The sequence below is a fragment of the Somniosus microcephalus genome, chromosome 10 (assembly GCF_052327205.1).
Source record: "Somniosus microcephalus isolate GS21.2 chromosome 10, FLI_Smic_1.0, whole genome shotgun sequence".
Lineage (NCBI taxonomy): Eukaryota > Metazoa > Chordata > Chondrichthyes > Squaliformes > Somniosidae > Somniosus > Somniosus microcephalus.
Genome location: NC_140996.1, coordinates 49,071,048 through 49,215,226, shown reverse-complemented (window position 1 = coordinate 49,215,226; position 144,179 = coordinate 49,071,048). Strand labels below are relative to the sequence as shown.

Here is a 144,179-nt window from a genome sequence, read left to right as displayed (position 1 = left end):
TGATCAGTTTCTGGGACCATTTGATTTCTGTTACTGCAAGCCAGACAGGCTTGAGGATTGAGGACAGTAAGCCCGCGAAAGCCAGTATCGGGAAACCGAAACTCAGGGAACTGAGCATACATATTAATTGGATTCTAAGTACAAGACAGTTTCAGCTAACAGGATGGGGCCCATCAAGAAATCGGCAGACAATTGAATGAACACTTAAACCCATTTACTGTACAAAGGAAAGACAGTTTAACAGCCATCAAGGGCAATCTCCAGACCGATCAATATGCGAACCGAGTTACGGTGACAAAGTAAAAGACATTATCGGCCAGGAAGGCCAGTTAAGCTATCACCGGCTCCCGTTACAAGACAAAGCACCCCTGCAGAGATTTCTGCCCGCCAAAAATATTACAAAGACAGGACTATGATTTGGCGGGAGATAAGACTGTCCCAAAAAGGTATAACTGTGGATTGAAAAGTCCATCAGTAGTTTCGGAACTCAAACGCTTCACGCTTCTTCTGGAATTCAAGCTTCGGGAGGGATACGATACAGATTCGATTCAGGAAGCTTCACCTCGGGTTTTCATTTCTGCAACGCACCGGGACAGACTTTCCGGTTAAGACAGCACTTCGGTTTCGGGATGTGGTCAATGTTTGGCCAGGCAAGGCTCGGCCACGACGAGAAGACGACGAGGGTGGCCCGGGTACTTTTGTCAGGAGATCATTGATGACCCAGGCCGAAGAAGAAGACACCCTCAGGAAAACCGACGATCCAGGCCGGAGAAAAAGGACATTCCGGGCCTAGCCCTCCAGGGCCTCAACATACCATTCGACCAGGAATCGGTGACTGAGTCTTCCATGGACATCCAGTTCTTAAAGTCCCGCCGGTAACGGGTTCAGTCATGACGAGCGCTCATCGAGGCTGTGTCCGCTGCCTCATCGCCTGAGAGAGAAAAACAAGCAGCGCCAGAAGGTTCCAAATCCACGTAACAAAGGAAAGCTGTGCCAAAAGGGCTGCGAACCCTCTCTTTTGTGAATCTGAAAGTGGTGAGCATGATTCCGAGTTCCTCAAGTCGAAACTTAGTCTAGGTCTAGGGGAGGGGGTAAGGGAAATCGTAATGTGTTTCCCCATTTACGATGTGCCGTGTGTTCCCCATTTCCATAGAGTTAAGTTTATAGATACGTGTATGCTTGTAGTTACATTAATCTGTGCTTATGACATGTATTTTTTAATGCTGCAAACTGTTTAATAATAAAAGCATCCATTTCGTGCTATTCAACCTGGTCAATTGAGTTTTTCTCTGCACTACAGTTCCCTGCACCTAAGTCCAAGGTCTAGAACCATAGGGGAGAGTGGGTCGAACCACTCAAGGGTAATTATTGCACGAAGCCTGGTAGGAGACCAGAACGAGCAAGAGAAACCCCCTACAGTAAACACAGAATATGCATTCTTCATCTTGGAACAGATCGACTCAGGATGGACCTAATCTTCAGGCCATTAACCTTTTGCATAAATAATCAGTAACAGCTCAAAGTAGCTACCAAGTCAGGAAAAGATGATTAAATTTCATAAATAACAAACAGCCAGGATATTGAAGCCATTAAACAAGGAGACAACCGTCCCAAAAGCCGTTAAAGTGAATGACTGTAATCATTTTAGATGAGACCGCCAAAATTAAACAAGGAACTGACCTGATTGATGTGCCTCAATAAATCCGAGACTCGATGTTAGCGAAACAAAACAAGGCTTTTATTGACTTAGAAGGTAACACACAGGAGAGAGGTATCTTCCATCCAGAGCTCTGCCGTATCGGATGTGCTGCAGGCTGGGCCAGCTTACATAGGGGCCAGGTATGGGCGGAGCCCTACACATAGTACAATACAATGGTGAGGAAACGGAACAGAGGTAAGGGAAGTGAAACGGAAACCAACCACAGTCACAGGCAGTGATGAATGGAATATTTCATCACATTCACCCCTTCTATAGATTTAGTCTGTTCGGGGGTTTGATAGTCCTCTGCGACCGACGTGGCTGTTGTGGTGCCGCGGGTGTCGGCTGGGTGTCCCCGGAGGCCTCCTGGGTCTCTGCCGGGGGTGCCGCCAGGGTTGTAGAAGGGGTAGTTGGTGGGGATGCCGTTGGTCGATGTTCTTCCGGGGGTGATGAAAGAGTAGTGGGTGGGTAAGAGTTGCTGTGATCGTTGTTGCTGCTATTGTCGTGGTTGTTGTCATTACCGGCTGGGGCGACGTCTTTTATGGACACGGTGTCCTCCCTTCCGTCGGCGTGCCGGACATACGCGTATTGGGGGTTGGCGTGGAGTAGGTGCACTGGCTCCATGAGAGGGTCCGTCTTGTGGCCCCTCACATGCCTTCGCACGAATACCGGACCTGGGGTGGAGAGCCATGACGGCATGGATACGCCTGAGGTGGATTTCCGGGGAAAGACAAACATTCATTCATGAGGCGTGGCATTAGTGGCAGTACACAATAGCGACCGTATCAAATGGAGCACATCTGGGAGGACTTCCTGCCAGCGGGAGATGGGGAGGCCCTTGGTCCTTAGAGCTAGTGTGACTGCTTTCCATACTGTCCCGTTCTCTCGCTCCACTTGACCGTTACCCCGGGGGTTGTAGCTGGTGGTACGGCTCGTGGCGATCCCCCTGGACAGCATGTACTGGCGTAGCTCTTCACTCATGAAGGACGCCCCCCTATCCGTATGGATGAAGCTCGGCATACCGAACAGGCAGAACAGGCTGTTGAGGCATTTAATGACCGTGGCGCTGGTCATGTCTGGGCAGGGGAAGGCAAATGGGAACCGAGAGTATTCGTCCACAATGTTCAGGAAGTAAATATTGCGGTCGACAGACGGAAGGGGGCCCTTGAAATTTAAGCTGAGCCGCTCAAAGGGCCGTTTAGCTTTGATTAAGTGGGCTCTATCTGGGCGGTAGAACCGAGGCTTGCACTCAGCGCAAGTGCGGCAGTTCCTGGTCAGAGACCGAACTTCCTCAATCGAGTAGGGTAAGTTGCGGGACTTTATGAAGTGGAACAGCCGCGTGACCCCTGGGTGGCAGAGGTCATTGTGGAGGGTCTGTAGCCGATCCCCGGTGGCGCTGGCACACATCCCTCATGAGAGGGCGTCAGGGGATTCGTTAAGGGCCCCTGGCCGGTAAATGATGTCATACTCGAAGGTGGAGAGCTCAATCCGCCACCTAAGAATCTTATCATTTTTGATCTTCCCCCTCTGTTTATTATTGAACATAAACGCTACCGACCGCTGGTCGGTAAGTAGGGTGAAGCGTTTGCCGGCTAGGTAGTGCCGCCAGTGGCGCACTGCCTCCACGATGGCTTGGGCCTCCTTTTCCACGGAGGAGTGTCTGATCTCGGGCCCTTGGAGGGTCCTCGAGAAGAAAGCTACGGGCCGCCCCGCCTGGTTGAGGGTGGCCGCCAAGGCAAAGTCAGACGCATCACTTTCCACTTGAAATGGAGTGTTCTCGTCCACTGCCTGTAGCGTGGCCCGCTCAATATCCTGCTTATTGCTTTTGAAGGCGGCGTGGGCCTCAGCAGAGAGCGGAAAAGAGGATGCTTTCAAGAGGGGGCGGGCTTTGTCGGAGTAGTTGGGGACCCATTGGGAATAATAAGAAAATAACCCCAGGCACCTTTTCAGGGCTTTGGGAGTGTTGGGCAGGGCAGCTCCCATAGGTGGCGCAATCGGTCGGGGTCTGGTCCGATTTCCCCATTCTCCACCACGCTGCCTAGTATGCAGAGGCGCGTGGTGTTGAAAACGCACTTGTCCTCGTTGTAGATGAGGTTGAGTTTTTGTGCGGTTTTGAGGAACCTTTCGAGGTTCGAGCCTGATCCTGCTGGTTGTGACTGCAGATGGTGACATTGTCGAGGTAGGGGAAGGTTGCCTGCAAGTGGTGGTCATCGACCATGCGGTCCATCTCCCTCTGGAAGACCAAGACCCCATTCGTCACCCCAAAGGGGACTCTGAGGAATTGGTAGAGGCGTCCGTTCGCCTCGAAGGTGGTGTACGGGCGGTCCTCTGGTCTGATAGGGAGCTGGTCGTACGCTGACTTGAGGTCGATGGTGGAGAACACCCGGTACTGGGCGATTTGGTTCACCATTTCTGATATGCGGGGTAGCGGGTAGGCGTCTAGTTGGGGGTACCTGTTGATCGTTTGACTATAGTCGATCACCATCCATTTCTTCTCGCTACCCCTTACCACTACCACTTGGGCACGCCACGGGCTGTTGCTGCGTTCAATAATGCGCTCTTTCAGGAGCCTGTCCACCTCGGTCGCGATAAACCGCCTGTCCTCCCAGCTGTACCTCCTGCTTTTGGTCGCTATTGGCCGGCAGTTAGGGGTAAGGTTCGCGAATAGCGAAGGCGGCTTTACCTTCAGGGTAGCCAGACCGCACACTGTGAGGGGCGGCTGGGACCCACCGTACTTGAGTGTGATGCTTTGGTGGTTGCACTGGAAATCCAGGCAAAATATCACGCTCGCACATAGATTCTTCATGATTAATACTTTAAAATTATCGTATACAGTTCCGTTAACGGACAATTGTACCGTGCAGTAACCCATAATGGTCGATGTCTGGGTTTTATCAGCCATAGAGATGTTGCCCCGAGTAGGGACCACCTTTAGGGAGAGTTGTTGTGCCAGTTCAGGGTGGATAAAACTCTCCGTGCTTCCACTGTCAATTAAACATTTAACCCCGCGCCCTTTTACCTCGATGTCCACCATTGATTTGGATAGCGGGTGCGGCCTGGTCTGGTCCACTGTGACCGATGCCACTGTAGGGCCCTGATCGAGACAAGAGGGCGTCCACGCTGTCTGCTCATAAGATGGCGGACCCCACGAGGTCGGGCAAGATGGCGTCCAAGATGGCCGCTCCCACGGCGCAGACGCGGCGGTGGCGGGTTTTCCGGCGGTGTTCGCTCTGCACACCTTCCCGAAGTGCCCCTTCTTACCACACTTAAAGCAGGTGGTGCCTTTCGCCGGGCACAGGTTTCTGGTGTGCTTCGGCTGCCCGCAGAAGTAGCAGTTGGGTCCCCGACGCGTCGCGGCTGTCGTAGGGCTTCTGGGGGGAGAGCGGGGCCCCGACGGTGTCGGGCTGCCGGGCGGGGAAGATGCCTTCCAAGATGGCGGCGCCCTTGTTGCGCACGTGGCGGCGTGGACGGCGCGGGCTGAAGTGTAGGCGTCCGAGTTTCTCTGGGCCACATCCAGGGATCGCACTGTGTCCGCAGCCTGTTTCAGGTCCAATCCCGTTTTTTCCAGCAGTCTCTGCCGGATGTAAGTGGAGCTGAGGCCTGTGATAAAGGCATCGTGAACAAGCTCGTCAGTGTACACTGCGGCTTTTACATCTTGGCACTTGCAGTCTTTGCCAAGCGTTTTCAGGGTGCCTAGGAACTCCTCCACCGATTCCCTAGGTCGCTCTGCGCGAGTAGCGAGCAGATGCCCAGCATACACCTCATTCGTAGGCTGCTGGTAATGCGCCTTTAAGATGTCGCAGGCGGCCGGGTATGTTTCGGCATCTTGGATGAGGGGGTAAACCCGGTGGCTTACCCAATTCCGCAGAATTCCGAGTTTCATACTCGCAGCGTCCGTAGCGCCTTTGACGGCTGCGGAATTGTCCAGGAAGAATTCCATACACATAAACCAGTGTCCGAAGCGTGCCGATGCGTCCGAAGCATGCTGGTCCAAATCCAAACGTTCGGGTTTCAAGAGTTGATCCATTGTGTTGAAAATTAAGTCAATAAAATTGATGTGCCTCAATAAATCCGAGACTCGATGTTAGCGAAACAAAACAAGGCTTTTATTGACTTAGAAGGTAACACACAGGTGAGAGGTATCTTCCATCCAGAGCTCTGCCGTACTGGATGTGCTGCAGGCTGGGCCAGCTTACATAGGGGCCAGGTATGGGCGGAGCCCTACACATAGTACAATACAATGGTGAGGAAACGGAACAGAGGTAAGGGAAGTGAAACTGAAACCAACCACAGTCACAGGCAGTGATGAATGGAATATTTCATCACACTGATATGGCGCGCAGATAAGGAGTGAAGAACCGGGTATAATTGTAGGCCCACCGGTAGCCAAGGTCTTTTGCCTCTTGCCTCTTCGCTGGCTCTCTGCTTCCTCTCCTCCCTCCCCATGCTGCTCGACACTGAGGGCGCCCAGTACAACACCGGGGGCCAAACGTGGGAGGAGAACGGGACCCAAATTCGAACACGCACAGGGCACACGGGGCCGCAAACAGGCAGGCGAGACGAGACGAACGGCAAAAAACGATAAGCAGAGAAGGGCAGCGAAAAGCAGCATTGGGGACGAGCGGGCACACACCCCGGCCTAGTTATAAGCTGGCGTTTGAAGCATGGGTTGGAAAATCAAGCTAACAATATAAACCGCCAACTGAACCCCAACCGCAACAAAACCGTCGGCGACCAAACCACCACCAGAAGAACAACCATTTCTGCAAGGTAAAGTACCCAACAAAGACTTTACTCCCTATTCTCTAACGGAGGAAAAGGAGGGTACTTTACACAGATGACTCCATCGCCGCGCCCTCGGACCACGTGACGATGGTAGGCCCCAAAGGACACAAGGAACGAACCCTAAAACCACAACCGGCTTAGTCGACAGGTTTCGAATTGTCAAGGAAACCCCATTGGTGAGCATAAATCCCTGGCCCCTCGTAGCTCAATCTAGTTAGGTATTGGGGTTGTGACAAGGGTAGGGGGATTTTAATGTGTTTGTTTCCCTCGATGTGCCATGTGCTCCCCATTCCCAAATAAGTATAATTTTATATGCCTGTAATTATTCTAGTAATCTTCAGTGTTGTGTTTATATTATTGTGCCTTTAATATAATTACGGTTTTCTTGCACCAAACCAGTTGTCTACTCTATTTTCTGTATCGCCGCCTGTACCTAAGTCTGGTGTCTAGAACCCAGGGGTGTGGGAGCGATTCGAACCGCTCAGAGACAGTCAGGGGCAGAGCTGACTGGGCACACGCCACCCCCTACAATCGGAACTTCTGTTCCCTTAAAAGAAGGGGTTCACAGCTCGAACGCGTGCGCTGGAAAGGCAGCGCATACGCCTGGAACTTCCGTTTTTTTTGCAGGTTTCTCCGGGACGGTAAGTCTCCAGGAGCTCCGCTTTTAAAAAGCAGTTGCAAGGCTTGCTTTGAACAAGGTAAGTGGTGAATTAAGTAAAATTAAAAGATTTTTTCACAGTTTTATTATTTTTAAATACTTTAAAGAAAGGTAAGTTTATTTTTAGCCCTGTTAGAAACTTTAATTAATTTTTTCAAAAATTTAAATTATTGTTTAAAATAGTTATTTTAAAAATGTGATTTAAAAAAAAATTATTTGAAGTATTAGTTATGTTTTGGGGCTGAATTGTATTCATAGATTTGACAGGTCTTCCTGTCAAATCTATGAATACAGATTCCCTGCTACCATTGGCTCTCCATGGCCCACGTGATCCCAGGGGAGGCTTCGAACTAACTGCGCCCCTGGGATATGCAAGCACTGCGCGCCGGCAGTTGGAGCAGGCCCAGGATCGGAATCCCACCCGGGCCCACAGCACAACGGCCGGCGCGCTAGGTAAGTGCAGGTCAGAGGCTTGCACTCGTGGGAAGCCTTTGACCCGAATTTCTGGGCCTTATATAGTAAAAGGATTGGAGGCTTCTACCATTACATGTGACAAACTGCAATACTTCACTTTGATGCAGTAAATCAGTATTAAAGGTAGAAGCCATTAAAAATGAACATGTTACAGGTTTCATTTGACAGTGTTATCACAGTCACCAGGGACAGACCAAAGCCCTGTTACTTGAGAAGAAAACCCTTGCTTTCCAGCCATTTGCATCAGCATAAAAAATAATGTCAAAGCGACTAAACTGTTAAGGGTAAAAGAAGAATGCTAGAGGAAACAATACTGTACATCTTAAAATAATCCCTTTGTTCTATTCCCACAAGATTGCATTGCTTTACGATACAAACTGGCACAAATGTTCCTGTTGTTCAATTGCAATTTATTTCTCAATAATGTTTGCTTAACCAACAATGACACAATCATTAATTCTTCCACTTAAATACTATCACACATTGATATAGAGGATACTAGCCTTCAAAATCTAAACAAGCATCTGCTAACAGTATAAAAATAAGCTCAAGACTTGGGTAAACTATCCCATAAAGTTTACAGTATGTATGCAATAAAGAAATTACAGAGACCCTGGAGTAATTTCAGGACAATAATCTAATCCCAGGGTTCAAATGACACTTAGAAACGACTCATGCATTGCTCATGTTCATAATATTCTGAATCAATAGGCCAGATTACAGCTGTTATATTACTATCAAGTGTAAATTATTGTTTTATATTAAATTGTTTACAAAGTGCATCAGTATCAAGCCTAATGAAGAAAATTATTTCAGAAAAAGATTAGTCTTCAGTGGAATGCAAAGGAACTCCAAATGATTTGTCTCTTTATACAGATACAGGTCCTTCTGCTTGATTCTCAAACAATGCCAGAAATTCAGGCCCCCACGGGTGAGTATGTGTTGGGTACTCACGCTTAGGCCCAACGAAAGTGCCGGTTTCGTGCATGCACTGCGCATGCGTGGGAAACCGGAACTTCCGTTCCCTTAAAAGAAGGCAGCGCGTACGCCTGGAACTTCCGTTTTTTTTGCAGGTTTCTCCGGGAGGCTAAGTCTCTAGGAGCTACGCTTTTAACAAGGTAAGTGGTGAATTAAGTAAAATTAAAACATTTTTTCCACAGGTTTATTATTTGTAAATACTTTAAAGAAAGGTAAGTTTATTTTTAGCCCCGTAAGAAACAGTAATTAATTTTTTCAAAAATTTAAATTATTGTTTAAAATAGTTATTTTATGTAATTTATAGTTATTTTAAAAATGTGATTTAACAAAAAATTATTTGAAGTTTTACTTATGTTTTGGGGCTGAATTGTATTAATAGATTTGACAGGTCTTCCTGTCAAATCTATGAATACAGATTCCCTGCTATCATTTGCTCTCCATGGCCCACGTGATCCCAGGGGATGCTTCAAAATAACTGCGCCCCTGGGATACGCAAGCACTGCGAGCCGGCAGTTGGAGCAGGCCCAGGATCGGAATCCCACGCGGGCCCACAGCACAATGGCCGGCGCACTAGGTAAGTGCAGATCGGAGGCTTGCACCCGCGGGAAGCCTCCGACCTGAATTTCTGGGCCATTATAATAACAGCTCTTATTAAGAAAATGAAGCGCTCCTCTGATGGCTCAGCAAGTCTGGCCAGTGAAAAGTTAGTCTGACAGACCAGCAAGGTTCCCAGGATTGATCCCAAGTATATGTTGGCTGAGTTAGTTGATTTCATTGGGGCCGTAGTAAGGACACTGTCATTGTCCTTAGCACCTTTGTTTCTGCTGAAAGTAGAAATGAGCTTAAGTGGATAATGGATGAGGACAAAATTTGGCTTAATTGTAAAACCTCTACCTTCAAATAACCTAACAGTATTCATTGTCTAAGTTCACAATTGAATAATGGCCACTTGGGCGAGGTACTGGAGATTGACAAGTGTTGAGGAAACTGTATCCTAGTAAGGAAGTTCTGCTTTCAGGAAATGATGAAGAAAATTGGTGAGAAGGAAAAATGAAAAAAAAAAAATTCTTTCGAACTGCTAAGCAACAATAATCTAAATTGAAGAAAAAGCACTAAGAATGTTTTTGTTATAATTGAATTTGGAAAACATATTTTCTCTCTGATTATCATTACTGTGAAAAGAGCCAAACTAAAAAGAAGAGAATTCCTATTTTCATCGAATCCTTCAAGTGATACAGTAGATCACTGATTACATGCTGTTCTGTACAATCTATAGTCAACCCTTCAAGACCTAGCAAGTTACCTGAGGAATGTTTTACTTTTGTACTTTTACATTCTTTAGTCAACAATGAGTTAAGTATTTCTCTGGTCACCACGGCCTCAAATGTCAGCTGGGTCCTCCCGATCTCCCACCATAACTTTGTTATAAGATCACAGAAACCCTGGAGAACTTGCTCACATGCGTATTTTAAGCTGTTTATGCTATTTCTCTGGGAGTTCTGCCAATCTTTTGTCAGAAAATCTGCAGAAATTTCAGGTGTATGTGTGCTTGCCCACTCAGGTTGACTGTGTGGGCAAGAACATGGCAAATGGATTACAATGTGGGGAACTGTGAAGTTATCCACTTTGGTAGGAAAGAAAAAAAAGAATATTTTTTGAATGGTGAGAGACTGAGAAATGTTTGCACTCAGAGGGACCTGGGTGTCCTTGTACATGAATCACAGAAAGTTAACATGCAGGTAAAGCAAGCAATTAGGAAAGCAAATGGTATGTTAGCTTTTGTTACAAGTGGATTAGAGTATAAGCGTAAAGAAGTCTTACTACAATTACACAGGGCATTGCTGAGGCCACACCTGGAGTATTGTGTACAGTTCTGGTCTCCTTACCTAAGGAAAGACATACTTGCCTTAGAGTGAGTGCAGCGAAGGTTCACTAGGCTGGTTCCTGGGATGAGGGGATTGCCCCATGAGGAGAGATTGAGTAGACTAGGCCTATATTCCTTAGAGTTTAGAAGAATGAGAGGTGATCTAATTGAAACATAAAATTCTTAAGGGGCTTGACAGGGTTAATGCTGGGAAAATGTTTCCCCTGGCTGGGGAATCTAGAACACGAGATCACAGTCACAGACTAAGGGGTTGGCCATTTAGAACTGAGATGAGGAGAAATCTCTTCACTCAAAGGGCTGTGAATCTTTGGAATTCTCTACACCAGTGAGTTGTGGATCTCTGTCTTTGAGTATATTCAAGATAGAGGTCGATACATTTTTGGGAACAAAGGGAATTAAGGGATACGGGGATAATGCGGGAATGGAGAGTTGAGGTAGAAGATCAGCCATGATCTTGATGAATTGCGGAGCAGGCTCGAAGGGTCAAATGGCCTACTCCTGCTCCTATTTCTTATGTTCTTATGTTATATTCTTATATCTTTTTCTTTTGGAATTTTTTTACAACTTCACTAGAAAGGCCAAAGTCCTCACAAATAACAGACATAGCAACAAGAGACATTCTTATTCTGGGTTTCTAATACTTTTGTCTGAGTGTTTGCCAAGGACAAGAGTCTTTTGTTGGATCTTGTTCTGTAAAATATGTATTCTAAACTTCTTTTAGTTCTTTTGTATCTTTGGAAGCTCAAACATAATTTATTTCCATACAATAGCTAGTAAAAATGAAACTGTGTCTGCATCTATAGTTAATAAACGAAATATCCTGCCTTTTCTTTGTTATCAAAGTAATGCCTTATTCTTTATATTTAGAATTCAGCTTTCCCTGTGAATGCATATTTAACTGCATGCAGCTTTCTGCAAAATTTCCAATGATTTAGTGTCTATGAATTTTATATTTCTTCTCCTGGTGGTCCAACTATTTGTCCATGTCATGGACATCCTTTTTGCTTTTGTTGCCTGCTATGTTGCTAACCATGCAAACTTCAATTACTATAATAATAATATAGTTGGATCTAATTCATCTCATTATTCATAAAAGATCCTTTTATCTAAAATTCAACATAATGTATAGAACCTCTATTCTTTTTTTCTATACAATCCTGCTGTAGAAATTGGAGCATGATCTCAAAATAGTCATGTTCTCTGTCTGGGAACTCATTGTTATGTTGCTGAAGTTCCCACAGACCAAAGAAAAATCCATTCTGGAATGAATCATGCCCCTGAGAGCGATAAATATAAACCTATCCATTTAGGTTACTGTTCTCCAGATATCTTTATGATGAATCTTCTTAAGAAATCCATCTAAAAGTTCAAAAGGCCTTTTATGTGTGCAAACTATTTGCCAAGCTATCTAAAATTGGTCTGGTTAAATTATTAAAATCTCTGCCTCTAATTTGTAGGTTACTGGATAACTGAGATGCAGCTGAGGCAAAATGGGCCAAAAATTGTTTCTATTCTGTATGTGGTGTGCATATTTACTAAGATGAAACCTTCTTCTACTATTTTAATGTTCATCACTATTATTTTGTTACCTGAAATATTACAGATCACTCTCGTGAACAATGACATAGAATAGAATTATATAGAATGTACAGCACAGAAACAGGCCATTCGGGCCATCTGGTCTGTACCGTTGTTTATGCTCCAGACAGGCCTCCTCCCATCCTACTTCAACCCTGTCTGCAATACCTTCTATTCTTTTCTTCCTTGTGCACTTATCCAGCTTCCCCTTAAATGCATCTATGGTATTCACCTCAACTACTCCATGTGGTAGCAAGTTCCACATTCTAACCACTCAGAGTAAATCAGTTTGTCCTGAATTCTCTAAAGGATTTATGAGTGACTATAATTAAAACAAATTCAATCATTTCGGTATCGCCCCGTTTGGGGCGCAATTATCGGCCGGGCGCAAAGTTTAGCGCCTGGCGCTAATTATTGCCTCTGACTGCAAACTTGGCCTCTATCAACCCTGGAGGTGATTTGAGCGCTAAATCAGGCGCTACACACCTGTCTTAAGGCGTTAACGCCAAGGCATGAGGTGCTACCTCAGAGCACTGGCGAAGCTCAGGTGATGCCAGTCAGCAATGGAACACAGACACACTGGTGCCGGCCAGTTCTTAAAGGGGAGAGTTGATCTTGCTCTGCATCCACACCCTACTCATTGTAGCCTTGAATATCGGCCTGGACAGACCTCTACACCAATTCTGCTGGAACCAACAATGGAGAGGCCCAGAAAAAGAGCTCAGCGCTTCAGCGACCGGGCCTCGGTGGCTCTTGTTGGCGCTGTGGAGCGGCGAAGGGCAGTACTCCACCCACAGAGTGGCAGGAGGCCATTGCCATGTGAATACAGAAGAGTCTAGGGGGAGGTGGCTCAGCACGTCTCCTCCAGGAGCCTGGTGCCCAGGATCCACACCCAATGTCGAAAGAAGTTCAACAACCTCACTCGGGTGGTCAGGGTGAGTGACTGCATTTTGATACCTCTACATCCCTCCATCTCAACTTCACTCTGTGCCCAGAAGGTTTAAAAACCCCAAATGCCCAACACTCATCCAAGACCTATGGCCATCTCATAAAACACACACGCACATTCCACACCTTGCATATATATTAAGGGCTATTCAACTGTGGGAGGCACATCAGGCAAGCACATTGATGCATATATTGAGGGCTATTCAACTATGGGAGGCACATCAGGCAAGCACATGGCTGCACATTCACTCAGACGCCGTCCTTTTTCTTGCAGGCCAAGCTATCTAATAATAGGCACCAGCAGTAATGGACGGGTGCAGGACTGACTGAGCTGCAGACCCTCAGCGATTTGGAGGCACGCGTGCACAGGATCGTTGCCAGCCAGGTGATAGGTGCCGTGGCCGCTGGAGAGGCCGACCCACTTGGGGACAGCAATGGTAAGTTCATCAGCTTGCTCTCCTCTCTCATTCCACTTGCCCCTTACAACACCAGCCTTTTACACTTTCAATCCAACTTACTAAATGTCTCCAGTCCTTGCTCCCTTACTGCCCCCCTGTCCTGATGCTAAAGCCACTCTTGTACCTCCCTGCTTTCGGATAGTGAACCACCAGCTGACCAGCCTGTCCCTCAACCTACCAGTGGCAGCGACGGCCCAGGTGAAGAGGAAACGGAAGCCGGAGCCTCACCCCCTGCGTCTCCCGAGGGAGCCCATGCCCAAACTGGGACCAAGCCTTCCCTGGAGGGGAGCAGGGGGGAAGGGTCTGATGAGGACAAAGTTCTGGTACCCAGCGGGCTGCAACAATGCCATAGGGGTAGGGAAGCTCGGGGCCATCTCCCTGGAGGGCAAGTAGGGAAGTGAGTCCTGCTGCACTGGATGCAGAGGAGGAGCACGTCATCGCAGAAATGAATAGCCAGGCCTTGAGCATGCACACTGAGCTCATGGGTGCAATGGCAAGTGTGCCCGAAAGCATTGATGGACTGGCAAGGAGTGTGGAGCATTTCGCTGTAGCACAGGCCAACGCAACATTACAGCTTAGTGCTGCAATTTAGTCACTGGCTGCTGCCATCCAGTCTCAGACTGCTCTCACACAGTCTCAGATTGATGTAACGCAAGCACTGACTGCTGCCCTCGTCGCTGGGTCGGCCACATTGCCCCGGGGCTCTCACGGTGCCACAGCAGGCCAGCAATCTGTGCTCCAGCAGATTGCTCTGGATGCTGAGGTGCTGCCCTGTGGGAGTGCCAGTGTGTCAGTCGAGCAGGACGGTGCTGCCCTCCATCATGATGACAGCATTCCTGCTCCCACCACTGTCACTTCCCCATTGCACTTGCCACCGCCTGTAGCCCAGACTGCTGCTGCTCATGCAGAGTTGGTGCAGGTTGCAGCCGTGGCCTCCAGGCCAGGAGGTGGTCGAGTGCGTCCTTCAAGGGCATCTGTCGTCTCAGCATCTGACATTCAGCAGCCTTCCACCAGCCTTGCTGAAGCTCTGGGGCCCCATTACGGAGGAGCAGTAGGGTGGGAAGGGGGGAAGTGCGCAGGGGGTGGAGATCACCCTTGAAGGGCAAACAGTAGGAGGTCTAAATAAATGGTGGGAATGTTTGTAGTAAAGGTCAAGGTTTGTGTGATTACATTTGTTTACTGTTTTGGCATTTATCTCCAGCTTGTGAGAACCAGTTTTGTTAATTCATGATTTGTTGTGTTTGTTTCTAATTGTTTGTCCTGAATAAATGACACACACAGGGCAGAATTTTCATTGAGCTGTAGAGGTGGGATTGGAGGCATGTGGGGGGTTAAAATCGCAAAAACTGGCATGCGGGACACCCCCCACTCACCGTCTGGTTCCCGACTCTGAACAACTTTAACTCAGTTGTGTCTAATGGTCCCGACTCCGTCCCACATCCAACAGGCGGGACTGGTCGTTAAGGCCCTTAACAAGCACTAAATGGCTTCTATAATCCTATTTTAAAAGGCCCTTGCGATTTGAACCCTTTTCCCACGTGAAACACGCCTGGTGGGAAACACGATGGTGAAACCTGGCGGGAGCACAATTGGATTGCTGACTATCAACTGCAGGTCAACCATTAAAGAGGAGAATTGATCAGCCATCATTTGCAGGTGGCAGGACTTAGTGGTCTCAGGTCTGGGGCAACTTTTAGAAGGCTTAACCACACCTGTGAAAGGTTGGAGCCTGACACCCATCTCCAGTGTGACGTCCTGGGAAACCCCTCTCGCCACCTTCACTCAGCGCTTCCTCAACTGAGGCATATACCAGAAGCATGGGAGCTATTGATTTCCTTCCCATCTGGGCATTAGAGGAGCTCGGGCACCAGCAGAACCAGGAACAATAGTCTTACGTTCATTAATAAATAGACCTTCTTATTATGAACACAGCTAGCTTTTGCTAGACACTTTATTGAGCCCATGTGGACTAGGTACAGTATCTGTAGAGGCTTCCATCTTGAATGCTGCCTTGTGGGTAGCCTAGTGCCTCATGGGTAATGTAGTCTTAATATACATACAGCTGGGTAGTGTAGTCTAATACATACAGCTATATACAGCTCTACACAGCTCTATGGCTCCACCTAGTGTCCACTATAGAATGACATGTTATTGATCATTACATCCCCCTTTCTTTGAGGTTTAACAAAATCAATATCAATCAACTTTCAAGAAAACAATAAAGATAATATCAGTAACACTTTTGTTTGTGCTCTATAAACATAAACATTTTCAAAACAGTCAACACATTTTCAAAGCTTTACATTGTACTCAAAGATGAAGTCTATCAGGCTTTTTTACTTCACGTGTGGATCTTCTCAACACGGGTAAGTCTGATGTGTCTTCATGAGATTGTTCTGGCGGTGAATGACAAGATGCAGTTGCGGCATCGTCATCGATCTGCTCTTGTATAGATCGAGGTCTCCTTGCAATCTTTGCTTGGAGAGGGTTTCAGTGTTTCCTTCACTCTTCATGCCATAACTCTCAATGTAGTCAATGCACTCTCGAAAAACTGCTGGCAGCTGGATCCCATCATACAGCATAGTCCTCTCAGCAGCCTCGGCTAATGGAACACCAAAGATTGGCCTGAGGAAAGAAGGAGTATCCACCGGAACTGCTTCCTGCTCTGGTGCAGGCTTCTTCTTTATCTTTTTCTCTTTCCACTGCTTAACAACATCTGCTGCGGTTATATCTTTGGACTTTTTCTCCTTGTGTTTTTCCTCTTTGTGCTTTTCTTCCTTTGGCTTCTCTTTGACCTTAAAGTCTTTTTCTTTCTTCTTGGAGAAACTAGGCTTTTTGAAGACATGGATACCCTTTGGCCTTTTCATCCTTGATGGGCTCTCTGCTTCATCACCTGTGTCACCTGGTCTGCTTATGGCACAGTTTATACAGTAGACTCTCTTGACCAGTTCTAAGTCTTCACAAGCTTTGTCACCTAGTATTGAATCAAGTCTTTCAGCCACAACAGAAAACATGAGATGATGGACTTTGTCTTTGACTGTCACTTTAAGTCTGCATACACCTAAGTTATCTATTTTCTGTCCATTATGATCCTTCAGTAGTACTGACTTTTTCTGTATTTTGGGCTTTTCTTTCATATTGTTAATGTCACTCATACTGATTAAGTTTGCTTTTGCCCCAGTGTCTAGTTTCAATGTAACTAATGCTCCATTTATCTGCAGTGGGATCATCCATTTGTCAACTTTTACTGCATTGACTTTATGTTCAGCATTGTCCATTTCTGAGGGCTGCACATTTTCTGTATCTTTTTTGATATCGTCACATGACACCATTCCTACAAAAAATGTCTCACTTAAATCAGTGTCCTCAATCACATTAACTTGTTGCCCTTTCGTTGTTTTTACTTTTGAAAAGCATTGTTTGGCAAAGTGATTCTTTCCATTACACTTTGTGCACATTTTTCCAAATGCTGGGCATTGTCTTAACTGGTGTTTGTAACCACAGCGTTTACAATTAAAAATTTCATCCTCCGATTGCTTTTCATTTCTGTTCTGCCCATGTTTCTTCCCCTTATAGGACACCGCACCGACAGCAGCATTATCACTCGTTACAATCGCATCATTATTGATTTCACTGAAAGTCTTCGCGTGCTTTCGAGCTAGCTCGCTGGCTTGGCATATTTTCACCGCATTTTCCAAATTTAGTTCGGTTTCTCTCAACAGACGTTCCCTGACTTTTTCATCATGAATACCAAACACAATCTGGTCACGAATCATGGATGCTTTGAGCTCAGAGAAATTACATGTCTGTGCTTTCAGTTTCAGATCAGTTATAAAGCTATCAAAAGTCTAATTTTGCTGCTGTGTCCGAGAACAGAAGATGTATCTTTCATAGGTCTCATTCCTTTTGGGAGAGCAATGTGCATCAAATTTTTTTAGCACATCTTCTAATTTTTCTCTGTTCTCCTCTGGATTAAATACAAATGTATTAAATACCTCTATCGCCTGTGGGCCTGCAACTGTAAGCAGCAACGCTATCTTCCTTGCGTCTGGCTTTGTACCGAATCCGATGGCTGCAATGTAGAGTTTGAAATGTTGTTTAAAAGTCTGCCAATTGTAGTCGATTTTTCCTGTGAGTTTCAAACGCTCTGGTGGCTTCAAATTCTCCATGTCGCTTTTCACAATTTTCAGCAGATCTTCACCATCCTGGTACCATCTTATGTTCATTAATAAATAGCCATTCTTATTATGAACACAGCTAGCTTTTGCTAGACACTTTATTGAGCACATGTGGACTAGGTACAGTATCTGGAGAGGCTTCCATCTTGACTGCTGCCTTGTGGGTAGCCTAGTGCCTCATGGGTAATGTAGCCTTAATATACATACAGCTGGGTAGTGTAGTCTTATACATACAGCTATATACAGCTCTACACAGCTCTACGGCTCCACCTAGTGTCCACTATAGAATGACATGTTTTTGATCATTACAAATAGCAGCACCAACAACAGCAGCAGCAACAGGAGCGCCAGCCTGCTGTTCACCCACCTAAAGCTGCACAGGCCAGAAGGTGCCAGCGCCTGGAAGCCCGTCGTCGCAGGAGATACACCCCCAAACAGGGTCTACAGAAACAGGGTCAGCTATCTCAAAATGTCTGAGCAGCAGTGCCAAAAGCGGCTCTGACTTTCGCGAGAGGTAGTGACTGACATCTGCGCAATGCTACAGCAAGACCTGCTGCCCAGAGGACAAGGTGGACAAGCATTATCAGTGGCAGTCAAAGCCTCAGGCTCATTCCAGGGATCAGCAGCAGACATCAGCGGCATCTCCCAGGCAGCCGCACACACTTGCATCACGCAGGTAACCGATGCCCTCTTTGCCCTCGCGCACAATCTCATCCAATTCACCAAGGATCGAGTAAGTGTCACGGCGCGAGCTGTTGGATTAGCTCATCTGGCAGGCTTTCCAAGGGTGCAGGGCGTCGTTGACTGCACACATGTGGCCCTTAAGGCACCCCATCGCAATCCAGGTATTTTTGTCAACCACAAGGGCTTCCACTCCCTTAGCGTTCAGCTGGTGTGTGACCACAAGAAGGAAATTTTGCATGTTTGTGCCAATACCCTGGCAGTTGCCATGACTCCTTCATACTGTGCCAATCTAGTGTGCCTCCACTATTCAGTCCGCCAGACCAACTTAACGGATGGCTACTTGGAGACAAGGGCTATCCCCTGAGGACATGGCTAATGACACCGTTGAGGAGACCATCCAACGAAGCTGAGGAGAGCTACAACCCCAGCCACATGTCCACCAGAGCCATAATCGAGCAAACCATCGGTTCACTGAAGATGCGCTTCAGATGCCTGGATAGATCAGGTGGAGCCCTGCAGTACTCAGCAGCCAGGGTCTCCAGAATTGTCGTGGTTTGCTGTGCACTTCACAACATGGCACAGTGTCGTGGCTTGCAGATGCCCGAGGACCAAGTGGCTCCTCACAAATCATCCTCAGATGAGGAAGAGGAGGAGGAGGCGTGCAAAAACGAACATCCTGCAGAGGCCCATCAACCAGCGGCAGCATTACGCGAGAACATTGCTGCCCCGGATGCAAGGAACAAACTCTTCCTCGCCAGATTTGCTTAGCCTAGTCAATCAAACACTCTTGCCTCGCAGCTTCTTACCAGAGCATTGACAATGGCCAGTAACCAGAGGATTCCTAGCACACTGACCACCATACTGACAGTTGCAAGTATTCCTAAGCCCTCAATGTGGAAGTCCCAATAGCGAAATGACAGACACGATAACTGCAACATTTGCCATCAGAATTTTTATGGACAATAACAAAGTGATGGCATTTTTACAGTAAACACAAAATTGCACCCAAGTGACTACCCTTGTGACTATTTGTGCAGAAATTTCCTCTTACGCATGCTCCTACGTGGTGGATGCCCTGTGGCTTCAGCAGATGTGGAGGCCCCTTGCTCACGTTGCTGCTGCTCCTGTCTCGGCACATTTGGTGTTGCGGGCCTGTGAGGGCTCATCAACAGTCTGCTGCTCCTGCGGCTGTGCAGGGGTTGAGATGCCTATCTCACTTGGGCATGGACTCTGGCGGGGCTCTGACCGAGGGCTCTGCAGTGGCATGGAAGTGTGAGCGCTTAGAGAGGAGCCCCCACTTCCTTGAGGTCTGCCACCAACCTCCCTCTCATGGGTCAGGTCCCCCTCAGCGCCTGCAAGTGGCTGGAGTGCACCTTGCTGCATATCAGGGGGGCCATGGGGACCCGTATCTGCAATGGCAGTCCTACTCAGAAGGACTTCCATGAAAGTCTGGTTTCTCTGTTCAATAGATGCCCATCACTCCTCAAGAGATGTCATTCTATTCTGAACAATGACCATGTTTTCCATACCCTGGCGACTTAAGCTCCTCCATAGCCGTAGCCATCCTCTCCTCTACAGTAGACATACTCTCCTCTACGGTAGCCATCCTTTCCACGGAGATAGCCATCCTTTCCGTAGTGATGCGTTCATGCGCCAATGACTCCACAAAGGCTCTGTTCATGTTCGCTATGGACTCCTCCATTCATACACACTTGCAGTGACCCTAGAGACAAAACCTGCCAGAAGCTCCTGCATCTGTGCCTGGAGTTCCATCGCCACTGATCTCATGGATGGACCCAGGGGCAGAGGGTCAACATGCTGCTGAGCTGAGCTGGCAGAGTCCTGCGCCCTCTGACTACGCCTCTCCACTGCTGCCCCTGTCTCCACAATCTGCTGATGCTCACTTGTGAGCTGTGATACACCAGATGACAACACTACTCTATGTCCCGAAGGTCCCACCGAGGTGTGAGTGTCTGTGCTGGTGCTGGGTGCGCAGATACCTGGTGACGCTGCGCCCTCAGATGTTGCAGCTTCCTCTGAGGAGTCTGGCTGCTCAGCCTCTTTTTCCTGGCTAGGGGGGATGGATGCTTGTGATGGTCCTGTGGGGGAGTAAAGGAAAGAGTCAAAGATGTGATGCCAAGGCTACATGCACATTGCTTTTTGCAGATGCTCATAAGTCCATCTGTTAGAGCTTCACAATCATTATCAGCGACTCATCCTCCATTCCCACTATTTCCAGTACCGCCTCCTCCCAGGGGGTCAGGTAGGCTATTGAGGCTATCCCTCCTCCTGTCCTCTTTTGCTCTCTTTAGTTGTGAGCTCTCCTTTCTTGCAATGAGGGAGACAAGTGGAGGTTGAGTGAGAATCGAGATTGCATAGCATAGATACTTAGAAGGAGACAAAGCTGGAGTGAGGTGGCAAGACCAAGGGCCCTCCCTGTGTGTTGTCAGTTGTGTTCAAAGCATCAGAGTGATAAGGAGTGTGAGGGCTGCATGGTCGAATAGTTATGTGAATGTAAGCATAGAGAGAGAGGAAATGGGTAAGGGTGCTTGGATGTCAGTGTCAAGTGGGATCACAGAATCACAGAAACCCCACAGTGCAGATAGAGGCCATTTCGGCCCATCAAGCCTGCACCGACACATATCCCACCCTATCCCCGTAACCCCACGTATTTAATCCCCCTAACACTAAGGGTCAATTTATCATAGCCAATCAACCTAACCTGCACATCTTTGGACTGTGGGAGGAAACCGGAGCACCCGGAGTAAACCCACGCAAACACGGGGAGAATGTGCAAACTCCACACAGACAGTCGCCCGAGGCCGGATTCGAATCCGGGTCCCTGGCGCTGTGAGGCAACAGTGCTAACCACTATGCCACCGTGCATGTGGAGGAAGAGATTGCTGAAGCTGAGTGCTGGTGAGGAAAGGCAATGGGGATCAGATTGAGGGTGATGGGAAATTCATACTCACTTTTCCAGTGCGTTGAAGGTCATGAAATATTTTCCGGCACTGTATCCAGGTTCTTCGTGTGACTCCCAAGGAGTTGAGCTCCTCAGCCACCTACAACCACATTGCCTTAGTCTGCTTGGGAGGCCTCTTCCTCCCTGAACAAGGGAAGATCACCTCCCTGTTGGCCCTAGCCCCATCCACCAATGCCTGTAGGGCCATTTCGTCGAAGCGAGGAGCTGATCTGGGCCTTCAGCTTGTCGTCCATCCTGCAGATCTCTCACACCAAACGGAGAAAGCTTGGCAGCCTGCAGAAGAAGCAAGGCTTGCTGTAGACCTTAAATGCAGCTGCAATGATGACATCATCGGAAGCGACTTTCAGTCAGGCAAAACCCATTTGCCAAGGGTTCCCACACATTGGAAATCAATTGGACAATTAAGTTAAAATTGCATCAATCTCCCACATCCATTTAGATTCGGGTGGATAACACGAAATGCGGATAACATGACATCATCCCGCAACTGAGTTAAAATCCTGCCCACAGAGTTTGTTAAAGAATAAAGTTGTTGTATTCTAAATTTACATTTTTGGCCTTTGGAACCATTCCAGCTTTGGCCGGCAATAGTGGGGTGCGGGTTGCTTTCCATGATGTTATTCTCCATGCTAGATGCCATCTTCTGAGTGGGGCCTAGAAGCGGCTTGTTATCAGCCGTTGACAGACGGCCATTGCAGTGGCAACATTGTGTGCCTCCCTTGCATGTTGGTGCTGCTGCTGATCTCCTCCTCATCTTTCTCCTCCCCTTCCTCCTCCTCAGGTGGTGTACCAATCCTTGGTGGCATTGGCTGGGTCCTCAGGATTGCCAGGTTGTGAAGCATGCAGCACACAACTGTGAAGTGGGAGACTCGCTCAGCAGAGTTCTGCAGGGCTCCACTTGAGTTGTCCAGACAGCGGAACCGTTGCTTGAGCGCGCCGATCATCTGCTCAATGATGTTCCTGTTGGCGATATGGCCCTCATTATACCGCAGCTCCGCAGGGGTGTTGGGGTTATGGAGCATTGTCATCAGCCAGGTGCAGAGTGGATAACCCTTGTCCCCGAGGAGCCATCCACTTGGGGCATGCGGTGCCTGGAAAAGGTCTGGCATACCAGTCTCGCGCAGGATGAAAGCATCGTGGCTGCTGCCAGGATAGCGGGCATTGACGGTGAGCATCAGCTGCCTATGGTGACAGACTAACTGGACATTTAAGGAGTGGCAGCCCTTGCGGTTTCAGAATACCTCTGCATTTTCATGCGGTGCCCGCAATGCCACATGCGTGCAGTCAATGGCACCCTGCACCATGGGAAAGCCCGCTATCCTAGCAAAGCCATATGCACGTTCATGCTGTTTGGCCCGGGTCATTGGGAAAGAGATGTACTTGCGTCTCCTTTTATAGAGGGCATTTGTCACCTCCCGGATACAGCAATGGACCGCGAACTGGGAGATATTGGTGATGTACCCAGCAGTTGCTTGAAAGGATCCGCTGGCATAAAAATCCAGAGCCATTGTCACCTTCACTACCACCGACAGAGCCATCCTGGTCCTCAGTAGAGGCTGCAGATCTGGTTGCAGCAGATGGCAGAGCTCAGTGACCACCTCCTTGCTGAAGCGCAGCCTGCGCAAACACTGCTCCTCAGACAAATTAAGGTATGAGAATTATTCCCGGAATACCCTGGAAGGGTAAGGTCTCCTGTGCAGATGTCTGTTGGCCCTCCTCTGTCTGGCCATGATTGCCACTCTCTCTCTGCGTCTCTGATGCCTCCGATTCAGCAGGTGCAGGACGACGCCCCGAATAATCAGTGCAGCACCCATAGTCTCTTCTAAATCGATGCAAGGAAGGTCAAATCAAAATGAACCTGCAAAGTGCTGCTCAGTACCCAAAACTCCTTCACACAGCGTTGAATCTCTCCAGAAGTCTATCTCTCTCAGAATGCGTCGTGCAAAAATGTCGGCGACAAAAAAAGGCAGGAAGCGGCGCTAGTCGGTTTGTGCCCCATTAGTGCCCTCTAACAGGAGGCGCAAAGCAACCAAATTTTTCCCCCAAAGTCTTAGATGTTACACATGTCTGGACTCTCAAATGTATCTTACCCCAAATAGATCAGAGCTCAATTGCTGTCGTAGCTGAAAAGCGACATATTGCTAGAGCAAAAAAAATTGATTTAGTTCAAATAACCTATATCTGTTAACTATGCTGATTGGCTCAAATATCCCATGGAGTAAATGCAAACCAATCAAAAAACAATCCCATTAATTAGGTAAAGCTGACAAATAATCAGCAGCGACTGCCAAATCAACCAAATTATTAATTCTTATTCCAAAGTGACCAGGAATCAACAAGTACCTCAAAATTGAGCAAAGGAAATACTCAAATAATTTTCTTCCAATCTTTAAATTGGCTATGTTGTTTTTGCACATTCACAGCTACATCAATGTAAAAAAATAAGTACATTAAAATTACATAATTCTGAAAAAGAACACTAAGCTTACTCATTGGCCCAGAAATTCAGGTCCCAATGCGTGAGTACGCATTGGGCACTCACTTGTAGGCCCAACGAAAGTGCCGGTTTCGTGCATGCACTGCGCATACGCGGGAAAAGGGCACTTCCGTTCCCCTGAAAGAAGGGGTTCAGAGGTGGAACGAATTCGCCGGAGAGGCTGCGCGTGCGCATTGAACTTACGTTTTTTTTGCAGGTTTCTCCGGGAGGTTAAGACTCCAGCAGTTACACTTTTAAAAAGCAGGCGCAAGGCCAGCTTTTTACAAGGTAAGTGATGAATTAATTAAAATTAAAACATTTTTTCCACAGGTTTATTATTTTAAATACTTTAAAGAAAGGTAAGTTTATTTTTAGCCCTGATTGAAAATTTAATTAATTTTTTCAAAAATTTAAATTCTTGTTTAAAATAGTTATTTCATGTAGTTTATAGTTATTTTAAAAATGTGATATTTTTTAAAATTTCTTTGAAGTTTTAGTGGTGTTTTGGGGCTTATAGTTTTTATAGTTTTGACAGCTCTTCCTGTCAATATTATGAATGGGCATTCCCTGCTACCATTGGCTCTCCATGGCCCACGTGATCCCAGGGGACGCATCGAACTAACTGCGCCCCTGGGATACGCAAGCACTGCGCGCCGACAGTTGGAGGAGGCACAGGACCGGAATCCCAAGCAGGCCCACAGCTCAACGGCCTGCGGGTTAGCTGAGTGCAAGTCGGGGACTTGCACCCGCGGGAAGCCCCTGACCCGAATTTCTGGGCCATTATGTATCTTCTCACAGGCCTGACCATCTCTCTCAGTCCTAGGATCTGCAGTAAAATATGAACTTTAATGGAAGCTCAGGGAGCCACAAGTGCAAGTTGCAGAAATCCATGGTGATGGACAACTAAAGGTAAAGTTAATGACAGCGATGAGTTTAAGTGTGCATCAAATACAGAATTTGATGTTTGAAGTGGGGCAAGATGAAAGAAGGCATTATGGGGAGATCAGCAGGCCCCTGAGCCACACTGGCTGTAGCTTCTATTATGCCCTCAAGCATATCTGCAGGCCTAGGCACACCTAGCTGTCAATGACTGAGGATAACTATCTCCACAGACTCTGGGCTGGATTTTCTCTGCGGTGTCAGGATGGCGGCAGAGTAGCTGGTTACTGGGTTCCAGTCCCGCTACCGGCTGCAGCCACTCTGTCAAAGGGATTTTCCCTTGATTGGCATTGTTAAGCCCGCCCTGCGGGCTTCCCGGCCAATTAACAGGAAGCGGATCTGATGATGTCATTTGATGATGCATCATCAGCCGGTTTCCTTAAAGGGACCATGGCCACATTGAGTTTAACAGTTGTTCTGTCAGTGTTTTACAGTATTGAGGTGCTGCAAACCATGACAAGCATTGCACAAAGGTGGACGGTTGCACCCAGGCTTTCATGACTCCCTCCCTAAGCTTATGGAGGTAGTCACATCACACAGGGAGGTTCACTTCCCTTCAACGGCGGAACAGAGCTCCCCAGGACACCAACGCAGCCTGGTTGAACATTGCACAGGAGGGCAAAAGCAGTGATGTCATCAGGGGTCCCTGGCTGCAGTGGCGCCAAACTTTCAATGATCTCAGTGGATCACAAAATGTTGCTGCAAAGCCACACTCAAACTCACTCTGCTGTGCCACTCAACACATTCCCATTGTAATGTATATACCTTTAAGGGGGGAACTATCTTTTACAGCTCATGTATACTGCAGTACCGGCAGTGACCACACCTGTATATAACACTGAGTAGTAATCTGTACAGATCAGTTCCAGTGTGAGCCACGTTGAGTAAACACATGTTGTACCGTTCTCCTGCAGTCTGTGTCTTATTATACACAGACACAACGTTGGCGACAAGGCAAGTTCGAACCTACCTGCAACTCTGCATCACCTCCCGGGGATTCGTTCCTGGAGATCAGTGGATTGGAGGTCAAGGCCAGAGACTCGGGCGTCGACCACGGGCAACCGCCCAGTCATCCAGCAGAGACTCGAGAATTGCGGGGGAGGCTGTCGAGAGCCAGGCTTGGCTTTCCAGTCGAGGTGGTCCGGCGAAACGGGCTGGCAACAGGTAGTGCGCAGACACTTCCCGGACAGTGGCGGGCTGGAGCCTGACCGAGCGGCACAGCAAAGGGCCGAGCAGCGTCGACGGGGGAGAGAGAGAGAGGGCAGAGCGCACAGGACGCAGCTGGTGTTCAGGGGCCGAGCAGTGTCGAAGAGCGGGAGAGAGAGATGCGCAGAAACCCATGAGGTGCCGCCATTGCCACGAGGACTGCCGAGAGCGGCGTTGGCAGCAGCGCAGGAGAAGCGCGCGAAACGTACAGGGCACCGCCATTGCCAAGAGAACCGCCGGGAGCGGCGTTGGCAGCAGCGGGGGAGGAAGGAAAGCGCGGGAGACGCCATTTTAAGCCATTGGGAGACGCCATTTTAAACCACACCCAAAATGCGGAAGAGTGGCAGTATCACTGCATTTGACAATGAAGTTGAAGATTGGACTACATATGTCGAACGAATAGAGGTATACTGCAAGGTAAATGAGGTGTCAGATGACAAGAAAGCGTCGGTATTGTTAAATTTAATGGGTGCAACGACATATGGTTTATTACGAAATCTAGTAGCCCCAATGAAGCCAATGGAAAAGAGTTTTGAAGACATAGTAACGATACTACAGGAACTTTTAAACCCCACACCGCTGCTGATAGCAGAAAGATTCAAGTTTCACAAACGGAACCAGCATAAGAATGAAAGTAATGCTGATTATTTAACAGAACTGCGCAAACTATCGAAACACTGCCAGTTTGGAGCGGGACTGGCAGATACCTTAAGGGACAAGTTTGTGTGTGGGCTTCAAAGTGAAGGAACCCAGAAACGGCTTTTATCTGAAAAGGACCTTATGCTGGAAAAGGCTTTCAGCATTGCGGTATCATACGAAACAGCAGCACGGGGCGCTGCAAAGATACAACAGAGACCACAAGAATATGGCACAAATGAAATGTCATATGGAACAGAGAAGTGCTATCGCTGCGGCAGAACAACACACGACCAGAATGATTGCTGGTTCAAAGACAAAGTGTGCCGACAGTGTGGAAAAGTAGGACACATAGCACGAGTCTGCAGGTCGGGAAAGAAAACCAGCAATAAGAAACCTACCAAAGAAAAGTACAAGAAGGTACATAAGATGATGGAGAATAGTTCAGACGAAAAAAAGAGTGATAACGACTCCGAAAGCAGGGAAATGAGTTGTCTGAAACTACATAATGTGATCACAATGGATGATCACCAAACCATTTGGGTCACTCTCAAGATAGCAGGAGTCCAGGGAAAGATGGAATTGGACACAGGATCAGCCCTAACAGTCATAAACTGACGGGACTACGAACGGCTATTCTCACACATACTCTTGAGAGACACAAAAAATTATTTTGAAGACGTACACGGGGCATAAAGTCTACCCCAAAGGAAAAATAAGGGTGACCGTTATATACAACGGTAAGGAAACACCAAAACTAGACCTGTATGTATTGCAAGATGGAGGACCACCATTACTGGGACGTGAATGGATCCAGAAAATACAACTGGATTGGTATTCCATACAGGCACTGACTGTGGCTGACAAAAAGGATGGCGACGTCACACCTGGGTGACTGTCAAAGATCCTAACTGACGCGAAAGAAGTTTTCCAGCAAGGACTCGGAACACTAAAAGGCATGACAGCGACGATTAAAATTGAAGAAAACGCAAGCCCAAAATCTTTTAAGGCCAGACTGTGATCCACCCAGCCGTCGAAGCAGAGCTGGGGAGTCTGGAACGTTCAGGTGTACTGTCCCAGGTAGACTGGAGCGAGGGGGCTACACCCATCGTCCCTGTGATGAAAAAGTTGTTGAGCAGCACGCCTGGGGAACCAAGGAAGGTTCGCATCTGTGGGGACTTTAAGGTAACAGTGAACCCGATCCTTCACACCGTACAATATCCACTTCCGCGGATTGAAGATATTTTCGCCTCGCTATCTGGAGGGAAACGCTTCACTGAGATTGATCTGGCCCAGGCGTATCTGCAAATGGAGGTAGAAGAAGCATCAAAAAAAACCTCACAATCAACACCCATAAAGGTCTCTACCAATACAACCGGCTGGTATTCGGGGTAGCATCAGCTCCGGCTATTTGGCAGAGGGCAATGGAACAAGTCCTGCAAGGGATCCTAGGGACCCAGTGTTATTTGGACGACATCCTGGTCACGGGCGAAAATGACAGTGATCACCTTGCCAACCTGGAGCAGGTGCTCACTAGATTGCAGGAATATGGGCTCTGAGCTAACTGCCCCAAATGCGAGTTTTTTGGAAAACAGATCTCGTATTGTGGCCACGTTATCGATAATGAGGGGTTACATAAGTCTCCAGAGAAGATTGAGGCAGTAGTCAAGGCTCCAGCACCGGAAAATATGTCACAACTGAGGTCGTTCCTTGGGCTGGTAAACTACTACCATAAGTTCTTGCCAAATTTGTCTACAATACTACACCCACTAAACATTCTACTGCAAACTGGGGTGCCATGGAAGTGGAGTGACGAAAGTAGACGAGCTTTCCAGAAGAGCAAAACACTAATCACATCAAAAGAGGTATTGGCCTATTACAACACGGCATTACCAATTCGGTTGGCATGTGATGCGTCACCCTACGGCATTGGAGCGGTGCTGTCGCACAAATTCTCGGACGGCTCAGAGAGGCCAATAGCCTTTGCATCACGATCACTAACCTCAGCTGAGCGTAACTACGCCCAGATTGACAGGGGGGCCCTCAGCCTAGTGTGGGGAGTGAAAAAGTTCAATCACTATCTGCGCGGGCAGAAATTCACCTTGCTGACTGATCACATAAGAACATAAGAACATAAGAAATAGGAGCAGGAGTAGGCCAATCAGCCCCTCGAGCCTGCTCCGCCATTCAATAAGATCATGGCTGATCTGATCCTAACCGCCAATCCACTATCACAGAACCATCTCCTGAATCTAACAGAATTAGACACACGAAATAGGAGCAGGATCAGGCTACACGGCCCCTGGGCCCGCTCCGCTACCCACAGGGCCATGACCGATCCGAACCTAGACTCATGTCCAAATTCCTGCCCACTCCCCGTAACCCTTAATTCCCTTTACTTCTAGGAAACTGTCTATTTCTGTTTTAAATTTATGTAATGTTGTAGCTTCTACAGCTTTTTGGGGCAGCATTTTCCATGGACCTACCACCCTCTGAGTGAAGTAGTTCCTCCTCTTCTCAGTTTTGAAAGAGCAGCCCCTTATTCTAAGACTATGCCCCCTAGTTCTAGTTTCACCCATCATCGGGAACATCTTCCCCGCATCCACCCGATCCAACCCCTTCACAATCTTATATGTTTCAATAAGATCGCCTCTCATTCTTCTGAACTCCAATGAGTAGAGTCCCAATCTACTCAACCTCTCCTCATATGTCCATCCCCTCATCCCCTCATCACCAGCCTCTTGTTTCCATTTTTAATCCGAAGAAGGGCGTTCCGGTGATGACTGTGCAACGACTACAAAGATGGTCACTTTTAATAGGGGCGCAGCACTATGAGATTGAATATAAGGGCACGAAACAGCATGGAAATACTGATGTGCTATCACGCCTGCCACTGCCTACTGCGGAGGAAGCACCAGCAGTGGATCCTGTCGAAATATTCCATTCGGCTACAGTTGAATACCTACCGGTAACTAACGCTTGTATCGAAAAGGAAACCCGAAATGACCCGACTCTGTCTCGGGTATATGATTTGACGGTGAAGGGATGGCCAGCACATGGCGACTCACTGTTGCCAGCATTCTTGACAAGGAGGGAACAGCTGTCAGTGTGCCGGGGGACTTTGATGTGTGGATCCCGAGTGGTAATTCCACCCAAGTTAAGGGATAGAGTGCTCAATGAGCTTCATGAGGGTCATCTGGGAGGGGTAAAAATGAAAAGCCTAGTCAGGGCTTATGTGTGGTGGCCGGGAATCGATAAACAATTCGAGGACCTGACCAAGAGCTGCTCAGGATGCCAGAAAGTCCAAAATGCACCAACACAGGCCCCTCTACACCCATGGGAGTGGCCCTCATCTCCATGGCAACGGGTGCATATTGATTTTGCTGGTCCATTCATGGACTCAATGTTTTTAATAGCCGTGGATGCGCACTCGAAATGGCCTGAGGTCATCAAAATGTCCTCCACCACCACGGAGAAAACTATTGCAGTCCTACGGACCAATTTTGCCAGGAATGGCTTGCCAGAACAGATTTGCTCCAACAACGGACCACAGTTTGTGTCCGAAGAATCCCGGAGGTTCTTGAAAAAGAATGGGGTAAGGCATTACACATCCGCCCCGTATCATCCAGCCACAAATGGATTGGCTGAGAGGTTCATACAGACCTTTTAGAAGGCAATAAAGGCTATGTACAATGACAACATTCCACTGCAGCACAAGGTGGACAATTTCCTGTTAGCCTACCGGAATGCGACACATGCAGTCACCAACCAGGCCCCAGCCTTGATGTTCTTTAACCGAAGGTTAAGATCTCGCCAGGATTTGCTCAGACCAAACGTACGAAGAGATGTTGAGAGTAAGCAATTCCAGCACATCCATGAGAAGCCAACAAGGAGCTTCAATGTAGGGCAACCAGTCTTGGCCCGCGACTACCGAACAGAAAAATGGCAGCCAGGAACGATATGCACATGGCAGGGCCCACTAATGTACACAGCGGACATTGGGGAGAGCATTGTGAGACGCCATGCTGACCAGATCCTAGAGTCACAGGAACAAGTCAACCCCATGCCTCGCCCATACGTACCCGGTGATGAACCCGATGTACAGGTCGCATCTACCCCAGAAACAGTAGCATCAGAAGCTGATGAACCAACCAACGACAGGGGGCCAGAATCGCCTCCGCACCAAGAGCAAGACACTCGGGGAAGGCGCTATCCAGAAAGGATCAGAAAACCTCCCAAAGACTGAATATATAAATAGACTATTTTCAGCTAATGTTGCATGTTAAAAGTGTTAATTGTAATTAGTTTGATATTTAATTGTTAAATGAGTGTTATGGTACTGTTAATCTAAAAGGGGAGGAATTGTAATGTATATACCTTTAAGGGGGGGACTCTCTTTTACAGCTCATGTATACTGCAGTACCGGCAGTGACCACACCTGTATATAACACTGAGTAGTAATCTGTACAGCTCAGTTCCAGTGTGAGCCACGTTGAGTAAACACCTGTTGTACCGTTCTCCTGCAGTCTATGTCTTATTATACACAGACACAACACACATCACTCTGCCTTCCATACCCTTCTCCTGCACATCCTTCCTCACACCAACTTACCTTGCACCTCCACTCATCCCTCTCTATGTACATTATCATTTCCCCATCTCACTAGCCACCCTCACCCTCACCCTCATTCTACTGCAAGCATACCAACTAACAACACAAGGGTAGGCACTTGAGAGGTTTAGCCAATGTTCATGTGAAGTTTCTGGTAATGTGTTGTCATCAGTGAAATCTATATTTTCAACACTTCACCTTATTAGACAGATCTGTGTGAAACTTGAGAAGTGTCTAACTGAGTTCCAGTGAATGTTGAGACATGACTTCCCCCTGGACCCTCGCTCCCACCCACCGCCCCCCCCCGATAGTGATGAGTGTGCATGGAATGGCTTGGCCAATAAAGGGATGCTTCACTGTAGGGGGGCATCCTGTTATGTCTTCTAGCGCTCGTAGTGCTTTGTAAAGACGACTCTGGACTCGGTAGTTTGTATTTATAAACTAGTTTTATTTGGGTTGTAATGGCTGCCTGCCGCATGGTGCGGGGTGATATTTCTAAGTGCCTGTGCAGCGCCTGCAGTACTACTTTCCCAGCATCATGGTGCTGCTACGCTTGATACAAGTGTTAGTACACTTGTACAATGTAGTCCCAACATAACTATGTAACATCCCTCTTTCCCAACAAACTAATTACATCAATTTTCTATTTTACAATGTTTCCAGTTGAATAACGTTAACTAAATACAGAACGTGACCTTTCTTTGCTCAATTTATATACAGATATTTGTCCATGTTGTTTTACTGTTCTGTGCGAATTATAATTGTCTTTATAATTATTCGCGATACCGCTCAGGTGGTTGTATGTTACTCCTCCACCTTGTGGACTTGGCTGTAACTATTCCATTCTGTGGTGCTTCGGTGTGTTCTTTTCTTGTTGCCGGTGCTGTCGTGTTTGGCTCTGGAGAGTGCATGTTTGCAGCTGTTGTATTTGAGGTGTTTGTTTCTGACTTTATATTGTTTTCCGTGTCTGCTACCGTAACTGCTGTTAATGTTGTCCGCTGTTTGACAGCTTCAGGTGAGTGTCTGATATGGATCCTGTTTCACCTGTATTGGTTTCCAGGTTCTGTCTCTACCAAGTAAGATCTTGGAGTATCAGCTTTTCCAATAACCTTGGCTGGACTCCATGTTCTCAACAACGGATCTTGTATATGCACTGATTGCCCATTTAGCAGCTCCGGTAGTGGTTTTGCATGCTTGTTATAGTGTGTGCTCCCCGTAGCTTGTGTTTGCATCAGCTTCTGCCAAACATCCTCTTGATCCTGGGGAGGATATATCTTTGCTGGTAGAGTTGTTTTGTATTTTCTACCGTTTAGTAGTTCTGCTGGTGATTTCGATTCGACTCTCAAAGGTGTCGATCTGATTGCCAAAAGGGCGACGTCTTGGTCTTCTCCCGTCTCCTTGCTTTTAATGAGAGCTCTTTTGACTGTTTGGATCTGTCTTTCAATAAATCTGTGTCCCCTTGGGTAATGTGGGGATGAGGTAATTATTTTAAATCCGTATTTTCCAGCCAGTGCTCTGAATTCGCTGGAGGTGAATTGTGTCCCATTGTCGCAGATGACCTTCTCCGGGATGCCCTGTTCTGCGAATAGGTTTTTCGCAATTTTTGTGATTGTTGTGGCTCTCATGTCATTTATCCTTCTGACAAAAGGAAATTTTGAGTAGTAGTCTGCTACTATGATGTACCACTCCTGGTTGCACAGGAACAGATCTGTTCCGACCGTGTGCCATGGTCTCGGGGGTACTTCCATTTGAATCATCTCCTCCTTCTGCTGTGTGTTTCGGTATTTCTGGCATATGCAGCATGTGGAGACCATTTGTTCTATGCTTTTGTAACTGCCTATCCAGTACACAGCTGATCTGGCTCTTAGTTTACATTTCTCCATCCCCATATGGCCTTGGTGTATTAAGTGGAGAAGTTCCGTTTGCATCGTTTTTGGTATTATGGTTCTTGAGCCAGCAAGGAGAACACCGTCCTCCACCGAGATGTCATCTCTGATTGTCCAGTACTGTTTTGGACCTGCTGGATCTTCTCCGGCCACCCTTGTATTACCTGTTGCATGAGTAGTAGCAACTCCTCTTCTATACCAGTCTCCTCTTGAATTTGGCTAAGCTTTGTGGGAGTAACATTTACGAGGTGGTGTATTTTTACTGTGAGGTCCTTCATCTCATGTTTCTTGTGTGGTGACAATCGAGACAAAGCATCTGCCAGTGCCATTTCTTTTCCTGGCCGGTATTTTAATTCGAAGTCGTAACTTTGGAGTCTTAACAGTAACCTTTGCAGTCTTGCTGGGGCCTTGCTTAGGTTTTTCTTGTAAATTTGTTCGAGTGGACGATGGTCACTCTCTACCTCGAATTTTCTTCCGTATAAGTAGGTGCGGAACTTTTCGCATCCGTATACTACTGCCAATAGCTCTCTTTCGATGTTTGCGTATCTTGTCTCTGCTGATGTCAATGCCTTCGATGCGAAAGCTATTGGTTTTCCCTCCTGCACGTGGGCTGCCCCTAGCCCCCTGGTAGAGGCATCTACCTGTAGGGTGACAGGTTTTTTTCTATCTTAATAAGACAGGCTGGTTTCTTTACATAATAATTCCTTTAGGTGTTTGAAGTTCCACTCATGGGATTCTGACCATTAGTATTCGGTGTCTTCTTTTAGTAATTCTCTTAGGTTCGCTGTGTGGTCTGACATGTTCGGGATGAAGGAGCTCATATACTGGACCAAACTGAGGTAGATTCTCAGCTCATTCTTGTCGTTTGGAGGTTTCATCTCTGCTATCACCTCGACCTTTTCGGGATTAGGCTTGACACCCTCCGGTGTGTAGATCATGCCAAAAAATTTGCATCTCGTACTTTTAACGATGCACTTCTCAGCGTTCAGCTTGATGCCAGCCGTTCTGGTCCACTCCATGGCCTCGTGCAAGTGCACGTCGTGGTCTCTTTCATTTGTTCCGTAAACTTGGATGTCATCAGCGATTCCAATGGCTCCTTCACAGCCTTTGTATGTTTCATCGATCTTTTGTTGGAAGATGTCTTGGCTGACTTTCAACCCAAATGGCAGCCGCAGGAATTTATAACGCCCCAATGGTGTATTAAAAGTCATCAGGTTAGTTGATTCTTCGTCCAGTTTTATGTTCCAGTAGCCGTTTCTGGCATCCAGTTTGGAGAAGACTTTGGCTCCTGCCAGTGCTGGTGTGATTTCTTCTAATTTTGGCGTGGGGTAGTGGTCCCGCTTTATTGCCTGGTTTAAGTCTTTGGGGTCCAGACAGATTCTGAGCCACTCGTTCGGCTTTTCCCGTACCGCAATCGAGTTTACCCAGTCTGTGGGTTCAATGACCTTTGCGATTATTTCTTTCTCTTCCATTTCTTTTAGTTCGGTGTATAATTTTTCTTTTAGCTCGATAGGTATTTTTCTTGGAGCGTGGATGACGGGTTTTATCTCTGGATCTATTGTTATATGGTACTTGAACTCCCCGAAGCATCCTACAGTGTCATCAAAACACTCTGGATACATGTCCATCAAATGTTTCGTGTCCATGATTTGTGGACGATTTTCCAGTGGGGTTTTGCTGTCGACTTTCAGTGATGTTTTTGTTAGTTCGTGGTTTACCGAGATTAACCCCAGCTTCTCGCAGCTGTTTAATCCCAGGATCGCCGGTCCCTCGGAGTCGGTCACATAGAACATGCAGTTGATGTTTTTGCCTTTGTGTGTTCCTTTTATATAGGTTGTTCTGAGTTGTCTGATCTCGCTCCCCCCATACGCTGTCAGCGTGATGTTGCTTGCTTTTAAACATCCTTTTTTCGGGTATCTATCTTCGCCCAAGTTTTCGGGGAAGATCCTCTGGTATAGCCTCAGTGGAAGGATGTTGCTCTGAGCTCCTGTGTCCAACTTTACTTTTAGATTGACAGTTGTGGGCTGTCCTTTGATCCTCTTTTTAATCTGGATGATAGTGTGCCATTCTTTCTTTTGGGACGTTTCGTGTAAGAGAACCTTTATGGTTTTAATGTTCAGAGCTTTGTCGTACCCGCAGTCTTTGTCATCTTGCTCACCCATGGTATGGATATTGTTTTTCTTTTGTTGGTTCTGCTATCTGCCTCTGCTTTTGGTGTGTAGCCCCTCTCTTTTGGCTCTGCACATCTTTTGCCAGTGGTTTGCTTTACCACATGTGTAGCAGCTTGTTCCATACACTGGGCATTTTCTTCTGTCTGTGTAGTTGTGTTGTCTTCTGCAGTTTCTACACGTATTCTTCCCGCTGTCATATACTTGTTTTTGTGTGCTGTGCTTTTCGCGCACTGCATCTACTCTGTGATCCAGTTCGAGAGTTGTCTGCACGTCAGCCATATGAGTATTCAGCATTTTTATCTGTTGTTTTGTGGCTTCATGAGCCCTCGCTGTATCTATGGCTTCTGATATTCTGAGCTTTTCTTTTCCTATTAGTTCTTTTTGCACTTCTGTATGTGCTGATCCCCATATTAATTGGTCTACCAGCCTTTCTTCTAGTTCCGTAAACTTGCATTTGCTGGCTTCCTTTTTTAATCTCTTCAGGAAATTGTCAGCTGTTTCACCAGGTTTCTGACTTAAGCTTTGGAATTTATACCTGTGTATGCGGTGGTTTGATTTAGGCTCGAGATGGTTACTGAACTTTTCATAAATCTCCGTAGGGTTCATTTTATCCTCTTCGGATAAACTCCAGCTGTTATAGAGATCTAAGCCTTTTTCTCCCACCCACAGTAGAATGAAGCTGACTTTTTCCTCATCGGTGGAGCCTTTCAGGAAACTTTTAAATGTAAGCTCGCATTTTTGCTTAAATTTCCGGAAAGCTTCCACGATATCTTCGGCTTTTCAGTTCGTGATGGGGAGCATATTCGTGGTTAGTGCATTGGATGCCGCAATTTTAGCTGCCCATACGATTCACGGTTAAAACGCTGCAGAGTTTACTTTTAAATTCTTTCTTCAATCTGATATCATTTTTATTTGCTTAAGTTTTACTCACTTATACCGCTGCCACCATGTTATGTCTTCTAGTGCTCGTAGTGCTTTGTAAAGACGACTCTGGACTCGGTAGTTTGTATTTATAAACTACTGTTTTATTTGGGTTGTAATGGCTGCCTGCCGCATGGTGCAGGGTGATATTTCTAAGTGCCTGTGCGGCGCCTGCAGCACTACTTTCCCAGCATCGTAGTGCTGCTACACTTGATACAAGTGTTAGTACACTTGTACAATGTAGTCCCAACATAACTATGTAACACATCCTTTACCTGGTTTATGGTAATTTACCTGATCAGGCAGCTTTTTGCCACTGCACTGTGACCAATTCCAATCAGCGGTTTCGAATCGCTAAACCCTCCTTCCAGTTCTGACTGGAGGAACTTATAATTAATGATATATTAAAACGGACAAATGGTCTGGATGCAAGAAAGTCAAATTTTATTTAAAACTAAAGAAACTACACCCCACGATCAAAGTAATCACGGTAAAATTGCTTAACAGGGGAAGGCGGACGGCAAAAACGAGGGATAAATGGCTACAATGTTCATTTTACAATCTTAGCAACATTTCCTTTAAATTACCATCCCTTTACTTCTCAGTAGATTGTCTTGCTAGTGGGTCAGAAGCCTTGCTCACCTGCAGCCCAACAAGTAAAAGAGAAGAGAGAGATGCTTCTGGGAAGCTATCTTTTATACCCCTTTTTTTGGGGCCTGCCCAGATCTGATGTTTCTGGGCTAAAACAAAAGAGATCCAAACTGTCCACTTGTCTGGGATGGGTTTGGATAAAGTTGCAGTTTAAATGTGTCCACTTGATATACAAACAAATGTTAGTAGCATTCAATTGCTTTGTAAACAAAGCATTGTCCTGTGGTCATCTGGAACCACAATTGATTGACAGTCTTGAGTGCTTAGCAAACAAAGTCCCTTTGTTCATGCTGGCAGTTTCAAGCACTTGATCTTATAGTCAATTTCAGTGAATGGATGTGTGTAAACAACCCAGTGCTTGCTGTCCGATGATTGGCTGATTCAAATGGGCTACTCCCCAGTGTAAACAAGCAGCTTGTAGGTTACCGGACCCACCCAATACCACAGGGTGACTGACAGCTCGGGCTCCATTCAAACCCACTACAGGGCAGCGCTGAGCTTTTTCATATGCTAACAGCCTGTCTGTCCTGTTCTGCTGCCGTTTATAATTCTGTTTCCATGAGGTCTGTTCAGCCATTTTTATGCCCTGGGCAATTTAAACAGTCCAAAACTCAAGAGTACATCTTTTAATACAATGTACAATCTTAAAGTGTGCGATTTTCTCAAAGTTCTTTGATTCCAGTGTCCAAGTGCTGCCTAGCTTACAAGCTTTTTAACGCAGCCTTTTGCAGTTCTGGGTATGTTTTAAAACATTGTCCAACCCAGAGACAATTTAAATCACACATGTCTTCATCCACGATGTGGATTAATATTTCCCGATCTTTGGGGGCTGAGGGGATTTTGTGACCCCCGACCTCATGGTGCTGGTGTGGGATGGTGTCAACCTGGTGCATCATGTGGCAGCCACGGTTACTAGCGTCAACTGAACTAAATCCCGGGCAGCAATTTTGCCAGGGGCTGATGTCTTGCACCCTGTGCAGCATCAGGTGATGGCGGCCAAGCTTGGTGATGGTGTTGGTGCTGCTGGTGTGCCTGGTGAAGTTGTTGTTGGGGCTGAGCATGGAAGGAATCAGAGTACCAAGGTGAGATAGTTCCAAGGGCACCGATGTTGCTGCAATTGATGGCAGCTGCAGGTGAGATGACAGAAGCGATCTGTCAATGGTGAGAGAAGTTGTTCCAATGAGGTGGCACTGGACATACAGTTGGCTCTAAACACTTGTAAGCTAAAGAAATCTCTATATGTCTTACAAATGCAGTAACCAACAGAAACTAAACATCTGCAATATGTCATCCTTTATACCACTTCTGCAGCTGTCAGCTTCTCAGATACATCAAAACAGGCTCAACTCACGCCAGAGTGAGCTGGCGTGTTCCCCGAGCAGCGGGCAACCCATGGGGGAGCATGTAAAATTGGAAGGTAGTCTCAAAATAGCATTAAATTGGCTAGTTGGGACAGTAAGCTGTGAGGAGAACAAGTGTCTGCAAAGGGTTATAGATAGACTAAGTGAGTTGGCAGTAAAGTGGCAGATAGAGTATAATGTAGGGAAATGTGAGGTTATTCACTTTGGTAGGAAGGATAGAAAAACAGAATATTTTTTAAATGGTGAGAAACTTTTAAATGTTGGTGTTCAGAGAGATTTGGATGTCCTCGTGCAAGAAACACAGAAAGCTTGAATGCAGGTACAGCAAACAATAAGGAAGGCAAATGGCATGTTGGCCTTTATTGCAAGGGGGTTGGAGTATAAGATTAAGAAAGTCTTGCTACAATTGTACAAGGCCTTGGTGAGACCACACCTGGAGTACTGTGCACAGTTTTGGTCTCCTTATCTAGGGATATACTTGCCTTGGAGGCGGTGTAACAAAGGTTCACTAGATTGATTCCTGGGATGAGAGGGCTGTCCTATGATGAGAGATTGTGAAGAATGGGCCTATACTCTCTGGGGTTTAGAAGAATGAGAGGTGATCTCATTGAAAATACAAGATTCTGAAGAGGATTGACAGGGTAGATGCCGAGAGGTTGTTTTCCCTGGCTGGTGTGTCGAGAACTAGGGGGCATAGACTCAGGATAAGGGAGAGGCCATTTAAGACTGAGATGAGGAGGAATTTCTTCACTCAGAGGGTTGTGAATCGTTGGAATCCTCTGCCCCAGAGGGCTGTGGATGCTGACTCTTTGAGTATATTCAAGGCTGAGATAGATAGATTGTTGGACTCTAGGAGAATCATGGATATGGGGATCAGGTGTGAAAGTGGAGTTGAGGTGGATGATCAGCCAAGATCTTATTGAATGGGGAGCAGGCTTGAGGGGCCGTATGGCCTACTCCTGCTCCTATTTCTTATGTTCTTATGTTCTTTAAGATGTTCCTTAAAACCTACCTCTTTGACCAGCTTTTGGTTATCTCCTTATGTGGCTCGGTGTCAACATTTGTTTGATAACGCTCCTGTGAAGCAGCTTGGGACATTTTACTACATCAAAGGCGCTATATAAATGCAAGTAGTTTTTATTGTTGTCGCAATGTACCTAGTATTGTACCTAGGTGCAGCTCTTTGCCTGACATGGTCCACTGCCGTCCTTGAGTGCCAAACAGAAAAACAACAGAACATCCACTTTGCCAGCTGTCCAATAGTGGGTAGGTGTTGTGCTGCACTGTCATTTACTCTGTCTCCATTTCATGCATTCATTTCATTCTTGCCAGGTATTTATTACCCTTCCATTTACAACCTTTGTAAAGGCTGCTAATGATTTTAAATCCATTTATAAGGACCAATAGAATTGTTTTCCCCCATAAGCAGGCATTTACCTTTAAGTAATCACTGCCATCAAAATTGCAAAAGAATAAGACCCAATTTTAATTCAGGGCATGAATCGGGTTGGCAGCAGGGGAGGGGGGGCGGTGGTGGGGGGTGGGTGCTGAGACAGACAGTAACCGGTGTGATTTCGGGTGGCTACAGGCAGGGGATATGTAGGAACTGTATCTGCTAATCGTGGTAAGCGGTTGGGATTGGGCTTGGCAGGGCATCGTCGTTGGGTGAGGGGGAGGGGAGCCATGGCCAAGGGTAGGCTGCTCCTGGCCCACAAGGAAACCAAAATAATTTTTTTTTAAACTTATCATTCTGAGCCTCTTCTGGCCTGGGATCCATTCACCTTTCAGGTAACGTTGGGCAGATTTTGGCCAGGTGTCTGGAGGAGTGCTGGCGCTGCTCACCTGAAGCCCCTGCCGAGAGGCCCAAGCCATTTTAAGGGGCAAGCCTCATTTCAATATAGCCTGCAAGGTGCACGCACTGTACCAACGCTCAGAGGTAGTTCACCGGTCAGTAGAAATTCCAGCAGCTCTGCGCCAGAAATATTATCCTCAAAGGGGTGTACGATGGAATCACAGGGGCAGTTAAAATCAACGCCTATTACAGTGCAAATCGTGAAATATCTGCATTATATGGTACATATCAAAAGTCCTGCTTTTTCCTTCAACACCATATGACTCCATGGGAGCTAAATTGGGTCAGTTAGTGACCACTTTTAAGGTGCTACACAGCTACCTAACACTTGAGAATGGGGTCCCAGATGCACACGCACACTTCCGATGGGAAGTACGCATGGTGCCATCTTGGTAAAGGGGTTTGAACGCTCATGCCTAACAACCGCTGGCAGCATGCAAAGCAACAAAATGATGATGCAAATCAGTGTGCAACGCTGATTTGAAGCCACTGCTGCCATTTTCGAACTCCACACTCCTGCCAACTCCCTGTCTTAACATCACACTGCTAATCATGATGTTAAATGGAATGAAGAGCCCCTGCCACCAGCACTACTTAAAGGGATGATGAATTATTTACAGATCAGTTGTTGGATTATTTCTTCTGGCTGCAGATGCAATTGAACACATTTTTGGAATTTTTCTAAATTTGGCTAAAGTTTTAGTACTCTACATGGAGTGGTCTGGCTGGTGCTGAATTGATTTTTGTTCATTTAAAAGCTTGTGCTGAAACAAGTTGCTCACAGACATAGCTGGCCTGGTAAGGCTTCCTCTTGGAATTGAACATGACTGGGAGAATGAAGGAATTGAACATGACTGGGAGAATGAAGAGAGGTCACATAGAGAAGGACAAGCTGCTCTGGAGGAAAAAGGGGAAAAAGGGCTCTATTAGCAGGAGGCCATAGCTGTCAAGGGTCTTCGGGGAGCAATGTACTTACATCAGCTTCAGCGAGGACTGATGCTTGAGACGTCTTCGCTTCACAAAAGAGGGCATAAGTGAAATCTGTCAACTGCTGCAGCCACAAAGCATGGCAAGGAAAGCATTGTCTGTGGCTGTCAAGGTAACTGTGGCTCTTAACTTTCATGTGTTTGGCTACTTTCAGGCTGCTGCTGGAGATATAAGCACTATCTCACAGTTTCCAGTGCACTGCTGAATAGGGGAGGTCACTGAGGCTCTCTATACACAGAGAAACACATTCATCTCATTCCCCCTTGCCAGAGACAAGCAGGGGAGCAAGCATGAACTTTTGCACGGATTGCAGACTTCCACATGTTGCTGGGTGCCATTGACTGCATGCACATTGCCTTACGTAGCCCTCATCTGAACAGGGCCATTTTCATCAACTGAAAGGATTTCAATCCCTCATTGTGCAGCTGGTGTGTGTCCACAGGCAGTGGATCATGCGGGTGAATGCCCGTTATCCTGACAGCAGTCACGATTGTTTCATTCTGTGGCAGTTCTCTGTTCCACCTGTATTTGAACCGCTACGGCAAGTCAAAGGCTGGCTACTGGGCAACAAGTGTTATCCCCTCATGACATGGCTCATTACACCGGTCAGGAACCCACGCACACATGCAAAGCAGGCCTACAATGAGAATTATGCTGCCTCAAGTAATATCATAGAGTACACCATCGGCATCCACAAGCAATGCTTCTGCTGCCTGTATCATGATTTGCGGCAGTATGCTACATGCTGCACAACCTAGCTATTGTGAGGGAACAGCCTTTGCCAATATCTATCAGGTGAGAAGCTGAGGAGGCAGAGGAAGTGGAGCAGGTGAAAGTGCAACAGGAAGTGGAGGAACAGGAAGAGGAATGGAGTCTACAATGTAGACAGCCCCTGTCTTCCCGGGAGCCTGTGATCACATTATTCAGAGTGATACCAGTAACCTGAACCACACCTCCCCATTCACCAACAGCACCACACTCCTTAGTTTTCCTCTATCACTGACCATCACCTCGTCCTCTTTCCGATAAAACATCGGTGAACAGGTTATTGGTGAGTAAGTGCCGCTTGATAGCATTGTCAGCGACATCTTCCATCACTTTGCTGATGATTGAGAGTAGACCGATGGGGCGGTAATTGGCCAGATTGGATTTGTCCTGCTTTTTGTGGACAGGACATACCAGGGCAATTTTCCACATTGTCGGGTCAATTCCAGTCTTGTAGCTGTACTGGCACCACAGCTGGGATGTTGTCAGGGCCCATAGCCTTTGCTGTATCCAGTGCGCTCAGCCGTTTCTTGATATCACGTGGAGTGAATCAATTTGGCTGAAGACTGGCTTCTGTGATGGTGGGGACATCAGGAGTAGGCTGATATGGATCATCCACTCGGCACTCCTTGCTGACGATGATTGCAAACGTTTCAGCCTTGTCTTTTGCACTAGCGTGCTGGGCTCCGCCATCATTAAGGATGGGGCTATTCATGGAGCCTCCTCCTCCCGTTAGTTGTTTAATTGTCCACCACCATTCACGACTGGATGTGGCAGGACCGCAGAGCGTTGATCTGATTCGTTGGTTGAGGAATCACTTAGCTCTGTCTGTAGCATCTTTCTCCCACTGTTTAGCTTGCATGTAGTTCTGTGTTGCAGCTTATCCAGGTTGGCACCTCATTTTTAGGTATGCCTGGTGCTGCTCCTGGCATGATCTTCTGCACTCCTCATTGAACCAGGGTTGGTCCCCTGGCTTGATGGGAATGGTAGAGTGAGAGATATGCCGGACCATGAGGTTACATATTGCGGTGGAGTACAATTCTGCTGCTGCTGATGGCCCACAGCGCCTCATGGATGCCCAGTTTTGAGCTGCTAGATCTGCTCTGAATCTATCCTATTTAGCAAGGTGGTAGTGCCACACAACACGATGGAGGTTGACCTCAATGTGAAGACAGGCCTTCGTCTCCACAAGGACTGTGCGGTGGTCACTGCTACCAATGCTGTCATGGACAAATGCATCTGCGACAGATAGATTGGTGAGGACGAGGTCAAGTAGGTTTTCCCCTCGTGTTGGTTCTCTCACCATCTGTCGCAGGCCCAGTCTGGCAGCTATGCCCTTCAAGACTCGGCCAGCTCGGTCAGTAGTGGTGCTACCGAGCCACTCTTGCGGATGGACATTTAAGGCCCCCACCCAGAGTACATTCTGTGCCCTTGCAACCTTCAATGCTTCTTCCAAGTAGTGTTCAACATGGAGGAGTACTGATTCATCAGCTGAGGGAGGGCGGTATGTGGTAATCAGCAGGAGGTTTCTTTGCCCCTGTTTGACCTGAAGCCGTGAGACTTCATGGGGTCCAGAGTCAATTTTGAGGACTCCCAGGACCACTCCTTCCCGACTGTATATACCACTGTGCTGCCACCCCTGGTGGGTCTGTCCTGCCTGTGGGACAGGACATACCCAGGGAAGGTGCTGGAGGAGTCTGGGACTTTGACTGAAAGGTATGATTCTGTGAGTATGACTATGTCAGGCTGTTGCTTGACTAGTCTGTGGGACAGCTCTCCCAATTTTGGCACATGTCCCCCGACGTTAGTGAGGAGGACTTTGCAGGGTCGACTGGGCTGGGTGTGTCGTTATTGTATCCGAAGCCGGTGCCGAAGTTGACCATCCGATTTTATTCTTATTATTGTTTTTCGTAGCAGTTTGTTACATTGAGTGGCTTGTTAGGTCATTTCAGAGGGAAGTTAAGAATCAACCACATTGCTGTAGATCTGGAGTCACATATAGGTCTGAGGTCACATAGCTGCCAGACCAGGTAACAATGGCAGATTTCCTTCCCTAAAGGGCATTAGTGAACCAGATGGGTTTTTACCACAATCCGATCATTTCATGGTCACCATTACTGATACTAGCTTTGTTTTATACTCCAGATTTATTTAATTAACTGAATTTGAACTTATGTCTACTGGATCATTAGTGAAGGCCACTGGATTACTCGTCCAGTAACATAACCACTATGCTACCTGTCCCAACAATATAGGTTTTGCTCAATGAGAAAAGACCAAGGTCCATCTAGTTTGCCTTCGTGTGTTTGATTTCAAAAGGTTGTACAGCAACAACAAGAACTTTATCATCACCTAAGAAGCCAAAACATCCAGAAACTACCAGCAAAATAACCTCCAAAACTTTGCAGCATTTTAAATGACAGCAGGTGAGTATCCCTTTAAATAGTGCTGTAATAGCCTCCTATGATTTGTGGGTGGATTGAGGAAATACTGCTGATAGACACAAAAATGGCATTGGGCTCCTGACGACATCAGTTGACCCGTTTGAATATTTTAATTAGTTCACTGCTTGTTCCAGCGGGAGTGCTGGTCGCCTAAATTAAAGTCAGGCCAAAAATGAAACTGCACTGACCTCCAACAGTGAGTCAATTTCCCCCCTCACCCCCGAATCTCGCTACCTCTCCATTTATAGAGCCTAAATGGGGCAGAAACAAAAATCGACCCCATGCTTCCTTGGCACACAATAAGGAGTGCTTGTTTGCACAATGAGAAGCATCTGTTTAACTTAAAGCTTTCATGGTCATGTGCAGTGAACCAGTCTCATTAATATTTTGCAATCTCTATCTCATTTAATTGTTTTCCCTCCTTAACTGTAAAATTGAAGTAATTTAATTTCTAATAATTAAAATGTCCTAAAAAGCTATCACAGCATTACGCTTCTGACTCTGATTTGAGGGAACTCATAACTTTATTATGTTTAACCAAATTACTGTAAATGGTTTTGTAATTGAACCAATATGTTATGCTGAAGGCTAATCTAGCAATAGCTGATTATGAAACTTGGAAAATTGCTTAGCTTGTTCAAACCCAAATGCTTTATTTAAAATAGTTTCTATCTTTATAATGTATTGGCTACAATCAATATTTAATAGATGGCAGAATTTTTCACTTTCATGGTGCAAATATTAAATTGTGTACAATAGAAATGTACTAACATTGTGCCAGGCATAAAACTGGTTCTTTAATAGGCCTGATGAGAAAATGACGGCAGCATAGGACTTTTTCTCCACTGTGTGGCCAAGTGTGAGTAGATGCCATTGAAAAACAGGAGATAAATATTCAATGGTTTCTTTTAGAATAAGAGAAATGTACTTTAGCCTGGAAGGATCCAGAGACAAAGAAGTTCAGGGCTGTAGTGACTTTGGCTGCAATAGACAATATAGCGTTACCTGTCACAGCTGATTGCAGGCTTTATTGCAGGAGGTGGTGGAACTCTGTGACTGCCTCCCTGAGAAGTGCAGCCTCCTTATGCACTGCTCCTCAGAAAAGTGCAGATATGTAGTCCTGGGCCCTTAGGGAGGGGAAGGATTCCCGTGGGCATGCCTCCTTCGGAACATAGGATTTGCTAGGCGCAAAATAATCAACATCCACCTAGTTCAGATGAGGTCATCAACTTGAACACTGATTGATCTCCACTCAGGTTACTTGCACAATGTTCAACACCAAAGGAAAAACTCGCAGAATGGGAACAAAGGAAATACTCACAGATATCCCAAGATCCGCCAGTCCCTAGACTCCAATAAGATATGTTGGGGTCTAAATTCCACAAAGTTGCGCCTGTTTCTCAGGTGTGAAACAAGTGCAACAATGACAAATTTAGCAATGCGATTTCCCACGCCCAATTTGCATGTGCACCCGTGCCACAGCTAAATTTGTCCCGAGATATTTTTTAGGCGGCCAGCAAGAAGCACAGTTTTGGTTGAAATATTAAAATGAAGGTCCTGTGCCTAATGATTGGGTATGGTAGCATAGTGGTTATGTTACTGGACTAGTAATCTGAAGTAATGATCTGGAGACATGAATTCCAATCCTATCACGGCAGCTAGACAATTTTAATTCAGTTAATTAAATAAATCTGGACTAAAAATCTAGTGTCAGTAATGGTGACCATGTAACTACCAGATTGTTGTAAAAACTCATCTGGTTCACTAATGTCCTTCAGGGAAGTAAATACTGGCCTATATGTGACTCCAGTTCCATAATGTGGTTGACCCTTAACGTCCCTCTGAAATGACCTGGCAAGCCACTCAGTTGTATAAGGTGACTCACCACCACTTTCTATGCCCTTTAGCTCTGTGCGAAGGGGTTTCGTGTACGGGCTGCTCCCGCACACTCTCCACTTTGTCATCTTCGCCTGCCGTCCGGACACGCCTTGGCATGCCATCTTGCCGTCCGGCGGAGGTCCCCAATGGAGGGCTCTCTACGCGGGAGTTCTCCCCTTTTCTATTGGGGACTTGGCCTGGAGGGTGTTGCAAGGAGCAGTCGCGTAGGTTCACGGACTCCCAGGCCGCCTGGCTCTTTTGCGGCCTGGAGGAGTCCGTGTTCCATGTTTATATAGAATGTGTTAGGTTGCAGCTCCTGTTCCATTATTTGAAGGGCCTGCTCCTTGATTTTTGGTTGCACTTCAGTCCCACGCTCCTGATCTTCGGTCACCCGGTGCGGAGGGGAGCGGGCAGGTCGGAGGACCTCCTCATAGGACTGCTCCTGGGCCTGGCCAAAGTGGCCATTAATAGGTCCAGGCAGCGGGCGGTCGAGGGGGTTGTCTGGCCCGATTGCCTGCCTCTCTTCTGCGGCTATGTTCGCGCCCTGGAGATGGAGCACGCGGTGTCCGCCGGCACACTCGAGGCCTTCCGAGACAGGTGGGCGCCGCGGGGACTGGAGTGCATCATCACCCTGGCAAACCGAATTTTAATTTAATTTGTTAAGTTTTATTAAGTTACAGTTAATTCACAGTTAATTTGGTTCAATAAAAAGAGGACCACCACTTTCTAAGGGCAATTAGGGATGGACAATAAATGTTGGCCTTGTCAGTGACACCCACATCCAATGAAGGAAAAAAAATAAGGACCTGCTTCCTAAATTTGTGTGTGGAAGCACCTGATTCGCTGGGTCTTCACCTTGAACTGGAAGTTATTGGCTTAACGGTCAGGAAGCATGCTCCAGAAGTGCTATTTAAAGGGATATTTGCCTCCATTAAGGTAAGTCTCTGTTTGGAGTTGTTAGCTTATAGCAGAGTGGGGTACTGATTTTTTTGATGGTTGTTTCACTGAACTGAACTCAAAGTGTGATTTTTGGGAGGCCCTGCGCTCTGTCCAAGGATTGCTTTCCCAACATTGTTGGAACCTAAGTATTCTGTTTGATCTGCCTTTGGGGTTATGACATGAGGAGCAGGGACAATGGCAACAGCAACAAGAAAGACAGCAGAGGGTTGTACAGGCTGCTGGAAAAGAGCAAAGGAGGGAAGGTGAAGGAAGTCTTACACCATGAAGGTGCACAGGAACTGGATTACCTACCTCAACTTTACAGAGGAGCAGTGCATCCGGCGGCTCCGTTTCCCCAGGGAGACAGTGACTGACCTCTGCCACCTGCTGAACTACAAATTGCAGCCCTGTACCAGGGTGTCCACAGCACTGCCTGTGACTTGTGAAGCTCACTGTGACCCTGAACCTTTCTGCATTGGGCTCCTTACAACATCGAGCAGGTGACATCAGTAACATTTCTCAGTTCGCTGTGCACACTGCAAACAAGGGGGTCACAGATGCACTGTTTGCCAGCTGCCAGGAATTCATCACCAATGGAGGCTCCAAGCAGGAGGAGAGTGTCGTGGGGTTTGCAAAAATGTCTGGATTTCCTTAGGTGGAGGGGTCATAAACTGCATCGATATGGCTCTGTGTGCTCCCGTACACGACCAAACCCTCTACTACAACAGGAAGGGATTTAATTTGTTAAATGAACAACCTGTCAGCGACCATAGGCAATGATTTATGCAGGTCTGTGACTGGTATCCTGGCAGTAGTCATGATGGCCTCATCCTACGTCAGTCCTCAGTACTGAATCTCTTCCACCCAGACTGTCGGTTGTTAGGCTGGCTGCTTGTGAACAAAGGCTGTACTCTGAACACCAGGCTCATGATTCCACAGATGCACAGCATATATAAAATCAGAGTCACACCAGACCAGGGCTCTCATAGAGCAAGTAAAGATTCTGATGCCTCAACAGATCTGGAGGCGTGCTTCAAAATAACCTGGAGCTAGTGTCAAGATTTGTCATTGTGTGCTGCTTGCTGCACAACTTCGCCTTGGAAAGGGAACAAGTGTTGGAGCCACAAGAACAGGAAGAACATGAGGAATAGGAAGAAGGGATCAGGAAGCTGAAGCTGCAGAGGAAGAGCAAGGTCCAGCAGTTATGTCAGCTGCCAGAGCTCTCAGGCACCAAATCATTGTTGAGAGATTCTCATGCATGTTCCCCCCCTCTCCCCAATGCACAAACAGTCCCTCCATCCACCTACCATCTGAATACCCTCATACAGTCGAACTTCATGGATGTTGCCCTTACATGACTAAGAATATCAAGACCAACAGCAATCCAAGGAAAAAAATGTTTACTTTACAAAGATGCTTCATCACACTTCATATTGAACTGAGAGAAATTAAAAAAAAACACCATTGAGTAAAGCTCTAGGGGGGCAAAATTCAACAGGAGCAAACCGGCAGGGGACAGGCACGGCTGCATGTCCTTACCCTGATGGAGGAGACAGAGGTTGCTATCGTTGGTGTGGTCATCGCTGATGCCATGGCCAGCGGCAGGGCTGAAACTATCGGAGATGACGGTATCCTCATACCTTATCCTCCTTCTCACATCCCACTTCCCTCTCATCCCACAATGTCTTTTGATTTAAATGCTGCAGATAGTGTAAGCAGGTACCTCTTAATTTCCCTCCTCAATGCACCACAACCCTACCCTTGTGCCTTTCTCCTTTCAAATACCCAAGAACTGCAACGTGGCCAGGCTGCGGTGGAAGAGGAAGAAGGCAGTGAGGATGAATAGATGCCATCACTCGATTTCATACTCGTAGCCATCAGCTCAGATATAGAGACTGTGCATAATTTAGAGGTTAGTTTAGAGGTGGGATCTGCATGTGGTGAGACACTCGGCAAGAGTGGCCTGCAGCCAGGGCAGGGGGCAAGGGTAGCGCAGGTGTCAGCTCGCGGGAGGGCAGCGTGGCTTTTGTTGTATGCTTGCTGCCCGCGTGGGCTGCACACCGGAGTCATGAGCTATGTCATAAAAGGATAGCCATTGTCACCCAGTAGCAACCCTTTGGATTGTCAAGGTAGCTCTGGGAACAACAGCATAGTGGTAATGTTACTGGACTAGTAATCCATAGGCCTGGACTAATGATCCGGAGATGTGAGTTCCAATCCCACCACGGCAACTGGGGAATTTAAATTCAATTCATTAAATAAATCTGAAATAAAAAGCTAGTATCAGTACTGGTGATCATAAAACAATCAGATTGTTGTAAAAAACAATTAGGTTCACTACAGTCCTTTCGGGAAGGAAATCTGCTGTCCTAACCTGGTCTGGCCTATATGTGACTCCAGACTCACAGCAATGTCATAGGGGGAGAAATTCGGTGGGCTGCGCCACCAGTTAGTGCCTAAAGAGGGCACTCAGTGGCTTTAACGCCACTGGCCACGCCTCCCATGATATTTAGTTGGGCGCTAATGGCGGCGTTAGCCTGTTGCGCTGCGCCACCACTGATGACATCATCGGTGTGCGCAGCGCTCCGCTACTGCCCCGATCGTGATATTTGGCAGCGACCGCCTCTGTAGCGCCGCTTGCTAATCGCGCCCGGTTCACGGGGCCTACCTGTGGCGGCAGTGGCAGAAATTAAGGTGGAGGTGCGGAGCGGCCGTTTTTTTCGGCGGCCGCCTGCCAGCACCTCCGTCCCCGGCCTCCTGTTCTCCCCCCGCGGCATTGCCGGCTGCTTTCCGAGAGCCCGGCACTTCTCCTCGGTGCCGGGCTCTTTTGCCGGCACTCGCGATCTCTGATCGCGCTGGTGCAGGCCCCTCCCCCTTAAGAATGGGAGGAAGGCCTGCAGTACCGCAGCGCGCCGTGCCGCAGCGTGTGGCGCTGTGGCACCTTGCGCTGCAATATTCAGTTTCAGTGCCCTAAGAGGGACGCGGAGCGCCTCGAGCCTCGCCTCGTGTCCCTCTTGGGGCGCTCAAGCTGAATTTCCGGCGATCGCTGCTGCTCCGATCGCAGCGCAAAATCTGTCGCCCAGGCGAGCTTGGCGCCCCGTTTGCGGCTCCACCCAATTTCTCCCCCGTTGACTCTTAACTGCCCTCAGTTGCAACAAACCATTATAATAATAAAACCGGACGGACCACCCAGCATCAACCTAGGCAATGGCTTCAGCTGTGAAAATCATAGAAATTTACAACACAGAAAGAGGCCATTCGGCCTACAAAGAGCGATCCACCCTAATCCCACTTTCCAGCACTTGGTTTGTAGGTTGCGGCACTTCAAGTGCATATCCAAGTACTTTTTAAATATGTTGAGGGTTTCTGCCTCTACCACCCTTTCAGGCAATGAGTTCCAGACCCCCACAACCCTCTGGGTGAAGAAATTTCTCCTCAAATCCCCTCTCAACCTCCAACCAATTACTTTAAAACTATGCACCCTGGTTATTGACCCTTCTGCTAAGGGAAATACATAAGAATATAAGAAATAGGAGCAGGAGTAGGCCAATCGGCCCCTCGAGCCTGCTCCGCCATTCAATAAGATCATGGCTGATCTGATCCTAACCTCAAATCTACTTCCGCTCTCCATCGCACCCGAACCCATGTGATCTCCCGGGAGAGGCGAAAAACCAGATAAAAACCCAATGGCCAATTTGGGAGAAAAAATCTGGGAAATTCCTCTCCGACCCACCTAGGCGATCGAAACTCGTCCCGGAGATCACTCTGTCCCTATATTTCCTGCAGTACTTACCTTCTGTAAAAGATGATCTCCACCCCAGCCAGGAACAGGCCCAATTTACTCTTGAAGGACTCCTAGCTGGCAGCCTGTTCCCGAGGTCTCCACTAATCCCTGTGACTAGAACCATCTCCTGAAATCTAACACAGAATTAGAACACAAGAAGTAGGAGCAGGACCAGGCTACACGGCCCCTGGGCCCGCTCCGCCACCCATAGGGCCATGACCGATCCGAACCTGGACTCATGTCCAATTTCCTGCCCGGTCCCCGTAACCCCTAATTCCCTTTACTTCTAGGAAACTGTCTATTTCTGTTTTAAATGTTAACTGTCTGGGGCAGCAAATTCCACAGACCTACTACCCTCTGAGTGAAGAAGTTTCTCCTCATCTCAGTTTTGAAAGAGCAGCCCCTTATTCTAAGATTATGCCCCCTAGTTTCACCCATCATTGGGAACATCCTCACCGCATCCACCCGATCAAGCCCCTTCACAATCTTATATGTTTCAATAAAATCGCCTCTCATTCTTCTGAACTCCAATGAGTAGAGTCCCAATCTACTCAACCTCTCCTCATATGTCCACCCCCTCATCCCCGGGATTAACCGAGTGAACCTTCTTTGTACTGCCTAGAGAGCAAGTATGTCTTTTCTTAAGTATGGACAACAAAACTGTATGCAGTATTCCAGGTGCGGTCTCACCAATACCTTGTATAACTGCAGCAATACCTCCCTGTTTTTATATTCTATCCCCCTAGCAATAAAAGCCAACATTCCATTGGCCTTCTTGATCACCTGCTGCACCTGCATACTAACTTTTTGAGTTTTGTGCACCAGGACTCCCAGATCCCTTTGTAATGCAGTACTTTCCAGTTTCTTGCCATTAAGATAATTGATTGCTCTATGATTTTTCCTGCCAAAGTGCATAACCTCACACTTTCCAGTATTGTATTCTATCTGCCAAATCTCTGCCCACTTACTTAGCCTGTCTATGTCCCTTTGCAGGTTTTTTATGTCCTCCTCACTCACTACTTTCCCTCCCATCTTTGTATCATCTGCAAACTTTGATATGTTACACTCGGTCCCCTCCTCCAAATCGTTAATATAGATTGTAAAGAGTTGGGGTCCCAGCACTGACCCCCGTGGAACACCACTAGTTACTGATTGCCAGTCTGAGAATGAACCATTTATCCCAACTCTCTGCTTTCTGTTAGATAACCAATCCTCCACCCATGCCAGAACATTACCCCCAATCCCGTGATTTTTTATCTTGAGCAATAATCTTTTGTGTGGCACCTTGTCAAATGCCTTTGGAAGTCTAAATACACTACGTCCACTGGTTCCCCTTTATCCACCCTGTATGTTACGTCCTCAAAGAACTCAAGCAAATTTGTCAAACATGACTTCCCCTTCATAAAACCATGCTTACTTTGTCCTATTAAATTATGTTTATCCAAATGTCCCATTACTGTCTCCTTAATAATGGACTCCAAAATTTTACCAACCACAGATGTTAGGCTAACTGGTCTATAGTTTCCAGCCTTCTGCCTACTACTCTTTTTAAATAAGAGTGTTACATTAGCAGTTTTCCAATCTGCCGGGACCTTTGCTGAGTCCAGGGAGTTTTGGAAAATTATTACCAATGCATCCACAATCCCTACCGCCACTTCCCTCAAGACCCTAGGATGTAAGCCATCAGGTCCTGGGGATTTATCTGCCTTAAGTCCCATTATTTTACCGAGTACCAATTCGTTAGTGATTCTAATCGTATTTAGCTCCTCCCCCCCTAGAGCCCCCTGTTTGTCCAGTGTTGGGATATTCTTAGTGTCCTCTACCGTAAAGACTGAAACAAAATATTTGTTCAGCGTTTTTGCCATCTCCATGTTTTCCACCATTAATTTCACTGTCTCATGCTCTAAGGGACCAACATTTACTTTAGCCACCCTTTTTCTTTTTATATAACTATAGAAACTCTTGCTATCTGTTTTTATATGTTTTGCTAATTTACTTTCATAATCTATCTTCCCTTTCTTAATCAATCGTTTAGTTATTTTTTGCTGTCTTTTGAAGACTACCCAATCTTCTATCCTCCCACTAGATTTGGCTACCTTATATGCCCTTGTTTTTATTCGGATACTATCCTTAATTACTTTACTTAGCCACGGATGGCTGTCATTCTTTTTACACCCTTTTTTCCTCAGTAGAATATATATTTTTTGAAAGTTCTAAAATAACTCCTTAAATGTACACCACTGCTCATGTACCATCTTACCCTTTAATCTATGTTCTATCCACTCTATCTAGGCCCCTCATCATTTTATACCCCTCAATTAGGTCTCGCCTCAGCCTCCTCAAAAGAAAACAACCTCAGTCTATCCAATCTTTCCTCATAGCTAAAATTCCCCAGCCCAGACAACATCCTTGTAAATCTCCTCTGCACCCCCTCTAGTGCAATCACACCCTTCCAGTAATATGGTGACCAGAATTGCACGCAGTATTCTATTTGCGGCCTAACTAGTGTTTTATACAGTTCAAGCATAACCTCCCTGATCTTATATTCTATGCCTCGGCTAAGAAAGGCAAGTATCCCGTAAGCCTTCTTAACCACCTTATCTACCTGTCCTGCTACCTTCAGGGATATGTGGACATGCACTCCAATGTCCCTCTGATCTTTTACACTTCTCAGTGTCCTACCATTTATAGTGTATTCCCTTGCCTTGTTAGCCCTTCCCAAATGCATTACCTCACACTTCTCCAGATCATCTGCAAACTTCTTACTTCCTACATTCCAGTCCAAATCATTGATATATACCACAAAAAGCAGGGGACCCAGTACTTAGCCCTGTGGAACCCCACTGGAAACAGCCTTCCAGTCACAAAAACACCCTTCGACCATTACCCTTTGTTTCCTGCCTCTGAGCCAATTTTGGATCCAACTTGCCACTTTGCCTTGGCTCCCATGGGCTTTTACTTTCGTGACCAGTTTGCCATGCCGGACCTTATCAAAAGCTTTGCTAAAATCCATATAGACTACATCAAATGCACTACTCTCATCGACCCTCCTTGATGTCTCCTAAAAAAATTCAATCAAGTTAGTCAGACACGACCTTCCCTTAACAAATCTATGCTGACTGTCCCTGATTCATCTGTGTCTTTCTAAATGAAGATTTATCCTGTCCCTCAGAATTTTTTCCAATATTTTCCCACCACCAAAGTTAGGCTGACTGGCCTGTAATTACTCGGTCTATCCCTTTCTCACTTTTTAAACAACGGTACCACGTTAGCAGTCCTCTGGCTCCACACCTGTAGCCAGAGAGAATTGGAAAATGATGGTCAGAGCCTCTGCTTTTTCCAACTTACTTCTCTTAACAGTCTGGGATTCATTTCATCCGGGCTTGGGGATTTACCCCCTTTCAAAGATGCTAAACCCCTTAATACTTCCTCTCTTTCACTATGTTTATTTCATCTAATATTTCACATTCCTCCTCCCTCATTGCAATGTCTGCATCGTCCCTCACTTTTGTGAAAACAGACGCAGTGTATTCATTAAGAACCATACCCATGTCTTCCGCTTCCACACACATGTTACCTTTATGGTCCCTAATAGGCCTTACTCTTACTTTAGTTATCCTCTTGCTGTTAATGTATTTATAAAACATCTTTGGGTTTTCCTTGATTTTACTTGCCAATATTTTTTCATGCCCTCTCTTTGCTTTCCTAATTTCCTTTTTGATTTCACCCCTGCACTTTCTATACTCCTCTAGGCTTTCTGCAGTATTGAGTCCTCGGTATCTGTCATAAGCTTCCCTTTTTTTCTTTATCCTACCCTGTATGCCCCTTGACATCCAGTGAGCTCTAGATTTGTTAGTCCCACCCTTTTCGTTTAAGGGAACATACTTTCTGCAGTATTGAGTCCTCGGTATCTGTCATAAGCTTCCCTTTTTTTCTTTATCCTACCCTGTATGCCCCTTGACATCCAGCGAGCTCTAGATTTGTTAGTCCCACCCTTTTCGTTTAAGGGAACATACTTGCTCTGAACTCTCACTATCTCCTCCTGGAATGCCTCCCACTGCTCTGACAGATTTACCTTCAAGTTTCTGAGCCCGATTTTATTAATGGAGGCGGGTTGGGTGTGGGTCAGGTGGTTTCCAGCTCCCAGTCCCGCCCCCAGTGCACCCGGCCCACAGATGTGATTTTGCCTTGATTCACCTTGTTAAGCCCGCCCTGCGGGCTTGCCGGCCAATTAAGAGGAAGCAGGTCAGGTGACATCATTTGGTGACACATCATCTGCCGGTTTCCTTAAAGTGACCACGCACAATTTTATTTTAAAAGTTGATTTCTCAGTGTTTGACAGCATTGAGGTGCTGCAAACACTGACAATCACTGCACAAAGGTGACCTCTTACACCCAGGCTCTCCAATGACTTCCTCCATAGGCTGGAATATATGGCAGCTGCAGGTGAGGTGGCAGAAGCGATCTGTCACTGGTGAGAGAGGTTCTCCCAATGAGGTGGCACGGGACATGGATTTAAAAACTTGTAACCTAAAGAAAAGTGTAAATGTATTAAAAATGCAGTACCCAACATTTTCTTTCCTCTGAGACTCACCATGTGCAACATTGGATCCTTCACACCACTTCTGCAGCTGTCATCAATCCAGAAACATTACAGCAGACTCACAACACGCCACACCTACAGGGCGTCGTGTCCGGACGTCGGGAATCCCGAGCCAGAAGTGACAAAATTCAAAAATAGGCTGTCAAATACTGGCAAGTACCTGTTAAAAGGCAGGTAATTGCCTTTAATCACCTTCCCACCGCTAGGTGTCGGGTCCATTCGCAAATCGAGGACCCGACACTTGGGAAAATTGTTTGGAGGTGGATCGCAACCCACCGTCAATCAAAATAATTTTAACCATTGACCCGCCTCCAAACCCACCTTCTGAGCACTGGCAAAATCCAATGCTCTGTCTCCAGTCCACTTTGGCTAAATCACCTCTCAGCTTAGTAAAATTAGTTTTTCCCCAATTGAGAACTTTTATTCCTGGTCTGTCCTTGTCCTTTTCCATAACAACCCTAAATCTAACTGAATTATGATCACGACCACCAATATGCTCTCCCACTGATACCCTTTCCACCTGCCCAGCTTCATTTCCTAAAACAAGGTCCAGAACTGCCTCCTCTCTTGTTGGGCTTGCTACGTATTGGCTAAAAAAGTTCTCCTGAATGCATTTTAAAAATTCTGCTCCCTCTATACCTTTCACACTAATTTTATCCCAGTTAATATTAGGGAAGTTGAAATCCCCTACTATTACTGCCCTACTTTTGCACATCTCAGAAATGTGCCTACATATTTGCTCTTCTATCTCCCTCTGACTGTTCAGAGGTCAAAAGTACACTCCCAGCAGTGTGATTGCCCCTTTTTAGTTTTTCCGTTAAACCCATATGGCCTCATTTGATGATCCTTCTAATGGCACACACAGCCCAGTCGGCCCTGCAAAGTCCTCCTCACTAACATCTGGGGACTTGCGCCAAAATTGGGAGAGCTGTCCCACAGACTAGTCAAGCAACAGCCTGACAAAGTCATACTCACGGAATCATACCTTTCAGCCAATGTCCAAGATTCCTCCAGCACCATCCCTGAGTAGGTCCTGTCCCACCAGCATGACAGACCCACCAGAAGTGGCAGCACAGTGGTATACAGTCGGGAGGGAGTGGCCCTGGGAGTGCTCAACGTTGCCTCTGGACCCCATGAAGTCTCATGGCTTCAGGTCTAGCATGGGCAAGGAAACTCCTGCTGATTACCACCTACCGCCCTCCCTCAGCTGATGAACCAGTACTACACCATGTTGAACACCTCTTGGAAGAAGCACTGAGGGTAGCAAAGGCACAGAATATACTCTGGGCCTTCAATGTCCGGCCAATTTGATTCACTCCACATGATATCAAGAAACGGCTGAGCGCACTGGATACAGCAAAGGCTCCGGGCCCTGACAACAGCCCGGCTGTCGTGCTGAAGACTTGTGCTCCAGAACTAGCCCCGCCTCTAGCCAAGCTGTTCCAGTACAACTACAACACTGGCATCTATCCGACAATATGGAAAACTGCCCAGGTATGTCCTGTCCACAAAAAACAGGACAAAGCCAACCCGACCAATTACCGCCCCATCTGTCGATTCTCAATCATCAGCAAAATGATGGAAGGTGTCATCGACAGTGCTATCAAGCGGCACTTACTCACCAACAACCTTCTCACCGATGCTCAGTTTGGGTTCCACCAGGACCACTCATATCCAGTTCTCATTACAGCCTTGGACCAAACATGGACAAAAGAGCTGAATTGCAGAGGTGAGGTGATAATGACTGCCCTTCATATCAAGGCAGCATTTGACTGAGTGTGGCATCAAGGAGCCCTAGTACAACTGAAGTCAATAGGAATTGGTGGGAAAACTATCCAGTGGCTGGAGTCATACCTCGCACAAAGGAAGATGGTTGTGGTGATTGAAGGTCAATCATCTCAGCACCAGGACACCCCTGCAGGAATACCTCAGGGCAGTGTCCTAGGCCCAATCATCTTCAGCTGCTTCATCAATGACCTTCCCGCCATCATAAGGTCAGAAGTGGGGATGTTCGTTGATATTTGCACAGTGTTCAATTCCATTCGCAAATCCTCAGATAACAAAACAGTCCATGCCCTCATGCAACAAGACCTGGACAACATTCATGCGTGGCCTGATAAGTGGCAAATAACATTCGCACCACATAAGTGCCAGGCAATGACTACCTCCAACAAGCGATTGTCTATCCACTGCCCTTGACATTCAACGGCATTACCATCACTGAATCCCCCACCATCAACATCCTGGGGGAAGCCATTGACCAGAAACTTAACTGGACCAGCTACATAACTAATTTGGCAACAAGAGCAGGTGAGAGGCTGGGTATTCTGCAAATACTTACTCCCCAAAGCCTTTCCACCATTTACAAGGCACAAGTCAGGAGTGTGATGGAATAGTCTCCACTTGCCTGGATGAGTGCAGCTCCAACAACACTCAAGAAGCTCGACAGCATTCAGGACAAAGCAGCCCACTTGATTCGCACCTCATCCACCACCATAAACATTCACTCCTTCCACCACTGGCATAATCTGCTTCCACCACTTTTTCAGGCAGTTCATTCCAGATCACAACAATTCCCTCTGTAAATAAATATTTCCTCATATTGCTTCTGCTTCTCTTGCCAATTACCTTAAATCTGTGTCCTCTGGTTACCGACCCTTCTGTCACTGGAAACAGTTTCTCTTTATTTATTCCTCTATCACATCTCCTCTTAACCTTTTCTGCTCCAAGGAGAACAACCCCAGCTTCTCCACATAACTGAAACCCTTCCTCCCTGGTACCATTCTACTAAATCTCTTCTGCACTCTCTCCAAAGGCTTGACATCCTTCCTAGAATGTGGTGTTCAGAATTGAACAGGATACTCCAGATAAGGTCAAACCAGTATTTTATAACGGTTTAGCATAACTTCCTTGCTGTTGTACTCTATTCCGCCATTAATAAAGCCAAGAATCCCATATGCTGTTTTTACAGCCTTCTCTACTTGTCCTGCCACCTTCAAAGATTTGTGTACATACACACCCCCAGGTCTCTGTTCCTGCACCCCCTTTAAAATTGCACCATTTAGTTTATATTGCGTCTCCCCATTCTTCCTACCAAAATCTTTCACTTCACACTTCTCTGCATTAAATTTCATTTGCCATGTGTCTACCCATTTCACCAGTCTGTCTATGTCCCCATGAAGTCTGTTACTATCCACCTCATTGTTTACTACATTTCCAAGTTTCGTTTCATCTGCAAACTTTGAAATTATGTCCTGTATACCTAAGTCCAGGTCATTCATATATATCAAAAGTGCTTTGGTCTAATACTGACCCTTGGGGAGCAGCACTGTATACTTCCCTCCAGTCTGGAAAAACTACCTTTCACCACCTCTGCTTTCTGTCCCTCAGCTAATTTTTTATCCATGCTGCCACTGTCCCTTTAATCCCATGGGTTTTAATTTTGCTAACAAGTCTATTATCTGCATGAGAACAGAGTACAGGAGTGATGAGACACACTCAAATCCCTTATCAAAATCATCCTTCATGTTTTGAGAAACAGAGGACCTGCTGGAGCCCAGAGCCAAGGTGGCAGCAGTCTAAGCTTCCACTGAAGCTGTCAGAGTTGCCACCGGAGGCTCCATCACTGTAGTTGCCAATTTGGTGTTCGTTGAACTGATCAATTGTTCAGGAGTTGACTGCATGGTCTGGTTGCCATGGGCGATGACTCCATACAAGTTGGAGTTGGACTCCTCTCTGCTCTCTGCCATTGTACAGAAGGTCGCTGCCTGGTGCACTTAGAAGCTTGTGCTGTATAGCCAGGAGTTTTCTTCTGTAGGCTGAGTCTCTGAGGTCTGTGGGCTGGATTTTCCTTAAGCTGTCGGGAAGGAGGCGGGACTACAACTTTCGGGTTTTAGTCCCGCCTCCGTCGACGTCCGGCCAATCGACGTGATTTTCCCTTGATTGACCTTGTTGAGGCCGCCCAGCGGGCTCAGCAGGCCAATTAAGGGCCACCCGGCAACAGGTGATGTCACAGACTGAAATTTCATCTGTCAAGAGTTTTTGACAGATGAAATATCAGTGTTTGACAGCTGTTTGAAGTTGTCAAACACTGACAGTCTGACTTCTAACTTGAGTCCTTCTACGCAGACTCAGTTAGAACTGTCACCGGCAATGAAAGCTGAAGGCTATCACTTTTGACAGATCGCAGCCATTCAGCTTTCAGTTCCGGCTGAGTGATGAACTCCCACAGCCTAGAGGAAGGAAGGCTGTTAAGGTAAGTACATGTAAGTAAAACTTCTTTACACACTTTAGACACACCAAACACACTTACCTTTGCACTCATGCACCCATCACTCACCTTTACACCGATATCACGACCCCTCCAAGCCCTTCAGCCCGACGGCCTGCCTGCTCTAACCTGGCGTGGTTTGGAGCCGTCGATAATCGCATACGACACCCCTCAAAATAAGGATTAGGCTAAAAACTGCCTGTTAACTACCTGTTAACAGGCAGTTCATTGGCACTAATCCCTTCCCGCCTCGGGTCGGCGGGTCCCAGTGCGGGGCGGGTACCCGCCTCCCTTGAAAATTACGTGGAGGCGGGTTTTGGGCGGAATGGTGTTGGGACCCCCGAATTTGGGATTTTTGCCCCCCGCACGCCTGAAAGCCCGCCTCACAGCCCAATGAAAATCTGGCCCTTAATCTCTGCCATCTGCAGCAGAGCTTGGATATGAGGTCAACCTCTAGAGACATGTTTCCTGGGCCGGCCTATTCAACTGATTTTGCTCCTGGTTACTTGCACTTGATGAATTGCCCATTACAGACCTTGCTACTCAGGCCTCTAAACTACACAGGGCACTGAGCAAGGTATTTGCTTGAGTATGGTTGAGTGATGCTGCATCTTCCGGAGAGATGTCCTTGCCTTACTCTGGCCCTCTGCTCTCTGGCGTTTCAGGATCTGGAAGGTAAGAGAGGGATATGGGTTAGCAGTTAGTTTGCAAGGTTAAGCAGTGAAAGCTGAGTGACTGCTGAAAGATGCAACACTTTATTTTGCATAGAGTGTGAAGGTGAGACTTTAGTGACCTCCCTGATACGTCAATGTACTGTAAACTGCGATGTGTCACTGATATCCCCTACTGCAACTTGAAAGAAGCACTTTACATATAGGTTAAGGGTCAGGGTGGCCTTGACAGCCACAGGCAGTGCTGTCCATGCCTGAGGTGAGGCTCGAGTTGTTCCTGCAGCAGGTGACATAGGTCAATGACAGCCTCCTTGGTGAAGTGAAGACACCCGAGACATTTCTCCTGAGTAAAGTTAATGTAGGCGAAGTGCTTCCTGAATAACCGCTGTGGACATGGCTTCCTACGCAGTGCTCTCCTTCTCCCTCTTGTGGCAGTTGCTCCTGCTGTCTGATGTCTTGCTTGCTGCTCCCCCTCATCCTCCAGCTCAGAAAGCAGCCCAACGAGACCACCCATGACTGCAGTCAAGCTATCTCTGAAGCAGCCAACAGCAGTACTGTGTAGAGAAAGTAACCTTTCCAGAGTGAGAAAGCACACCATAAAACATCCAGAAGTTAATCAGCAGCCTGAAATAACAAACCAGCAACTAACCTGTTGGTACTGCATGATCCCTTTAAATACTGCTGGTGGAGGGTCCTTCCTGCCAAGTGTCGTTGGGGGAGTTCAGCACGTCCCTAGGAACCTGCTGGGGCAAACCAATATTGAGAACCCATCCTGCAAGGCCCGTAGGACTCTAATTTAAATAAAATATCCTGCTGTTCGCATACTCTGGACGTGTAATCCTGCTGCCAATGCTTCCACTTGCATCAATGTGGCAGGTGGTGCACTTCCAGAAGGAAATGTGTGTGCATTTCCTGCCTGCCATATCGAGCATTAGGAGACCATTTAGCATCGGAAAATGGGTGCTGAGCAGTCTAGGCCACGGTTTCTTATGATGCTAGTCTAATCAACACCATCCACCATTTACCTTTGATGTAGATTTCCAACATTTGCAGTGTTTTCTTCTTCTTAGGATACAAGAGAAAGCTTAACATCTCTGGGCACTCCTCCTCCGATTCTTCTTCTTAGGATACAAGAGAAAGCTTAACATCTCTGGGCACTCCTCCTCTGACCTCTAGCTTCCAACCTCTCTCTTTCTTGTTATTCTCTATTTTATTGCTACTACTATGGTCAAAGCTTTCCTTTCCTCCTCCTAATCTGAAAATGTGGCATGGTACATACTCCTCCCTGCATCATCACACTGTCAAAATCAAGACTCACCAACTTCTTCACCTTCAGACTTCACTTCCTCCTAAACATTTGCAACTATTAAAATCAAAGCTTTGCTGTTACACCATCAGTACTGTCTGTGTGGAGTTTGCACATTCTCCCTGTGTCTGCGTGGGTTTCCTCCGGGTGCTCCGGTTTCCTCCCACAGTCCAAAGATGTGCGGGTTAGGTTGATTTGGCTATGATAAATTGACCCTTAGTGTTAGGGGATTAAATACGTGGGGTTACGGGGATAGGGTGGGATATGAGTCGGTGCAGGCTCAATGGACCGAAATGGCCTCTATCTGCACTGTGGGGATTCTGTGTGATTCTGTGTGTGTGATTCACCTCATCTCTTTTATTCTTTTCAATACTGCTGGTGTCCTGCACTGTGGGCTTTAGCCCTTCACCTTAGTTTCTTAGTTAGAACAAAACTAGAAAAGATAGAGGTAGTTGTGACTTTGGGTGACAGTATTAAATGGCTGACATCAGATCATGAAATAGAAATGAAAATGGACGGCTGAATCAAAATCACCCATTTTACACTGTCACCTAAAGACACGATTACCCCCGATGGCAAGAGTGTGTATGAAGCTAACTGTACTGCTTTACTCATTTACATGTTTTGTCAATTTGATCAACGGAGGATGCAATCACTACTGCTCTACACTCGGCACTGAATCACCTAGATGGTAAGGAGACCTACATCAGAATGTTGTTTATAGACTACAGCTCAGCATTCAACACTATCGTCCCCAACAAGCTGGCCACCAAACTCCAAACTCTTGGCCTGAACACTTCCCTCTGCAACTGGACCCTGGACTTCCTAACAAACAGACCCCAGTCTGTCAAATTAGGCAACCACACCTCCCCCCCCTGACCCTGAACACGGGGGCCCCACAAGAATGTGTGCTGAGCCCCCTCCTCTACTCCCTCTTCACCCACGACTGTGTGGCTGTTAATGGTTCCAACACCATCATCAAGTTTGCAGATGACACCACGGTAGTAGGCCAGATCACCAACAACGATGAGTCAGCCTACAGGGAGGAGGTCCAGCATCTCGTGAAGTGGTGCGCCGACAACAACCTGGCCCTTAACACCAAGAAAACAAAGGAAATAATCGTGGACTTCAGGAAGTCCAAATGCGGAAGTCACACCCCCATCCACATCAATGGGGCGAAGGTGGAAAGGGTGGCCAGCTTTAAGTTCCTCGGAGTCCACATCACGGAAGACCTCTCCTGGTCCCTCAACACCTCCTCTCTGGTGAAGAAGGCCCAGCAGCGCCTATATTTCTTGAGGAGGCTGAAGGGATGTAATCTGTCACCCCCGATCCTCTCTAACTTCTACCGCTGCACTATAGAGAGCATCCTGACAAACTGTATCACGGTATGGTACGGCAGCTGTAGCTCCCATGGCCGGAAAGCCCTGCAGCGGGTAGTCAAAACTGTCCAACGCATTACCGGCACCCGGCTACCGACCATAGAACATATACATCAGAAACGCTGCCTACGGAGGGCACGGTCCATCATCAAAGACCCTACCCACCCCAGCCACAGTCTGTTCGCCCTCCTACCATCTGGAAGACGCTACAGATGCATTCGCACCCGTACGACCAGATTTAGGAACAGCTTCTTTCCCAGGGCTGTCATCCTACTGAACTCCACAAATAAACACTAAAGCCTGCACATCTGCCGATGCACTTTTTTATGGTCATATTTATGCTAATATATATGTACAAATGTATGTTGAAATGTTCAAGTGTCCTAATCCAAATTGTACACTCTCGGGAGCCGCAAGCCTACATTTCGTTGTACTGCACTTGTGCACTAACAATGACAATAAAAGTTGATTTGATTTGATTTGACATTAAAATATTTCTATAAGATCTGCGTTATCATCTGGGGATTGCTGAAATAACCAAACAGTATTTAATATAGCCTGAAGTTTAAAATTAATATGATTAAATACAACTCGCTGTATTATGAAATTCAGTTTTAAGTAGTTTTCAATATATTAAATTGACTATCTTTTCACAGGTATATCCACAATATTGAGGATGCAATTAGAGCACAATAATTTATATATTTTTCTTTAATGGAGGGCAATCTTATGTGTGTTTTTGTAAGACTTAAGTTTTTATTAACTTTTAAACCTTTACAGAGTTACCTGTGTATAAGAAATAATCTGGTGAAAGTACTGCTTTTAGAAGGATTAGATGTAAACAATTGTGGTTTGGGAAACTGTAAGGAGTGAAAATAATTAATTATTTTGGTGATATTTAGTAAGTTGAAATGAGAATTTTATACACTTATATTTTATGGAGCAGATCAATGGTCTTTTTAACAAACATTATCCAAAATTAGTTTGTCTTTAGGGTTGTTAAGGATGAAACTGAAGGCCAAGAATTTCCGCTTTGGGTGCAATTGGTGATCTGGCCGCAAATTGTGCTCAAAATTGCACTAGTTTTGCATAGTGAAATTTTTGCTCAAGCTTCCACTCAAATTAATTTGCATATCACCAAACGTAAAATCGTCCATGAAGCAGCGCAATCGGGAAGTATTTTAAAACGTAATTTAAAAAAATTACATTAAAATATTCTTTGATATATTTAAGAGTGGTAACCTGGGGCAGTATGATTAATACAGCTGCAAATGGGTTTATCACAAAAATTAAGCATTTTTAATCAGAGTATCTAGTCCACCACCTGTGAGTAACCCAATTTTAAATAACTGAAAATGACTTTATAAAACTATACAGAACCATTTACTAGTTTCATTGGTGTACAGTAGTCAGTTTCTTAATAAATTAAAACACAGCTTTTAAAAGGTGCCTATTAGTGGCCTTGCGCCTAAAAAAAAGCTTAATTTTAAGAGCCTCCTTGAAGGCCCGCAAACGGGCGCAATTAGCAGAAACTTGCCATGGTGATCAATTTGATCTGGGGGCGAGGCCAGCTTTGTGGACAGGGCTGCATTCCAGTGTGATGTTTTTTAAACTAGCGCAAAGCTCGATTCACGCTGGACGTAATTTATGCTTGAAATTCCGCGATCTTTTGCGCTGGTTTGGCTGATTTGGGGTGAATTGTACTGGAAACACCAGCGCAACTAAGTGGAAACTCCAGGCCTGTTTTATGTTGAGTTGTTTCTTGAATTTTTGTTTATGCAGAGAAAAATGCTATGAATTTTAAAAACTTAAAACAGCAAAATAAAATATAATGATTTGTGTTACTTTTATAAATATTGTTAATGATCTGTTTAAATGCATTATACTTTTAATTTACCAAACAACACAGTTCATAGAATTATAGAATGTGACCACAGAATATTACAGCACAAAAACAGACCACATGGCCCATCTAGTCTGTGCCAGCTGACGTTAGTCACCTAGTCTAGTCCCTTTCACTACCCAATTCCTTTCTCAAACACCTGTCTGATTCCCTTCTAAAAGTCTTTATGAACTCAACTTCGACAATGGATTGTGGCGGAGAATTTCACATTCTAACCATCCTCTATGTAAATAAACATTTTGAACCATTTCATTCTTTTCGTGATTATGTTCAATTTGTCCCCTCTTAAGAAATATCAGTCTCCCTTTAGTTACTTTAGAAACATGTGCACAATTATTGATGTTCTTGTTTTCTATATATATAATATATAAAATGTAAATCCAATTGTGTAACTACTTGATTCTTACATAGTGGCTGTCATACTCAATAATGTGTTGGTGTAACTAAATTTTGAATGGCCAATGAAGATATCTGCAAAAGCCAGGATTCAGTCTAATTAAAAAAATAAGGGTTGATTGTATTACAGATGCATTATTGTCAAAACCATGGACCTCACTTTTCTGTGATGAAGCTTCAGTTTTTGATCAGAGTGATTATTTGCAAGGTCTAGCAGTCCTTCTGCTCATGCGCTCCCGTTTGGGGTGCATGAAGACCATATTGGGAGCCTGAAGACTGTTCTGGTACTGCGCATGTGCACTCGATCAGTCGCTCATGCGCAGTACAAGGCATGAGGAAACCAGAAGTGAGACCTGTTGTGTATGTACCTTTAAGAGAAGAACTGATTTTATACTGCAGCACCAGCAGTGACCACCCCTGTATAAAAGGCCCTAGCAGGCTTCTGTACTTCAGTCTGACGTTACACTCTGTTCAGTAAAATACCTGTTTAATTGTTCTCCCGAAGTCTGTGTATTATTGAGGCGCGGACTTTACAGTGGTGACGAGCAAGTTCAAACTCACTTGCAGTGTTGCATCACCTCACGGGGATCTCACCCTGAGAAGAAGTTTCTTGGAGGTTGAAGTCTGGGCAACGGGCGTCGACCGCGGGCAACCGCCCAAGGATCCATCGGTGTTCGGAGAATTGCGGAAGAGGCTGTGGAGAGCTGAGCTTGGCTCCCCAGTTAAGGTGTTCCAGCAAATCGTGCTGGTAGCAGGTAGTGCACTGACCCTTCCAGACTGCGGCGGGCTTGAGCTCGATCGAGCGACTCTGCAAAAGGGGCCGCCCAGCGTCGCCGGGAGGAAAGAGAGAGAGGGTGGAGTGCACACAGCGTGGTCGGTGCTCAAGAACCGGGCAGTGGAGGGAAAATAAATGAGGGGAAGGAAAAGTGAGACGCGCCGAAGCCGCGGGTCGCTGCCATTACCCTGTAGAATGCTAGGAGCAGCGTGGCAGCACGGGGAAGAAGGAAAAGCGCTGGAGGCGCCATTTTATTCCATTGGGGAAGAAGGAAAAGCTTGCGAGGCGCCATTTTATTCCATTGGGGAAGAAGAAAAAGCACGGGAGGCGCCATTTTAAATCACCCAAGATGCCGAAAAGTGGCAGTATCACTGCTTTCGACAACGAGGTAGAAGACTGGACCACGTATGTGGAAAGAATTGAAGTGTACTGTAAGGCAAAGGAGGTGGCCGATGGAAAGAAGGCGTCGGTATTATTAAATTTGATGGGCGCGAGAACGTACGGCCTATTGCGGAATTTAATTACCCCAGCTAAACCAATGGAGAAAAGTTTTGAGGAGATTGTTAATATCTTACAGGAACACCTAAACCCTACACCGCTGCTGATAGCAGAAAGATTCAAGTTCCGTAAAAGAAACCAGCACAAAGATGAGAGCAATGCTGACTATCTTACAGAATTACGCAAGTTATCGAAGCACTGCCAGTTCGGAGCAGGACTGGCAGACACCTTACGGGATAAATTTGTCTGCGGGCTCCAGAGTGAAGGAACCCAGAAACAACTACTTTCAAAAAAGGACCTGATGCAAGAACAGGATTTAAGCGTGGCAGTATCCTACGAAGCAGCAGCACGGGGAGCTGCGGAAATACAACAGAAACCACAAGAATACAGCGCTAACGAAATGGCTTATGGAGCAGAAAAGTGCTATTGCTGCAGCAGAACAGCCCATGAGCAGAAGGACTGCTGGTTTAAGGACAAAGTATGCAGGCAATGCGGAAAAATGGGACATATAGCTAGAGTCTGCAGGTCGGGAAAGAAAACCAACACTACAAGAACTACTAAGGAAAAGTACAAGAAAGTAAACAAAATGACAGACAGTAGTTCGGAAGATCAGGAGAGTGATAACGACTCCGGGAGCAGGAGACTAAGTTGTCTAAAGTTACACAACGTGATCGAAAAGGAAGATCACCGAACCATTTGGGTCACCCTCATGATAGCAGGGTTCCAAGTAAAGATGGAATTGGATACAGGATCAGCCCTAACTGTCATGAATCGACGAGACTATGAGCGCCTATTCTCACACATACACTTAAAGGACACGTCCATTGTATTGAAGACATACACGGGGCATAAAGTCTACCCCAGAGGAAAAATAAGGGTGCCAGTTAAATATAACGGCAAGGAAACACAGAAACTGTATCTATATATACTACAAGATGGAGAACCACCATTATTGGGACGTGAATGGATCCAAAAAATACAATTGGATTGGCATTCCATTCAGGCGCTAACTGTGACTGACTAAAAGAATGATGACGTCACACCTGGATGTCTGTCACAAATTCTAACTGACGCGAAAGAGGTGTTCCAACAAGGACTTGGGACTCTAAAAGGAGTAAAGGCAATGATAAAAATCGAAGATAACGCAAACCCAAAATTTTTTAAGGCCTGACCGGTGCCGTACACGATCCGCCAAGCCGTTGAAGCAAAACTGGAGAGGCTGGAGCGTTCGGGTGTGCTGTCCATGGTGGACTGGAGCGAGTGGGCCACGCCCATCATTCCTGTAATGAAGAAATCATTGAGCAGCACGCCTGGGGAGCTGAAGAAGGTTCGCATCTGTGGGGACTTCAAGGTAACTGTGAACCCAGTCCTGCACACAGTACAATATCCACTTCCACGGATAGAAGATATTTTCACCTCACTGTCTGGAGGGAAATGTTTTACGAAGATTGATCTGGCCCAAGCGTATCTACAAATGGAGGTGGAAGAAGCATCTAGGAAATACCTCACGATAAACACACACAAAGACCTTTACCAGTACAATCGACTGGTATTCGGGGTAGCATCAGCCCCGGCTATTTGGCAGAGGGCAATTGAACAAGTCCTGCAAGGGATCCCAGGGGCCCAGTGTTATTTGGATGACATCCTGGTGACGGGCGAAAATGACAGTGAACACCTTGCCAACCTGGAGCAGGTGCTCACTAGATTGCAGGAATATGGGCTACGAGCCAACCGCCCCAAATGCGAGTTCTTCAGGAGACAAATCTCGTATTGTGGCCACATGATTGATGAGGAAGGGTTGCATAAGTCGCCAGACAAGATTGAGGCTGTAGTCAAGGTTCCAGCACCGGAAAATGTGTCGCAACTGATGTCGTTTCTTGGGCTGGTGAACTACTACCATAAGTTCTTGTCGAATTTATCTACAATTCTGCACCCTCTGAACGCCCTGCTGCAAACTGGAGTAACATGGAAATGGAGTGATGAGTGTAAGCGTGCCTTTCAGAAATGTAAATGCCTAATCACTTCAAAAGAAGTATTGGCCCACTACAACCTAACACTACCAATTCGTTTGGCATGTGATGCGTCTCCCTACGGCATTGGAGTGGTGCTGTCACACAAATTCCTTGACGGTTCAGAGAGGCCAATAGCCTTTGCGTCACGCTCGTTAACCTCAGCCGAGTGTAATCACGCCCAGATTGACAGGGAGGCCCACAGCCTGGTGTGGGGGGTGAAGAAGTTCAATCACTATCTGCACGGGCAGAAATTCACCCTACTGACTGAACATCAGCCCCTGGTCTCCATTTTTAACCCAAAGAAGGGCGTTCCGGTGATGATGGCGCAACGGCTGCAAAGATGGTCACTTTTTCTAGGGGCACATCAGTATGACATAGAATACAAGGGTACAAAGCAGCATGGAAACGCTGATGGGCTGTCGCGCCTACCGTTGCCTATGGTAGAGGAAGCACCTGCAGTGGAACCTGTTGAGATATTCCATGCGACCATAGTCGAATGTCTGCCTGTAACAAACTCAAGTATAGAGAAGGAAACCCGAAATGACCCGACACTCTCTCGGGTCTATGATTTGACGGTGAAGGGATGGCCAGCACATGGCGACTCATTGTTGCCAGCATTCTCGCCAAGGAGAGAACAGCTGTCAGTGTGCCGGGGGACCTTGATGTGTGGATCCCGAGTGGTAATTCCACCCAAGTTGTGAGACAGAGTGCTCAATGAGCTTCATGAAGGTCATCTGGGAGGGGTAAAAATGAAAAGCCTAGCCAGGGCTTATGTGTGGTGGCCGGGGATCGATAAACAAATCGAGGACCTGAACAAGAGCTGCTCAGGATGCCAGAAAGTCCAAAATGCACCACCACAGGCCCCTCTACACCCATGGGAGTGGCCCTCATCTCCATGGCAATGGGTACACATTGATTTTGCTTGTCCATTTATGGACTCAATGTTTCTAATAGCCGTGGATGCACATTCGAAATGGCCAGAGGTCATCAAAATGTCCTCCACCACCACGGAGAAAACTATTGCAGTCCTACAGACCATCTTCACCAGGAATGGCTTGCCAGAACAGATTTGCTCCGACAATGGGCCACAGTTTGTGTCCGAGGATTTCCGAAGGTTTCTGAGGAATAATGGGGTGAAACATTACACATCTGCCCCATATCATCCAGCCACAAATGGATTGGCAGCACGGTGGCATAGTGGTTAGCACTGTTGCCTCACAGCACCAGGGACCCAGGTTCAAATCCGGCCTTGGGTGACTGTCTGTGTGGAGTTTGCACATTCTCCCCGTGTTTGCGTGGGTTTCCTCCGGGTGCTCCGGTTTCCTCCCACAGTCCAAAGATGTGCGGGTTTAGGTTGAATGGCTATGACAAATTGACCCTTAGTGTTAGGGGGATTAAATACGTGGGGTTACGGGGATAGGGTGGGATATGTGTTGGTGTAGGGGTTACGGGGATCGGGTGGGATATGTGTCGGTGCAGGCTCGATGGGCCGAAATGGCCTCTATCTGCACTGTGGGGTTTCTGTGATTTCTGTTTGTTCAGACCTTTAAAAAGGCCATAAAGGCAATGTATAATGACAACATACCACTACAACACAAGGTGGATAATTTCTTGTTTGCTTACCGGAATGCTACACATGCAGTCACCAACCAAGCTCCAGCCATAATGTTCCTCAACCGATGGCTAAGATGTCGCCTGGATTTGCTCAAACCAAACATAAGACGAGATGTTGAGGATAAGCAATTCCAGCACATCAACGAGAAGCCAACCAGGAGCTTCAAGATAGGACAACCAGTCTTGGCCCGCGACTACCGAACAGAAAAATGGCAGCCAGGAACGATATGCACACAGCAGGGACCACTAATGTACACAGTGGACATTGGAGAGAGCATCGTGAGATGCCATGCTGACCAGATTCTAGAGTCACAGGAACAAGCCAAACCTATAGCACGAGCATGTGCACCTGGTAATGGGCCCGAAGTACAGATTGCGTCTACCTCAGAAGCAGTGGTATTGGAAGCTGACGAACCAACCAATGACAATGAGCCAGAATCGACTCCACCGCAAGAACAGGATACTCGAGAAAGGCGCTATCCAGTCAGGATTAGGGAGCCTCCTCAAAGGCTGAACTTATAAATGATTATTTCAGTTGATGTATATAGTACCGAGAAAATTGTAATTGTAATTAGTTATTATTTAGCTGTTAAATGAATGTTATGTACTGTTTATCTAAAAGGGGAGGAATTGTTGTGTATGTACCTTTAAGAGAAGAACTGATTTTATACTGCAGTACCGGCAGTGACCACCCCTGTATAAAAGGCCCTAGCAGGCTTCTGTACTTCAGTCTGACGTTACCCTCTGTTCAGTAAAATACCTGTTTAATTGTTCTCCCAAAGTCCGTGTATTATTGAGGCGCGGACTGTACAAGACCTGCCGAAGAACGTTGCTGAGCCTGGAGTCATTTGCTGCCTGCCTTTATCTAGTGTTCTGCAATTATAATTATACTTGTCCTTGGCTGGTAAAATACTTCACAAAGCTAACTGCAGCTTGACTTTCTGTAGTCAATAGCAAAATATTGCAGATATTGAAAATCTGAAATAACAACAGAAAATGCTGCAAACACTCAGCAGGCCAGGCAGCATCCGTGGGTCTCCGACCTGAAACGTTAACTCTGTTTCTCTCTCCATGGATGCTGCCTGGCCTGCTGAGTGTTTTTCAAGCATTTTCTGTTGTTATTCCACTTTCTGTAGGCTGCCTGACAAGACTGGATCAAATTGCACATTCTAAACAAACTGTTGGGTGTGTCTTGTCCTCCAAGGGGACCAATCAGAAATCTGGTCCAACCCACTTGTGTTACAGATAAACACAGCTGTTTTGATCAGTGTAGCAGTCACATATATTGTTGCAACACTTCTATATTTTCCTCAGCGCAGGTACTTCATGGCATGAACAAGATAGATTGGCTGTTCTGATTCCAGTTCTATTCTGACGTCCCTATTTTCAAAGCCATTACAATAGATTTTGTTAGACCATATGTATGAATGTAATGATCATTTTATAGTCTGTTCTCTCACAGTGTTGCTTTTCTACTGGAATCTATATGCACTTCCCATTAATTGCACTACGACAGAAGCAAGATCAAAAATTCTCAACCTTCTCACAAGGACACAAGTTTATTGCACGGAAAGTAACCTAAATTTCCATTGTTAACTTCAGGAACTTTCTTCCTAGGTATAGAAAGGTGCATGCTGGCCAGGGCCAGGAGACTACCTTCCTAAGAATATTAATATGTGTGATGAAATATTCCATTCATCACTGCCTGTGACTGTGGTCGGTTTCAGTTTCATTTCCCTTCCCCCAGTTCCGTTTCCTCACCATTGTATTGTATATTGGAATGTGTTGTGTGTAGGGCTGCGCCCATACCTGGCCCCTATGTAAGCAAGCTCAGTCTGGCCTCATATCCAGTACTGCAGCCCTCCGGATGGAAGATACCTCTCTCCACTACGTGTTACCTTCTAAGTTAATAAAAGCCTTGTTTTGTTTCGCTAACATCGAGTCTCGGAATTATTGAGGCACATCAATTTTATTAACTTATTTTTCAACACAATGGATCAACTCCTGAAACCCGAACGTTTGGATTTGGATCAGCATGCTCTGGACGCATCAGCACGCTTCGGACACTGGTTTATGTGTATGGAATTCTTCCTGGACAATTCCGCAGCCGTCAAAGACGCTACGGACGCTGCGAGGATGAAACACGGAATTCTGCGGATTTGGGTAAGCCACCGGGTTTAACCCCTCATCCAATACGCCGACACGTACCTGGCCGCCTGCGACATCTTAAAGGCGCATTACCAGCAGCCTACGAATGAGGTGTATGCTAGGCATCTGCTCGCTACTCGCGCACAGCGACCTGGGGAATCGGTGGAGGAGTTCCTAGGCACCCTGAAAATGCTTGGCAAAGACTGCAAGTGCCGAGATGTAAAAGCCGCAGTGTACACTGACGAGCTTGTTCGCGATGCCTTTATCACAGGCCTCAGCTCCACTTACATCCGGCAAAGACTGCTGGAAAAAACGGGATTGGACCTGAAACAGGCTGCGGACACCGCGCGATCCCTGGATGTGGCCCAGAGAAACTCGGACGCCTACTCTTCAGCCCGCGCCGTCCACGCTGCCACGTGTGCACCAAGGGCGCTGCCATCTTGGAAGGCATCTTCCCCGCCCGGCAGCCCGACACCGTCGGGGCCCCGCTCTCCCCCCAGAAGCCCTACGACAGCCGCGACGCGTCGGGGACCCAACTGCTACTTCTGCGGGCAGCCAAAGCACACCAGAAACCTGTGCCCGGCGAAAGGCACCACCTGCTTTAAGTGCGGTAAGAAGGGGCACTTCGGGAAGGTGTGCAGAGGGAACCCCGCCGGAAAACCAACCGCCGGAAAACCCGCCACCGCCGCGTGCGCGCCGTGGGAGTGGCCATCTTGGACGCCATCTTGCTCGACCTCGTGGGGTCCGCCATCTTATGAGCAGACAGCGTGGACGCCATCTTGTCTCGATCAGGGCCCTACAGTGGCATCGGTCACAGTGGACCAGACCAGGCCGCACCCGCTATCCAAATCAATGGTGGACATCGAGGTAAACGGGTGCAGGGTTAAATGTTTAATTGACAGTGGAAGCACGGAGAGTTTTATCCACCCTGAACTGGCACAACAACTCTCCCTAAAGGTGGTCCCTACTCAGGGTACCATCTCTATGGCTGATAAAACCCAGACATCGACCATTCTGGGTTACTGCACGGTACAATTGTCCGTTAACGGAACTGTATATGATAATTTTAAAGTATTAATCATGAAGAATCTATGTGCGAGCGTGATTTTGGGCCTGGATTTCCAGTGCAACCACCAAAGCATCACGCTCAAGTACGGTGGGTCCCAGCCGCCCCTCACAGTGTGCGGTCTGGCTACCCTGAAGGTAAAGCCGCCTTCGCTATTCGCGAACCTTACCCCTAACTGCCGGCCAATAGCGACCAAAAGCAGGAGGTACAGCTGGGAGGACAGGCGGTTTATCGCGACCGACGTAGACAGGCTCCTGAAGGAGCACATTATTTAACGCAGCAACAGCCCGTGGCGCGCCCAAGTGGTAGTGGTAAGGGGTAGCGAGAAGAAACGGATGGTGATCGACTATAGTCAAACGATCAACAGGTACACCCAACTAGACGCCTACCCGTTACCCCGCATATCAGAAATGGTGAACCAAATCGCCCAATACCGGGTGTTCTCCACCATCGACCTTAAATCAGCGTACCACCAGCTCCCTATCAGACCAGAGGACCACCCGTACACTGCCTTCGAGGCGAACGGACGCCTCTACCAATTCCTCAGAGTCCCCTTTGGGGTGACGAATGGGGTCTCGGTCTTCCAGAGGGAGATGGACCGCATGGTCGATGACCACCACTTGCAGGCAACCTTCCCCTACCTCGACAACGTCACCATCTGCGGTCACAACCAGCAGGATCACGACTCGAACCTCGAGAGGTTCCTGGAAACCGCACAAAAACTCAACCTCACCTACAACGAGGACAAGTGCGTTTTCAACACCACGCGCCTCTGCATACTAAGCAGCGTGGTGGAGAATGGGGAAATCGGACCAGACCCCGACCGATTGCGCCCCCTACGGGAGCTGCCCCTGCCCAACACTCCCAAAGCCCTGAAAAGGTGCCTGGGGTTATTTTCTTATTATTCCCAATGGGTCCCCAACTACTCCGACAAAGCCCGCCCCCTCTTGAAAGCATCCTCTTTTCCGCTCTCTGCTGAGGCCCACGCCGCCTTCAAAAGCATTAAGCAGGATATTGAGCAGGCCACGCTACAGGCAGTGGACAAGAACACTCCATTTCAAGTGGAAAGTGATGCGTCTGACTTCGCCTTGGCGGCCACCCTCAACCAGGCGGGGCGGCCCGTAGCTTTCTTCTCGAGGACCCTCCAAGGGCCCGAGATCAGACACTCCTCCGTGGAAAAGGAGGCCCAAGCCATCGTGGAGGCAGTGCGCCACTGGCACCACTACCTAGCCGGCAAACGCTTCACCCTACTTACCGACCAGCGGTCGGTAGCGTTTATGTTCAATAATAAACAGAGGGGGAAGATTAAAAATGATAAGATTCTTAGGTGGCGGATCGAGCTCTCCACCTTTGAGTATGACATCATTTACCGGCCAGGGGCCCTTAACGAATCCCCTGACGCCCTCTCACGAGGGACGTGCGCCAGCGCCACCGGGGATCGGCTACAGACCCTCCACAACGACCTCTGCCACCCAGGGGTCACGCGGCTGTTCCACTTCATAAAGTCCCGTAACTTACCCTACTCGATTGAGGAAGTTCGGTCTCTGACCAGGAACTGCCGCACTTGCGCTGAATGCACGCCTCGGTTCTACCGCCCAGATAGAGCCCACTTAATCAAAGCTACACGGCCCTTTGAGCGGCTCAGCTTAGATTTCAAGGGCCCCCTCCCGTCCGTCGACCGCAATGTTTACTTCCTGAACATTGTGGACGAATACTCCCGGTTCCCATTCGCCTTCCCCTGCCCAGACATGACCAGCGCCACGGTCATTAAATGCCTCAACAGCCTGTTCTGCCTGTTCGGTATGCCGAGCTACATCCATACGGATAGGGGGGCGTCCTTCATGAGTGAAGAGCTACGCCAGTACATGCTGGCCAGGGGGATCGCCACGAGCCGTACCACCAGCTACAACCCCCGGGGTAAGGGCCAAGTGGAGCGAGAGAACGGGACAGTATGGAAAGCAGTCACTCTAGCTCTAAGGACCAAGGGCCTCCCTATCTCCCGCTGGCAGGAAGTCCTCTCGGATGTGCTCCATTCGATACGGTCGCTATTGTGTACTGCCACTAATGCCACGCCTCATGAACGAATGTTTGTCTTTCCCCGGAAATCCACCTCAGGCGTATCCATGCCGTCATGGCTCTCCACCCCAGAGTATTCGTGCGAAGGCATGTGAGGGGCCACAAGACGGACCCTCTCGTGGAGCCAGTGTACCTACTCCACGCCAACCCCCAATATGCATATGTCCGGCACGCCGACGGAAGGGAGGACACCGTGTCCATAAAAGACGTCGCCCCAGGCGGTAATGATAACAACCACGGCGATAGCAGCAACAACGATCGCAGCAACTCTTACCCACCCACTACTCTTTCATCACCCCCGGAAGAACATCGACCAACGGCACCCCCACCAACTACCCCTTCAACAACCCTGGCGGCACCCCCGGCAGAGACCCAGGAGGCTACCGGGGTCACCCAGCCGACGCCCGCGGCACCGCAACAGCCACGTCGGTCGCAGAGGACTATCAAACCCCTGAACAGACTAAATCTATAGAAGGGGTGAATGTGATGAAATATTCCATTCATCACTGCCTGTGACTGCGGTCGGTTTCAGTTTCATTTCCCTTCCCCCAGTTCCGTTTCCTCACCATTGTATTGTATATTGGAATGTGTTGTGTGTAGGGCTCCGCCCATACCTGGCCCCTATGTAAGCAAGCTCAGTCTGGCCTCATATCCAGTACTGCAGCCCTCCGGATGGAAGATACCTCTCTCCACTACGTGTTACCTTCTAAGTTAATAAAAGCCTTGTTTTGTTTCGCTAACATCGAGTCTCGGAATTATTAAGGCACATCAATATGCTTCTTATCATGACTCTGGGGAACATAACATTGTCTGTGACTCAGACACATATTGTTGATAATTATTGCTTTGTAAAGATGCAATAAACATAGGTCCAATTATAAGATTTTATAATGAATTCTGAGTAAGATTTATGGGGGAAAATACCGTGAGGTAATTGTTTCTATTTTTAGCTGTCCCCTCAAGTTCATTTTGTTCCACTGCAAGAGTGATTCAGACTACTGGCTGTTTGCTTTTACAATTTAATATATTGGGTCATACAGTATTTGTAAGAAAAAGTGATTTTTCTCAGACTTTTGACTAATGCCTTGATCCAAGTGCATAAAACATGAATTATACTCCAAAGGTCCAATGTGTAAGGAAATTCAGCTATTTTAACTTGGAACAGCAAAAACAAGTGAAGATGGATACTCAAAGCAAGATGAAATATGTAAAGAATGATGTTAATTTAGAATATATCAATCTAGGAAATTAGGAAACTGATCCTTCATTTTACTAAAACAGTTGTAAAATATAGCTGTTTGGAGTTAAATAGATCACCTATATAAACAAAGTGAGCGATTATTAATTTCACCTTTACATTTGGAATATATATCACAAGACATTTTAAAAAGTAGGAAAAAAGTGTTGATGGAGCTAAACTCACCAGAGAGACAAGAAGTGGGTCAATGCATAACAGTTACACAGATTATTTTGTAGTACCAAAAAACATGAATGATGCATTAGAAGCATAAAGTAACATCTGTCTATATAATTAAAAGACTAGTGTCTAAAGCCTCCATCGCACCTTTCCCAGGAGTCCCACCTCAAAACTGTCACAACCCAGGGCATCCATGTTCTCAGGCATTATTGTGAAATAACTCTGATTTCATAGTGTTATGTGTTCATAAGGCATCTATGATTGGCTCAATTAACCACTTAACTGTTCAGTTACCAAATATGTGATTGATTAAATATGAACAAATCAAAAATTAGCAAGCAGTGTTAAAGTGGAACGAGCAGGCACAGAAATCCAAATAATTAGACCTACCACTCACTAGCCAGCAGGTGCCATCAAACCAAATAATCAATTGCCCTAATAATTTCTTCACAGTTTTCAGCCTCCATTTTCTTCTTGACTGAGGTGAATGGTAACAACCAGAAATAACAGTTAGAGATAAACTTTATGAATTAGCATTCCCAACACAGAGCTTCATGTGGCAGGAATGCAGATGAGGAATTTGCGCATGGAGGTCAGCAAGCAGCACACACATTTCCATCCATTTAATTTTAATGGGGCGAAAATCATGCAGGGAGCATTTGACCTTGATGCTTGTGAATTCCAACATGTGTTCCTGTAGTGTTACCAGGAGTGCTAATTCATAAGATCTACCCATTTTAACAATTATATAAATTTAAAAAAAACTATTCTGAAGAAAAATCACTAAAACCTATCCATAAAATTAGCTAATTGTTTGAAATCCATGCAAGAAGTTTCCCCAACACACGTTTGCTCTCTGTAATAAAAACAGAAAATGCTGGAAATACTCAGCAGGCCAGGCAGCATCTGTGGAGAGAGAAACACAGTTAACGTTTCAGGGCGAGGATCTTACATCAGAACTGGAAAAAGTTAAGAGAGATAACAGATTTTTAGCAAGTGCAGGGGCAGGGAAAGGGGGGAGGGGAGGAAAGAACAAAAGGGAAGGACGGTGATAGGGTGGAAGGCAGGAGAGATTAAATGACAAAAGATATGATTGTAAAAAGCAAAAGGGGATGGTAATGGGAAAAGTAAAGAAACAAAAGATGGGTCTGGAAACATAGAAACATAGAAGATAGGAGTAGGCCTGTTCCACCATTTAATGAGATCATGGCTGATCATCCAAATTCAGTACCCTGTCCCTGCTTTCTCCCCATATCCCTTGATCCCTTTAGACTTAAGAAATATATCTAACTCCTTCTTGAATATATTTAATGAATTGGCCTCAACTGCCTTGTGTGGTAGAGAATTCCATACGTTCACCACTCTCTGGGCGAAGAAATTCCTCCTCATCTCAGTCCTAAATGGCTTACCCCTTATCCTTAGACAGTGACCCCTGGTCCTGGACTCCTCCGCCATCGGGAACATCCTTCCTGCATCTAGTCTGTCTAGTCCTGTTAGAATTTTATAAGTTTCAATGAGATCCCCTCTCATTCTTCTAAGCTCTAGCAAATACAAGCCTAATCGACCCAATCTCTCTTCATACATCATTCCTGCCATCCCAGGTATCAATCTGGTGAATCTTCGCTGCACTCCCTCCATGGCAAGAACATCCTTCCTCAGATAAGGCGACCAAAACTGCACACAATTCTCAAGGTGTGGTCTCACCAAGGCCCTGTACAACTGCAGTAAGACATCCTTGCTGCTGTACTCGATTCCTCTCGCTATGAAGGCCAACATACCATTTGCCTTCTTAACCGCCTGCTGCACCTGCATGCTTACCTTCAGCGACTGGTGCACAAGGCCACCCAGGTCTCGTTGCACTTCCCCTTTTCCCAATCTTTTGCCGTTCAGATAATAATCTGCCTTCCTGTTTTTGCCACCAAAGTGGATAACTTCACATTTATCCACATTATACTGCATCTGCCCAATCACCCAACCTGTCCAAATCATACTGGAGTTTCTCTGCATCCTCCTCACAGCACACACGCCCACCCAGCTTTGTGTCATCTGCAAACTTGGAGATATTACATCTAGTTCCCTCGTCTAGATCATTAATATATATTGTGAATAACTGGGGTCCTAGCACCGATCCCTGCGGTACCCCACTAGTCACTGCCTGCCACTCGGAAAAAGACCCGTTTATTCCAACTCTTTGCTTCCTGTCTGCCAACCAGTTCTCTATCCAAGGCAGTACCTTACCCCCAATCCAAAGTGCTTTAACTTTGCACACTAATCTCTTATGCGGGACCTTATCAAAAGCCTTCTGAAAGTCCAAATACACCACATCCATTGGTTCTCCCTTATCTATTGTACCAGTTACATCCTCAAAAAATTCCAGTACATTAGTCAAGCATTATTTACCTTTTGTAAATCCATATTGACTTTGTCCAATCCTGTCACTGTTTTCCAAGTGCTCTGCTATTACATCTTTTATAATGGACTCTAGCATTTTCCCCACTACCGATGTCAGGCTTACCGGTATATAATTCCCCGTTTTCTCTCTTCCACCTTTTTTAAATAGTGGGGTTACATTAGCTACCCTCCAATCCATGGGAACTGTTCCAGAGTCTATACAATTAGTGTAGAAGAGGTGTAAGTGGGAATAGCAGCATCATCAACAGCTGCTGTCTGCAAATAAGGGGCAGAGGTTATGGTCTGAAATTGTTGAATTCAATGTTGAGTTCAGAAGGCTGTAAAGTGCCTAATCAAAAGATAAGGTGCTGTTCATCGAACTTACATTGAGCTTCGTTGGGGTAAGAGGCCGAGGACAGAGAGGTCAGAGTGGGAGTGGAGTGGACAATTAAAGTGACAGGCAACCAGGAGCTCAGGGTCATGCTTGCGGACTGAAAGGAGGTGTTCCATAAAGCGTTCACCCAATCTGCATTTGGTCTCTCCAGTGTAGAGGAGACTGCATCGTGAGCAGCCAATACAGTATACTAAATTGCAAGAACTACAAGTAAATCACTGTTTCACCTGGAAAGAGTGTTTGGGGCCCTGGACGGTGGGAAGGGAGGAGGTAAAAGGGCACGTGTTGCATCTCCTATGCTTACATGGGAAGGTGCCATGGGAAGGGGAGGGGCTGTTGTGGGTGATTGAGGGGTGGACCAGGGTGTCACAGAGGTAGTGGTCCCTTCAGAATTCTGAAAGGGGAGGGAGGGGAAGATGTCTTTGGTGGTGGGATCATGCTGGAGGTGGCTGAAATCGTGGAGGACGATCCGTTGAATGCGTAGACTGGTGAAGTGAAAGGAGAGGACAAGGGAACCCTGTTGTGGTTCTGGGAGGGAGTTGAAAGGGTGAGAGCAGAAGTGTGGGAAATGGAACGGACACAGTCGAGGGCCATGTCAACCATGGTAGAGGGGAAACCTCGCTTCAGGAAAAGGGAAGACATATTGGACATATTTGCTCTTTTGTATGCAGCCTTAGATTTCAGAGCTGTGATGAACTTCAGATGCTAAATTCCTTAGCGGTCCAAACAGGCACGATTCCGGCGACATGCACCAATGGCGTGCTGGAACGGACAGGCCCGAGGACTGAATCTTATCAAAGTCACAAATTACATACCATGTGACAATGGTAAACTATCCCACCTCATCCGTCTCGACCTGTCTGCAGTCTTTGACACAGTTGACCACACTATCCTCCTTCAACGCCTCTCCACCGTTGTCCAGCTGGGTGGGAATGCACTCGCCTGGTTTTATTCTTATCTATCCAGTCATAGCCAGAGAATCACCTGAAATGCCTTCTCTTCCTGCTCCCGCATCATTACCTCTGGTGTCCCCCAAGGATCTATCCTTGGTCCCCTCCTATTTCTCATCTACATGCTGCCCTTGGAGACATCATCCGGAAACACAGCATCAGTTTCCACATGTACGCTGATGACACCCAGCTCTACCTCAGCACCACTTTTCTCGACCCCTCCACAGTCTCTAAATTGACACACTGCTTGTCCGACATCCAGTATGGATCAGCAGAAATTTTCTCTATTTAATATTGGGAAGTCCGAAGCCATTGTCTTCAGGCCCCACCACAAACTCTGTTCCCTAGCCACTGACTCCATCCCTCTCCCTAGCAACTGTCTGAGGCTGAACTAGACTGTTCGCAACCTTGGTGTCATATCTGACCCTGAACTGAGCTTCCGACCACATAACCGTGGCAAAACTAAGACCGCCTATTTCCACCTCCGTAACATCACCCGACTACGCACCTGCCTCAGCTCATCTGCTGCTGAAACCCTCATCTATGATGTTGTTACCTTTAGACTTGACTATTCCAAAGCACTCCTGGATGGCCTCCCATTTTCTACTCTCCTACAACTTGAACTTATCCAACACACTGCTGCCTGCATCCTAACTCGCACCAAATCCCGTTTACCCATCCCCCCCATGCTCGCTAACCTACATTGTCTCCCGGTTAAGTACTAATACGATTTTAAAATTCTCATCCTTGTTTTCAAATCGCTCCATGGCTTCGCCTCTCCCTATTTCTGTAATCTCCTCCAGCCCATCAACCCTCTGAGATCTCTGCGCTCCTCCAAATCTGGCCTCTTGATTTTAATAACTCCACAATTGGCAGCAGTGCCTTCACCAGCCTAGGCGCTAAGCTCTGTGCTTGTGCTGTTGGGGAGAGTTTAAGCTAGCTTGGCAGGGGGATGAGCACCAGCATACAGAAGTAGAAAAGTGGAATAAGGTGCATGAAAGAGTGAGTGTGTTGCATTATACTAGAGAAGGAAGTAGTACTAGAGGCAGAAGTAGTACCATATTAGATAGGAGCAGACTAAGAAAGACTACGAAAAATTCAAAAATGGGTTCAGAATGCATGTACGTAAATGCACAAAGTGTGATGAATAAGGTTGGTGAGCTACAAGCACAATTAGTCGTGTGGCAATATGATGTGGCAAAAATAGAAATGTAGCTTAAAAACAGTGAGGACTGGGCATTTAATATTCAAGGGTACAAGGTGTTCAGAAAAGATAGAGAAGGAAGAAAGGGAGGTGGGGTGGCAGTGCTGATTAAGGAAGACATGTAATGTGTTGGAAAGGGAGGATGTTCTTGAGGGTACAAGGACAGAACCATTTGTTTATAGTTGAGGAGCAAAAAGGGTATGACCACACTATTGGGGTATTCTATAGGCCTCCAAATAGTGAGAGGGAAGTAGAGGAGCAAATCTGCAGGGAAATCGCAGAGATATGCAAAAGCTATAGAGTGGTGATATTGGGGGACTTTAATTACCCAAATATCAATAGGGGTTAATGCTAGGGTAAAGAGAAAGGAGGGGGAGGAATTTCTGAAATATGTTCAGGAGAATTTCCTTGACCAGTATGTTCTTGGCCCAACTAGGAACCAGGCATTGCTGGATCTGGTGCTGTGGGAATGATGTGTGCCAGGTCGACCAAGTGTCTGTGGGAGAACACTTGGGTACGAGTGATCATCGCATCATAAGATTTAGATTGGCAAAGGAGAGGAGCAAGGAAAAATCTAGAGTGGAACTTCTAAAGTGGAATAGGGCTAACTTCAATGGGTTGCAAAAGGATCTAGCCAGGGTAAAATGGAAACAAAAACTGACAGGAAAAACTGTAATGGAACAATGGGTGATCTTTAAGGAGGGGATGTTCCAAGTACAGGCTAGGTACATTCCAACAAGAGGGAAGGGTGAGGGAACCAAAGCAAGGGCTCATCGGATGACGAGGGAGATAGAGAAGATGTTGAAACAAAAAAAGAGGGTGTATGATGCATGTCCGGTGAATTCTTCAAGGGAGAACCAGAGCAAATACAATAAGTTGAGAGGGGAAGTGAAGATGAAAATAAGATTGGCAAAGGGGGAATATGAGAGTAGAATGGCGGTTAACATAAAATCTTCTACCGGCATATAAACAGTAAGCGGGTAGTCAGAGGTGGGTGGGGCCTATTAGGGACAAAGAAGGTGCTATATGCTTAGAGGCACAGGGCAAGGCTAGAATACTCAATGAGTACTTTGGATCAGTGTTTACTAAGGAGTGGATGCTGACAAAATATCGGTAGCAGTGGAAAAGGTAGAAGCAATGGAAGGAGTGAAAATTGATAAACAGGATGTACTAGAAAGGCTGGGTATGCTTAGAGTGGATAAGTCACCTGGTCCAGATGGCTTGCATCCCAGATTGCTAAGGGAATTGGCAGAGGAGATAGCGGAAGGGCTTGCCATAATTTTCCAATCTTCCCTAGATGCGGGGGAGGTGCCTGAGGATTGGAAAATGGCAAATGTGACACCATTGTTCAAGAAAGGGTGTAAGGGCAATCCTAGCAATTACAGGCTGGTCATTTTAAAATCAGCGGTGGGTAAAGTTTTAGAAACAATAATGAAGGAAAAAAAATTTGGGCATTTGGAGAGGTTTAAGCTAATTAAGGAGAGCCAACATGGATTTGAAAAAGGCAGATCATGTTTGACTAATCTAATTGAATTTTTTGATGAAGTAACAGGGAAGATCAATGAAGGAAATGCAATGGATGTTGTCTACATGGATTTTAGGAAGCCATTGGACAAAGTACCACATTGAAGGGTGGTTAACAAAATTGACGCTCATGGAATAGTTGGTCAGTGGCAGCTTGGATAAGGAATTGGCTTAAGGACAGAGAACAGCGAGTTGTGGTAAATGGCTGTTTTTCAGACTAGAGGATGGTAGACAGTGTTGTTCCCCAAGGGTCAATGCTGGGGCCACTGCTTTTTTTGACATATGTAAATGACCTGGATATTGGAATACAGAATAGAATTTCTAAATTTGATAATGATACCAAACTTGGGGGTGTGGCAAACAGTGAGGTTGATACCAATCGACTGCAACAGGACATAGAAAGGCTAGCAGAATGGACAGACATGTGGCAGATGGAATTTAATACAGAGAAGTGTGATGTGATGCATTTTGGCAGAAGGCACAGGGAGAGACAATAAACACTTAATGGCACATTTTTAAAGAGTGTGCAGGGACAGAGGGACCTGGGAGTTGTAGGATTCCCAAAATTTCCACATTCCCCAAAGTTAGTAATAAGGGTACCCTAAAGAACATGGCTTCTGGACCTCATGGCAGAAGCCTGCAAGATTGAAAGCAGGACCCTGCAAAAACGGCAGGTCAAATTCAATAGGGCTTTGAAAAACCTGACATGCCTGGGCCTGTGAGAGACTTGTTATTTCTGAAGCCAGACAACTAGATAATACAGAATACGCATTCTTCATTTTGAAACAAATCAACTCAGGAAAGACTTAATCTTGAACCCATCAAATCTTTGCATAAATAATCGGTTACAGTTCGAAGTAACTACCAAGCTAGGAAGACGCTGATTAAACATTATGAATAACAAACACCCAAGATATTAAAGCCATTTAGCAACGAGACAACTGCCCCAAAAGCAGTTAAGTGAATGACTATAATCACCGCAGACGAGCCCTCCAAAATTAGACAAAGAACTAACCCTGATTTGGCGCACAGATAACAAACTCCAAAAGAGTATAATTGTAGGCCCACCGGTAACAAAAGGTGTGCAGCAAGTGGGCAAGCGAGGCGAGACGAACGGCAAGGCCAACGAGCAAGCAGAGAAGGGCAGTGTGGCGAAACATTGGGGACGAGCAAGCACACGCTCAGGTCCAAGTTTACTCGAAATGCAAAGAAGTGTTGGGGGATGAGCAGGCACACGCTCAGGTCCAGAGGTACTCAAAACTCAAAGAAGTAGATGGGCACGGTGGGGCAGGCTCGACCGAAGACGACTAGGCCGCAACCGCAGCTTTACACGAGGAATGACCACGAGCACCGCGGTAACAAAGGGCCGGGTAAACCATACCTTCAGATCATTACCACTGCACAGGTAGTGATCTAGGCCACTGCGACCGAGCTAACACCGAAGACTGCCAACCGAACCCCAACCGCAACAAAACTTTGACGACCAGACCACCACCAGAAGAACAAAACCCGAAGTTTTCCACTCTACAAGGTAAAGTACCCAACAAAGACTTTACTCCCTATCTTTAACGGAGAAAAGAGGGTACTTTACTCAGACAACTCCATCACCGCGCCCTGGGACCATGTGACGACGACAGGCCCCAAAGGACACAAAGAGCGAACCCCCAAAACTGCAACCGGCTTAATTGACAGGATTCGACCTGTCCAGAAACCCTTACTGGTGAGCATAATCCCTGGCCCCCTTATAGCACAATTTAGTTAGAAATTGGGGGTGGGACAAGGGTAGGGGAATTATTAATGTGATTTTTCCCTCGATGTGCCGTGTGTTCCCCATTCCTAATTAAGTTTACTCTTGTAAGCCTGTAACTATTCCAGTGATTTTCAGTGTTGTGATTTTATTGTGCCTTTAATAATAAAATACAATTTTCTTGTACCAAACCAGTTTCTACTCCAATTCTGTATTGCCGCCTGTACCTAAGTCCAGTGTCTAGAACCCAGGGGTGTGGGAGCGATTCGAGCTGCTCAAGACAGTCAGGGGCAAGCTGACTACACACACACACACACCACCCCCTACAGATTTAATGTGCATAGATCCCTGAAGGTGGCAGGACATAGTGAGAGAGCGCTTAGCAAAGCATATGGGATCTTGGGTTTCATAAATAGAGGTATTGAGTACAAAAGTAGAGAAGTTATGCTGAATCTTTATAAAGCGCTGTTTAGGCCACAGCTGAAGTATTGTGTCCAGTTCTGGTCAACACACTTTAGGAAGGATGTGAAGGCCCTTGAGAGGGTGCAGAGGAGATTTACCAGAATGGTTCCGGGAATGGCGGATCTTAGCTACAAGGACAGGTTGGAGAAGCTGGATTTTTTTCATTAGAGCAAAGGAGGTGGACGGGTGATTTGATAGAGGTGTACAAGTTAATGACGGGCTTGGATAGACCAGACGGGAAAAGACTGTACCCACTAATCGATAGTACAAGGACTAGGGGACACAGATTTAAGGTTTTGGGCAAGAGATACAGAGGGGAGGTGAGGAAAAAGTTTTTATGCAGCGAGTGGTGAGAACCTGGAACTCGCTGCCGATGGAAGTGGTGGAAGCAGACACACTCAATGTTTTCAAGGGGAGACTGGATAGGCACTTGAGGGAAATAAACTTGCAGGGCTACGGGGACAGATTGGGGGAATGGGACTGACTCAATTGCTCTGCAGAGAGCCGACATGGACTCGATGGGCCAAATGGCCTCCTTCTGTGCGGTTATGACTCTTTGGGCTAGATTTTCTCAACCCTGAGGAGGCGGGTACGGAGGCGGGACTGCCGGTAAAGTTGCAGAATTTGGGGGCGGCTGGCAAACCCGCCGCCAACCAGCCTCAGTGGCCTTTTGCCAGGAGGCAGGAAGCCATCCTGCCCCAGGACCTGTTTCCTCGAGGCGAGAAAGGGATTAAATCCCATTAACTGCCTGTTAACAGGTAGTTAACAGGCAGAAAACAGGATTATTCCCATTTTACCTTCCCAAGTGCAGGCTTCCCAACCTCAGGGAACCCCGCCAGGGTGGAGGAGACGAGTAGGAGGTCTGCGGGGGTCAGAGGGGCCTGAACATGCAATGTAGAGGTGAGTGATGGGTGCAAGTGTGGGGTGGTAATTGTGTAAGGTGAGTGTAAAGTGTTAGAAAATGTTCACTTACCTTTGTTTCTGCCTCCAGCCTTCAGCCGCTGTGGATCCGGAGTCCCCAACATCCTTATTGTAAGAAGTCACACAACACCAGGTTACAGTCCAACAGGTTTATTTGAAATCACAAGCTTTCGGAGCGCTGCTCCTTCATCAGGTGAAGTGGAGAGATGCCTAAAGACACAGATTATATAGTCAGAGAATAATGCCAGATGTTTACAGGTAATCTTTCTAACTGCCATTTATCACACCTCGGCAGAGAGATAATCACAGCAATCAAAGGTGTGAATGGTGTCCAAACAGGTCAGTCAGGAAAATATTACATCAAAGAACAATGAGGTGGGGTCACAAGGGGTAAAATGTTGCAGATGCTGGGGTCTGTATGAAAAAGAAAAAACAGACAAAAAACATTTTCTTTGCTGGAAATCACAGCAGGTCCGGCCGCATCTGTGTAGAGAGAACAAGCCAACGATGACTCGAGTCTGGATGACCCTACGTCAGGTGGGGTTACATGTAGCGTGACATGTACCCAAGATCCCGGTTGAGGCCGTCCTCATGAGTGCGGAACTTGGCTATCAGTTTCTGCTCTACGAATTTGCGTTGTCGTGTGTCTCGAAGGCCACCTTGGAGAATGCTTACCCGAAGATCGGAGGCTGAATGTCCTTGACTGCTGAAGTGTTCCCCGACTGGGAGGGAACACTTCTGCCTGGCGATTGTTGTGCGGTGTCCGTTCATCCGTTGTCGCAGTGTCTGCATGGTCTCGCCAATGTACCATGCTCCGGGGCATCCTTTCTTGCAACGTATGAGGTAGGCAACATTGGCTGAGTCACATGAGTAGGTACCATGTACCTGGTGGGTGGTGTCCTCACGTGTGATGATGGTATCTGTGTTGATGATCTGGCATGTCTTGCAGAGGTTGCCGTGGCAGGGTTGTGTGCTGTCGTGGTCGCTGTTCTCCTGAAAGCTGGGTGATTTCTGCAAAGTTGAAAGGTTTGATGAGTCCTGAACACAAGGCCTCATCAAACTACACAGAAGGTCAGTGTTTGGCAGCTTCACAGAGCTGTCAAACACTGACATTTCTTCTTTCAACAAATCTTGACAGACGGCATGTCAGACGTTGACGTGCTCTTTCACTGACTCCCCCCTAAATGGCCTGCTGAGCCTGCTGGGTTAATTAACAAGGTTAATCAGGGGAAAATCCCGCTGGTTGGCCAGAAGCTGATGGAGGCGGGATTGATAGCTGGCAAGCAGCAGTCCCGCCTCCAAAACCTTCCCATTGACAAAATCCAGCCCTATGACTGTGACTCTGGAATTCCCTCCCTAAATCTCTCTGCCTCTCATTCTTCCTTATAAGTCACTCCTTAAAACCAACCTTTTGACCAAACTTTTGCTCACCAGCCCTAATATCTCCTTATGTTGCTTGGTGTCAAATTTTGTTTTAAAACGCTCCTGTGAAGCGCCTTGGGGCGCTTTGCAGCATTAAAGGTGCTACATAAATGCAAGTTGTTTTTGCTGCTAATTTGTCCTGTGTCTTCATCAGAAAAAAAATCATGCAAGATGCAAGTGCCTTGACGCAACTCTCCTGTCAGGATCTTAAGAATTACAGCCCACACCGAGGCCCTGAAGCAAGTCCGGTGGGTACTGGAGTGAGGTAATTGCAGGGGGAGTGAAGGCAGGTCAGTAGCAGCCCACAGTTATTTTCTGGAGCCAGGAGGAGCTCTCCTGCTCCTTCTGACTCAAAACAAAGTTTCATCAGTTTTTTGCCCATTTTTTGAGTGGTCTCCAAGGGTCCCTTTAAGGGCCACTGGTTAGGCTGCTCAAGACCAGGAAATGCCATTCAGAGCTTGCACATCGAGAACTACAACTAAAATAAATTTAGAAGTCCGACACTGAAATCAGCACCGGAGCCTCATTTCATTATTGAATTTAGCAGTGGCATGAACTTCCGTGGAGATTCAGCACGGACCTTTGCAATGCTAAATTGGTTATTGCTGAGCCCGTTTCAGACTCAAAAAACAGGCTGGGCAACCTTAAATTTAGACCTCTGTCTTTAAATTTGTGAGAGGGAGAGAAATGAATGATGGCAGTTGCAGTTTTTACCTGCTCTTGTGAAACTACAATACGTAGATTCTACTGTGACAACCAGCCAGAAAATCTAAAAATAAAAACTGTGGTGCATGTGTGGCTGGGTCCAAAAAATATAATACTTTTAGCTTTTTATAAATTATTAAATAAATATTCTGAGCCAGTTTTATTTTTATGTGTTTCTGAGGTGGACTGCTTGTTCGCAGTGGAGTCAGCAGGGTAGTTTATGAAGTCTTTAGACGGTGACGTTGGACATTGTAGCCAGAGTTCGTCAGCCAGCCCAGTCCACGGTAATGGTTCTGGTCATGGAGGCTCAGCTAAAAACCTCACTGGTGCAGCACCATGGCAATGGTAGCTTCAAAAAGCACTGCACATGAACCGTGCGAGAAGAGAATATTTTTCATAATTATACATAACTAGAAGAAAAAGGAAGCTTCTGTGGCGGGAGGAGGGAAGAAAAATAAAGTAAACAAAAAGACTCAAATCTTCAACAAATATTGCATTTCTACAGTAAGGGATAGAGAGCAAAATAAAACAATTAACTGGGAATAAGAGGCTTCAGGGAGAGAATAGCAAATAGCTACTTACATTTTAAGCAAGTTTGATAAAATGGTGGTACAGTATATAATCATACATGGGCAAAACATGCCAAGACCCTGCTGCCCACCATCAGGGCCTTGCACATGACAGGTGGCTTAATGCAAAAATTGCAGACAGCACACCCATGATTTTCTGATAAGCTGTCTGGTGTGTGCAAGGTCCCACTAGTGACTAAAAAAGGGGGAATTTTAGCGTAAAAAAACAGGTGGGTTGGGGGCATGTGTGAAGTTAAAATGATAAAAATTTGAATCGCGACCTGAACCAACTACAACCCGCCCACTTTGATTTTTTTACAGAGGCAGGACTGGGGGGCGGGCGTCCACTTAAATATTATAATGAGGCTGGAAGCCTCTGCTTTAACTTCTATTTTGATTTTAACTTTAGCTGGTCGGGTTTTGCAGGCCTTGTGAAACCTGCCAGCTAAGGCAAGATGAGTACTGCAGGATTCAGGAGGTAAGTGCTTTTACACTTACCTCCTGAATACAGCGTCCCAACCTAAACGACCCCCCACGTATGGAAACCCCCCACAAGGCCTCCGATCCGCCCCCTGGCAACCAATTCCATCGCCCCAGGCCTCCAATCACCCCCACCACGCCTCCCCCAGTCCCTCGGCCTCCGATCCCCACCAAGAGGCCGCTCCTCCCCTGCTCCTCCGTCCCCCCCACCCCATGCTCCTCTGGGCCCGTGGGTAGAAAACAGAGGCTTCCCATGCAAATCAGGCTCTGCCGTTAAATTCGGCAAGGCCTGCGGGAAACCCGTTCTCCTGGGTTTGCCGACTGCTTCAGCGCCCCCCGCTCCCAATCCGCCTTTCCCCATTAAAATTCAGCCCAAAGGGTCTTGGAAAATGTTGCCCTCTATCTGTGAGGCCTATATTTTTTCACTATCAGCAAGGTATGTAATATTTGTACATTAAGTCAATGGGTGAATCATGTCAAACTTAGACTGCAGCAGGACCATCATAAACATCAAGGCCGCAATCTAACCGGTGCTGCGAGTGTGAGTTTGGAGGTGGGTCCGCTGTCAAAATGGCAGTGATTGACAGCAGGGCGGCAGTCTGCTCTGAACCCGCCTCCTTGTTAATTTCCCAAGTGCATGTTCTGCCTGCGGTTTGCAGACCTGGCACTAAGTGGTGGGTCAGGTAATGAAGATACTTAAGCAGCTGCTTAAAGGTATTTAAGCAGCATTTTACCAGGTCCTAACGGTTTTTCCATGTTTTTTACAAGGTTTCCGGTGCTCGGGGATCATGTCAGGTAAGTGTGTCAAGTTCTCAATGACTGTCCATTGCTGTGAATAGATGACAGCTGCAAAAGTGGTATAAAAGCTACCATTTCGCAGCTGTTCAATTTCCAATCTTAGAAGCTGGAGCCTTCAGGATTTGGAATACACTTTTCAGCTTTATGGAAGTTTGAAGTGTTTGGAGCAAACTCTCTATCCAGGGTCACCTTCTTGGAGCAACCACTCTCACCATTGACAGATCGCTTCTGTCATTTCAACTTCAGCTGCCATCTATTCCATCAGCATCGGTGCCCTTGAAAATATCTCACCTTGGTCCTCAGAATCCCACTAAGATCAGCCCCAACAGCAACATCACCAGGCACACCAGCATCACCAGGCACACCAGCAGCACCAACCTTCTCTGCAATCACCTGATGCTGCACAGACACAGGGCATTAGCACATGACCACATTGCTGCTTGGGACGCCAGGGATGGCCTCACCATGTCCAGATTTATTTAACTTGATGCTGTACACCCTGGCTGCCACATGATGGACCAGGTTGCCAACACCCCACACCAACACCATAAATTATCCCTACAATGCCCAAGCCATTCCTTTCACACACATCACATTGGGGGGGGGGGGTGTGGGGGGATATACCATTATGTCTCACCATTCATTGCAACTCACTAAGCCACTTTCAAAGGTGTACACAGATCTGTCCAAGAAGGCAAAGTGTTGAAAATAAAGATTTCAATGTTTGACAACATATTAACAGAAACTTTAAATGAACATTGGCTAAAGCACACAAGTGCCTACCCTTGTGTGTTGTTAGTTGATATGATTGGACAAGGCTGAGGGTGAGTCTGAGGGGTGGCTAGTGAGATGGGGATGTGATAATGTAGATAGAGAGGGATGGGTGGAGGTGCAAGGTAAGGATGTGCAGGAGTAGGGTAGGGAAGGCAGAGTGATGGGGATATAATGAGTGACACAGCAGGATGAGGCTGAGTGTATCTTTGCAGTAACGTTTTGTGATCCACTGAGATCACTGAAATGTTTGTGCCTCTGCAGCCTGGTCCTCCTGACCACATCCCTGCTTGTGCCCTCCTGTGCAATGTGCAACCAGGCTGCGTTGGTCTTTTCGGGGAAGTCTCTTACGCCCATTGGAAGGGAAGAGAACCTCCCTGCATGCTGTGACTCCCTCCATAAGCATATGGAGGGAGTCATGGGAGAGCCTGGGTGCAGCCGTGCACCTTTGTGCAGTGTTTGCAGCACCTCAATGCTGCAGAACACTGACAGCACAATTGTCAAGATGATTGTGGACATGGTCCCTTTAAGAAAACTGGCTGATGACGCGTTATCAGATGACGTCATCAGACACACTTCATTTTAATTGGCCGGGAGCCTCGCAGGATGGGCTTCACAAGCCCAATCATCGTAAAATCATGTCAGAGGCCCGGATCGACAAGGACGTCGCCTGCCCCGGACCCACCGAGGTTGGTAAAATCCAGCCCCTAAAATTGCAACTCAGAACCAGATATATATCAATAAAATGTTGCCTGGCCCATGTTGTAATTACTAGACTAGATTTTCTGCCTGGTGCAAACCAGAAGTAGGTCAGAATGCGTATCTCGTCACCCAATGTCATTAGTGATGATTCTTCCAAAATTTCTAGTTAGTTTCATAAACAATGGGAGTTAAAGGGGGCATATTAACTCACCCCGTTGGATGGGAATGGGGCGAGCGGAGGATTAAATTGCCCCATGCAACTTAGCCTCTGCGAACCCGTTGCCTTGCCACCTGTCCCGATATTAACCTGCTCTTTATAGCAGGTGAGCAGGACGTCCCCAGGAAGGCACGGGGCACTTTTTAACTATGCAGATAACATCATCGGAGTCCGACTGCAATCTTAATCCTTGGCCTGTGCATGGTAGCGCTGGTGTCTTCCCCATAAGATCATACATTCATGTGCGGAAGAGGAGCTGGGGCCAGAAGTGTCTCAGAAAGGTAAATTTCTTTAATTTTTTTTATTGTTTCTTTGTGGGCCAGAACTAGGAGTGTTCCATACCTGGAAACCTTGGGCCACCCCTGCCCAGGCTACTCTGCCTCTGCAACCCTCCCAAACACATAGCTTACTGTTGGGATCCATTCAACATAAGAACATAAGAAATAGGAGCAGCAGTAGGCCATTGGGCCCTTTGAGCCTGCTATGCCATTCAATAAGGTCATGGCTGATCTTCTACCTTAACTCCACCTTCATGCACTATCCACAATTGAGTCTCCAGTGGCAGCCTCCTGCCACCTGAAATCCTGTTCTCACCTGCTGGGTTCAGGAAGGACTCGGTCTTGCATCATTTGAATAAGGCCTGGCTGTTAAAATTGGATGGGCCTCACTCCGATTTCTTATCCCGGGTGCGTCGCCCACCTCAGCCTCCTCCACGCACTAATCCGTTAAACTCACCGCAGAATGCTTATGGGGGAAGAAGTATTTATCTTACAAGGTGACATATGTTATCTATCTTTAGCAGATGTTTCTCATTGTTGGATATTCTCTAGTGGCTCACCATAAAATGGCCTGGTTTTATTTGGGTTGGAACACTGCAACTGGTTGATGTTTGATCTATTTTCAAGAGTTTCAGCCCTTTACGATTACAATGATGATATAAATGAATTGCATTTATAACAAAATTGCAAGACAACAATTTGGCAAAGGAGTTCCAACAAAGTAAAAGCAGGAACCCAGAAAAGGGTCAAAGAATGAACACTCCAACATTTTGGTAGACAAGTTAGTGAAATATTTTTTAAATGTTACTTTCTCCTCTCCATATGAAGTCTTTCTTCCTGCACTTTGTTTTTATGGATGCTAGCAACCCTCTAGTATCTAAGCCAAATGATGCCCTTCATGTGTAAGCCTGTAGGTGAGTGTCAGCAGGATGCCCAACTGTGGGATCTATCGTAGCCTAGGGGGTGATTTTGCCAATGGGGGTGCGTTGGAGGCGAGACTGCTGCTTGTTGGGTCGATGTCCCGCCTCCATCGACTTGTGGCCAACCCATGCTATTTTCCCTTGATTGATTTTGTTAAGCCCGCCCAGTGGGCTTAGCAGGCCAATTAATGGAAAGCCGGTTGCAGAGAACGTCAGCGTATGACGTTTCATTTGTCAACAAGTTTTGACAGATGAATTGTCATCGTTTGACAGCTCTGTGAAGCTGTCAAACAGTGACATTCTCTGTAGTTTGATGAGTTCTTGAATTCAAGACCTCATCAAACCTCTTTCTTTTGCAGAATTTAGATGGTTGTTGCATTGGAGAATGCAACAGCCACCTGTCATCTCTGCTGTGGAAGCCTGCAGGAAGAAATAAGGGTAAGTACACTTTTTTTAACATGTTCCACTTACCTCAGAGACTCACCTCTCCACACTTGCACCCATCACTTACCTCCACAGCACACTTTTGGACCCCTCCGACCCCCGCAGACCCACTGCCCGCCTCGGTGACCCTGGCGGGGTTCGAAGGCTTCGGGAAGCCCACACTTTTGTGGGTAAAATGGGGATAATCCTCTTATCTGCCTGTTAACTACCTGTAAACAGGCAGTTAAGTGGCACTAATCTCCTTCCCGCCTCCAAGGAGATGGGACACAGCGCGGAACGGCTACCCACCTCCTGGCATGATGGCACGGAGGCTGGTCACCCACCCCCGAATTCTGCCATTTTCCTGGCAATCCCGCCTCCATACCCGCCTCCCCAGGGCTGGCAAGATCACGCCCCAGATTTGAACATGCCTTTACCCAATATTCTGATGTATATACTTACAGTAGGAATCACAGGATAGCAATTAGGAATGACTGATTTTCCTATCCCTACCCAGAGACAATGGAGGTGATTTTAAGTTGTTGCACCTGGCGATATCTGGGATCGGCCTCAAAATAGGGTGAGTAGCCTTACTGCCCCGTTAACACCAACGATGCAGTGCCTATTGATGGTCCAGTAAAGATAAGTTTGAAAAACTTTCAGGAGTAAGGTGGTCCAACATTTGTCAGTCTTAATCTGGCACGCTGCATTGGGATGCCCCTTTGGCACCCGCAGCTCGCCAAACCAATGTTCAGGAGGCCGGACCTCGAAATCACGGCTGGCTCTTCACCATGTGCAGCCGGTGTGCTGTGCCATTCAATTGCTCAAATATTATCACTGGGATCAGCAAAACACCTGTTTGAAGCTCCATGTGGGTTGGCTCTATGTTATGCATGATCACACAGAATCTACTAAGGTAAATCCAAGGATGTTAAATTCGTGCTGCCTGCTGTTTTACATGATTGCTGTGTGCAGCCAGCATTACCTGCACTTTTCATTGGCTGCACATATCAACAGGGAGCCCAATATCGTGAGTGGCTAGTGCTACTTAAAGGTAACCTGTACCTCTTAAAGGGGAGGTGCATTGTGGCTCCTGGAAGTGGTATTAAACAGTTAATTGATATTGAAGAATTTTGTCAAGCTGGCTCAATGTGCGAGAGAGTGTACACAAATGTTTTCAGACAATGTACTGTAAGTCTTGGTGCAAGAGATGGAGAGAAGGAGAGACACCCTTTATCCACAGGAGGGCAGGAGGCCCTTCAGACATATGCTCAGGAGGCAGTGGGAACTAATAGCGGCGAAGGTCGATGCTAAGATTACAGCTTCAAGAACACGGCTGCAGTGCAGGAAGATGTTTAATGATCTGACACGAGCTGTCAAAATGAGTGAGTTCAATCTTCAAATGGCAAATCCTACCAACTGCACCACTAGGCTTATCCACTGCTTAATTCACTACAACCCCATTACCCACCTAATAACAATTTCTATCAATCAGTACTCAACCCTTCAATTCATCTGATTCACCTCACCTTCACACACTTAGCACCATTGCAAGCCTTGGACCAACAACTCACAACTCGCACACACTGGCAGCTATGTAACCATGACAGCCACGTCACCCAAAAATATTGAACGACACTCACTGACACATTTCCCTCTTTCTTGCAGGAAAAGGTGGTGCATAACAGCAGGCAGCAGCAAGAAACTGAAGGAGGGAAAGTGCACCTGCATGTTTTAACCCGCATGGAGGAGACAGTGCTGGCCATCATGGGAAGGGGCATCGCTGAGGCCGTGGCCACTGGCATCACCGGAGAAATCGATGATGAGAATCTCTGCATACCTAATCCTCCTTCTCTCTTCATACTTCTCGCTCATCCCACAATTTCTTCAGACTCACAAGCTGCAGATGTTTTACATGCATACTTCTTACTTTCTCCTCCCCTCACCACAACCCAACCCTTGTCCCTTTTTCATTTCCGATATCCAAAAACTGGAACTTTCCCAGCCAGTGGATGAAATAGAAGAAGACAGTGATGATGAAGAGACACCATCACTCAATCTTACACTCACAACTACCATCTCAGAGACTGATGCTGCGTGTACTTTAGAGGTTAGAATGGAGGAGGGATCTGCATGTGGTGAGACACTGGGTACAAGTGCGCAGGAGCCAGGGCAGGGCAAAGGATAGCGCAGCTGGCAGCGTGCCAAGGGTGAGGTCGCACACTTGTTCTGCTGCAGAGGACTCAGATAAGGACTTTAATGATCCAGGCTACAGAAGAAGGCTGATGGTCATATACAACGAAATGCTTGGTGCACTGAAAGGCCTGCACACAATGTCAAGGAGCAGAGAGGACTCCAGCACCAACGTGGCACAGGGCTTTGCGCAGACCTTGGGGCCCATCTTTTCCACCAAGTAACGGCTGGTCACCTCCATCAGCACACCTGTGGAACCCAACATGATGAAGCATCTGATGACTGATGTCACAGCTTCCATCAAAGGGCTGAGGGCTGCAGTGGAAGCTCAGACTGCTGCAGTGGAAGCTCAGACTGCTGCCTTGGAAGCTCAGACTGCTGCCATTGTGGCTTTCAATACCACTGTTTAAAGGGGCTTCCAGGGCCTCAGAGCAGTCCAGCAAACTGTACTGCGACAGATCACCAGGAATGCTGAGGTGCTGGCCCGGGTGTGTGGCATTGGTTTTATAGAACAGGAATCTGCTATCCTCATTCAGGATGACAGCATTCCTGCTCCCACTCCTGCCCTCTGCCAGTGCCCTTGCTGTTACCTGTCAGCCAGCCGGTCCAGACTGCTGCCGCCCAGGCTGAGATGGTGCAGTCTAAAGCTGGGTGCTCTAGGCTCAGAGTTGCTCAAGGTTATTCTCCAAAGCCATCTGCAGTCTCCTCAATTGAAGGTCAGCAGTCTTCCACCGCCCACGCTGCAGCTACTGGGGAAGCACCTCGTAGGATCACCAGGAAAGGTAAAGGCACATGTAAGACAGGCACTAAGGGAATGCACATTGTAGATTAGTTGCATTTTGTATGCATTATTTAATAAGTGAATTGTTGAATTTGGATTTGAATTTACATTTGGTGGTGGTTTTTATTTCTGTGGTTAACTGAGGGAGGAACCAGTAAGTCGTGTCAGAAAGAGGACGATGTGATGGTCAGTGATAGAGGAAAGGTAAAGAGTGTGGGACTGTTGGTGAATGGGGAAGTGTAGTTCAGGTTACTGGTAATGCTCATGAATAATCTGATCATATAGAGCCCTGGCAGAAAGGGCATGTCTACATTGTAGCCTCCCTTCTGCATACTCTTCCTCCACATCCTCTTGCACTTCCTTCTCTTCCTCCAAATCCACTTCCTCCTCCCTCTTCTAACAGTTTGTTCTGCTCTGCATGGCCTCTCTTCATTCTCTCAGTCATGTTCAATTCCCAGAGGAAGCCATACCAGTGTTATGTTCAATAATAAATAGACATTCTTATTATGAACACAGCTAGCTTTTGCTAGTTACTTTTATTGAGCACATGTGGACTTGTACAGCATCTTGTAGAGGCTTCCATCTTGACAGCTGCCTTGTGGGTAGCCTAGCCTCATGGGTAATGTAGTCTTAATATATATATAGCTGGGTAGTGTAGCTTTATACATACAGCTATATACAGCTCTACTGCTCCACCTAGTGTCCACCACAGAATGACGTTATTGTCCACTACATCCCCCTTTCTTTGGAGGTTTAACAAAATCAATATCAATCAACTTTCAAGAAAACAATAAAGATAATATCAGTAACACTTTTGTTAGTGCTCTATAAACATAAACATTTTCAAAGCTTTACATTGTACTCAAAGATTAAGTCTATCAGGCTCTTTTACTTCACGTGTGGATCTTCTCAACATGGGTAAGTCTGATGTGTCTTCATGAGATTGTTCTGGCGGTAAATGACAAGATGCAGTTGCGGCATTGTCATCAATCTGCTCTTGTATAGATCAAGGTCTCCTTGCGATCTTTGCTTGGAGAGGGTTTCAGTGTTTCCTTCACTCTTCATGCCATAACTCTCAATGTAGTCAATGCACTCTCAAAAAACTGCTGGCAGCTGGATCCCATCATACAGCATAGTCCTCTCAGCAGCCTCAGCTAATGGGACACCAAAGATTGGCCTGAGGGAAGAAGGAGTATCCACCAGAACTGCTTCCTGCTCTGGTGCAGGCTTCTTCTTTTTCTTTTTCTCTTTCCACTGCTTAACAACATCTGCTGCGGTTATATCTTTGGACTTTTTCTCCTTGTGTTTTTCCTCTTTGTGATTTTCTTCCTTTGGCTTCTCTTTGACCTTAAAGTCTTTTTCTTTCTTCTTGGAGAAACTAGGCTTTTTGAAGACATGGATACCCTTTGGCCTTTTCATCCTTGATGGGCTCTCTGCTTCATCACCTGAGTCATCTGGTCTGCTTATGGCACAGTTTATACGGTAGACTCTCTTGACCAGTTCTAAGTCTTCACAAGATTTGGCACCTAGTATCGAATCAAGTCTTTCAGCCACAACAGAAAACATGAGATGATGCACTTTGTCTTTGACTGTCACTTTAAGTCTGCATACACCTAAGCTATCTATTTTCTGTCCATTATAGCTCTTCAGTAGTACTGACTTTTTCTGTATTTTGGGCTTTTCTTTCATATTGTTAATGTCACTCATACTGATTAAGTTTGCTTTTGCCCCAGTGTCCAGTTTCAATGTAACTAATGCTCCATTTATCTGCAGTGGGATCATCCATTTGTCCTCTTTTACTGCATTAACTTTATGTTCAGCATTGTCTATTTGTGAGGGCTGCACATTTTCTGTATCTTTTTTGATATCGTCACATGACACCATTCCTACAAAAAATGTCTCACTTAAATCAGTGTCCTCAATCACATTAACTTGTTGCCCTTTTGTTGTTTTTACTTTTGAAAAGCATTGTTTGGCAAAGTGATTCTTTCCATTACACTTTGTGCACATTTTTTCAAATGCTGTGCATTGTCTTAACTGGTGTTTGTAACCACAGCGTTTACAATTAAAAATTTCATCCTCCAATTGCTTTTCATTTCTGTTCTGCCCACGTTTCTTCCCCTTGTAGGACACAGCACCGACAGCAGCATTATCACTCATTACATTTGCATCATTATTGATTTCACTGAAAGTCTTCGCATGATTTCGAGCTAGCTCGCTGGCTTGGCATATTTTCACCGCATTTTCCAAATTTAGTTTGGTTTCTCTCAACAGACATTCCCTGACTTTTTTATCATGAATACCAAACACAATCTGGTCACGAATCATGGATGCTTTGAGCTCAGAGAAATTACATGTCTGCTTTCAGTTTCAGATCAGTTATAAAGCTATCAAAAGTCTCATTTTGCTGCTGTGTCCGAGAACAGAAGATGTATTTTTCATAGGTCTCATTCTTTTTGGGAGAGCAATGTGCAACAAATTTTTTTAGCACATCTTCTAATTTTTCTCTGTTCTCCACTGGATTAAATACAAATGTATTAAATACCTCTACCACCAGTGGGCCTGCAACCGTAATCAGCAACGCTATCTTCCTTGCGTCTGGCTTCGTACCGAATCCGATGGCTGCAATGTAGAGTGCGAATTGCTGTTTAAAAGTCTGCCAGTTGTAGTCGATTTTTTCTGTGAGATTAAAACGCTCTGGTGGCTTCAAATTCTCCATGTGGCTTTTCACAATTTTCAGCAGATCTTCACCACCCTGGTACCATGTTATGTTCATTAATAAATAGACATTCTTATTATGAACACAGCTAGCTTTTGCTAGTTACTTTTATTGAACACATCTTGTAGAGGCTTCCATCTTGACTGCTGCCTTGTGGGTAGCCTAGCCTCATGGGTAATGTAGTCTTAATATATATATAGCTGGGTAGTGTAGTTTTATACATACAGCTATATACAGCTCCACTGCTCCACCTAGTGTCCACCACAGAATGACGTTATTGATCACTACAACCAGGTTGCCCATGTCTGGAAGCAACATTTTTTTCAGGACAATATTTTAAATGACACCAAAGGTACTTCAAGACCAGCTAGACCACTGTCTGTAGAGTACTTACTTAAACTTTAGCCAAGCATAGGAAAGTTCCAATAGCGCGTAAAATTGCACCAGAAGCCAGTAGAAATAATCCAACAACTAACCTGTAAGTAGTTCATGATTCCATTAAATAGTGCTGGTAGGGGATCCTTCATTCCATTTATTGTCGTGTTCAGCTGTGTGAGGTTAAGACAGGGCATTGGCTAAAGTGTGGAGTTGCAAAATGGCAGCGCTGGTTACAAATCAGCATTGCACATTGATTCGCGTCATAATATGCCTGCTCTGCATGCTGTCGGCAGTCGTTCGGCGTGTGCGCACGAACCCCTTTACCAAGGTGGCGTCCTGGGCGCCTCCCATCAGAAGTGTTTTTGAGCCTTAGTTGGTCACGGAGCACCTACAAAACGGGCACTACACAGCCCAATTTACCCCACAATGAGTTTGGCCCATCATGTATAATCTGTTCCGAGCGTGCAGCCCCAGAGGGGATATTTCCTGACTTCATAATCTGGTTAGCAGCCTCACCCACAGCAAAATGATTCGAAATTCAGGCTCCCCACTGGGAGTGCAAAGACAGATCATGTTTTGTTGTTTTGACGATACAGGGCAATGGATTATTACTTCCTCTTTTCAATGAAGATAAGTAAGCAAATGATCTAAAGTAACTTTCTCAAATTCTACATGGAAGGCCAATGTTTGTTGGAGAGACCCGGCTTATGTTAGGTTAACGAACAAATGATGAAATTTAAATATTAGAGTGTTGCTGCCCTCAGTCCACTTGGAGAGATGTTATCGGCAAAAGCTTTTGTCAGATACTTAAAGGAAGGCATTAATCTATTTAAAATAAATCGATTAATGCCTTTGTTTATAAACAAAAGACAGTGTAATTATATAAGAACAATTTAACATGGGCTGTATGAATATCACACAGCACAATTTCAACGCAGTTGCAGAGCACGGAAGTTTAATATGAGAAAGCCACATGTCATGGTGGTAGCAAAAAACATGACTCACTTTAGTGAATTTATAAAACCACTGTTTCATTTTTAGTGTCTTTGAATAGAAGGTGAAGTCTAAAGAAGAAATCACAGAAATATACTAAATAATACGAGCAAAATTGGGCTATTTTCCATTATATGAAAATCATTATACAACTGGCAGCCATGGCCAAAATATTCGTGGATTCAAAGGCTCGATCAAAAGCAAACCTTTCCCCCGTGCCTTTAACCCTGCAAAAATCACAATAATGTCCACATGCCGCATCTAAGAACAAATCTGCACTACAATTTAGCAATTTTCTTTGAATGTACTGTCAACAAAAGATATGTACCTCGCACTGTGTACTATAAAATTTATTGGATTTTTGTCCTATCAAGCATTGTGTTCCTACAAAGTATTTTCGAAGTGGGAGGTAATGATGAAGACATTCCCACCCACCCCTCCCCACCTCAGTTTTAGCAGATTAAGCAATCGTTCTGTGCAAAAGCAAGCTCAGCTGTGGCAGGGACAGAATTTTCAGAGGTAAGGACGGTAAGCCCGCTGCCAGGAGGCGGGTTGGCAATTTAAATATTATAATAAGGCCTGAAGCCTCGCAGTTTCGCAGGTTTTACTGTAGGCAGCCAGGGATCCCGGTGGCTGCAATGAGGCGGCCTCAGCCTCGGGGAGCAATCCTTGTGGACCAGGAGGAGCAAGAGTGCTTCCTCCTGGCCCCCCAAGCTCCCCGACCATCAGCCCGCCCCTCCGCAGAGTTGGGGATCGGACCTCCCCAACAAGGCCTGGAACACCCCCGACCCCAGGATTGCGATTCAGCCCTGGGTACAGGGATCGGACACTCCCTGGTCCAGTCCTGGTGTTTTCATGCATCCTGTCAGTACCCAATGTTCAGCCTCACACTTCACAAATGCCAAAGTGGGAGGCACCAGAAGGTTGCTGTCATCAGTGGAAACACAATTTCCCACCAATTTCAGAAATGAAGGAGTTGTGGGGATGGAGGGGAGAAAGTGAAGATGGGGAACAGAATGTTTTCCTTCTGTGCAATTTCACCCTTTTTGAAAGATTACAACAGCAAAGAAAGATTAAGTGAAAATAATGTGGAGAAGGGGCACAGATAAGGTGCATTTCTCAGATGTATGTTGTTGGTAGGATGAGCACTTACAATCAGCATTTATAAGCTGGTTATCATTGTGCCTGTTTTACCTCTGTAGAATGGGTGCAACAATGTTGAATTTAGGCCCCAGTATTTTTGCATAGAACAAGGGGATCTTTTTTTCTTGGCTAACATAATATATTGCTTAAAACCTCTCATCTGCCTCCAACTATTTGACAAAATATGGCTTTCCCAAAAAAACTGTAAAGACTCTTCTCATGCTCTGTACTCTCAACTAAGGGTGTCATAGCACAAAAAATGTGTTTTATTCACCAGTGATAAGCACAGGATCATCTTGCTGATTTAGCTAATTTTATTTTGGTTGAATAATTTAATAGGACCATTTTTCTCCACAGGCCTGAAAAAAAACTCAGTCATTATTACATAAAGTGAAAAACACCCAAAGCTCAGCTGCAATATTTTCCAAAAAATTGATACATTTTCTGGCACTCAGCTCCCCATGGGGAACAGTTACTAAAACTGTCCAGATAAAAAATTCTAACAAGCTCTGTTATTGTAGATTATTATTACAAGAGAGTTTGTAAATCCACATTTGTGTAAACATTATCTACATAAAACTACATACAAAACTGAAGGTGCATTTTTATTTCACTTCAGTTCCCCTCCCCTCACCTTAATTTTCTCCATAGAAATATAGAAGACAGGAGCAGGAGTAGGCCATTCGGCCCCTCGAGCCTGCTCCGCCATTCAATGCGATCATGGCTGATCATCCAAATTCAGTACCCGATCCCTGCTTTCTCCCCATACCCCTTGATCCCTTTAGCCTTAAGAAATATATCCAACTCCTTCTTGAATATATTTAATGTATTGGCCTCTACTGACTTCTGTGGTAGAGAATTCCACAGGTTCACCACTCTCTGGGTGAAGAAATTCCTCCTCATCTCTGTCCTAAATGGCCTACCCCTTATCCTTAGACTGCGACCCCTGGTTCTGGACTCTCCGACCATCGGGAACATCCTTCCTGCATCTAGCCTGTCCAGTCCTGTCAGAATTTTATAAGCTTCAATGAGATCCCCTCTCATTCTTCTAAACTCCAGCGAGTACAAGCCCAATCATCCCAATCTCTCCTCATACGTCATTCCTGCCATCCCAGGTATCAGCCTGGTGAATCTTCGCTGAACACCTTCCATGGCAAGAACATCCTTCCTCAGATAAGGCGACCAAAACTGCACACAATACTCAAGATGTGGCCTCACCAAGGCTCTGTACAGCTGCAGCAAGACATCCTTGTTCCTGTACTCAAACCCTCTCGCTACGAAGGCCAATTAAGGGTTACGGGGAGCGGGCAGGAATTTGGACATGAGTCTAGGTTCGGATCGGTCATGGCCCTGTGGGTAGCACAGCGGGCCCAGGGGCCGTGTAGCCTGATCCTGCACCTATTTTGTGTGTCTAATTCTGATAGATTCAGGAGATGGTCCTGTGATAGTAGATTGGCGGTTAGGATCAGATCAACCTTGATCTTATTGAATGGCGGAGCAGGCTCGATGGGCCGATTGGCCTACTCCTGCTCCTATTTCTTATGTTCTTATGTAACATACCATTTGCCTTCTTAACCGCCTGCTGCACCTGCATGCTTACCTTCAGCGACTGGTGCATAAGGACACCCAGGTCTCATTGCACTTCCCCTTCTCCCAATCTATTGCCATTCAGATAATAATCTGCCTTCCTGTTTTTGCCACCAAAGTGGATAACCTCACATTTATCCACATTATATTGCATCTGCCATACTTTTGCCCAATCACCCAACCTGTCCAAATCATCCTGGAGTTTCTCGGCATCCTCCTCACAGCACACACGCCCACCCAGCTTTGTGTCATCTGCAAATTTGGAGATATTACATCTAGTTCCCTTGTCTAGATCATTAATATATATGGGGCCAGAAATTCCAGAACGGGGCTTGCAGCGCGTGCAAGCCCCGTATTTGCACTTACCCCGCGCTCCTGCTGATCAGCTTCTGGGACGCCTGAACTTGGAGAAATAGAAAGCAGATTCCCGGGCAGCGTATGACGTCACGCCGCCCAGGAGTGCAGCCAGCGCGGACCCAGGAGCGTGCAGTGTAAGTGAGACACGCCCCTTGAGGTCTCAGTTTCACTGGACACGCCCCCAATGTTTCTGTCAAGCTGCTTTGCTTTTTTACATGCAAAGCAGCAGTTTAAATAGGTTTTTGGAAGTTTTTTGAAGATTTTGGTAACTTTTATAAACTTTTTTAAATTTTTACATTATTTTGAGTAATCTGAAGTAGTTTTAAAGAGAATTAAAGCAATTTAAAGACTTTTAAAAGCCCTAAAAGAATTTTTTAAATTCCATTTATTTATTTAGCAATGTCGTCGTCATACGTGTCTTCACACTGTTCCCTTTGGGGAACTGTATGAAGTGGTGGAAGGATTTATGGCCGTGATTAACGCTCATTCCGTGACCGTAACCATCTTTGAACCAGCCGTTAGGGCGGTTAGTCCTATGGCGGGAGGGTTTTACGGGCTCCCACAAGCTATACAAGGAGGGGGGGCCACCCACACCCACGGACGCAAATATCCCACTGGATGTCAACCCAGAATTTAGAGCCGGAGCTCCGACTCCACTTGTCGGGACTGTCTGGAGCAGGGTTCGAAACCCTACCCCGATCTGGCCCAGCGGCGGGGATCCTACCGCTATGACAAACGCCCAATCCGATTAGCAACGTGAAATGGCAGCATAGGGCTCCAGTCACGGGGAGGGAAAAGGCGCAGGAAACGTATGGGTGTCACCTTTTGTGCGGAGTGGGCCTTTTGCGTAGCAGTAAGCATCCCCGCCGCTGGGCCAGAAGGAGTAGGGTTTTGAACCCCACTCCAGACAGTCCCGGCAAGTGGAGTCGGAGCTCCAACTTTAAATTCTGGGTGGACATCCAGCGGGATACTTGCGTCCGTGGGTGTTGGTGGCCCCCCCCCCTCAGATGGGTTGTGGGAGCCCGTAAAACCCTCCCGCCATAGGACTAACCACCCTAATGGCTGGTTCAAAGATGGTTACGGTCACGGAATGAGCGTTAATCACGGCCATAAATCCTTCCACCACTTCATACAGTTCCCCAAACGGAACAGTGTGAGGATACGTGCGATGATGACCTCTTGCGCAATGCACCTCCTTGGACCCTCAGTCGCAGATGCGAGGGGGCAAGTCGTGCAAGTGTTAAATTTTTTATTTTATTGACATGTAAAATGTTGGCCCAATAATTCCCTTCCAAATGCGCTAGTACGGTCGGGGTACTTACGCATCTGGCCGGATGAAATGCCGGTTTTCAGCATGCACAGTGCATGTGGGGAAACCGGCATTTCCTGTCCTCTGAACGAAGGGGTTCAGAGGCAGAACGCGTGCGACTGCACAGGCAGCGCGTGCGCAGTATAATTCGCCGCTTTCATTAATGCTTTCAGTGAGGTCCAGTCATTACAACTTACACATGAAAAAAGCATGGGTACAGTTGCTACAGAGGCTGCGGAGGAAGATATTTCTTATCGTGGAGCTTCTGAAAGTATGTATGTCTGTACATATTCCTTTGCGTGTTATGTATATATTCCTTTACTTATGTGTATGAATGTATTATTTAATTATGACTTTCAGAGAAAGTAACTTATTGGAAAATCATAATTAAAAACATACATTCATAGTAAAGGAATATAAAACATACATACATATACGTAAAGGAATATATGTGGACATACATACATAACTCATTCTCACATTCCATTCACACAGCCACAATTGCTCCTTCTACCTACCGTTCTGAAAACCCTTTAAAAAAAAAAAAATTTTAACTTTAAAACTTACTTAAAATTTCTTAAAATAACTTCCCTCCCTTTCCCAAACAAAAATATTGCATTTCAAAAGCTCCACGATAAAATATATCTTCCTCCGCAGCCAATGAACCACTTTACACTTGCTTTTTTTCAGTGTAACTTCTAAGGACTTAACCTCACGGATCCACGAAGTTCACTGCGCAAGCGCTGCCTGTGCAGTCGCACGCGCTCGAGGTCTGGAAATGCCGGCGTTCCCCGCATGCGCTGTTCATGCTGAACGCCGGCATTTCCAACGGCCAGAAGCGTGAGTAAGCCGACCGCACTCACGCTTCTGGCCTGGAATTTCTGGCCCATTGTGAATAGCTGGGGTCCAAGGACCGATCCCTGCGGTACCCCTCTAGTCACTGCCTGCCACTCGGATAAAGACCCGTTTATTCCAACTCTTTGCTGTCTGTCTGCCAACCAGTTTTCTACCCAAGTAAATACCTTGCCCCCAATCCCATGTGCCTTAACTTTACATACTAATCTCTTATGCGGGACCTTATCGAAAGCCTACTTGCCTACTGAAAGTAACTGGGGTACATTTCAATAGGTACCACCAGTACACCTGTGTCCTGCCAAAATGACCGTTTTTCACATTGTCAGCCTGGACAGTGTCCCGATTGTCTTGCTAAGGGGTGGTCAAGTTTTCAAATATAGTGGTTGGTAGTTCGCTTGTTGATGTCCGCAGTTATATCAATTTATTTTAATTCCCCAGCTTTAATCCACAATACGCAGCTGAGCTGAGCCGTGGAGACCGTCTCGTCTGTGCCTCATGCCCGTACATGCCCACAGCCTCACTGGTTGCTATGTCAGGTGTTGGGAGGGGTGATTAGTGCCACCGTAACATCACCAACTGTAAGGGGTGGTGTGTGTGGTCAGCTTTGCCTCTGACTCCTGAATGGTTCGAATCATTCCCACTCCCTTGGTTCTGGACTTTGGACTTATTTGGGGGTTGTAATGAAATTGCAACAGACAACTGAGTTGGTGAAAAGAACTTGGATTTTTATTTGAGACAGGAAAATATACACAACACAATAATCTTATCACTCTAAAAGGGGGAACACTTTGGGATATACGAGGGAGAATGACAATAGACAAAATACTTCACCTCTCCCAATCCCATTACACTAACTAGTTTGGATTCCAGAGGACCAAGGAAATGCTCAACAAACGACTTTCTTGACAGTTGTAGAGGTTCGTGATTTCGGGGTTCTCCTAAGTCTGGCAGTTGGGGCCTGCCGTACCCCGGATGTGGTAGAACACTTCACCTGCGTTGGGTTTTCAGTCTTTGCATGTCCACTGATGCGGTCGGGTGCGTATTTGGATCTATCGGGTAAGTGCCCAATTTCCTTTGGTTAGGTATAGGGTTTAGAGTCTTTTTCATCAAATCTTACCCAAGGGTAAGTCAGGATAGCTTGTAGAGTGGAAACAAACTTGCGAATCTTCGGTTTCTTCCAGGTTGGTTTCTTGTTGGTCGCGGTGGCCCAATTTTACCTATTGTTGGTAATATTGTTGGTTGATTGTTTCTTGGGGCCCTTGGTTGCCGTGATTCCTTTCCGTTCTCCTTCTGTTGTCCTTCCGTCGGTTGATTGTCCCGAAGCTGATGAGTGTTGATGATGATAGTGAGGAGTCAGAGAGCAGTGTCTCTGTCTGTATGAACTGAACCGAATGAACCGTACTGCTCTGCTCTGTACTGCGCTGTGTGTAAAAGCATGCCTGAATTATACCATTTGAGGCCTTGCTTATCTGCCTGCCAAATCTTCTCTGGCCTATTGTTAATTTTGGCGGGCTTGTTAACTTTAATAGTTTTCACATTCTTTAACGAGTTCCGGGCTGGTCCCATTTACTTTTAATTGACTTAAGTTGGTGTAAACTAGTTTCGGGATGGTTCGTCGAAACCTAAATTAGCGTTTAATGGCTGTTTAAACTTTGGTCCGATTAGTGAGTTTTGTCTTCTCCTGCTGGGGTCAGGGTCCCTTTTGTTGATCAGTGGCATGTACTGTATTATTCATATTCTTGATTGCTCTTTAATTTTGGCGGGAACTGCCCTTCCATAGGCCTATTGTCATTTATGTGGAATGACTGAGACAGTCCAGAACATTCCCAGCCCAACCAACTTCATCTCACTGTCCTCAGATACTTTCTTCCCCGAACGTCAGCTTATAACTCGGCGCTCGGGTTTTTTTAAAATTAATACATCTTCTGCTGCCCTTCTCTGCTCTTTGTCGGGTCTACCCTATTCTTCGTCTCGTCACGTATAGCTACTATACAAGCCCTGGGCTACCTGCTCAGTTTCGTCTCGCCCCTTTCTGCGGCCTGGGTGTCCTGGATGACTATGGACTTGGGTCTCTTTCCCCTCCCCTGCTGTTGGTATGGATGTCCTTGACTGCTGGAATCTTACTGCGGGAAGCGAGGAGAGACCCGCCATGAGGCCAGGGCATGAGTGTGAGCGGCGGCAGCCCCAAGCCTGATGAGGGCAGAGCGACCAGAGAGAAGAGCCCACCAGCCAGCAGACCGATTGCGACTAAGGGCCTACAGTTATACTCTTTCCGATGGCCCCTAATCTGCGCGCCAAATCAGGTTTGTTCATTGTTTCAATTTTGGCGGGCTGTTTTAAATTATTGCACCAATCTAAATTAACTGGTTTTAGATGGCCGTTTATCGCACCTAATGGCCTGATGTCTGGGCTGTATTGTCATTAATGCATTCTAATCGGCCTGTCCAGCCTTGATGGCTTCCATAAGCTGTTTCCAATTATTTATGCAGACAACCTAATGGCCTCAAGTATAGGCCTACCTGGTTTTGATTTGTCTACGATCTGACATAATGCATATTCCATGTTTGCTGTCTGGCTTTCAAAACACAAAAGTCCTTTTCACAGAAACTGCATTTTAAGTTTCGATTTCCCAAAGCTGCTTGTTCTGAGCTGCAGAGTTCAGGCTTTTAAAATCTTACAGGCTTTTGGTCACGAGGTGCGGACGTCATCTTTGGGTACCCTTTTTAAATTGTCCATGCAGTGTCCCTTTTATTAATAACCTTGGGAGAATGTGGAAATTTTCCGAATCTTACAATACTTCTTATGAGGTCAGCGAAAGCTGCGATCATGGGTGCACAGCTGGGGATGTTTCGAATGAGTACCCGATAGTCCACCATGGCTCTCCAGGAGTTGTCCAGTTTTCTAACCGGCCACAGTGGAGTGTTTACGTGGGTGGCCTCAATAACCCCTGTTTGACCAGAGAGGTCATGGCCGTTTCCATGTCTGCCTCCACATCTTTGGGGAAATTATACTGCTTTTGTGGTCGGGTCATGGGGTCCCAGTCTACACTTACTTCGACCCCATTCACCTTCCCACAATCATGCTTGTGAGTGGCAAATGCACCAAGGTGTGCTCGCACAAATGCCTGGTACTCCACTGGAGTGTTACTGACCATTTGTTCGAGGTCGTAACACTCCTTGGGGGAGAAATTCAGTATCGCCACGTTTGGGACGTTATACTCGAGCGGGCGCGAAATTTAGCACCCGGCGCAAGTTATCGCCACCTTCAGCTAAATTGACCTGCTTCGCCCCAGGAGGTGCTTGGAGCGCTAAAACAGGCGCTGCACGACTGTCTTAAGTCGCTAAGCCAGAGAAGCGAGGCGCTAACACCGAGGGCGGGCGCAGCGCAGGTGCGGCCAGTTGGCGATTGCACGCAGACACGCTGGTGCCGGTCAGCTCTTAAAGGGGAGGTTCGATCTTGGCTTGCAGCCACACCCTGTGCACCGGAGCACTGATTCTCCACCTGGACAGACCTGCTGCCACATTCTGATGCCTAGGACTATGGAGAGGGCGAGGGAGCTAGCGCAGCGGTTCAGTGAGGGGGCCTTGCAGGTTCTGGTTGGCGCAGTGGAGCGCAGGCGATCTATCCTGTTTCCGGAGAGTGGCAGGAGGCCGCTGCCCAATGAATATCGAAAAGCTTGGAGGGGGGTGTCTCACAGAGTGACCTCCAGCAGCATGGTGCCTAGGACCCCTGTGCAATGCAGGAAGAAGTTCAACGACCTCCCTCAGGTCGTCAGGGTGAGTATCCTTTTCAGTATCCTCTTCATCCCTGCATGTCCACCTCACTTTATGGCCAAAGGGTCCTGAAAGCCCCAATGCCCAGCCCTCATCCAACACCTATGGGCCTTTCATGAAACTCACACACACATTCAGCACTTTACGCACTGTAAGGGCTATTCGACCATGGGATGCAGTGCACCCAAGATCAGGGCTTCACATTGTAAGGGCTATTCGACCATGGGAGGCAGTGCAGCCAAGTTCAGGGCTTCACACTGTAAGGGCTATTCGACCATGGGAGACAGTGCAGCCAAGATCAGGGCTTCACACTGTACTCAGAGCTCGTCCTTTCTCTTGCAGGGCAAGCTGGCACATAACAGGAGGCAGCAGCAACGGACCGGGGGAGACTGGCCTCAACTTCAAGACCTCAGTGATCTGGAGCAGCGAGTCGAGCGGATTATGGCAGGCCGGATGATTGGCCCCGTCGCCACTGGAGATGCCGGCCCTGTTCTGGACAGCAATGGTAAGGTCATCACCTTTTCGACCTCTCTCCTTCCACTTGTGCCTCACACCAGCATACTTTGCCACTACCGAACCAATACAGTGCATTGCAGCACACATGCCTCCCTCGCTGCCGCCCTGTCCTCACGCTAAAGCAACTCTTGTACCTCCCTGCTTTCAGATGCTGATTCACCAGGTGAGGAGGCAGGCACTCAAGCTGCCACTGTGAGTGATTCTGAAGGCGAGGAGGAAGAGGAAGCCGGACCAGCAGTGCCACCCTCAGCCGAGGCAGCCCATGGCCATAATGGGGACACATCTTCCCTGGAGGGGAGCAGGGGGGAAGGATCTGAGAAGGGTGAAGCTCCGGGGCCGAGTGTCCAGGACTTCGGTGCAGCACAGGCAAGGAGTCTGCAGGACTTCGGTGCAGCACAGTGGCAAGGAGTCTGCAGGACTTCGGTGCAGCACAGGCAGCTTCCACGCAAGTGCTTAGTGGTGCCATGCAGTCAGTGGCTGGTCTGATGCAGACACAGATGGAGGCCACACGAGCACTGACTGCTGCCACCCTCGCTGGATCAGGCAGGATTCGCCGGGGCCCTCACCGTGCCGCAGCAGGCCAGCCGTCTCTGCTTCAGCAGATTGCTCTGCATGCTGTAGTGCTGCCCCATGGGAGTGCCAGTGTGTCGTCCGACCAGGGAGTGGCTGTCCTCTGTCAGGATGACAGCATTTCTGCTGCCAACACTGTCACTTCTCCACTGCAGCTGCCACCACCTGTAGGACAGACTGCTGCTGCCCATGCAGAGTTGCAGCAGTCAGCAGCCGGGCCCTCCAGGCCCAGAGCTGGTCCAGGCCATACCTCAAGGCTACTGCCGACTCAGTTTCTGACACTCAGCAGCCTTCCCCCAGCCTTGCAGTAGTCACTGGGGTCCCATTGCGGAGGAGCTGCAATGTGGGAAGGGGCCAATCTCGCAAGCGAAGCAGGTCACCCTCGAAGGGCAAAAAGTAGGAGGTGTGTCAAAATGCTGTTAATTTTTTTACTGAAGGCCGATGATCGTGGTCATTTTGTGTTTACTCTTTTGTTCTCTGTCTCCAGGTTGTGAGAGCCAGTTATGTGTCTGACTGCTTTTTTGGGGGTTTCTTTCTATTACTTTGTCATGCGAGAAGGGCACACAATTTGTTAAATAAAAAAGTGTCTTTATTCAGATTGTGCATGTTTGCTCTTTGAACTATTTGTTGCCTTGACTGGCTCAGGGGTTGCGGAATAGTTCCATTCATGTTCTCTCAATGGCACAAGCCATTCCCTCAGAGGGGGCCTAGAACCGACTTGCAATAAGCTGCTGACCGATGGCCCTTGCACTTTGTGCCTCCCTCCCGTCCTGCTGCTCCTCCTCCTCCTCCTCCTCTGCTGGTGCTCCAATGTCTGGTGGTAGTGGCTGAGTCCTGAGGATTGCCAGGTTATGCAGCATGCAGCACACTACAGCGAAATGGGAGACTTTCTCAGGTGAGTACTGAAGGGCTCCCCTGGAATGGTCCAGACAACGGAACTGTTGCTTTAGCACGCCGATTGTGTGCTCAATGATGTTCCTGGTCGCTTGATGGCTCTCATTGTATCATTCTTCAGCAGGGGTGCTGGGCGCACGGAGCGGGGTCATCAGCCAGGTGCACAGAGGATAGCTCTTGTCCCCGAGAAGTCAGCCTCCTGGGTGAGCCGGGGCTTCGAAAAGGTCTGCCACAGAAGTCTGCCGCAGGATGAAGGTGTCGTGGCTGCTGCCTGGAAAGCGCGCATTGACAGTTAGTATCAGCTGTCTGCGGTCACACACCAACTGAATGTTCAACGAATGGAACCCCTTCCGGTTGCGGTAATCCTCGGCATTCTCTTGTGGTGCCCGCAAAGCCACATGCGTGCAGTCAATGGCGCCCTGGACCATGGGGAAGCCCGCTATTCTTGCAAATCCCATTGCGCGCTCTTGCTGCTTGTCCAGGGTCATGGGGAAGGAAATGTAATGACGTCTCCTTTTAAAGAGGGCAGTCGTGACTTGGCGGATGCAGCAATGCACCGCGAACTGGGAGACATTGGCAATGTCCCCAGTAGCGGATTGGAAGGAGCCGGTGGCATAGACGTTGAGAACCACTGTCACCTTCACTGCCACCGACAGAGATGTCCTGCTCCTCAGTTGAGGCTGCAGATCTGGCTGAAGCACGTGGCAGAGCTTAGTGACCACCTCCCTGCTGATCGAAGCCTCCACAAACACTGCTCCTCAGACATATTGAGGTATGAGAACTGTTGGCGGAATACCCTGGGAGGGTAAGGCCTCCTGTGCCAACGCCTGTTGGCCCTCCTCCATCTGGCCATGATTGGCACTCTCTCTCGGCATCTCTGAGCACTCTCAATGCAATGGAGAAACCCAACGTTTCCACCCATTGCAGCCCCCATAGTATGTCACCACTCAAGGTGATGCCAGTGAAAAGTCAAACCAACCACAAAGTTCTGGGCCGAAGTCAGAAGTACCTCTGCGAGCGCTGAGTCAATGCAGAAAGCTCTCTCCCTTTGTCTCTCTGCAAATCTCTCTCTCTCTCACAGAAGGAGTGGTCTAAAAATGGCTACCTCAAAGAAGCCAGGAAGAGCCCCTTTTAAATAGCGCCCCCCCCCGCCCCACAGCGACTGGGAACCATTCCAGTCAACCAGTCGCTGGGAGCGTCAGGCAGAAAGGAGGGGGGCGCCACTGAAGTTCCGGGTCGAAGCGTCCCAAGGGCGTTGCACCATGAAATGACATCAGGATCTGCATGCGCAGCTGAGCGGGCGTTGCGATTTTGCGCCGGCGCTAAATGTCCACTCAATTTCCCGAGAGCAGCAGGTCTTGCCGCGCCCGGGTGCTAGCCGCATCACGCCCCACTTATTGCCCTCTTAAGCTACTAACGGGTGGCGCTATCAACTGAATTTCTCACCCCTTGGGTTTTAGGGTACACAAGGTCCCCTTGCCCGGTTTCTCTGGGATGACTGCAACTTCACTCTCTTTGCCGGTGCATGCTCACCACAGACAGTGGTTCCTAAGGTCCACTAGAATCCTGTGGCCTATAATAAAATCAGCCCCCAGGATCCCTTTCCCTTCCTGCTCCCAGTTCATTAAAACACAGGTCCACTTGGTGTGGAGTGCTCCTAAATGAATGGACAGCGGGATAGAGAATGAGCCAGCCTGCTCGTTACCTGTGAACCCCAATAGGCTGTACGGGACCCCGTTAGACAGAGGTGAGGCGGCGGGGTTATCTGAATAGACTATGGTGCTCGATGCTCCCGTGTCCAACAGATAGGTCCCTTTCACCTTTTCCACCTCCATCTTGACAAGCGGTCTCTTCCATACATCGTACTCAAGGGGACACAGTTAAACAGGCTGCGCTGGCTCTAGTCATAAGTCTGTGTTAGGTGGGGCAGATGAAGTTAAAACACCCATAGTTGTGGATACCCTCCCTGGGCCAGCCAACAAAACTCAAAGTGCAGCTACTAATGAATCAATTGTGGGGGGAGAGGTCGGTGCTTCTGTCTTTGGGGCACGAGCTGGGGAGTTTTTCCCTGCACTCTCCTTCCAAGGATTTCTACAGTCCCTTCTCCAATGCCCACTTTTCCCGCACCCAAAGCAGTTACGCCTCATATCGGAAGGGTTACCCACTTCCTGATGCCGTTCCTTCTTACTCTGGCTTGGTTTTAACTCGTGAGCCTTTCCTTTCATTTGTGGTTCTCCTACCCCTCTACCGTTGCGGTAAGCCAAGATCAGTTGTCTGACCACTGTCTCCTCGGTGACTTGGGGGCCCTTTGGGTCAAACCACAGTTCGGCCTTGTCTCTGATCCAAGGCAAGCTGTTTGCCACCAGACTCCGGAGCCAGTGGGTCAGCTCGCCCTGGTTCAAATTAGTCCGGTCGAGATCCCCATTATAGGCACTCTTATACACAGCCTGTCTGCAAAAGCCTCTGGGTTCTCTCCTGCTAACTGTGTAGTCTTCTCCACCCAGGAGAAAGGACTACCATCATTCATCCCCATCGCCTCCAGAACTTGCTCCCGGATGGCAGCGTACCCGCCCTGTCCCTTCTTGCTCTCAGCAGAGAGGGACTGGTACAGCTTGCCATCCAAAGAGAACAGAAGCATTTTAGCCATCTCAGAGTCGTCTCACTTGTTGATGCCTGCTGCTTGTTCCACTTCCATGAAGTGGACTGAGGGGTTTCCCTTGTGGGTGAGTTTGTTCAGGTGGCTTACCTTAGCCCTAAGCTGTTGGGTACCATGGGGAATCACAAATTGGATTTCAAGGGGCCCCAGACCCCCACCACCGCCGGGCGGGCCAAACTTTTGCTGCCGAGCCGGGCACATCGGCCCCGGCTCCGACCTTTCCTGCATTTGTTTGTCCCCTGCTGCCTGCTGCCAAACCGAGTCAAAACCCGGCACCACAGGTGGCAGTGGTGTGCACTCCTCCCTGCCCTCCCTACAGATTGCTTGTCCCTCCTGCTGCCCAACCAAGGTATTCCCCGGTGCCACAGGTGACATCTGCACAGTTTCTCCTTCTACTTCCAGGTCCACCCGGGCCGCACCCGGGCTTACTCGGCATACCATGCCTAGTGCCCTGGACAGAGCACGTTTTAAACTGTCGATCTGCTTTTGGCAGGGGCCGTGATCTCCCGCTTCAAAATCCCTAGTGCTTGCTACCTTATAAGCTGCCTGCATGTCTATTAACGTTTCCTCATGCTCCTTTAACTGTCTGGTTAGGCGCGCGTTCTCTTCTCTTAACACTAACTCATTGCTTTTAGCCTCGATGACTTGACACCGAAAATACTCATGTCTGTTCCTGTGTTTCTCCACAAGCTGTAACTTCTCCTGACATTGGGCCTGTAATTCCTGCAGTAATCCCTGCCCTACTATAGCTCTTGCTTGAGACAGTTTGGCTGCCTCCTGCAGCTCTTCTGTTAACACTTTAATGTGCTGATCTAAAAGCTGGATCTGTCACAGGGCGCAGACCAACCAGATGGCCTTTTCCACCGACTTCTTATGATCCTTGCTCTCAGTCCATTTGGCTGCAGCGTCCATGAGACACTCAGTGTGCAAGAGACTGGTCACCCATTTCTTGGTGATATTCACCTTCTCAAACACATAAGAGGAAATCCTCTCTTCCATCTTTGTTCCTTCGTCAAACACAGGGGTGGAGGAATTGGGTATAGCCCCATTTGGGGCGCTAGTTCTGGCGAAGCGCAAAGCCTAGCTCCAGTTGCGATTTAGCGCCACCTGGTGCGATATTGGGTTGCAGCGCCCTTAAAGGTGAATGCGGCGCTAAATCAGGTGCTGCACGCTACTCTTAAGGCGCTAACCCGTCGGCGCAACCCAATTTCGTGGCGGCAGGGCACAGCGAGGGTGCTGTCAACAATCACTTTCCCTGAGACACAATGGCGCCGGCCAGCTCTTAAAGGGGCAGGTCAATTGGCATCACCAGACACACTCACTGCCTTGTAGGCCTTCAAAGCGTAGGGGGCCTACTTGTGGTGCACCAGCCTAGCAAGACATGGAAAGGGTGAGGCAGAGGGCGGAACTCCTCACTGATGGGGCATTGGATGCTTTGGTTGGCGCAGTGAAATCAAGGCCAAGGAAGATGGTCGGAATGTGATTTATGTTTTGGACAGTCTCCCGGGTGTGAGAGCCAGTTATGTGTCAGTGTATCAGTTTTGCTTTCTGTTGCCATAGCTTTCTCATGTTTGAAGGAACCACATTTTGTTTAATGAAACATTTTCTTCATTTACAATGGCCATGCCTGCTATTTACATGCATCTTGCCCTTCACAGGCTTGGGGGTAGCAGACCGGTTCCATTCATGTTCTTGGAATGGCAGCAAGCATTCCGTGAGAGGGGCCTAGAAGCTACTTCTGATCAGCCTCTGACGCGCAGCCTGAGAAGAGCTGCTCGCGTAGAAGTTCAGGCCAGCAGGCATCTTCTCAGCCACCGACAGAGATGTCCTGCACCTTACCTGAGGCTGCAGATCTGGCTGAAGCAGCTGGCATAGCTCAGTCACCACCTCCTTTCTAAATCGCAGCCTTCTGACACACTGCTCCTCCGGCATGTTCATGTAGGAAAACTGCTGTCGGAAAACCCTGCCAGTGTAAGGTCTGCTGTGGCGACGTCTGTTGGCCCTCCTCCATCTGGCCATGCCCGCCCCCCCTCTCCCAGCGTCTCAGTGCCCTTTCCAGATGATTCAGCAGCAGGAAGTTCCCCTCCAATGCAGCCCCCATAATAAGTGCCCACAGGAAGGTTCCCCATTGTCAAGGCTCACCAACAGCAAGGTGATGGTCAGAAGGCTGAAGATCATCTGCCTGCGCTGGCTCAGTGGTCAAATGGCTCTCAGTGTGCAGCTCAGCAACTCTTTATAGTTCTCGAGGAAGTTGTGCTCCAAAAATGGCTGCCACTTTTAAACCACACCAGTCCCCTTTAAATAATGCTCCTCCAGCCCGAGAGCAACTTGGTAAGGTCCAGGTAAGCTGTCGCTATTAGCGCCAGGCGCTACGGAGGGGGGGTGCCACTGAATTTCCGGTCCGGGGCGCCCAAAAGGCGTTGCACACTCAAATGACGTCATAATCAGCCTGCGCCCATGTGCGGGCGCTAAAGCCGGCGCTAAATGCATGCTCAATATGGGGCGAGGCGCTAGGCGTCTTGCGCCCACCCGGAAATTGGCTAGTGCCCCACTTCTCGGCCTCTTTAGGCGTTAATCGGTGGCACTAACAACCGAATTTCTCCCCCAGGGTCTATTGCATTACATCCCTTTTGCCAAAGTCCTGCTACGGTCAGCATTTCCTGTAAGGGGTGGTGTGTATGGTCAGCTTTGCCTCTGACTCCTGAACGGTTCGAATTGCTCCCACTCCCTTGGTTCTAGACTTTGGACTTATCTGGGGGCTGTTATGAAATTGCAACAGACAACTGAGTTGGTGAAAAGAACTTGGGGCTGGATTTTCAGTTGCTTGTGCCAGCAGTTAGCGCCTTAAGAGAAGTGAATTTCGGGCGCTATGCGTGTAGCACCCGGGCGCAGCGCAGTTTGCGCCTCACCCCAAATTAAGTTGGCCGTTAGCGCCGGCGCAAACTTTAGCGCCCGCCCGGATGCGCGCGCAGAAAATGACGTCACGTCTTCGTGCAACGCCCTTTGGCCGCCCCGATTCCAAACTTCAGTCGGACCGCCCCATTGTGCGGCTGGCGGCCGGAGCGTTTGAAAAAAGGAACGCAACACAACCAGCGCGGGCCCCGGGAGGCGCAAATTAAAGGGGACGTACCCTCCAGTATAAAGCCCAGCCATTTTGCAGCAAACACTCTTGTGCAACGCATTTCTGGACACACAACAAGGAGGATAGCTACGATAGCGAAATACTGCAGATGTTGGAAATCCGAAATAACAACAGAAAATGCTGGAAAAACTCAGCAGGTCAGGCAACATCCGTGGAGAGAAATTTGAGTTGACGTTTCGGGTTTGACCCTTCTTCAAAACTGGAGAGAAAAGGAACTAGATCGAAGGCAGGGCTGCGATCGGACAAAAGAATAAAAGAACCAAAAGAAGTAAAAGAGATTAGAAGCTAGACGAGATGGTAATAGGCTGGGATTAGTTGTAAAGTGTACTGGCAGGGCAAAAGATAGCTGCCAGGTGTGAGAGAGAAACAAAAGGAAAGGGGGGGGGAGGAAAGGAGTGGAAAAATATAAGTAAAAATGAAATAGGGGCCGAGGTTATGATCTGAAATTGTTGAACTCGATATTGAGACCGGAAGGCTGCAGAGTGCCTAATCGGAAGATGAGGTGCTGTTCCTCGAGTTTACGTTGAGCTTCCGTGGAACAGTACAAGAGGCCAAGGACGGTGAGGTCCGAGTGGGAATGGAGCGGTGAATTGAAATGACAGGCGACCGGAAGCTCGGGGTCACCCTTACGGACTGAACGGAGGTGTTCCGCAAAGTGGTCACCCAATCTGCGTTTGATCTCCCCAATGTAGAGGAGACCGCATCGTGAGCAGCGAATACAGTATACTAGATTGCGAGAAGTACAAGTAAATCGCTCTTTCACCTGGAAGGGGTGTTTGGGGCCCTGGACAGTGGGGAGGGGGGAGGTATAGGGGCAGGTGTTACATCTCCTCCGCTTGCACGGGAAGGTGCCAGGCGAAGGGGAAGGGCTGTTTGGGGTGATAGAGGAGTGGACTAGGGTGTCTCGGAGAGAGCGGTCCCTGCGGAATGCTGAAAGGGGAGGGGAGGGGAAGATACGTTTGGTGGTGGGATCACTTTGGAGGTAGCGGAAATGCCGGAGGATGATCCGTTGAATGTGGAGGCTGGTGGGGTGAAAGGTGAGGACAAGGGGAACCCTATCGTGGTTCCGGGAGGGAGGGGCAGGGGTGAGGGCAGAGGTGCGGGAGATAGAACTGACACGGTCGAGGGCAGTGTCAACCACGGTAGAGGGGAATCCTCGGTTGCGGAAAAAGGAAGACATGTCTGAAGCACTGGTGTGGAAGGTGGCATCATCGGAGCAGATACGGCGGAGGCGGAGAAACTGGGAGAATGGAATAGAGTCCTTACAGGAAGCGGGGTGGGAGGAAGTGTAGTCCAGGTAGCTGTGGGAGTCAGTGGGCTTGTAGTAAATATTGGTCGATAACCTATCCCCAGAGATGGAGACGGAGAAGTCGAGGAAGGGAAGGGAAGAGTCAGAGATGGACCATGTGAAGGTGAGGAAAGGGTGGAAATTGGAGGCAAAGTGAATGAAATTGTCAAGTTCGGGGCGAGAGCAGGAAACGGCACCGATACAGTCATCAATGTATCGGAAAAAGAGGTGAGGGAGGGGACCCGAGTAGGACTGGAACAAAGATTGTTCCACATAGCCCACGAAAAGGCAGGCATAGCTAGGACCCATGCGGGTACCCATGGCAACACCTTTGATTTGGAGGAAATGAGTGGAGTTAAAGGAGAAGTTGTTCAATGTGAGAACAAGTTCAGCCAGGCGGAGGAGGGTCGTGCTGGATGGGGACTGGTCGGGCCTCTGTTCAAGGAAGAAGCGGAGTGCCCTCAGGCCATCCGGGTGGGGGATGGAGGTGTAGAGGGATTGTACGTTCTTTTATTCTTTTGTCCGATCGCAGCCCTGCCTTCGATCTAGTTCCTTTTCTCTCCAGTTTTGAAGAAGGGTCAAACCCGAAACGTCAACTCAAATTTCTCTCCACGGATGTTGCCTGACCTGCTGAGTTTTTCCAGCATTTTCTGTTGTTATTAAGGAGGATAGCTAACTGGTTTCAAGCAGCAACAGCTCAGGTATTTTTGGACTCAGGCCAGAGCGCTGCAAGTGGCCTTTTGGAAATTTGACTGTTTGCCAGGATTTGATGGGGGTTGCATGGGGTGCCAACGTGGAGCTGCAGCGCCATGTCCGTAGGGCTCACAGACGCATTGTGAGAGGGGCAGCCCTGGCTAGAGGCAGAGGGGGCTACAGGCGTCGGCTACGTAGGCCTTACCCAGTCAGGCTATACCGCCAGCAGCGCTCCTACCTCAACATGACTGACGCGCGATGTGTTAGAAGGCTCCGATTCCGAAAGGAGGTGGTTGCAGAGATCTGCCACCTGCTTCGCAGAGATCTGCGTCCAAAGCTCAGGTGCAGGACGTCTCTGTCGGTGGAAGTGAAGGTGACGGTGGCATTGAACTTCTATGCCACCGGCTCCTTCCAATCCGCTGCTGGGGACATAGCAAACATCTCCCAGTACGGCACACATCGCTGCATCCGCCAGGTGGCCGAAGCACTGTTCAGAAGGAGAAGCCAATTCATCTCCTTCCCCATGGCCCTGCAGAGCCAGCATCAGCGCGCCTTGGGATTTGCAAGACTCGGGGACTTCCCCTTGGTGCAGGGCGCCATTGACTGTACGCATGTGGCTTTGCGGGCCCCTCTGGAGCATGGCGAGCAGTTTCGCAACAGGAAGGGCTACCATTCTCTGAATGTGCAGCTGGTGTGTGACCACAAGCAGCGCATCATGGCTGTCAATGCCAGCTTCCCAGGCAGCAGCCACGATGCGTTTATCCTGCGGCAGAGTACTGTGCATGACATGTTCGAAGCACAGCCTCCCCCAAGAGGATGGCTACTCGGGGACAAAGGCTATCCTTTGTGTACCTGGCTCATGACCCCGCTCCGCGCGCCCAGGACCGCTGCTGAAGAGGCCTACAACGAGAGCCATCAAACCACCCGCAACATCATCGAGCAAACTATTGGGGTCCTCAAGCAGCGGTTCCGCTGCCTTGATCGCTCCGGAGGAGCTCTCCAGTATTCGTCGGACCGGGTCTCCCAATTTGTGGTAGTTTGCTGCATGCTACACAACCTGGCTATCCGCAGGACTCAGGCACTGCCACCTGACGTTGGAGCAGCACCTCAGGAGGAGGAGCAGGAGGAGCATGAGGAGGAGGAGGAGGAGGAGCAGGAGTACGTTCCCAGGAGGGAGCCACCAGGGCCAAGGGCCGCGCTACGCCACCTTATTACACGTTACTTCTAAGCCCCCTGTCAGGGAATGCCTTGTGGCCATGAGGGAAGATGAATGCAGCCGCTCCGCAAGCCCTCAGCCGGTGAAGCCACCAAACACTAACAAGAACAACCATGGAGACTGTATGAATAAAGATAATTATTTATTACACAAAAATGAAAACCCCTTCCCACATGAATCCCCAAAAACAATCAACGGGCCCCACAAAAGACTCACTCCCACAAACTGGGGAGGAGTAACTCCACATTTGTACAAACCTGGCCTCAACCTCGGCCTTAACACAAAAGATAAGCCCACGAACCAAACAACCATGGGCAAAAGAAAGATGGCCACTGCCATATAAAATGAAAGCTGGCCACACCCTCTACTGAGTGGCCCGCGAGGGCGAGACCTTGTCCAGCCTTTTGCCTCCCCTGCCCGGCCTGCTGCTCCTTCGCAAGCTCTGCCCAGTGGCTGCTGCAAGGCTGGAGGAAGGCGCCTGAGGCTCAGATGTCCTTCCGCCAGATGACGCTGGGGGGCGGCCTACGCGGCCTTTGGGCCTCGAGGGGCCGGCTGCTGAGTGGCGCACCTGAGCCTGGCCAACATCAGCTCCAGCCGCTTGCCCTTGAGGCCCCAGTGGGGGAGTGGCGGCGATGGATGGCGCAATGTGGGCAAGCTGGCGTCTGGGATGCGCTGGCTGGTGCTGTGGCGCGCTGGCACTCGGCCGGGCCCGCACTGCAGGATCCGCAACAATCAGTCGAGGGGCGGCTCGCTGGGATGCTCCAGCGCGGCGGCTGCCCTGGCGATGCCTGCCTGAGACAGCGCGTGTGGCAGCAGTGAGTGCCCCTGTTGTCCTGTATTCGCCCGCATCACACCCACCAGGGTCTTGACGGCATCAGTGAGCATGCGGCCACTCGCGGCAGTTGATGCCCCGAACTCGCGCACACTGGTCGCCAGCGACTCGATGCCCTCAGGCATGCGCCCCACCACGCTCATGAGCTCCGTGTGGCGCCGGTCCGAATCCTCGGCCATCTTGTCCAGCTTCCGCGCCTCCTCCGAGGTAAAGGTGTCCGGACTGGAGTCGGGACTCTCCCACTGGGGAGCAGGGGACCGAACTAAGGGAACCTTGCCACGTTGGTGGCGGCGAGTGTCCCGATCAACTGCACTCCCCTCTGATCCTTCCCCCCTTTGGGGGGAAGGCCACGGCCCACGCGCAGGGCTCCTGGGTGGCTGGACGCCACTGGTCCCAGAAGCTGCAATCCCCTGCGACAGTTGGTCCAGGCACTCGTCCAGTGAGGACGTGTCAATCATTTCGTCCTCTCCTGCGGAACCTGAGTGTTCCCCTGATGGTCCGGCTTGCTCTTGCTCCTCCTCCTCCTCCTCCTGCTCGGAGGGGCTGTCACTGGCAGCTTCAGGGTCCTGGTCGTCACCAGCTGAAAGCAGGAATGCACAAGAGTAGCTTCAGAGTGAGGAGACGGCATCAGCGAGGGAGTTAGGACTGGTGGCATTCAGCGCATTGGTGGGACAGTGGCAAAGGAGGTAGCTCGGATCCGCAAGTGCGACGCGAGAGGGCCAAAAGGCGAGGTCCTTACCATTGCCGGGCAGTGGAGGGTCGGCTACTCCGCACGCTGTGGGCACGATCAGCCGGGCTCCCATGAGCCCACACACGCGCTCCTCCAGGCGAGTGAGCTTCTGCAGCTTGGCGCAGCCTCCCCTGGTCCTGGCACGGGCCTGGCGATTATAGGCAACTTTAGCCTGCAAGAGAAAGGACGGGCTGTAAGTACGGAGTGTAGCCCTGATGTAGTGTGCACTGCCTCCCATGGTGGAATAGCTTGGCCAGAGTGTAGCCCTGATGTACTGTGCACTTGTCCCATGGTGGAATAGCTTGGCCAGAGCGTAGCCCTGATGTACTGTGCAATACCTCCCATGGTGGAATAGCTTGGCCAGAGTGTAGATTGCAGAATGGGCAATTGATGCTCATGACTGTCCCAAAGCTGCTGGCTGAGGGCTGGCCATTAGGACTTTCAGCTCCCTTTGCCCATCATGTCAGGTGTACATGCAAGAATGAGGAGGAGACTGGAAAGGGTACTCACCCTGACAATCCTGGTCAGGTCGTTGTATTTTTTACGACATTGTTTGTGGGTCCTGGGGGCATCGCCGGTGAACGTCACCCTGTTGGCGATCTGCTTCCAGGCTCTGGTGTATTCTTGGTGATTCGGATTCCTCCCAGTCTCTGGGAACAAGATCCTGCGCCTCTTCTCCAGAGCTGTCACCATTATTTCCAGATCACCCTCTGAGAAGCGCAGGGCACGCTCACGGGCCTTCTCTGGCGTTGCCATGACTCCCTGGGGCTGAGCAGCAGTGTTGAGGCCTATTTGCAAAGCTGCAGTGTGCAGGGCATGGCAGCAGACCAAATCGTCCCTTCCCCCTTTAAGAGCTGGTCGGCGCCACGGGGTCTGCTGTCAATCAAAAAATGACCGCACCCGCGCTGCGCCCCGCCTCGGCGCTATCCCTCTGCACCGCCGGCTTAGTGCCTAAAGATAGTAGTGGAACGCCTCTTTTAGCGCTCCACCAACCTCTTAGGGCGAAGCCACTGAATTTCCGGCAAGGGGGCGCAACTTTGGGGCGGGCGCTAACTTCGGGCGGGCGCTAACGTAAGCGCCCCAAAACTGGCTATACTGAAATTCTAGGCCTTGGATTTTTATTTGAGACAGGAAAATATACACAACACAACACTCTAAAAGGGGGAACACTTCAGAATATATGAGGGAGAATGACAATTGACAAAATACTTCACCCCTCCCAATCCCACTACACTAACTGGGTTGGATTCCAGAGGACCAGGGAAATGCTCACCAAATGACTTTCTTGACAGTTGTAGAGGTTCGCGATTTTGGGGTTCTCCTAGGTCTGGCGGTTGGGGCCTGCCGTACCCCGGACATGGTAGAAGACTTCACCTGCGTTGGGTTTTCAGTCTTTGCGTGTCCGCTGATGCGGTTGGGTGCGTATTTGGATCTATCGGGTAAGTACCCAATTTCCTTTGGTTAGTTGTATGGTTTAGAGTCTTTTTCATCAAATCTTACCCAGGAGTAAGTCAGGATAGCTTGTAGAGTGGAAACAAACTTGCGAATCTTCGGTTTCTTCCAGGCTGTTTTTTTGTTGGTCGTGGTGGCCCAATATTACCTAGTTTTTGGTAATATTGTTGGTTGTTTGTTTCTTGGGGCACTTGGTTGCCACAATTCCTCTCCATTCTCCTTCTGTTGTCCTTCCATCGGTTGATAGTCCCGAAGCTGATGTGTGATGATGAAGATGGTAAGGAGTCAGAGAGCAGTGTCTCTGTCTGTATGAACTGAACCGAAGGAACCGTACTGCTCTGCTCAGTACTGCACTGTGTGTAAAAGCAGGCCTCAATTATACCGTTTTTAATTTTGGTGGGCTCGTTAACATTAATAGTTATAAAATTCTTTAACGAGTTCCAGACTGGTCCCATCTACTTTTAATTGACTTAAGTTGGTGTAAACTAGTTTCAGGATGGTTCGTTGAAACCTAAATTAGCGTTTAATGGCTGTTTAAACTTTGGCCTGATTAGTGATGTAATACCCACTGGAAATGTTATGTACGCTAAGTATGGTTATCAATCTTTAACTTAGACACTGTATTATCATTGTTATAAATCCCTGGGTTAAAGTTGCCATGTGAAGGTACGGCAAGAACTTTTAAGGACACAATGTGACTAAGAGCAGACTTTCCATAATTCTGCACCAGTATCAACTGTTGCAGACAGTGAGGCTGCGCAGTCTCCAGGCAGAAACCCCAGGAGGGAGGGGTGGAGTCGGGTTTTTCGAGCGGGAAAAGGAGCGACTGGAAGAGAAGAGGGAAGGAGCTCTGAAAAGAGGGCTCAGGAGGCAAATGGCTGCCGCATCCCGTCCCGGGCTTCCAAAATTGGCCGCCGCCCTTCGTATTAGTAGCACTGCATCCTGAACTGGCTGGCTGCAAGTCTGAACCCAGATCTGCAAGGCAGAGGTCTGGGGAGAGCTGCTTGCCTCGTGCTGATGGGGATCTACTTGGAAAAGCTGCAGAGAGAGAGAGAGAGAGTCACCAACTCCAGCTGCTGCTGTGTGCTCTGCATCCAGAACTCAAAGTGGGATTCAGTGATCATGAAGAGAATTCAACAAAGGGGTTCGGAGTCGTAAGTCTTGCAGACATTATACATACCATGAGCTCCAACTTAAGCGCGCCAACGAAAGAGTGCACTCGAATTTGGACACAGGGACAGATTCTCCTTTGAATCCATGTAAATGGAGAATGTATGTTTATTATGTCTAGATTCATTCTAATGCATGCAAATGTCTAATTTAGTTCATTGACCTGTAATCTTCTTATACTGTCTGCTGTTAAAACTATAATGTAAGATAATTAGAATTAAGCCATTGTAGTAGTGATCTCCTTACTGGACTATAGAATACTGTCTACAACAGAGACCACATCTCACATATATCTAGAGAACCGTGAAAGGGGTTACATTTTGGGGGCTCGTCCGGGATTGTGGTCTATTTATGTCAGTAAACTAACAGTATTGAATGCTCATTGCTAAGAGAGTGGTTTGTGGTTTCTACTGGGCTGTTTGAGCATAAAAGATGGATGTTATTGAGGTTGAAGCTTGGTGCAAATGGAAGCAGATAGCTACTACCCATGCCATTGTGCTGAATGGTGTTGCTAACGATGACCCTGATGATGTCTTGCTAAGGGCTCTGAATTGTGTCAAAGCCTTTGGAAAGGTTAGGATAGTTGAGCGCTGCTTGGATACAGCTACCAAGAAGCAGTTTGTGTTGATCCAGACATCAGAGAACCTGAGAGGTCATGGTTTACCTGAGGCAGTTGGGCTTTCTGAAGAGGCTGGTCCCTGGCCAGTTCAGTTTGTCCCTATTACTACTAAGGAAGAAGAAGGGTTTCAGACCAAGTTGTTGTCATTCTTGAGACAAGAAGGAAAGACTGTTGCTGATGTCAAAGGTCTGATAGGTCCTTCGGCCCTGGATATGAACACTCAGTTGGTCAGTGCCATTAGCTCTCTGGTGGATAAATGCACCAATCTGCCCTTCGAGGCTCAGGGATACCATAAGCTCCGTATGTTCTCAGGAGTGAGACCAACTCCCAGTGGGGAAGAGGAGTACGACGCCTGGGCTGAGCAGACCCTGCTTCTGCTAGAGGAATGGCAGTGCAGTGACAATGTGAAGAGGCAGAGAATAGTAGAAAGCCTTAAGGGTCCTGCTGCTGACATTGTAAGATTCTTAAAGGCGCAGAACACCTCTGCTACTTCCTTTGACTACAATGCAGGCTCTAGAAACTGCCTTTGGAACTACTGAAACCATTTCAGATTTGATGGTCAGATTCAGAAGCACATTCCAGTGTGAGGGAGAGAAGCTGTCCAGTTATCTGCTGAGAATAGACAAACTGCTGCATTGTATGTTACGGAAAAGAGGGATTGAGTTGCCTGAAATGAATCGGTTCCGCATTGAACAGGTTGTGCGAGGTGCATTGCTCGAAGACGTGACTGCTCTTCGCATACGCATGACCCATAAGTTGCGAGATCCACCTACCTTCACTGAGCTGCTAAGGGAAGTCAGAGAGGAGGAGGATATGCTTCAGGCCCGGAATGTAGCAAAGAGTGCTGTGATGTCCAAGCTTGTGACTCCTGTTACAGTTCCTACTCCTAAGGGTGATGTCAACCCTGAGATGGAACAGCTGAAGAAGGAAATAAATGTCATGAGAGCCGAGATGGCATATTTTCGGTCTAAGCCCAACACAGAAAGGGGTGACGCATGGGTGCAAAAGGTTGAACACCCTGCGAAGTCTAACAGCAAAATGAATGATTCCTCTAAAGGATATCCCCATGAAGGAGATAGACCTGGAATCTTTTGTTATAACTGTGGAAAGGATGGACATTTCAAGCGAGAATGTAGAGGTGAGGAAAATCTAAAAAGTGTAAATGACCGTCTCATAAAACTTACCAAGAAGTCGGGAAACTACAAAGGGGCACAGTAACGGAACGGCCTGCTGTCCCTGTAGTTAAGACACGTTCTGCTAAGTGCAATAATAGACAAGGGGATATGAAAGACATCATACCTGAAGGTTTAGTAGGGCCGAGTTCTGCTGTATCAATACAGATTGAAGGCATTTATACTAAAGCTATCCTCGACACGGGTTCTCAGGTTACCATACTGTACAGATCCTTCTATGACCGATACCTGACGCATTTACCGTTAACCCCAATCAGTCTTCTGCAGATCTGGGGCCTTAGTCCTGCTGATTACCCATATGATGGCTATTTGTCACTGAGGTTGGAGTTCTTGGAAGCTGATGTAGGGACCACTGGGACCATTGATGCACTTGTGTTGGTTTGCCCTGACCCCATGGTGAAAGGTGAGGTTTCCATACTGGTTGGCAGTAATACACCCATAGTGAGACGACTCCTGACAAGCTGCAAAGAGCAGGGAGGTGAAAACTTCTTGAGCACCAGACACATTCACCCTGTTTTCAAAAAGGCTTTTGAGAAACTGCCTGAACTTTCTTCTGACGTAGATGATAGCAAAAGAGGAACTGTGTGGTACGTTCGAGCCAAACCTATCACCCTGCGTCCTGGAGGAGTGGCTAGAATCCCTGGGATACCAAAATTCCCTGGAACGCCAGGTACTGAAGCCATTCTGATAGAGTCACCTGATGATCCTGCAGAAGAGTCACGGTTTCCAAATGAGCTTCTGGTGAGACCAGAGTTGCAGACCTCGACAGCTGTGATGTCAAGGAGAGTTACAGTGACCGTGAGGAATATGTCAGGCAAAGGAATCACATTGAGGAAAGGAATGCCGATTGCGCATCTGTTTCCTGTAAATGTACTGTCGTCACATGTGAAGGAAGAGTCCAAAGTTAACTCAACCGGAGATCTGACACCCTCCTCCTTCAACTTTGGAGATTCCCTCGTTCCTAAAGAATGGAAGGACCGATTAGTCAGGAAGATGATGGAGCGGAGAGGAGTTTTCTCTACTCATGAGTTTGATGTTGGTTGTAGTAAGAGTACTCGCCATTCTATCAGAATTACCGAGGATAAACCCTTTCGGGAGAGGTCTCGACGGCTGGCACCAGCTGACATCGAAGCAGTGAGACAGCACCTGTCGCAGTTAAATGAAGCTGAGATCATTACCGAGTCCAGGAGTCCTTATGCATCTCCTATAGTGGTGGTGAGGAAAAAGAACAGAAAGATTCGGATGTGTGTGGACTTTAGGACGCTTAACAGACGTACTATTCCCGACCAATACACCGTTCCAAGAATTGAGGATGCACTGGCTTGTCTTAATGGAAGCAAGTGGTTCAGTGTGTTGGATCTCAGAAGTGGATACTACCAAATACCGATGAGTGAATCGGACAAAGAAAAGACAGCCTTTATATGTCCAGTTGGATTCTACCAATTTGAAAGGATGCCACAGGGAGTTTCAGGCGCTCCAGCAACTTTTCAAAGAATAATGGAACAAACAGTTGGGGACATGAACTTGCTCGAAGTATTGGTGTACTTGGATGATATCATTGTGTTTGGGGCAACCCTTGAAGAACACGAAGCTCAGTTGCTGAAAGTGCTTGGTCGCCTGGAGGATGAAGGTCTCAAGCTATCATTGGACATGTGTCAGTTTTGCCAAACATCCGTGTCCTATGTGGGGCAAGTTGTATCACAGGATGGAGTAGCCACAGATCCATCCAAGATCGAAGCTGTTACCACATGGCCCAAACCGAACACAGCGACTGCCTTGCGGTCATTTCTTGGGTTCTGCGGATAGTACAGGCGCTTTGTGCAGGATTACTCCAAAGTGGCCCATCCTCTGAATCAGCTGCTGGCTGATTACCTCCCACCAGCCGAGAGGAAGAAAAAGGCTAAAGGTAAAGAGAACAAGGACTACTTCAAACCCTCTGAGCCTTTTGGTGTTAGATGGGATGAGAAATGCGAAGAGGCCTTCCACACCTTAAAGCAAAGTCTTACTCAAGCCCCCGTGTTGGCTTTTGCAAACCCACAGCTGCCATATGTGCTACACGTGGATGCCAGTCAAGAAGGGTTGGGTGGTGTGTTGTATCAGGACCAAGGAGCAGGGCTGAGACCCGTAGCGTTCATCAGTCGCAGTCTTACGCCATCAGAGCGTAACTACCCAGCTCATAAGCTAGAATTCTTGGCGTTGAAGTGGGGGGTGGTGGATAAGCTGCAGGATTATCTGTATGGAGCGAAGTTTGAAGTGAGGACAGACAATAATCCATTAACCTATGTGTTGACTTCGGCAAAACTTGATGCCACCGGCCACCGCTGGCTTGCTGCACTATCTGCTTACGACTTTAGTCTCAGGTACAGACCTGGGAACCAGAACATTGACGCAGATGCTTTGTCTCGTCGCCCACACTACCAGAAACCAGAGTGGAAAGATGTTGCTTCAGCAGATGTGAAAGTAATGTGTCAGATGTCCGTGGTATCTGGACCAAAGAATTCATTTCACGCCCGAGAGATTGACCACTTGGGAGCGTCAATGCATGCTGTTCCCCAGGCATTTTGCAACCTTTCCAGTTTGGATGTACAAAACTTACCCATGTTGTGTTCATCTGAAATATCCAAAGCACAACAGGAGGATCCCTGTATTCATGAGGTGTTTTCAGCTCTCCGTCTGGGTGATATTACACAGATCGACAAATCAAAACATCCTGACTGTCGTCTGCTCCTAAGAGAATGGGACCACTTGGAAATTAAAGAGGGAGTGTTGTGTAGAATCACTCACCCACCCACTAAACCATGTCATTCACAGTTGGTCCTGCCTGAAAAGTACAGGGAAATAGTGATGAAGTCTTTGCATGATGACGCAGGTCATCTGGGAGTAGATAAGAATAAGGGTTGGTCAAGGACAGATTCTATTGGCCGCGTATGAAGTCTGCGGTTGAGGAGTTCTGCAAGTCCTGTGCACGCTGTGTCCAGAGAAAGACTTTACCTAAAAGCATTGCTCCTCTGTTTCACATGCAAAGTGATGGACCTCTAGACCTTGTCTGTATGGATTTTCTGTCCATCGAACCCGATTCCAGCAATACCGCAAATGTCTTGGTCATTACAGATCATTATACTCGCTATGCCCAAGCTTTTCCCACAAAGGATCAGAAAGCATCCACCGTTGCCAAAGTGTTGTGGGAGAAATACTTCATCCACTATAGACTGCCAAAGCGAATACACAGTGATCAAGGTAGAGACTTTGAAAGTAGACTTATACATGAGTTGTTGTCCATGCTCGGGATTGAGAAGTCAAGAACAACTCCATACCATCCTCAGGGAGATCCTCAACCTGAGCGGTTTAACCGTACTTTGTTAGACATGCTTGGAACGCTGGATTCAAAGCGAAAGAACAAGTGGAGTCGGCACATTGGACATCTTGTTCATTCTTATAATTGTACCCGAAATGACGCTACTGGTTTTTCACCGTACTACCTTATGTTTGGACGTGAAGCGAGGATGCCGGTGGATTTGTGTTTCGGAGTATCCAGTGATGGCACATCACAGAGAACTTACCTCAAGTATGTATCTGACATGAGAAAGGAATTGCAAGCTGCTTATGAACTTGCTGAGTCTGTTTCTGCCAAACAGAATGAAGGAAATAAGCAGAAGTATGACCAGAAGATCCGTTTTTCCCAACTCATGCCTGGTGACCGAGTTCTCATACGGAACCTAGGACTTCAAGGGAAACATAAGTTAGCAGACCGCTGGGCGTCTACACCTTACATTGTTGAAAGTCAAATGTCACAACTACCTGTGTTTCAGCTAAAACCTGCAGGTGGGAATGGACCCATAAAAATACTGCACCGGAATCATATCCTGCCATTGGGACAGCAAGTGCGTCTGGATCCGCCAGCGGATAATGAGCCGACACCTAGTAGGAGAACCTTGCAGAGAAGAAGAAGGAAAAAAACGAGAAACCAGGAAAACTTTGTTCCAGAAGACAGAAAACCCATGACACAGTGTGTGGATCATGAGGAACCTGATGAGTCGGAAGATGAAGAATGGGGTCTATGGTACGACCTCCCAGAGGGACACATAAGACAGAATCTGGATGAATTGTCTGAACCATTTGGCTCAGACTTGGACATGGTCTGGGAAGAACCAGATGCTTCCGAGAAGGAGATAAAAGAGACTGAAAGGCATGATAACAAAGGAACCAACGCCTCCAATGTAGCTGAAGGAACTGAAGACAGGGTATCCGAAATAAGGAGCTCACAGCGAGTTAAGAAGGTTCCTGAAAGGTTGACATACAGTACACTAGGAGTGCCAAGTGTAATGATAGCCCCTACGGTTCGATATGTTACCTCCCTTTACACATATGCAACCACTTATGTGTAAAGTTCATTAGTCATGGGGACATGCCTATATTTGGTAGGGGGGGAGTGTAATACCCACTTGAAATGTTATGTACGCTAAGTATGGTTATCAATCTTTAACTTAGACACTGTATTATCATTGTTATAAATCCCTGGGTTAAAGTTGCCATGTGAAGGTACGGCAAGAACTTTTAAGGACACAATGTGACTAAGAGCAGACTTTCCATAATTCTGCACCAGTATCAACTGTTGCAGACAGTGAGGCTGCGCAGTCTCCAGGCAGAAGCCCCAGGAGGAAGGGGTGGAGTCAGGTTTTTCGAGCGGGAAAAGGAGCGACTGGAAGAGAAGAGGGAAGGAGCTCTGAAAAGAGGGCTCAGGAGGCAAATGGCTGCCGCATCCCGTCCCGGGCTTCCAAAATCGGCCGCCGCCCTTCGTATTAGTAGCACTGCATCCTGAACTGGCTGGCTGCAAGTCACCAGTACCGGGGGATTGTCGTCTGAACCCAGATCTGCAAGGCAGAGGTCTGGGGAGAGCTGCTTGCCTCGTGCTGATGGGGATCTACTTGGAAAAGCTGCAGAGAGAGAGAGAGAGAGAGAGAGAGAGAGAGAGAGTCACCAACTCCAGCTGCTGCTGTGTGCTCTGCATCCAGAACTCAAAGTGGGATTCAGTGATCATGAAGAGAATTCAACGAAGGGGTTCGGAGTCGTAAGTCTTGCAGACATTATACATACCATGAGCTCCAACTTAAGCGCGCCAACGAAAGAGTGCACTCGAATTTGGACACAGGGACAGATTCTCCTTTGAATCCATGTAAATGGAGAATTTATGTTTATTATGTCTAGATTCATTCTAATGCATGCAAATGTCTAATTTAGTTCATTGACCTGTAATCTTCTTATACTGTCTGCTGTTAAAACTATAATGTAAGATAATTAGAATTAAGCCATTGTAGTAGTGATCTCCTTACTGGACTATAGAATACTGTCTACAACAGAGACCACATCTCACATATATCTAGAGAACCGTGAAAGGGGTTACAGTGAGTTTTGTCTTCTCCTGCTGGGGTCAGGGTCCCATTTGTTGATCAGTGGCATGTACTGTATTATTCATATTCTTGATGGCTCTGTAATTTTGGCGGGAACTGTCCTTGCGTAGGCCTATTGTCATTTATGTGGAATGACTGAGACAGTCCAGAACATTCCCAGACAATCTGGCCTATGCCAATACTCAAACTGTTTGTTTTACAGGGGCCCATCCCAACTCCTTCGTCGCAGCCTTCCGCAGGCCTGGACATGTCCTTTTAAAATAACCACATTCCTGGGGTTTTAACTTTAAGTCCCCTTTTGGCCCAACATTCTTTTAAACAGTCCAAAATCTCTTCTTTTCTTGATTTGGGGGAATCTGTAGAATTTTGCGAACGTTACATAACCACCCCAGTATTCGTCCAGTTGTCACTTGCGGCGAAGTGGATAAAAAACACACACAAACAGGATTTGAATACAATTAAATGCATAAAGCAAATTTGAAGCTAAAATTGCTTTTAGCAGAGGATTGTGATGAGCCATATATAATGGGCTCATTCCTTGGTTCCCAGCAGCCATCCTCTGACATTTCTGGATTGGTGGAAAATTGCAGAGTTGAATATTATGTGTGGCTCAGAATAGACAGGTAGGTAGGTAGGAAGGTAGGGAGTGTTCTACTATCCTAAATACTATATATACATTACATGATTGATCCAATTGGGCTATCCCATTATAATTCATTTTATGCATTATTCAAGTGGCTCAAATTGAAATATTTAACATAGAAACATAGAAGATAGGAGCAGGAGTAGGCCATTCGACCCCTCCAGCCTGTTCCACCATTTAATGAGATCATGGCTGATCATCCAAATTCAGTACCCTGTCCCTGCTTCCTCCCCATAACCCTTGATCCCTTTAGCCTTAAGAAATATATCTAACTCCTTCTTGAATATATTTAATGTTGGCCTCAACTGCCTTCTGTGGTAGAGAATTCCACAGGTTCACCACTCTCTGGGTGAAGAAATTCCACTTCTCAGTCCTAAATGGCTTACCCTTTATCCTTAGACTGTGACCCCTGGTTCTGGACTCCCCCGCCATTGGGAACATCCTTCCTGCATCTCGTCTGTCTAGTCCGGTTAGAATTTTATAAGTTTCAATGAGATCCCCTCTCATTCTTCTAAACTTTGGCGAATATAAGCCTATACGATCCAATCTCTCTTCATACGTCATTCCTGTCATCCCAGGTATCAGTCTGGTGAATTTCGCTGCACTCCCTCCATGGCAAGAATATTCTTCCTCAGATAAGGCGACCAAAACTGCACACAATACTCAAGGTGTGGTCTGACCAAGGCCCCATACAACTGCCGCAAGACATCCTTGCTCCTGTACTCGAATCCTCTCACTAAGAAGACCAACATACCATTTGCCTTCTTAACCGCCTGCTGCACCTGCATGCTTACCTTCAGCGACTGGTGCACAAGGACAGCCAGGTCTCGTTGCACTTCCCCTTTTCCCAATCTATTGCCATTCAGATAATAATCTGTCTTCCTGCTTTTGCCATCAAAGTGGATAACCTCGCATTTATCCACATTATACTGCATCTGCCATGCATCTGCCCAATCACCCAACCTGTCCAAATCATACTGGAGTTTCTCTGCATCCTTCTCACAGCACACATGCCCACCCAGCTTTGTGTCATCTGCAAATTTGGAGCTGTTACATCTAGTTCCCTCGTCTAGATCATTAATATATATTGTGAATAGCTGGGGTCCTAGCACCGATCCCTGCTGTACCCCACTAGTCACTGCCTGCCACTTGGGAAAATACCAGTTTATTCCAACTCTTTACTTCCTGTCTGCCAACCATTTCTCTATCCAAGTCAGTATCTTACCCACAATCCCATGTGCTTTAACTTTGCATGCCAGTCTCTTATGTGGGACCTTATCGAAAGCCTTCTGAAAGTCCAAATACACCACATCCACTGGTTCTCCCTTATCTATTCTACCAGTTACATCCTCAAATAATTCCAGTAGATTAGTCAAGCAAGATTTACCTTTTGTAAATCCATGTTGACTTTGTCTGATCCTGTCACTGTTTTCCAAGTGCTCTGCTATTACATCTTTTATAATGGACTCTAGCATTTTCTCCACTACCGATGTCGGGCTTACCGGTCTATAATTCCCTGTTTTGTCTCTACCATCCTTTTTAAATAGTGGGGTAACATTAGCTACCCTCCAATCCATGGGAACTGTGCCAGAGTCTATAGAATTTTGTAAGATGACCAGCAATGCATCTACTATTTTTAGGGCCACTTCCTTAAGTACCCTAGGATGTAGATTATCAGGCCCTGTGGATTATCGGCCTTCAATCCCATCAGTTTCCCTAACACTATTTCCCTACAAATACTGAGTTCATTCAATTCCTCCCTCTCATTAGACCTATGTTCCCTGACATCTCTGGAAGGTTATTTGTGTTCTCCTTTGTGAAGACAGAACAAAAGTATGTATTTAATTTGTTTGCCATTTATTTGTTCCCCATTATAAATTTCCCTGATGCTGACTGCAAGGGACCTACGCTTGACTTCACCAATCTTTTTCTCTTTACATATCTATAGAAGCTTTTACAGTCAGTTTTTATGTTCCCTGTAAGCTTACTCTCATATTCTATTTTCCCCCTCTTAATTAATCCCTTTGTCCTCCTTTGCTGAATCCTAAACTGCTCCCAATCCTCAGGTTTGCTACTTTTTCTGGCCAATTTATATGTCTTCTCCTTGGATCTTATGCTTGTTAGCCATGGTTGAGTAACCATTTTTGTTCTATATTTATGCCAAACAGGGATGAAAAAATTCTGTAGTTCATCCATGCGATCTTTAAATGTTTGCCATTGCCTATCCACCGTCAACCCTGTAAGTAAATTTCCCCAATCCATCCTAGCCAACTCGTGTCTCATACCATCGTAGTTTCCTTTATTTAAATTCAGGACCCTAGTCTCTGAGTCAACTACATCACTCTCCATCTTAATGAAGAATTCTATCATATTATGATCGCTCCTGCCCAAGGGGCCTCGTACAACAACATTGCTAATTAATCCTTTCTCATTACATAATACCCAGTCTAAGATGGCCTGATCTCTAGTTGGTTCCTCGACATATTGGTCCAGGAAAGCATCCCGTATACACTCCAGGAATTCCTCCTCCACCGCATTGTTACTAATTTGGTTTGCCCAATCTATATGTAAATTAAAGTCACCCATGATAACTGCTGTGCCCTTATTGCACACTTCTCTAATTTCCTGTTGAATGCCATCCCCAACCTCAGCATTACTGTTTGGGGGTCTGTATACAACTCCCACTACCGTTTCCTGCCCCTTGGTATTTCTCAGCTCTACCCATACAGATTCCACATCATCAGAGCTAAAATGCTTGCTTACTATTGTGTTAATCTCCTCTGTAACCAGCAATGCTACCCCACCTCCTTTTCCTTTTTGCCTGTCCTTCCTGAATATTGAATACCCCTGGATGATGAATTCCCAGCCTTGGTCACACTGGAGCCATGTCTCCGTAATTCCAATTACATCATATCTGTTTACATCTATTTGCGCATCGAATTCTTCCACCTTATTATGAATGCTCCTCGCATTAAGACACAAAGCTTTCAGGCTTTTTTTTTAACACTCTTAGTCCTTTTAGAATTATTATTTACTGTAGCCGTGTTTGATTTACACCCTTGATTTCTCTGCCTTCCACTTTTGCTTTTCTCCTTCCTGTCTTTTGTTTCTATCCTTGCTTCCCATTCCTCTGTCTCCCTGCACAGGTTCCCAACCCCCTGCCATTTTAGTTTAAACCCTCAGCAACAGCCCTAGCATACACTCCCCCTAGGACATCAGTCCCGGTCCTGCCCAGTTGCAAACCATCGAGTTTGTACTGGTCCCATCTCCCCCAGAACTGGTTCCAATATCCCAAGAATTTGAATCCCTCCCCCTTGCACCATTCCTCTAGCCACATATTCATCTGAAATATCCTTCTATTTCTACTCTGACTAGCACGTGGCACTGGTAGCAATCCTGAGATTACTACCTTTGGGGTCCTGTTTTTTAATTTACCTCCTAACTCCCTATATTCAGCTTTTAGGACCTCATCCCATTTTTTACCTATATCGTTGGTGCCTATATGCACCACGACAACTGGTTGTTCACCCTCCTCCTCCAGAATGCCCTGCAGCCGCCCCGAGACATCCTTGACCCTTGCACCAGGGAGGCAACATACCATCCTGGAGTCTCATTTGCGGCCGCAGAAATGCCTATCTATTCCCCTTACAATAGAATCCCCTATCAGTATAGCTCTCCCACTCTTTTTCCTCCCGTCCTGTTCTGCAGAACCACCCATGGTGCCAGGAAGTTGGCTGCTGCTGCCTTCCCCCGCTAAGCCATCTCCCTCAACAATATCCAAAGTGTTATATCTGTTTGAGAGGGGGTTGGCCACAGGGGACCCCTGCACTACCTGCCTGTGCCTACTACTTTGCCTGGTGGTCACCCATTCCCTTCCTGCCCTGTGCAGCTTTTACCTGTGGTGTGACCAACTCCCTAAACATGCTATCCATGATGTCCTCAGCATCATAAAAGCTCCAGTATGTATCCATTCGCAGCTCCAGCGCCACAATGTGGTCTGTCAGTAGCTGCAGCTGGATACACTTCCTGCACACATGGTCGTTAGGGAAACAGGAAGTGTCCCTGATTTCCCACATAGCGCAGGAGGAGCATGCCTGCCATGACTTATCCTTTAATTAATTTAAATTAAATTAAATTAAATCAATACCACTAATTACACTACAATTAAATGTTATACTTAAGGGCCCTTGGTTACTAGCAGTCCCCAATACACAACAGAGACCTTAGAAATTATAACCATAAAAATTAAGACCTTCTACATTTTATAAACTATGGGGGAGAAATTGGGTGAGTAGCGCCACCTGTTAGCGCCTAAAGAGGCAGTCAGTGGCTGTAGCGCCACTGGCTGCATCTCCGGCGATATTAAGTAGGGGCGCTAATGGTGGCGTTAGGCATTTGTGCTGCGCCGCCACGGATGATGTCATCGGTGTGCGCAGCGCCCCATTCATGCCCCGTTCGTGATATTTGGTAGCGAACGCCGCAGTTGCGCCGCTCGCTACCCGCGCCCGGTTCACGGGGCCTTACTGTGCCGGCAGCGGCGCAAGTTAAGGTGGAGGTGCGGGGCGGCCGCTTTTTCAGCGGCCACCTGCCAGCACCTCCATCCCCGGCCTCCTAACCCCCCCGCGGCATTGCCGGCTGTTTCCCGAGAGCCCGGCACTTCTCCTTGGTGCCGGGCTCATTTGCCGGCACTCGCGTTCAGGGATCACGCTGTTGCAGGCACCTCCCCCTTAACTGTGGGAGGAAGGCCTGCAGTACCGCAGCATGTTGTGCCGCAGCATGTGGCGCTGCGGCACGTTGTGCTGCGATATTCAGTTTCTGCGCCCTAAGAGGGACGCGGAGCGCCTCGAGCCTCGCCCCGTCTCCCTTGAGGGGCACTGAAACTGAATTTCTGGCGATCGGTATCATACCGATCGCTGCGCTATATCCTGTGCTTAGCCGACTTTTGTGCCACTTTGGCGCCCCAACCCAATTTCTAGCCCTATGAATCTTAACCGTCAAACTATAGAGTAGTATAAATACTCACCTGGCCATACTCACCCAATCAGCTGCTTCCTCTTGCCTGCGACACTTTTTGAATCGTGATGTGGCTCCAGAACGCCGCCGCCGGTTTGTGAGATTGGTAAGCCTCTGTAAAAAAGCCCGCAAAAGTGAGTTTAAGTTCTCACTGTACCGCCGCTCTCTGCTCCTCCCGACACTGGCCTCTGTCATATATAGTATAATAATGAAGTGAGGACTACATCTGAATTCTATATGGGCCTCAAGTTTAACCCCTCACCCAGTGGGGTGGAAAGTTTCAGATGGTGGGGGAGGGGGGGCATTAAAATATCATGATCGAGCAACCTGATCCCAACTCGACCCATCCGTTTACATTTTTACAAAACCCATTCAGGTCATCGACGAGGCTCCCACAAAAGGCAGGTGGGGGCCTAATTAATATTTAAAACTCGCAGCCCGATGTCAAAATTGCTGCAGCGGCTTTAAGTTATCTGGAGGCTCGCATTGTCAGTTCCCCAGCAGCAGATTCAAGGCAGAACGTAAGTACGGAAGCTCAGTTCCTTTTAACAATCCTTGTGGGCCAGGAAGAGCAGGAGTGCTCCCACCAGGCCTCATTAAGTAGCCTTCACCCCCCGCCCACCCCCACAGTCACGGTCCGGAGTCTTCTCCTCCTTACTGACTGCGGGGGGACGATCCTCACAGTTCCCCGGCCGTGGGCTCCTCTAGTTAATTACTGTGTCTACCCGCCGGCCAGGCAGTCAATCTGGCCGGTTGACAGCAAGAAGTCTTCCCAAAATTATTCAAATGATGCCCTACCATTAACATAGGCAGGGCCCCCAAGTCCCCGGATTTGCCGGGTTCTTCACTTGGTACTGGGCAGCTCTACACCCTCCCCGCCTCCCCATTAATATCGGGGCCTGTGTAGACTTACACTAGCCTAAACTGATAAGATAAATGAAATGTAATAGATCTGCTTGAAATAACTGATGTCTGAGAAGATATCTACTAGTTGTATATTAGTGGGAGGCCAATTATAACTAATAGCATTTATATTACCCAAACCATTTTGTGTCAAAGGTAAAGTCACAAAATTGGTTTTTAAAGCAAGCAAAATCTATAATCTCTTCACTTTATTTAAGTGGAATAGCAGTGAAGGGGAACCCTTTACCTTTTGTATAATTGTATTGTGATTTGATGTTCTCATGAGAGATGAAAATTTATTATTGGATATTTTTCTGTGTTAAATGAAGCGGTCTCTACACTTGTGGTTTGATGTATCACTTGCCCTGCTTTGGATTGGTACATTCCCCAGTACAAGGTAAACTAACCAAAAAGTAAATAAAATCATGCATCTTACTGTATTTTCTTTTATAATTACTGTAAGGTTCTCAAAATTCCCACATTCCCCCAAGGTTATTAATAAAAGGGACCCTGCATGGACAATTTAAAAAAGGTACCCAAAAGATGGCCTCCGCACCTCGTGACCAAAAGCCTGTAAGATTTTACAAGCTTGGACTTGACAGCAAAGAGCAGGCAGTTTTAGGAAATCGAAACTTAAAATGCATTTCTGTGAAAAGGACTTTGTGTTTGAAAAGCCAGACAGCTAGGCAAACATTGAATATGCATTTTTGTCACATTGAAACAGATCAACCCAGTTAGGCCTAAGCATAAGGCTATTAGTTTGTCCACATAAATAATCAGAAACAGCTTAAGGAAGCCACCAAAGCTGCACAGGCTGATTAAAATGCATTAATGACAATACAGCCCGGACATCGGGGCCATTAGGTGCGATAAACGGCCATCTAAAGTCAGTTAGTTTACATTGGTATAATCATTTAAAACAGCCCGCCAAAAGTCAAACAATAGACTGACCTGATTTGGCGCACAGATAAGGGTTTTTCAATGGGAGTATAAGTATAGGCCCATTGGTAGCCACGTTGCTTCGTCTTGCTTGCTGGCGCTTGCTGCGCTTGCCACCTAGCCACTGCCTGTGGCCTTCCCCAAATCCATCAGGGACACCGGCACAGCACCAAGCAAACACGGGCAGACCAGGCCAGGCCGGGCCAGGAGACGAGACGAGATGAGATGAGATGAAATCAGACGAGATGATTTCGAAGAAGATTGAAGAACGCTTCGAATAATCGGGCCTTCAATCCAGCTGACCTTCGACTATCTTCATGCAACATTCAACCGCCACCCAAAGAAGAAGAACCATCATCCCTGCGAAGTAAAGTACCCAAGCAAAGACTTAATCTCAGGGTAATTTACCGGGACAACCCCCTTGCCGCGCCCTGAGACCACGTGATGACTGCAAGCTCCAGAGAGCACAACGAGCGAACCCCAAAACCCCACAACCGTTATAACTCATCAGATTTTGACTTGGTGAGCATGAGTTCCTGGCCCCTCATAGCTTAATCTAGTTAGGCATTATAGGTGGGTAGCCTACTGCCTCATGGGTAATGTAGTCTTAATATACATACAGCTGGGTATTGTAGTCTTATATACATGCAGCTATATACAGCTCTACACAGCTCTACGGCTCCACCTAGTGTCCACTATAGAATGACATGTTATTGATCATTACAGGTGGTAGAGGCAGGAACCTTAACCACATTTAAAAAGTACTTGGATGTGCACTTGGGATGCTCTAACCTGCAGGGCTATGGACCAAGAGCTGGGAAGTGGGATTCGGCAGGATAGCTCTTTGGTGGCTGGCGCAGACAGGATGGGCTGAAATGGCCTCCTTCTGTGCTGTAACTTTCTATGATTCTCTGAATGAAGCTGAGGGTTATAAGAATAGACAGATGTGGCCATCGTTTCTACAGAACACAATGAATGGCATGCTGCTCACAATGGTGCAGTTTAAAATATTTAATTAACCCATAGACTGCCACAATGTCTAGAGAAATCCAGATCCAGGTACAGATTCTTCTTTTACAGTCTTTAACGGTGCATTGTAATAATTTTAAAAACTAACCAATATAACATCCTATGGCATTGCTCCTGATAAGACAGAGAATAAACTGCTTTATAATTATAGGACTGTTTTACTACAGCTATCAGAGTCACAACACTGGGCAAAAATATCAAGTGAAAGTCTAGAGGGGTGAATCTATGCCTTTTTCCTGGGGTGTCCATGGGTCTACTGCCAAAATCACAATGGACTAGCTGGAGAACTCCAGCAGGAATTCATCCCTCAGACTTTTAAAGAAGTTGAGGCTTTCAAGTAAAAACATTAGTGAAGATAGTCAAAGACACAAAAGACAACTTTATAGTTAGGTTTAATTATGTCATTGTGAAATATGTAATTTTATAATATATTTTTATGTTACCAAACTTACGTTGGAGATTAGAAATTTCATTTGGAGAATTGTTTTTTTCAAAAATCATTTTCAGGGTTTTGATAGGTTTACCTTCTTTTATTGATAGGTTCTTCTGACTGGTGAATTCGGATTGGTTCTGTTCATATGTCTTCAGATTGGGAGTGTTCTGGCCATTTTGCTCATTTTTGATTCGTACATTATCTACACTTCAGTTCTGATTTGTTGCTGTTTAACTTTGAACCAATCAACAAAATGGGATAGAAAAAATGTGACAGGAAGCACGTGCCACAATTCTGACTTTTAATATATTTTAATATAGAAACTAATAGATCTCCCTGGAATTGTTTTACAACAATTGGGATGTTTATGCTATGTAGCGATAGCATTTTTAGAACATAAGAACGTAAGAAATAGGAGCAGGAGTAGGCCATTTGGCCCCTCGAGCTTGCTCCGCCATTCAATAAGATCATGGCTAATCTGATCTTGGCTTCAACGCCACTTTTCGGCCCGCTCCCCATAACCCTTGACTCCCCTGATTTTCAAAAATCTGTCAATCTCTGCCTTGAATATATTCAATGACTCAGCTTCCACTGCTCTCTGGGGTAAAGAATTCCAAAGATTCACGACCCTCTGAGAGAAGAAATTCCTCCTCATCTCCGTTTTAAATGGGCGACCCCTTATTATGAAACGATGCCCCCTCATTCTAGATTCCCCCATGAGGGGAAACATCCTCTCAGCATTTACCCTGTCAAACCCCCTCAGAATCTTATATGTTTCAATAAAATCACCTCTCATTCTTCTAAACTCCAATGAGTATAGGCTCAACCTGCCTCATAAGACAACCCCTTCAACTCAGGGATCAACCTAGTGAACATTCTCTGAACTGCCTCCAATGCAAGTATACCCCTCCTTAAATAAGGAGACCAAAACTATAAGCAGTACTCCAGGTGTGGTCTCGCCAATGAATAGTTGTAGCAAGAATTTGTTACGTTTATACTCCATCCCCCTTGCAATAAAGGCCAAAATTCTATTTGCCTTCCTAATTACTTGCTGTACCTGCATGCTAACTTTTTGTGTTTCATGTACGAGTACACCCAGATCCCTCTGTACTGCAGCATTCTGTAGTCTCTCTCCATTTAATTAATATTTTGCTTTTTTATTCTTCCTACCAAAGTGGATAACCTCACATTTTACCACATTATACTCCATCTGCCAAATTTTTGCCCAGTCACTTAACCTATCTATATCCCTTTGCAGACTCTTTGGCTGCTTTTATTAATGGAGGCGGGTTGGGTGCAATAAGGGCACAGCAGTTATCATGGGTGACTTTAATCTACATGTAGATTGGGCTAATCAAATTAGCAACAATACGGTGGAGGAGGAATTCCTGGAGTGTATACGGGATGGTTTCCTGGACCAATATGTCGAGGAACCAACTGGAGATCAGGCAATCTTAGACTGGGTATTATGTAATGAGAAAGGATTATTTAGCAATCTTGTGCGAGGCCCCTTGGGGCGGAGCGATCATAATATGATAGAATTCTTCATTAAGATGGAGAGTGAAGTATTTGACTCAGAGACTACGGTCCTGAATTTAAATAAAGGAAACTACGATGGTATGAGGTGCGAGTAGGGTAGGATGGATTGTGGAACGTTACTTAAAGGGTTGACGGTGGATAGGCAATGGCAAACATTTAAAGATCGCATGGATGAACTACAGAATTTGTTCATCCCTGTTTGGCATAAAAATAAAACAAAAAAGGTGACTCAACCGTGGTTAATGAGGGAAATTAGAGATAGCATAAGATCCAAGGAGAGGACATATAAAGTGGCCAGAAAAAGCAGTAAGCCTGAGGATTGGGAGCAGTTTAGGATTCAGCAAAGGAGGACAAAGGGATTAATTAAGAGGGGGAAAATAGAGTATGAGTGTAAGCTTTCAGGGAACATAAAAACTGACTGTAAAAGCTTCTATAGATATGTGAAAAGAAAAAGATTGGTGAAGTCAAGAGTAGGTCCCTTGCAGACAGAATCAGGGGAATTTATAATGGGGAACAAAGAAATGGCTGACCAATTAAATACATACTTTGATTCTGTCTTCACAAAGGAGGACACAAATAACCTCCGAGAGATATCGGGGAAGATAGGGTCTAATGAAAGGGGAGAACTGAATGAAATCAGTATTTGTAGGGAAATGGTGTTAGGGAAATTGACAGGATTGAAGGCCGATAAATCCCCAGGGCCTGATAATCTACATCCTAGGGTACTTAAGGAAGTGGCCCGAGAAATCGTAGATGCATTGCTGGTCATCTTCCAAAATTCTATAGACTCTGGAACAGTTCCCATGGATTGGAGGGTAGCTAATGTTACCCCACTATTCAAAAAAGGTGGTAGAGAGAAAATGGAGAATTATAGACCGGTAAGCCTGACATTGGTAGTGCAGAAAATGCTAGAGTCCATTATAAAAGATGTAATAACAGAGCACTTGGAAAACAGTGACAGGATCGGACAAAGTCAACATGGATTTACAAAAGGTAAATCGTGCTTGATTAATCTACTGGAATTTTTTGAGGATGTAACTGGTAGAATAGATAAGGGAGAACGAGTGGATGTGGTGTATTTGGACTTTCCGAAGGCTTTTGATAAGGTCCCGCCTAAGAGATTAGCATGTAAAGTTAAAGCACAAGGGATTGGGGGCAAGTTACTGATTTGGATAGAGAACTGGTTGGCAGACAGGAAGCAAAGAGTTGGAATAAACGGGTCTTTTTCCGAGTGGCAGGCAGTGACTAGTGGGGTACCGCAGGGATCAGTGCTAGGACCGCAGCTATTCACAATATATATTAATGACCTAGACGAGTGAACTAGTTGTAATATCTCCAAGTTTGCAGACGACACAAAGCTGGGTGGGCGTGTGTGCTGTGAGGAG

The 144,179-nt window shown here is 47.1% G+C and overlaps 1 protein-coding gene across 1 annotated transcript; it reads right to left on the bottom strand.

Annotated features, from left to right (window-relative positions):
• Window positions 1-48,087: 48,087 nt before the first annotated feature.
• Window positions 48,088-122,691, bottom strand: LOC147111505 (uncharacterized). Its single transcript, XM_085999892.1, has 4 exons — window positions 122,463-122,691; window positions 121,816-122,303; window positions 48,340-48,390; window positions 48,088-48,207 (listed from the first exon to the last, which is right to left on the bottom strand). Exons 1-4 carry the CDS (start codon window positions 122,689-122,691, stop codon window positions 48,088-48,090), a joined length of 888 nt encoding a protein of 295 aa, XP_085856018.1.
• Window positions 122,692-144,179: the final 21,488 nt, after the last annotated feature.

Bases quoted from the DNA above. Each gene is read 5' to 3' on its own strand.
- LOC147111505 (XM_085999892.1), bottom strand. From the start codon at position 122,691: ATGGGAGGCAGTGCACACTACATCAGGGCTACACTCCGTACTTACAGC. The intron at 122,304-122,462 runs GTAAGGACCTCG...TCCTGCTTTCAG, and splicing joins CCCTCCACTGCCCGGCAATG to CTGGTGACGACCAGGACCCT. The intron at 48,391-121,815 runs GTGCGCGAGTTC...TGATATTCTTAG, and splicing joins TCGAGTCGCTGGCGACCAGT to TCATGTAAGGGCAACATCCA.